Source organism: Gorilla gorilla, chromosome 18 (assembly GCF_029281585.2).
Source record: "Gorilla gorilla gorilla isolate KB3781 chromosome 18, NHGRI_mGorGor1-v2.1_pri, whole genome shotgun sequence".
In the NCBI taxonomy this organism is placed as follows: Eukaryota; Metazoa; Chordata; class Mammalia; order Primates; family Hominidae; genus Gorilla; species Gorilla gorilla.
Window position 1 is genome coordinate 36,507,139 of NC_073242.2, and position 124,540 is coordinate 36,631,678.

General features: G+C 49.4%; 3 protein-coding genes, 1 long non-coding RNA gene and 2 pseudogenes across 11 annotated transcripts; 2 read left to right on the forward strand and 4 right to left on the reverse strand.

Annotated features, from left to right (window-relative positions):
* Positions 1–30,617: 30,617 nt before the first annotated feature.
* LOC101125669 (adipose-secreted signaling protein-like) lies at positions 30,618–31,586 on the reverse strand (annotated as a pseudogene).
* Positions 31,587–36,770: 5,184 nt separating this feature from the next.
* On the reverse strand, positions 36,771–103,997 carry LOC101146971 (BAF chromatin remodeling complex subunit BCL7C). 6 transcript variants are annotated; one of them, XM_055365943.2, is made up of 7 exons: positions 103,627–103,997; positions 102,986–103,064; positions 102,614–102,722; positions 102,360–102,521; positions 99,014–99,056; positions 98,643–98,728; positions 44,450–44,576 (listed from the first exon to the last, which is right to left on the reverse strand). In XM_055365943.2, the coding sequence occupies exons 1-6, from the start codon at positions 103,716–103,718 to the stop codon at positions 98,644–98,646; spliced, it is 570 nt and encodes a 189-aa protein (XP_055221918.1). In that variant the 5' UTR covers positions 103,719–103,997; the 3' UTR covers positions 44,450–44,576; position 98,643. The 6 variants fall into 6 exon arrangements, with proteins under 6 accessions (XP_055221913.1, XP_055221918.1, XP_055221917.1 ...); XM_055365942.2 differs by lacking the exon at positions 44,450–44,576 and adding an exon at positions 89,838–90,130; XM_055365939.2 differs by lacking the exons at positions 44,450–44,576; positions 99,014–99,056 and adding exons at positions 89,851–89,919; positions 90,038–90,130 and having other exon boundaries at positions 103,627–103,991.
* Positions 60,454–85,141, reverse strand: LOC129527656 (histone-lysine N-methyltransferase SETMAR-like; annotated as a pseudogene). The gene is made up of 2 exons (XR_008672665.2): positions 85,045–85,141; positions 60,454–61,746 (listed from the first exon to the last, which is right to left on the reverse strand). The product of XR_008672665.2 is annotated as a histone-lysine N-methyltransferase SETMAR-like (transcript).
* LOC109023708 (uncharacterized) lies at positions 85,206–104,997 on the forward strand. The gene is made up of 2 exons (XR_002003181.3): positions 85,206–85,893; positions 104,327–104,997. It is a non-coding gene; the product is annotated as an uncharacterized lncRNA (long non-coding RNA).
* A 1,401-nt stretch (positions 104,998–106,398) lies between these two features.
* On the forward strand, positions 106,399–113,505 carry CTF1 (cardiotrophin 1). Of its 2 annotated transcripts, none has more exons than XM_031002757.2 (3): positions 106,399–106,463; positions 109,361–109,476; positions 112,024–113,505. In XM_031002757.2, exons 1-3 carry the CDS (start codon positions 106,439–106,441, stop codon positions 112,483–112,485), a joined length of 603 nt encoding a protein of 200 aa, XP_030858617.1. In that variant the 5' UTR covers positions 106,399–106,438; the 3' UTR covers positions 112,486–113,505. The 2 variants fall into 2 exon arrangements, with proteins under 2 accessions (XP_030858617.1, XP_030858616.1); XM_031002756.2 differs by having other exon boundaries at positions 106,401–106,463; positions 109,358–109,476.
* Positions 113,506–114,292: 787 nt separating this feature from the next.
* LOC101126398 (cardiotrophin-2) lies at positions 114,293–120,561 on the reverse strand. The gene is made up of 3 exons (XM_019012522.1): positions 120,546–120,561; positions 117,836–117,972; positions 114,293–114,736 (listed from the first exon to the last, which is right to left on the reverse strand). Exons 1-3 carry the CDS (start codon positions 120,559–120,561, stop codon positions 114,293–114,295), a joined length of 597 nt encoding a protein of 198 aa, XP_018868067.1.
* Positions 120,562–124,540: the final 3,979 nt, after the last annotated feature.

Genomic DNA, 124,540 nt, shown 5'->3' on the forward strand with positions numbered 1-124,540 from the left:
GCAGGAGAATCACTTAAAACCCAGGAGGTGGAGGTTGCAGTGAGTCGAGATGGCGCCACTGCACTCCAGCCTGGGCAACAAGAGCAAGACTCAGTCTCAAAATAATAGTAATAATAATAATTTTAAAAAAAATTAGGCCGGGCGCAGTGACTCACGCCTGTAATCCCAGCACTTTGGGAGGCCGAGGCAGGCGGATCATGAGGTCAGGAGATCAAGACCATCCTGGCTAACATGGTGAAATCCAGTCTCTACTAAAAATACAAAAAATTAGCCGGGCATGGTGGCAGGCGCCTGTAGTCCCAGCTACTTGGGAGGCTGAGGCAGGAGAATGGCGTGAACCTGGGAGACGGAGCTTGCAGTGAGCCAAGATCGCGCCACTGCACTCCAGCCTGGGTGACACAGCAAGACTCCGTCTCAAAAAACAAACAAACAACAACAACAACAACAACAACAACAAAACACACATTAAAAATTGCCTGGCATGGTGGCTCATGCCTGTAATCTCAGCACTTTGGGAGGCTGAGGCGGGAGGATTACCTGAAGTCAGGAGTTCAAGACCAGCCTGGCCAACATAGTGAAACCCCGTCTCTACTAAAAATACAGAAATTAGCTGGGGCTGGCTGGGCGCAGTGGCTCACGCCTGTAATCCCAGCACTTTGGGTTGCTGAGGCAGGCGGATCACGAGGTCAGGAGTTCGAGACCAGTCTGACCAACATGGTGAAACCCCGTCTCTACTAAAAATACAAAAATTAGTTGGGCATAGTGGCGCACACCTGTAATCCCAGCTACTCAGGAGGCTGAGGCAGGAGAATTGCTTGAACCCGGGAGGTGGAGGTTGCAGTGAGCAGAGATTGCACTACTGCACTCCAGCCTGGGTGACAGAGTGAGACTGGACATAGTGGCATGCACCTGTAGTCCTAGCTACTCTGGAGGCTGAGGCATGAGAATTGCTTGAACCCAGTTGGTGGAGGTTGCAGTCAGCTGAGATCATGCCACTGCACTCCACCCTGGGTGACATAGTAAGACTCTATCTCAAAAAGAAAAAAAAAATTAAAAATTGAATTTCTTGCTTCTTTATTGATTGATTGATTGAGACAGAGTCTCGCACTGTCACCCAGGCTAGAGTGCAGTGGTGCAGTCTTGGCTCACTGCAAGCTCTGCCTCCCGGGTTCACACCATTCTCCTGCCTCAGTCTTCTGAGTACCTGGGACTGCAGGCGCCTACCACCACACCCGGCTAATTTTTTTGTATTTTTAGTAGAGACAGGGTTTCACTGTGTTAGCCAGGATGGTCTCAATCTCCTGACGCTGTGATCCGCCCACCTCAGCCTCCCGAAGTGCTGGGATTACAGGCCTGAGCCACCGCGCCTGGCCTGTATTTCCTGCTTCTTTGGAAAATCCAAAGATGTGGCAACGTGATCCACATTTTCACGTGTCAGTAACTGGCTGTTGCTGGGCAGCTTGCGTCTTTACAGGGCACTGACCTGCCAGCTGGTCACCATCCCTGTCACTCCTCTGTGTCCCCAACCCTGAGGCCAAGGTGGCTTCATTATATGAATGGTCCTTCACTGCTGATGTTCCAACCCCCGTTTAACTGTAGGTATAGATTCTGGACCCCTTAGTCTGTGTCTCCAAGGTTCAGAGTAATTTTTTATTTTTAGAGACAGTGTCTTGCTGTCACCCAGGCTGGAGTGCAGTGGCACGATCATAGCTCACAGCAGCCTTGAATTTCTACGCTCAAGCAATTCTCCCACCTTAGCCTCTCAAGTAGCTGAAGCTACAGGTGCGTGCCACCATGCCTGGCTAACTTAATTTAAAATTTTTTTGTTCCTCACAAAACTTCTTCCTGAATAATTTTTTAAATATTTTATAGAAATAGGATCTCACTATATTGCCCAGGCTGGTCTCAAACTCCTGGATTCAAGCAGTCCTCCCATCTTCACCCTGCAAAGTGCTGAGATTATGGGCATAAGCCACCACGCCCAGCTCCAGAGTAACACATGAGGATGGTGCCTGCTGACATAGTTACATTTATTGAGCACTTATGCACTAGGCACTGTGTTTGCATGTAATGACTCCTTAAACCTCCACAACTCATGGCACCATTATTATTATCATCCTGGGACAGAAAGGGTAAGTCACTTGCACACAGGTCACCAGTGGCAGGAGTGGATTTAAACCCACGCACGGTGACTTCAGAGCCACCGTGGATCCTAAACACGTCTCTCCTGCTCAGATGGGCCCAAGCGTGTCTGGGACCCAAGGGTGAGCCTCTCAGTCCCTCCGTCTTCTCCCTCAGAGTTGGAGAGAGGAGCTGGGAAGGGCAGGGCACCCCCATTTGGGCCAATACATCCTCCAGGAAGAGTCTGGGTGTCCTGCTCCTAGGGGTATAAAGGCTGCCATGTCCTCTTGCCCTCAATCAGCTGGCATCGCAGCCATGGCAGCAACCTGCCTGGCAGGGGAGCTCTTGCAGGGATGTAGAGGATCCCACCCCCACACCTGTCATGAACAACTCACCCAATGCTCTTCTCTTTGTTTGTTTGAGACGAGTGTTGCTGTGTTGCCCAGGCTGGAGTGTAGTGGCGCGGTCTCGGCTCACTGCAACCTCCACCTGCTGAGTTCAAGGGATTCTTCTGCCTCCCGAGTAGCTGGGACTACAGACACATACCACCACACCCAGCTAATTTTTGTATTTTTAGTAGAGACGGGGTTTCACCATATTGGCCAGGCTGGTCTCGAACTCCTGACCTCATGATCTGCCTGCCTCGGCCTCCCAAAGTGCTTGGATTACAGGCGTGAACCACCATGCCCGGCCCAATGCTCTTCTTAGTTATGGGCCTTATGCCCCGAGGGGCTGCAATAACAGTGAGTTCCTGGCCAGGTGCGGTGGCTCACACCTGTAACCCCATCTCTACTAAAAATACAAAAATTAGCTGGGCATGATGGTGGGCGCCTGTAATCCCAGCTACTTGGGAGGCTGAGGCAGGAGAATCACTTGAACCCAGGAGGCAGATGTTGCAGTGAGCCAAGATCGTGCCACTGCATTCCAGCCTGAGCGACAGAGCAAAACTGCATTTCAAAACAAAAAACAAACAAGTGAGGTCCTGGAGGTAGACCCGGGTCCAAACCTGCGGCAGCACTCCTTTTGAGGGGGCACCAGCTGCGGGGAGTCTGTCCCTTGCAGACCCCTGACCTGGCGATGGATGAATAAAGTATAATGGCACACAGATACTCTGCTCTGCCAGTCCAGCTGAGGGTCCAAGCCGCTTACAGGCTCTGTGCTGAGTCCTGTAAACAGTTGCGACTGCGACCCTGATCAGCTAGTCAGACTCATATTTATTCAGTAAGATTAATTATCAAAAGCTTGAGTCAACACCATTAGAAGGTAATTGACATTGCGGACTTCCCGAGTAAAAAGCACTTAAGCATCTGGTACATCAAAAGTTAGTTTTAAGATCGAATGAGTAAAGAAGCTAGCTAGGTAAACTACTCTGCCTTTATTACTACTTTAATTTGTTAAAAAGTAAAGATCAGGTTGCCTTCAACCATATCTACTACTGAAGCTAATGCAAACTTCTCGGCCTTCCAAGAAGATTTGTATCTATCTCTAAAACTATCTAATATTTTTCCTACCAGCCTGACTGAATCCCAATACAAACCCTGCACCATCCTCACTGGCTGGTGTGGTCTTGGGCAACTCTTGGAGATTCAGCTTCCTCTTCCTTGGGAAGAAGATGAGCCTTGGTACCCAAGGGACAGAGGGGTAAATGAGATAATGTGTGTCCAAGCACTTGGGAAGAATGTGTTCCCTCTCCCAAAGGAGGTGACCAGCGGAGCCGGGTTGGCCTCACTCTTCCTTGTCTGAGCTCACAGCCCTTGGCCTGGTAGACAGGAGATAGAGGATTCTCAAAGCCATGTCCTGAGATGACACCGGGAGTGTTTAACCTGTGAGGACTCACCATCATAAGCTCCAACCTCTGGTGTCTGGCCAGGGATACTCTAGAGGGCAGGATGGTGATGCTGGAGGGACCCATGCTGTTCCACGCCTGAGGCACCCTCTCACATGAAGAGGGTCTCACCTCAGGCAGGGGAGGCTGCAGAGGCCACCGTCAGGCCAGGTGGGCCTCCTTCCTGGAGACATGTGAGCCACAGGTGTGCTGGCAGCTGCTTTTCAGGACTGCAGTCCTTAAATGTGGGGCAAGAGCTGAGGCTGAGGAGCTAGCAGGCCCCTCCCACCTTGGGATTTCATGATCAGTCACTTACTGCCCAAAAACCTACCATGTCTCCCTAATGCTTCACACATCAGACCTCCTGTCCTACTGGTGCCTGCTAACAGCTGCATTTCCCAAGGCTCAGACCTGAGCCCTTCCCTTGTGTTCTCTTCCTGAAAAATCTCAGTGTGGCCAATTCCAAAATCCCTAGATGTCCACTGCTCAGCCCGTAGCCCTCTCCTGACTGCCATCCCCTTGTTTTTTTGTAGTTGTTTGTTTTTTGAGACAGAGTCTCACCCTGTCGCCAGGCTGGAGTGCAGTGGCACAATCTCGGCTTACTGCAACCTCCACCTCCCAGGTTGAGACGATTCTCCCGCCTCAGCCTCCTGAGTAGCTGGGACTACAGGCGTGCGCCATGTCACGCCCAGCTAATTTTTGTATTTTTAGTAGAGACAGGGTTTCACCATGTTCGCCAGGCTGGTCTTGAACTCCTGACCTCAAGTGATCCCCCCAACTCAGCCTCCCAAAGTGCTGGGATTACAGGCATGAGCCACTGTGCCCGGCCCCGCCCCCCTGTTTTTAAGACACAGGGTCTGGCTCTGTCACCCAGGCTGGAGGGCAGTGGCGTGATCACAGCTCACTTCAGCCTTGACCTCTTGGGCTCAAGTGGTCCTCCTGTCTCAGTTTCCTAACTAGTTGGGACTATAGGCATGGGCCACCGCACCCCCTTAATTTTTTTATTTTTTGTAGAGACAGGGTCTTGCTCTGTTGCTCAGGCTAATCTCAAACACCTAGTCGTGAACTCCTGGTCTATAACTCCTGACCTCAAGTGATCCTCCCACCTCAGCCTCCCAAAGTGCTAGGATTACAGGCATGAGCCACCGCCTCCTCACTTTGTTCTTTATCTCCATTTGCCTAACAGATCTTTCCACTAGGCCATCACCACAGATTCACCAGCTCCATTCCCCTACACCACACCTGATCATTCTGTTCCCCAAGGCCTGAGGGATCCACCCCCTTAATCAGTAGATCCTGATTCCTGTGGTGCTCCTGCTGCCCTCACCCCCCACCCCAGGCCACTGGAGCCCTCAGGTCCTCATTCCTGAATCACCACAGTGACTTTCAAATGGGTTGTCCCCACTCCAGCCCCCTTCACTTCTCCCTGCCCATCTGGTGCCCCATGGATCTTCCTAAAAGTACCAGTATGGGGCCGGGCACGGTGGCTTACGCCTGTAATCCCAGCACTTTGGGAGGCCGAGATGGGTGGATCACAAGGTCAGGAGATTGAGACCATCCTGGCTAACACGTGAAACCCCGTCTGTACTAAAAATACAAAAAAATTAGCCAGGCGCGGTGGCGGGTGCCTGTAGTCCCAGCTACTCAGGAGGCTGAGGCAGGAGAATGGTGTGAACCCGGGAGGCGGGGCTTGCAGTGAGCCGAGATCGCGCCACTGCACTCCAGCCTGGGCGATACAGCAAGACTCTGTCTCAAAAAAAAAAAAAAAGTACCAGTATGTTCCCCCTTCAGAACCCTCTGTGGTCCTTATTATCTTTTTTTCTTTTTTTTTTGAGACGGAATCTCACTCTGTCACCCAGGCTAGAGTGCAGTGGTGCAATCTTGGCTCACTTAAATTTCCACCTCCCAGGTTCCAGCAATTCTCCTGCCTCAGCCTCCCAAGTAGCTGGGACTACAGGTACACGCCACCAAGCCTGGCTAATTTTTGCATTTAGTAGAGACAGGGTTTGACCATATTGGCCAGGCTGGTCTCAAACTCCTGACCTCGTGATCCGCCCACCTTGACCTCCCAAAGTGCTGGGATTACAGGTGTGAGCCACCACACCCAGCCGGGTCCTTATCATCAGTAGAGGGCTTAAACACAGTTGTTGTTTTGTTTTTTAAATCATGGTATTTTTATATTTTTTAAAAAATCAGCATAACTTTAAGCTATAGAAAATCATATATAAATGGGTAAATAAAATAAATGTATAGGCTGGGCACAGTGGCTCATGCCTGTAATCCCAGCAGTTTGGGAGGCCGAGGCAGGCGGATCACTGGAGGTCAGGAGTTCGAGACCAGCCTAGCCAACATGGTGAAACCCGGTCTCTACTAAAATTCAAAAATTAGCCAGGTGTGGTAGCTCAGGCCTGTAATCCCAGCTACTCAGGAGGCTGAGGCTGGAGAATCTCTTGAACCTGGGAGACACAGGTTGCAGTGAGCCAAGATCGCACTCACTGCAGCACACTAGAGAGTCGCCCAAGCTGGATTGCAGTGGCGCGATCTCGGCTCACTGCAACCTCCACCTCCCGGGTTCAAGCAATTCTCCTGCCTCAGCCTCCCGAGTAGCTAGGATTATAGGCATGCGCCACCATGCTGGGCTAATTTTGGTATTTTTAGTAGAGACAGGGTTTCACCATGTTGGCCAGGCTGGTCTCAAACTCCCGACCTCAGGTGATCCTCCCACCTCAACCTTCCAGACTGCTGGGATTACAGGCATGAGCCACTGCACCTGGCCAGGGGTTGAGTTTTGTAAAGGTATTCTCACTAGACTAATGGCTTCTGACTGCGAATTGTTTGTTTGTTTGTTTGTTTGTTTTCTTTGTAGGTTTATTTATTTTATTATTATTATTATTATTATTTTTGAGACTGAGTTTCGCTCTTGTCCCCCAGGCTGGAGTGCAATGGCATCATCTTGGCTCACTGCAACCTCCGCCTCCCGGGTTCAAGTGATTCTCCTGCTTCAGCCTCCTGAGTAGCGGGGATTACAGGCGTGCGCCACCATGCCTGGCTAATTTTTGTATTTTTAGTAGGGATGGGGTTTCACCATGTTGGCCAGGCTGGTCTTGAACTCCTGACCTCAAGTGATTTGCCCGCCTTGGCCTCCCAAAGTGCTGGGATTACAGGCGTGAGCCACCGTGCCCGGCTGGTTTATTTTCAAACACATATTTATAAGGTGACCTATGAAGTTGAAGTTGTGCAGCCTTTCTCTAGTTATATAAGGCTTCAGATATTTAAAGAACACCTTTAAGTGGGTCCCATAAAGGAGAGGAGGGAATTTTCCAGTTGTGTTTGTTTGTTTCTTTGTTTATACTTGCTTGGTTTCAAAAAGGACATGAAGCATTTAGAGAGCCACATATTACACAACAGGTGCCTGGCATCTGATCCTTACTGACTCATAGTCCCTAAATCTTGGCCATTGTTACTGACAGTAGCAGTAGTAATGGAGTAAGTAGTATCATTAACAAGACAAAAAACTGAAATGCAAAGGGAAATTAAAGGGGGAATTATAACATGAAGCTAGTGTGGGTACACAAAACATATGGTATAAAGTTCCATACAATAGCTAAAAGTGGCTTGTAGACTGGCTGATCTTTCTAGAGACCTGTACAAATAAATACTGGGTCCAGGCCGGACACGGTGGCTCAAGCCTGTAATCCCAGCACTTTAGGAGGCCAAGGCGGGCAGATCACAAGGTCAGGAGTTCGAGACCAGCCTGGCCAATATGGTGAAACCCTGTCTCTACTAAAAATACAAAAAAATTAGCGGGGCGTGGTGGTGCATGCCTGTAGTCCCAGCTATTCAGGAGGCTGAGGCAGGAGAATCGCTTGAACCCGGGAGGCGGAGGTTGCAGTGAGCCGAGATCATGCCACTGACTCCAGCCTGGGTGACAGAGTGAGACTCTGTCTCAAAAAAAAAAAAAAAAAATACTGGGTCCACACTTCATGTGGCACATCCAGGAAAGTTCTCCTGTGGGTTTTCAGCAAACCGATATTTTGAGATGCACAGGGCCACGTCTTCAACCCCATCCCTTAGTTCTGGACCCAGTCTACCACAGACACGGATGGACAAACAAAGCCCCAATGATGTATGATACTGAGTATGGCTGCCATGAATTTGACAGTCATGCTTTTAAAGCTGCCATTACTGGCCAGGCAAGGTGGCTCACACCTGTAATGCCAGCACTTGTGGGGGCCAAGGCAAGAGGATTGCTTGAGGCCAGGAGTTCAAGACCAGCCTGGGCAACATAACGAGACCCTAGACTTCTGAGAAAAAAAGGAGGGGGTCTGACAGATGACTTGAAGCTAGACCAGCTTAATACCAGTGCAGCTTGACTGCCCCTATAGGCAGGCTTGCTCCAAACCTAGTGGATAGCACTAAGAGTACAAAAGCAGACTGGGTGCGGTGGCTCATGCCTATAATCCCAGCACCTGGGGAGGCTGAGGTGGGAGGATCGAGCCCAGGAATTGGAGGCTGCAGTGAGCTATGACTGCACCACTGCACTCCAGCCGGGGTGACACAGTGAGACCCCGTCTCTACAAAAGAGAAAAAAAGTAAAACAGCAAACAAACAACAAAACCTCCAAATACTACTCTCTTAGAGTATGAAACAGAAACCATCTTCTTACTGGTTGGATGTTTCTAGGGCCACTGTGTTTCATTCTCTCTGGCCCCTGGAGCTGAGCAGGGAGGAGATACTGTGTATCTATGGAGTAACCCCATAGGGTTAAAAGTTACATGTTGTCCTGGTTTTTCTTAGACTTCACCAGTGCTTAATTTTTTTTTTTTTTTTGAGAGAGTCTCGCTGTGTCGCCCAGGCTGGTGTGCAGTGGTGTGATCTCGGCTCGCTGCCACCTCTGCCTCCCGGGTTCAAGTGATTCTCCTGCCTCAGCCTCCCAAGTAGCTGGGAATACAGGTGCGTGCCACCATGCCCAGCTAATTTCTGCTTTTTTAGTAGAGATGGGGTTTCACCATGTTAGCCAGGCTGGTCTCGAACCTGACCTCGTGATCCGCCCACCTCAGCCTCTCAAAGTGCTGGAATTACAGGCATGAGCAACTGTCTCTGGCCTAATTTTTGTATTTTTAGTAGAGACAGGGTTTCACCATGTTGGCCAGGCTGGTCTCGAACTTCTCGACCTCTGGTGATCCACTTGCCTCGGCCTCCCAAAGTGCTGGCATTATAGGCATGAGTCACCGCACCCGGCCTAACCAGTGCTTAAAATTTGACATTCTCTAGATTAAGGCTGGGACATATGATTTGTAATAGTGGCTTTATTTATTTATTCATTTTTTGAGACAGGTCTTCACTCTGTTGCCCAGGATGGAGTGCAGTGGTGCAATCCTAGCTCACTGCAGCCTCGACCTCCTAAGGGTCAAGCAATCCTCCCACTTCATCCTCCCGAGTAGCTGGGACTACAGGCGCACACCACCACAACCGGCTAATTTTTGCACTCACAGACTCACTACTCACTTTTTTTTTTTTTTTTTTTGAGACAGAGTCTTGCTCTGTTGCCCAGGTTGGGATGTAGTGGCAGGATCTCGGCTCACTGCAACCTCCGCCTCCTGGGCTCAAGCGATCCTTCTGCCTCAGCCTCCTGAGTAGCTGGGACTACAGGCACATGCACCCGGCTAATTTTTGTATTTTTAGTAGAGACAGGGTTTCACCATGTTACTCAGGCTGGTCTCAAACTCCTGACCGCCGGTGATCCACTTGCCTTGGCCTCCCAAAGTGCTGGGATTACAGGTGTGAGCCACTGTGCCCGGCCTGAAATACTATTTTTAACCAAAGAGGTTATCAAATGTAAATAGTTTAATTATCTACTATGTGGAGAAAGAGGCACTCTCAAACATTACTAAGATGTGCACTTCCTCTTTGAAGAAAGATTTGGCTAGACTGATCAAAATTCAAAATGCCCATACCCTTTGATGCAGCAATTCCACTTCTAGATCCCACAGGCATGGTCACACATGCACATGAAGATGTATTTACATACTACAATTTCCACTGAAATGTTTTTATAGCAAAAGACTGAAAATAACCTATGTCCACCATAGGAGAGTTGATTAAATAAATCATAGCATATCCATATAATGGAATACTTGGCTTTGAAAATAAAAGCAGCTATGTAGAAACTGACATGAAACATTCTCCAAAATAGGTGCTGATGTGAAAAAATGCAAGGGGAAAGGCAAGCATTACTGTGTGCCATCCATTTTCTGCTTTCTAAAAGGAGATGCTTGCATATGCATGGACTAGCTCGGAAAGACACGACAAATTGGTAATAGCTCAGCTCAGGAGAGGGAACGGGAAGGGGCTGGGCAGAAGCAGGAGGGAATCTTGCTTTTTTTATACATCTACCTTTTTATGCAGTTTGAATTTCTTTTAACCATGTGAATTCTTTTTCTTTCTCTTTCTTTCTCTCTCTCTCTCTCTCTTTTTTTTTTTTTTTGATGGAATCTCGCTCTGCTGCCCAGGCTGGAGTGCAGTGGGGCAATCTTGGCTCACTGCAACCTCTGCCTCCCGGGTTCAAGCAATTCTCCTGCCTCAGCCTCCTGAGTAGCTAGGACTACAGGCACCCACCACCATGCTCAGCTAATTTTTGTATTTTTTTTAGTAGAGATGGGGTTTCACCACGTTGGCCAGGCTGGTCTCGATCTCCTGACCTCATGATGCACCCGCCTCAGCCTCCCAAAGTGCTGGGATTACAGGCATGAGCCACCACGCCCGGCCATGAATTCTTTTTCAAAATATAAAAGGTGAAAAAGAGCTGAGGTGGGAGGATCTCCTGAGGCCAGGAGTTCAAAACCAGCCTGGGCAACATAGTGAGACCCCCATCTCTACAAAAAAATTTAAAAAGTGAAAAAGAGTGGCCAGGCGCGGTGGCTCACGCCACCCAGCACTTTGGGAGACCAAGGCGGGCAGATCACCTGAGGCCAGGGGTTTGAGACCAGCCTAGCCATCATGGTGAGACCCCGTCTCTGCTAAGAAAATGCAAAAATTAGCCAGGCACGGTGGCATATGCCTGTAGTCCCAGCTGCTCGGGAGGCTGAGGCAGGAGAATTGCTGGAGCCAGGAGGCAAAGGTTGCAGTGAGCCGAGAACAAGCCACTGCACTGCAGCCTGGGTGACAGAGTGGGACTGTCTCAAAAAAAAAAAAAAAAGTTGGGGGGCTCCTTCACATTGCATCAAATTCTCTCAGGTGTAACATGGCCAGGGCAGCAAGTATCTCAGAAGGTACACGAGGGCACCAAGAGGAGTACGGCATGTCCTAGATTCAAAGACCATGCACACTTTTTTTTTTCTTTTCATTTCTTTTTTTTAGAGAGAGAAAGGGTATCCCTCTGTCACCCAGGCTGGAGTGCAGTGGCTTGCTCCCAGCTCACTGCAACCTCTGTATCCTGGTTTAAGCGATTCTCCTGCTTCAGCCTCCTGAGTAGTTGGGACTACAGGTGTGCGCCACCACACTCAGCTAGTTTTTTTGTATTTTTAGTAGACATGGGGTTTCATCATGTTGGTCAGGCTGGTCTCAAATTCCTGACCTCAAGTGATCTGCCCGCCTCAGCCTCCCAAAGTGCTGGGATTACAGGCATGAACCACCGTGCCCAGCCAGAAAAATATAAATCTTGTTAGAAAACATATCCCCTGTATTGTACAGGCATGATTTTCCTGGCTAGAGAAAAGTGTGCATGGTCAGCCGGGCACAGTAGCCCACACCTGTAATTCCAGCAGTTTGAGAGGCTGAGGTAGGAGGATTGCTTGGGCCCAGGTGTTCAAGACCAGCCTGGGCAACATAGTGAGACCCTGTCTCTATTAAAAAATACAAAAATTAGCCAGACATGGTGGCAGGTACCTGTGGTCCCAGTTACTTGGGAGGCTGAGGTTGGAGGATTGCTTCAGCCTGGAAAGTCAAGACTGCAGTGACCCACCACTGCACTCCAGCCTGGGGGACAGAGTAAGACCCTGTCTTTTTCTAAAAAAAGAAAAAAATGTGCATGGTCTTTGAATCCAGGGATGTGCCGTACTCCTCTTGGTACCCTTGTGTACCTTCTATGAGACATTTGCTGCCCTGGCCCATGTACATGAGATAATTTTTTTTTTTTTTTTTTGAGATGGAGTTTCACTCTTTTTGCCCAGGCTGGAGTGCAATGGTGTGTCCTCAGGTCACTGTAACCTCCGTCTCCCAGGTTCAAGTGATTCTCCCGCCTCAGCCTCTGGAGTATCTGGGATTACAGGCGCTCGCTACCACGCTCTGCTGATTTTGTATTTTTAGTAGAGACGGGGTTTCACCATGTTGGCCAGGCTGGTCATGAACTCCTGACCTCAGATGATCTGCCTACCTCAGCCTCCCAAAGTGCTGGGATTACAGGCGTGAACCACCACACCCGGCCACCAGAGAGAATCTGATGCAACGTGAAGACCTCAGCCAGCAGGTAAGGAATCTGGGTTCCAGTCCTGACTAAACTACAACCTGTAGAGTCCTCTTGAAAAAGCCCCACACTGTTCTCAGGGTTAGGATGCAGAGCTGATGAGATGGACAGTGCCCTGCCCCTCCAAGCTTACACCAGGCAGAGCCAGCAGCATGGCCAAGGGCATGGCCGTGAGAAAGTCCTCACCCCAGGCTCTCCCTACTTTCTGGCCTGCCCTCCTCCATGACTGTCTAGTTGCTAAGTCTCTAGGGTTCAAGCTCCAGAGGGAATGAAAGGAAGACAAGACAGGCTATTTCCTCCAGGCCTCCACAAACTCTATGAGCCTTTAGTACTAAACGCTGGAGCTGGTAGTACTAAATGCTGGAGACTTTAGTACTAAACACTGGAGTGGAATCTGCCCAGAGAGCCATTGAGCAGTGGAAGCAGGAAGAAAGGCTGTGCGGGAAGGTCTGTTCTTCCAAGTCTCTACGGGCTGTATGAAAGGGGAGGCCGGATGGTAATTGTTCTTGCATGTAAGAGCATGGTTTTATTTTATCCTGAAAACACACACTCAGTGCCTTTCGGCTTTCTGTCTTTGTCTAAAACTTGCTTCTTTTCAAGGTCACAGGATCCTCTTCTTCTTTTTTTTTTTTTTTTTTTTTTTTTTTTTTTTTTTTTTAGACAGGGTTTCACTCTGTCACCAAGGGTGGAGTGTGGTGGCATGACTATAGCTCACTGTAGCCTCGACCTCCTGGGCTCAGGTGATCCTCCCACCTCAGCTTCCTGAGTAGTTGGGACCACAGGTGCAGGCCAAAACAGCTGGCTTTTTTTTTCCCCCCCTCTTTGTAGTGACTGAGTCTCCTTATGTTGCCTAGGCTGGTCTGGAACTCCTGGGTTGAAGCAATCCTCCCTCCTTTGCCTCCCAAAGTGCTGGGATTACAGGCGTGAGCTCTTCTTTAAATGAAGTTGGTGTCTGTTCTGGGGCAGCACCGTTCATGATTGATTTTCATCCTGTTGTAGGAATTAGGTGATTTAGCACAGCTCTGAACTAACTAGATGTCCAAGTTTGATGCTTTAGTTTGGAATTCCCAGAAAAAGTTTCCCAAATGGAGATTCAGTGCAGAGGAGAGGGAAAATGGTGCATTGTGCACTCTGGAATCAGGCAATTTTGAGTTCAAATCAGACTCTGACATATACTCAGTTATTAACCTGTTTCTTTCTTTTTGTTTTTTGGAGATGGAGTCTCACTCTGTCACCCAGGCTGGAGTGCAGTGGCGTGACCTCGGCTCACTGCAGCCTCTGCCCACTGGGTTCAAGCAATTCTCCTGCCTCAGCCTCCCGAGTAGCTGGGATTACAAGTGTCTGCCACCATGCCCAGCTAATTTTTCTATTTTTTTTTTTTAGTAAATACGAGGTTTCACCATCTCGGCCAGGCTGGTCTTGAACTCGTGACCTTGTGATCCACCCACCTTGGCTTCTCAAAGTGCTGGGACTACAGGCATGAGCCACCACACCCGGCCCTTTTTTTTTTTTTTTTTTTTTTTTTTTTTTGAGACAGTTTCGCTCTTGTCACCCAGGCTGGAGTCCAGTGGCACAATGTCGGCTCACTGAAACCTCCGCCTTCTGGTTTCAAGTGATTCTCGTGCCTCAGCCTCCCGAGCAGCTGGGATTACAGGCGCCTGCCACCACGCCCCGCTAATTTTTTTATTTTTAGTAGAGACAGGGTTTCACCATGTTGGCCAGGCTGGTCTCAGACTCCTGAACTCAAGTGATCCACCTTCCTCGGCCTCCCAAAGTGCTAGGATTACAGGCATGAGCCACTGTGCCTGATTTTTTTTTTTTTTTTTTTTGATACGGAGTCTTGCTTTGTTGCCCAGGCTGGAATGCAGTGGCGAGATCTCGGCTCACCACAACCTCTGCCTCCCGGGTTCAAGCGATTCTACTGCCTCAGCCTCCCGAGTAGCTGGGACTACAGATGCGTGCCACCATGCCTGGCTAATTTTTGTAGTTTTAGTAGAGATGGGGTTTCACTATGTTAGCTAGGCTGGTCTCAAACTCCTGACCTCGTGATCCGCCCACCTCGGCTTCCCAAAGTGCTGGGACTATAGGCATGAGCCACCGCACCTGGCCATTAACCCGTTTATTGTTGTTGTTGTTGTTTTAAGACGGAGCCTCACTCTGTCGCCCAGGCTGGAGTGCAGTGGTGTGATCTCGGCTCACTGCAACCTCTGCCCCCTGGATTCAAGCGATTCTCCTGCCTCAGCCTCCCAAGTAGCTGGGATTACAGGCGCCCGCCACCACACCCGGCTAATTTTTATACTTTCAGTAGAGAGGGGGTTTCATCACGTTGGCCAGGCTGGTCTTGAACTCCCGACCTTGTAATCCACCTGCCTCGGCCTCCCAAAGTGCTGGGATTACAGGCGTGAGCCACCACGCCTGGCCTAACCCGTTTCTTAATCCATAAAATGGGAATAATATTAACATTCCCTTCACAGAATTGCCCTGAGGTTATAGAGATAAGGTGTGTAAGGAACCTAGCACACAGAAGGCTCTCAGTAAATAGCAGTTATTACTATCCTTTTTATCATGTTTCTTATTCTCATGTCTCAAACGTGACCCTCCACCAAAAGTTCTTTTATAGCAGAGTATAAATAATGGAAAAAAATGATATATAGCTTTTTTGTTTCCCCTCCAGACAGTGTCTCACTGTCACCCAGGCTGCAATGCAGTGGCGTGATCATAGCTCACTGCAGCCTCAAGCCTCTGGGCTCACGCTATCCTCCCGCCTTGGCCTCCCAGTGCTGGGATCACAGGCGCGCGCCACCACGCGGGGTCCAGCCTCTCTTCTGAGTGCTGCACATGCATTAATTCATGGAATCCTTACAGCAACCCCTTGCGAGGAAGAAAGCTGTGACTCAGAGAGGTTGAATAACTTGTCCGAGGAGCTCAGCCATGAGGCGGATCGGGGATGGAAACCCAGGCCGTGGGCCCTGCGCTGTTACAGGCATTCAATCCTCCAAATGTCCCCAGAGTGACTAGCGGCGATCATTCGGCCCTTCTCAGGAAGAAAGCGAGCGAACACCTCACGCGGCGACGGCCTCCCGGAGCTGAAGGGGTTATTCCCACTGAGATGCGGGCGCCTCCGCTCCTAGAGAGGCCCACGGAGGGCGCTGCACTTCCGGCCTGGGTCCAGCTTTGGCTCCGGCTCCCGCTGCTGACCTGCTGCTTCCCGGGCTGGCGTCCGGGCCCAGGCGACCGGGGCCTCCGCGCTCAGAGGCAGTGCCGAGGACCGAAGGAGGGGAAGGGATTCCCCAAAGGCATCCCTGACTCCCGAATTCCAGCAAGGGAGAACCAGGTGCTGGGGAGGCAAGGAGAGGGCCGCGGCTCTCCTCGGGGGCCGCGGGACGCGACTCTTCCAGGACCTCGTCTGCTTTTCCCAGTAAAGCCCAGGCGGCCCGAGGCTGGCCGAGGGAGCGACCCTCTCCTGCCTCTTCTGGAAGGGCCGCTTCCCCGCCCTGCTGTAGACCCCGAGCTCCCTGGGGGAAGGACCCGCTCCTTCCATCCTCCACCCTCCCGAGCACCAGCCTGGGAAGGAGGGGATCCCAGTTCCTCCTTAGAGGCGACTCCTTTATCAAGTCTGATTTAGACATGGGCTCGTCCAAGGTCGTTCAGCAGCGAGTAGCGGAGCTGGGGCTGCACCGAGGAGCTCAGGCCCCACTCCGTGTTGCGGTCAAGACCAGATTTTGGGGTCAGCTTCTCAAACTCAGCACTACCAACACCAAACTAAACTACCTGGCCCCTCCTCCCAAGAGAGGGTTCATTCTCAATCAAATCGGAACCTCAGTTTTTCTTTCCTGCTTTCCGTCCGCTTCCCTCGTCCTCCCTTGACCATACTTTTATGCTTCATCTTTTCCATCCAACCCGTCTTTCCAGCCCTCCCTCGGCCGTACTGCCGCAAACCTGTGTCGTTGCAACAACCTGCAACCTTGCCTGCTTCTCCCTTTTATTTCACGTGAAACTCCACTACAAGGAGTCCCCAAATCCTTGCCTCAGGCCACCCCTCGTTCCAAAAATACCTTTTAGTGATTTACTCACTGCCTGTGAGTTCAAGTCAAAACTCAGCTTGGCATTCAAGACGATTTGAAACCTGGCTCAAGCCCACCTCTCAAGACGATTTGAAACCTGGCTCAAGTCTACCTCTCTAACCTGATCTATCTTGGTTCCCTAAGTAGAGGTCACAGACTGGCAGATGCAACTGGGAAATGTGTTTCAACTGGCAAAGAGTGTTTCTTTTCTTTTTCTTTTTCTTTTTTTTTATTGGAGCCAATGGCCAGGCGCGATGGCTAAAGCCTGTTATCCCAGCACTTTGGGAGGCTGAGGCAGGCGGATCACTTGAGGTCAGGAGCTCGAGACCAGCCTGGCCAACATGACGAAACTTCATCTCTACTAAAAATACAAAAATTAGCTGGGCATGGTGGCTTATGCCTGTAATTCTAGCACTTTGGGAGGCCGAGGCGGGGGGATCACGAGGTCAGGAGATCGAGACTATCCTGGCTAACACGGTGAAAACCCGTCTCTACTAAAAATACAAAAAAATTAGTCGGGCATAGTGGCGGGCGCCTGTAGTCCCAGCTACTCCGGAGGCTGAGGCAGGAGAATGGCGTGAACCCGGGAGGCGGAGCTTGCAATGAGCCGAGATCGCTCCAGCCTCGGCGACAGAGCAAGACTCCGTCTCAATTAAAAAAAAAAAAACAAAAAACTCCAAACTCTTGAAGTTATATTGGGAGAAGTAGTTTCCCAAAGAAAGGACAGAGAGGGAAATTGATAGGCATCAAAGGCATCAAGCACCTAGTGTGTGCCAGGGAACGACAGATGCTTTCACATTTTTTTCTTTTTTTTTTTTTTTCAGAGATAGGGCCTCATTCTTTCCCCCAGGCTGGAATGCAGTGGTGTGATCATAGCTCACTGTAGCCTCAAACTCCTGGGCTCAAGCAATCTTCTGCTCCAGCCTCCCAAGTAGCTAGGACCATGGACACATGCCACCACATCTGGGTTTTTGTTTTGTTTTGTTTTGTTTTTGAGACAGAGTCTCGCTCTGTCACCCAGGCTGGAGTGCAGTGGCGCCATCTCCACTCACTGCACGCTCCGCCTCCCGGGTTCACACCATTCTCCTGCCTCAGCCTCCCGAGTAGCTGGGACTACAGGCGCCCGCCACCGCGCCCGGCTAATTTTTTTTGCATTTTTTTAGTAGAGACGGGGTTTCACCGTTTTAGCCAGGATGGTCTCTATCTCCTGAGCTCGTGATCCACCCACCTCGGCCTCCCAAAGTGCTGGGATTACAGGCATGAGCCCCACGCTCGGTCTGGTTTTTGTTTTTTTTGTTTGTTTGTTTTGTTTTTTTTTAATTAATTTTTTGGCTGGGCAGGGTCTCGCTCTGTTGCCCAGGCTGGTCTCAAACTCCTGACTTCAAGTGATCTTCCCACCTCAGCCTCCCAAAGTGCTGGGATTACAGGCATGAGCTGCAGTTCCCAGCCACTTTCACATTTTATCTTACTGAATCCTTACACATAGGAAAGTGTTGTCATCATATTTTACAGAAGAGGGAAGTGAAGCTTAAAATGCTATGTAATTTTGCACTTTTTTTTTTTTTTTTTTAGACAGAGTTTCTCTGTTGTTGCCCAGGCTGGAGTGCAGTGGCGCAATCTCTGCTCAATGCAACCTCTGCCTCCCGGGTTCAAGCAATTCTCCTGCCTCAGCCTCCTGAGTAGCTGGGATTACAGATGCCCACCACCTCGCCCGGCTAATTTTTTGTATTTTTAGTAGAGACGGGGTTTCGCCATGTTGGGCAGGCTGGTCTCGAACTCCTGACCTCAGGTGATCCGCCTGCCTCGGCCTCCCAAAGTGCTGGGATTACAGGTGTGAGCCACTGCGCCCAGCCAATTTTGCAAAATTTAAAATGACACTGAGCTTGGATCAGAAGGCAGTCCTGGTAGTCAGAGAGTTGTCTAGCATTCACCCTGTCTTCTGTGTCTCCATGAAATAAGCCAGTCAAAGAAACTGTTAATGTATGAGTTGTGGGTCCATGGCCCTAGTCTCTCGCTGTCCAAGCGTCATTCTAGATGTTCTCTCCTTGTACCCAGAGTTATTTTAGATGTGTCCACACAAGTGAAAAATTGGCCTCTTTATCTCCCTTGCCTCCCAGCCATAAATCTGTCAGGTTTACAAAATTATTTTAAGACTTTCCAGGCTGGGCGTGGTGGCTCATGCCCGTAATCCCAGCACTTTGGGAGGCCAAGGCAGGCAGATCACTTGAGCCCACGAGTTCAAGACCAGCCTAGGCAACATAGTGAGACCCTGTCTCTACAAAAAAAAAAAAAAATTAGCTGGGCATGGTGACACACGCCTGTAGTCCCAGCTACTCTGGAAGCTGAGGTGGGAGGATCACTTGAGCCCAAGAGTTCAAGGCTGCAGTGAGCTGTGATTGTACCACTGTACTCCAGCCTGGGAGAAAGAGCAAGAGCCTGTCTAAACAAAACAAGACTTTCCTTTATCACAAAATTGCCCATTATACAGTAGGTTCATTCATTCATTCATTCATTCAATAAGTAAATACTTACAGAGCATTTACTCTGGGCTCTCATGACCGCTGTAGTTGTGAACAAAACAGATAAAAATTAAAAAACAAAAATTGCTGCCCTTACTAGAGATTAAATTCTGTTAAGGAAGACAGATAACAAAGAAAATAATGAGAAAAATAAAGTGGGGTCAGGGAAGATGTTGAAATTTTGGATAGGTGGGCCAGCAGAGACTTCTCTGAGAAGGTGGACTTTTTAAAATTTTATTTTATTTTATTTTTTTGAGACAGAGTCTCGTTCTGTCACTCAGGCCGGAGTGTAGTGGCATGATCTCGGCTCACTGCAACCTCTGCCTCCTGGGTTCAAGCGATGCTCCTGCCTCTCAGCATCCTGACTAGCTGGGATTGAAGGTACACACCACCATGCCCAGCTAATTTTCGTGTTTTTAGTAGAGATGGGGTTTCACAATGTTGGCCAGGCTGGCCTTGCACTCCTGACCTCAGGTGATCCACCCACCTCTGCCTCCTAAAGTTCTGGGATTACAAGGGCCGGGTGCAGTGGCTCATGCTTGTAATTCCAGCACTTTGGGAGGCTGAGGAGGGTGGATCATGAGGTCAGGAGTTCGAGACCAGTCTAGCCAACATGGTGAAACCCTATCTCTACTGAAAATACAAAAATTAGCTGGGCGTGGAGGCATACACCTGTAATCCCAGCTACTCAGGAGGCTGAGGCAGGAGAATAGCTTGAACCCAGGAAGCAGAGGTTGCAGTGAGCCGAGATTGTGCCATTGCACTCCCGCCTGGGTGACAGGGCAAGACTCTGTCTCAAAAAAAAAAAAAAGTTCTGGGGATTACAGATGTGAGCCACCATGCCCAGACTTACTTTATTTTATTTTATTTTATTTATTTATTTATTTGAGACAGAGTCTCACTCTGTCGCCAGGCTGGAGTGCAGTGGCACGGTCTCGGCTCACTGCAACCTCCGCCTCCTGGGTTCAAGCAGTTCTCTGTCCCAGCCTCCCAAGTAGCTGGCATTACAAGCATCCGCCACCATGCCCAGCTAATTTTTTGTATTTTTAGTAGAGACGGGGTTTCACCGTGTTAGCCAGGATGGTCTCGATCTCCTGACCTCGTGATCTGCCCACCTCGGCCCCCCAAAGTGCTGGGATTACAGGCGTGAGCCACCGCGCCTGGCTATTTTATTTTTTTAAGGCAGAGTCTCGCTGTGTCGCCCAGTCTGGGATGCAGTGGCATGATCTCAGCTCACTGCAACCTCTGTGTCCCGGGTTCAAGTGATTCTCCTGCCTCAGCCTTCCAAGCAGCTAGGATTACAGGCATGTGCCATCACACCCGGCTAATTTTTCTATTTTTAGTAGAGATGGGGTTTCAACATGTTGGTCAGGCTGGTCTCGAACTTCTGACCTCAGGTGATCCACCTGCCTCAGCCTCCCAAAGTGCTGGGATTACAGGGGTGAGCCACTGAGCCCAGCCGAAGGTGGACTTTTAATAAAGTCATAAAGAAAGTAGATGTTTAGGCCAGGCGCGGTGGCTCATGCCTGTAATCCCAGCACTTTGGGAGGCCAAGACAGGTGGATTGCTTGAGCTCAGGAGTTTGAGATCAGCCCGGGCAACATAGTGAGACCCCCGTCTCTACTAAAAGTACAAAAAAAAAATAGCCAGGCATGATGATGTGCTCTTGTGGTCCCAGCTACTTGGGAGGCTAAGGTGCGAGGATTACTTATCCCCAGGAGGCAGAGGTTGCAGTGAGCTGCGATTGTGCCATTGCACTCCAGCCTGGGTGACATAGTGAGACCCTGTCTCAAAAACAAAGCAAAAAAAAAAAAAAAAAAAAAAAAGGAAGTAGATGTTTAATTCACAGCTGTGTAAATAAACTATTAAAATGATGCTCCCAGCCAGGTGAAGTGGCTCACACCTGTAATCCCAGCACTTTGGGAGGCCAAAGCGGGCGGATCATGAGTTCAGGAGATGGAGACCATCCTGGCTAACAGGGTGAAACCCTGTCTCTACTAAAAATACAAAAACTTAGCCGGGCGTGGTGGCATGCACCTGTAGTCCCAGCTACTTGGGAGGCCGAGGCAGGAGAATAGCTTGAACCCGGGAGGCAGAGGTTGCAGTGAGCCAAGATCATGCCACTGCACTCCAGCCTGAGCAACAGAGTGAGACTCCATCTCAAAAAAAATAAAATAAAATAAAATTATCCTCCCTCCAAAATCACTTCCAGAAGGAAGACAGCCATGAAAAAAGCTACTCAAACACTTGAAGTCCAGAAGGGAAAAATATAACAAAATATTAAGGAATCTTTTCCTTTTCAAAGTTGTCTTTTGTTCTTATCTAGTTTGCTCTAGGAAGTTTCTCCCTTTTCCAATCTCCAGCAAGACTCACCTGTCTTCTGCCTTTTTTGTTCTCCCCTTCTCTATCCCAACTCCATCCTGGGTAGCCAAGAAATTAGGTGGCAGCCAAGGCGGGCGTGCAGGAGATCAGGGGAGCTGGCATGCTTCCTTCCACCGAGTGGAGCTGGGTAGAGTGTAAAGTGGTGGCTGAGTGGGAGATGGGGACGCTGTGGGGGGACACACTTGGAGATTTGGGAGACATCTGCAGGAGCAGATGGCCGAGAACCGCACCCCAGATCTCCCCAGAGTGAAAGGATGTAGCCACACAGAACCTAGGGAAGAAACACAGGCACATGTTGGTTGGTTTTGTTTTACTTTTTGGTGTGCCTCTTTCGATGTAACAGCTTTATTGAGATGTAATTCACATATCATACACTTCATCTAGTTTTTTTGTTTTGTTTTGTTTTTGTTTAAGACAGAGGCTCGCTCTGTCACCCGGGCTTGAGTGCAATGGTGCAATCTCGGCTCACTGCAACCTCCACCTACTGGGTTCAAGTGATTCTCCTGCCTCAGCCTCCCAAGTAGCTGGAATTACAGGTGCATGCCACCACGCCTGGCTAATTTTTTTTTTTTTTTTGATTCAGAGTCTCAGTCTGTTGCCCAGGCTAGAGTGCAGTGGTGCAGTCTCGGCCCACTGCAACCTCCACCTCCTGGGTTCAAGCAGTTCTCCTGCCTCAGTCTTCCTAGTAGCTGGGATTACAGGCACCTGCCACCACACTCAGCTAATTTTTGTATTTTAGTACAAAACTCTTGACCTCAGGTGATCTGCCTGCCTCAGCCTCCCAAAGTGCTGGGATTATAGGCATGAGCCACTGCGCCTGACAAATTTTTTGTATTTTTAGTAAAGATGGGGTTTCACCATGTTGGCCAGGCTGGTCTCCAACTCCTGGCCTCAAGTGATCCACCTGCCTCGGCCTCCCAAAGTGCTGGATGGAGTTTTGCTGTGTTGCCCAAGCTGGTCTCAAACTCCTGGGCTCAAGCAATTTTCACCCCCTCAGCATCCTGAGTAGCTGGGACTGTCTCAAAAAAAAAAAAAAAAAAAGAAAGAAAAAAGATTACAAAGGTCTGTTTGGAACATTAGGGTAGGGGTTAGAAGCTCTTCTGGAGGGGACAATGGGGCAATGGTGATAGATGGAAAAGCAGAAGAGAGAGATAACTCACTTCTGTTTTATTTTTTATTGCTCTATTTTTGCTTTGTAAGTCACCACGAATGTAGGCAGGATAGAAATCCCAAGTACACCAAAGTGGGAAGTGCTACAAATTAAATTGTTTGCTTTTATTCCTGTGGATAATTTTCTTTCCCTGTTTTAACATATTTATGCCTTCTATTTCCTAACACTTTGTAAAGGAACTGATTATGAAATCAGAAAACCTGGGTTTTCCCTCCTAATGTGACTTAGCTGCTGTCAAAGTTTCCTCATCTGCAAAATGAGGGGGTTATAGTACAATGGACACTCCATTATCCTCTCCAGCATCATCCCCTGAGTGCAGGCAGGCACTCTTTCAGGGATCTGTTGACAGTCCCTATTTTATTTTTAGGTGCCAACCCAGCCTTTCCCCTCCTTTTCTAGAATTTTTGTGTACAGAAAGTGAAGGTGGGGCTGGGCACCATAGTGAGACCCCATCTCTCAAAAAAAAAAAAAAGCCGGGCATTGTGGTGTGTGCCTGTGGTTCCAGCTACTCGGGAGGCTGAGGCGGGAGGATTGCTTGAGCCCAGGAGTTGGAGGCTGCAGCCAACTAGGATTGTGCCACTGCACTCCAGCCTGGGCGACAGAGTGAGACCCTGTATTTAAAAAAAAAGAAAAGAGGGCCAGGCACAGTGGCTCATGCCTGTAATCCCAGCACTTTGGGAGGCCGAGGTGGGCGGATACCTGAAGTCAGGAGTTCAAGACCAGCCTGACCAACGCGGTGAAACACCGTCTCTACTAAAAATACAAAAATTAGCTGGATGTGGTGGTGCATGCCTATAATTCCAGCTACTCAGGAGGCTGAGGCAGGAGAATCGCTTGAACCCATGAGGTGGAGGTTGCAGTGAGCTGAGATCGCACCACTGCAATCCACCCTGGGCGACAGAGCGAGACTCAGTCTCAAAAAAAAAGAAAAGAAGGTGAAGGTGGCTAAATAGCATAACAGGTCAGAGATTTACGTGTCAGAGATTTAACATGTCAGAGATTTCCACATGTTATCAAGTCTGTTTCATGGCTAAGAACTGGAAGGGACCTTTGAGGACATCTAATCCTCATAGGACTTAACAATAGAATGAGGAAACAAGCTCAGAAATAGGCTATAACTTGCCCAAGGCCACTCAGAGAGGGAATGCCAGAGCCAGGGCCAGCTCTCAACTTCAGGCCAGAGAAGCCCAGGGTCTTCCATGAGAAATAGGGCCTGGCAGACTGGACAGGCTCCTTGGAGGTGGTCCAGTGAGTCCAATCCCTTTTTTTGCTGCGGCTTAGACGAGGGGCCGCTAAGGATTCTCCGAATTCGCTGGATCTGGACCCAGACTTCCGGGTCTGCAGTGCAGCCTGAATGATCAACAGGGGAACGTGCGTTCGCCAGGGTCCCCGGGGGCAGAGGCACCTCTCCCTGGGCAGGGCCGGGGAGATTACGCAACACGGGTCTTAGGTGTCTGGGCCGCTGGGGTCGCCTCCACGGGCAGGAGCCACGGCCAGGACGTGCAGGCCGCCCCCTGCTGGTCCGTTTCGGAACCGGGCGGGTGGCCGCGGCGCTGCCCGGGTTGGGGGCATGGCTTTACAACGGTGAGCCAATCCCAGGCCGCACCGTGGATGGGGCGGGCGTTCACTTCTCCTCCCAGTCCTTTGGTTCTCTCCGCGGCGGAAGCTGTGCGGCGACCTAGCAACCGTCCTTGCCGACCCTCCTGCCGGTGACGTGGCTGCGACCCACCCTTCTTGCCATAGCCCTTTGGAAAGCGAAGGTCCCTTCAGGGCCAAAAGGACAGGGAGGTTTTTTCCTTCCTTCCTTCCTTCCCTCCCTCCTTCCCTCCTTCCCTTTCTTTCTCTTTCTTTTCACAGAGTCTGACTTAATCACCCACGCTGCAGTGTAGTATGATCTGCTCACTGAAGCCTCTGCCTCCCGGGTTCAAGCGATTCTCCCAACTCAGCCTCCCAAGTAGCTGTACAGGTGTGCACCGCCACACCCAGCTAAAATTTGCATTTGTAGTAGATATGGGGTTTCATCATGCTGGCCAAGATGGTCTAAAGTGATCCGCCCACCTCGGCCTCCCAAAGTGCTGCGATTACCGGCGGGAGCCACCGCTCCCGTCCAGGACAGGGATTTTGGTTGGTTGGTTGGATGGAGCCTTACAGTTTGGATGCGGTGAGCATGAAACGCATACGTTCAAGAAGCTGAGCCGACAAAGGGCTTACTCTAGGTGGACTGAAAATTCGATGTTTCCAATTCAAAACATCTGCTCTCCGAGGTGTGGGTGAAGGTATGGGGGGTCCAAAAATGTCCGGGTCCCACCACCTGATGTTGTTAGTTACACTTCTTTTTTTGTTTTGAGATGGAATTTTGCTCTTGTTGCCCAGGCTGGAGTGCAGTGGCGCGATTTCGACTCACCACAACCTCCGCCTCCTGGGTTCAAGCGATTCTTCTGCCTCAGCCTCCCGAGTAGCTGGGATTACAGGCATGTGCCATCACACCAGCTAATTTTTGTATTTTTAGTAGAGACGGGGTTTCTCCATGTTGGTCAGGCTGGTCTCGAACTCTTGACCTCAGGTGATCCACCCGCCTTGGCCTCCCAAAGTGCTGGGATTACAGGTGTGAGCCACCACACCTGGCCTAATTTTTGTGTTTTTAGTAGAGATGGGTTTTCGCCATGTTGGCCAGGCTGGTCTCAAACTCACCTCAGGTGATCCGCCTGCCTCGGCCTCTCAAAGTGCTGGGATTACAAGCATGAGCCACCACGCCTGGCCCACGCTTGGCTAATTTTTGTTTGTTTGCTTGTGTTTTAGAGATGGGGTTTTGCCACATTGCCCAGGCTGGTTTCAAACTCCTGAGCTCAAGTGATCTGCCTGCTTCAGCCTCCCAAAGTGCTGGGATTACAGGCATGAGACATCATGCTTGACCGGTTTTATCACAGTTTTTAAAAAGTAATAATATAGTAGGCCAGGCATGGTGGCTCATGCCTGTAATCCCAGCACTTTGGGAGGCTGAGGCAGGCAGATCACCTGAGGTTGGGAGTTCAAGACGAGCCTGACCAACATGGAGAAAACCGGTCTTTACTAAAATAGAAAAATTAGCTGGGTGTGGTGGTGCACACCTGTAATCCCAGCTACTCGGGAAGCTGAGGCAGGAGAATGGCTTGAACCCAGGAGTCATTGGTTGTGGTGAGCTGAGATCGTGCCATTGCACTCCAGCCTGGGCAACAAGAGTGAAACTCCATTAAAAAAAAAAATTAGCCGGGCACGGTGGCTCACGCCTGTAATCCCAGCACTTTGGGAGGCCGAGGCGGGCGGATCACAAGGTCAGGAGATTGAGACCATCCTGGCTAACACGGTGAAACCCTGTCTCTACTAAAAATACAAAAAAATTAGCCGGCATGGTGGCGGACTCCTGTAGTCTCAGCTACTCGGGAGGCTGAGGCAGGAGAATGGCGTGAACCTGGGAGGTGGAGCTTGCAGTGAGCGGAGATTGTGCCACTGCACTCCAGCCTGGGCGACAGAGCAAGACTCCATCTAAAAAGAAAAAAAATTAATATAGTAAACAAAAACCCATTGAATTGTGCACTTTAGATGGGTGAATTGTATGGTATGTGAATTATATCTCAATAAAGCTGTTTCAGAAAGTTGTGGGGTTTTTTTTCTTTTGAGACAGGGTCTTGCTGTGTTGCCCAGGCTAGAGTGCAGTGGAGTGATCTTAGCTCACTGCAACCTCCACCTCCCGGGCTCAAGTGATTCTGGTGCCTCAGCCTATGTTTCAGAAAGTTTTAAATTTGGATTAAGTTCAATGTGTCACTTTTTCCTTTTATGAATTATGCTTTAGGTATCAAGAATTCTTTGTATAACATTAGAACCTTAAGATACTCTTCTGTTTTTTCTGAAAGTTTTATAGTTTTTACATTTTACATTTAAGTTTGTAACTCATTTGGAGTTAATTTTTGTGTACGGGTTTTTAGGGTTTTGTGTTTTTGTCTATGGATGTCTAATTACTCTAACACCACCTGTTGAAAAGCACCACTGAATTGCCTTTGGTTTTTTAATTTTGTTTTGTTGGTTTGTTTGTTTGTTTTTGAGATGGAGTCTCATCTGTCACCCTGGATGGAGTGCAGTGGTGAGATCTCGGCTCACTACAACCTCTGCCTCCCAGGTTCAAGCAATTCTCCTGTCTCAGCCTCCCAAGCAGCTGGGACCACAGACAGGCACCACCATGCCCGGCTAATTTTTTTTTTTTTTTTTTTTTTGAGACAGAGTTTCGCTCTTGTTGCCCAGGCTGGAGTGCAATGGTGCAATCTCGGCTCACTGCAGCCTGCGCCTCCTGGGTTCAAGTGATTCTCCTGCCTCAGCCTGCTAAGTAGCTGGGATTACAGGCATGTGCCACCATGCCCGGCTAATTTTGTATATTTAGTAGAGACAGGGTTTCTCCATGTTGGTCAGGCTGGTCTCCGACTCCTGACCTCACGTGATCTGCCTGCCTTGGCCTCCCAAAGTGCTGGGATTACAGGCGTGAGCCACTGCACCCGGCCATTTTTTTGTATTTTATTTTTATTTTTTGGAGACGGAGTCTCGCTCTGTCACCCAGGCTGGAGTGCAGTGGCACGATCTCGGCTCACTGCAACCTCCGCCTCCCAAGTTCAAGCGATTCTTCTGCCTCAGCCTCCCAAGTAGCTCCCAAGTAGGCACCCACCACTACACCTAGCTAATTTTTTGTATTTTTAGTAGAGACAGGGTTTCACTATGTTGGCCAGGCTGGTCTCGAACTCCTGACTTCAGGCGATCCACCCGGCTCAGCTTCCCAAAGTGCTGGGATTCCAGGCATGAGCCACTGCACCTGGCTGCTTTTGCAACTTTGTAAGAAATCAGTTGGAAATATATATATGGGTCTGCTTCTAGGCTCTCTATTCTGTTCCAGTGATTTATTCTTCTGCCAATAGAGTCTTGATTACTCTAGCTATATAATAAGTTTTTAATCTAGTGATGATTCTTTTTATTTTATTCTTCTTTTTCAAAATTGTTTTAGCTATTCTAGTTTCCTCTCCTTTTCATATAAATTTTAGAATAATCTTGTCTATATTTACAAAGAAATCTCGCTGGGGCTGGGTGCAGTGGTTCACGCCTGTAATCCCAGCGCTTGGAGAGGCTGAGGTGGGCTGATCCCTTGATGCCAGGAGTTTGATAGCAGCCTGGGCAACATGGCAAAATCCTGTCTCTACTAAAAATACAAAAATTAGCTGGGCGTGGTGGTATACGCCTGTAATCCCAGTTACTTGGAAGATTGAGGCAGGAGAATTGCTTGAACCCAGGAGGCGGAGGTTGCAGTGAGCCGACATCACACCACTGCACTCCAGCCTGGGCAACAGAGCAATACTCTGTCTAAAAAACAAAAACAAGGCTTGTCGGGATGGCTCATGCCTGTAATCCCAGCACTTTGGGAGGCTGAGGTAGGCGGATCACAAGGTCAGGAGTTCGAGACCAGCCTGACCAACATGGTGAAACCCCGTCTCTACTAAAAATACAAAAATTAGCCACATGTAGTGGCGGGTGCCTGTGATCCCAGCTACTCAGGAGGCTGAGGCAGGAGAACTGCCTGAACCCGGGAGGCGGAGGTTGTAGTGAGCTGAGATTGCACCACTGTACTCCAGCCTGGGTGACAGAGGGAGACTCCATCTAAAAATAAATAAATAAATACATAAATTTAAAAAATAAAAACAAACAAACAAACACAAAACCCACAAAGAAACCTTGCTGGGATTTTAATAGACATTTTATTAAACTTGTATAACAATTTGGGGGAGAATTAATATCTTTACTATAGTGAGTCTTCTATCCATGAACGTAGTATGTCTCTCCATTTTTACAGATCTTTGATTTCTTTTATTAGTGTTGTGTAGTTTTCAGCATAAAAGTCCTATACATATTTTGTTAGATTTACACTTACATATTTCCTTTTCCTTGTTTTGAGAGACTGTAAGTCATATTATATTTTTCTTTCTTTTCTTTTCTTTTCTTTTCTTTTCTTTTCTTTTCTTTTTTTTTGGAGACAGTTTAGCCAGGCTACAGTGCAGTGGGGCGATCTCAGCTCACTGCAACCTCCACCTCCTGGGTTCTAGAAATTCTTGTGCCTCCCAAGTTGCTGGGACTACAGGCATGTACCACCACACCTGGCTAATTTTTGCATTTTTAGTAGAGATGGAGTTTTGCCATGTTGGCCAGGCTAGTCTTGAACTCCTGACCTCAGGTGATCTGCCCACCTTGGCCTCCCAAAATGTTGGGATTACAGGAGTGAGCCACCACGCCCAGCCACCACACCCGGCCAATGTTTGTATTTTTAGTAGAGATGAGGTATCACTATATTGGTCAGGCTGGTCTCAAACTCCTGACCTCAAGCGATCTGCCCGCCTCGGCCTCCCAAAGTGCTGGGATTACATGTGTGCGACACCATGCCTGGCACATATTTTATTTTTCATTTCAGTGTCCACCTGTTCATTGTTAGTGTATAGAAATGTAATTGATATTTCCAATCTATGTCTTGTACACTGAGACCTTGCTGAACTCATTAGTTCCAGGATTTTTTTGGTAGATTCCTTCATATTTTCTCTGTAGACAATCATGTCATCTCCAAATAGTGAGTTTTATTTCTTCCTTTCCAATCTGCATGCCTTTTATTTTCTTCTCTTGCCCTCTTGCACTGGCTAGATCTTCCAGCACTTTGTTGAATAAGAATAATAAGAATGGAAATCCCTTACATTTTATTTTCCAGTTGTCACTAATGGTACACAAAATTTACAGCTGAAAAAATGCAACTGATTTTTGTATATTGAACTTGTATCCTAGACAGAGCTAAATTCATTTATTAGTTGTAGTAGTTAGTTTTTTGGGTTTTTATTATTTTTTTTGAGATGGAGTCTCACTCTATCACCCAGGCTGGAATGCAGTGGCATGATCTCAGCTCACTGCAACCTCCACCTCTGTGGTTCAAGCGATTGTCCTGCCTCAGCCTCCCGAGTAGCTGGGACTACAGGTGCGTGCCACCACCCCCAGCTAATTTTTGTATTTTTAGTAAAGACAGCATTTCACCATGTTCTCCAGGATGCTTTCAAGCTCTTCACCTCGTGATCTGCCTGCCTTGGCCTCCCAAAGTGCAGGGATTACAGGCGTGAGCCATTGTACCCGGCCTAGTTTTTTAAAAATATATATCCTTTCCATCAGATAAAGAAATTCTATTTTATTGTTTTTAATTTCAGTTAATATATTTTTAATTTCTTTTTATTTTTTATTTTTATTTTTGTAGATAGAGATGGGGTCTTATGGGGTCTTGCTCTGTTGACCAGGCTGGTCTTGATCTCCTGGTCTCAAGTGATCCTCCTGTCTTGGCCTTCCAAAGTGCTGGAATTACAGGCATGAGCCACCATGCCCATATATATACATATGGGCATATATATATATATATATATATATACACACACATATGGGCATATATATATATACACACATATGGGCATATATATATATATAATTTCGTATCCACTGGAAGTTTTATTTCTTTAGGGTTCTATCCCAATCAGTCACTTAAAAATCAAGTAACACAGACCTGAGGGGTGAGAGGTGGGGACTGCACCTCCCTCCTACTCATTGCGGACAGCAGAGGAGAAGAGAGAGGAGCAGGAGAGGTGGCTGACGCCAGGCAGCGGCAGCAGTGATGGGGCCACGACGTCACAGAGCAAGCTCCATCCTCCCCCAGACCCTAGCTGGAGCTCCTGTGGGTTGGGGTGGGCAGTGGGGAGAACCCACCCCAGGCCCTCCCCATCCCTTCCCCAGACAGTCTCCTTGTGGGCTCAACCAATGTCTTCTGGCAGGAGCCTGAGGCACACGGAGAGGAGGAAGTGGAAGAGGAGGACGGGAGAGGCACGGTGGTGGCAGGAATGAAGGCAGAGGTGGGAGGCTGGCCAGGGCCACTCCACCCCACGCCCACCCCAGAGAGGGCCGAGGAAGCCACCATCACGCAGCGTGTCACGGGGACCAGGCAGGGTTTAAGGCTGAGGGCTCGGGGCGGGCAGGGCCTCCGGCCTCAGTCAAAGCCGTGCCAGTGGCTGTGCTGCGAGTCGTATTCCAGCACGGCGCCCGAGCCCTTGACACCGTCCCGCAGGTGGGCACGCCGTGGTGTCGGACCCTGGCGCCAGCCTGCACTGCCACGCTCACACAGGCGCCGGCGCCACCTTCGCAGGCTGGCAGCATCGCGGCTTTGAGGACACCCTCTTTGTGCGCTGAGTACTCGCACTTGACACTGTAACCTTCAGGGACAGGAACAACGCTGAGGAGCTTGACATGCAGAGGCTGGGAACAGGTGCCTCACGGACGTGCTTGCTCACTGGGCGGGGGCAGAGTGAAGGTAATCTCATACCTGCGCAGGATCTTCAGGAAGCCAACCTTGACCAGAAAGCTGCTGTCGCTGTCCTGGGTGGCCATGACCACCAAGTCATGAAGCCTCTCATCAAAGCAGACGTGGCTCTGGGAGTATTACAGGTCGAGAAAATGTGGGTCGTGACCAACTCAGTATACCACTGGAGGCTATATGAGTAAACAGAAAACTGTTCTCATGAAAGCAGGATGTTGGAAAACTGACGGCTGCATCTGCCCACAGAGGGAGTGCTGAGAGCAGTCACGCCCCAAGCGCAGTGTTCCTTGTGATTACCTATAGGAACATCTGAAGCCTGTTGTACAAAGAAAGCAATTATGTGTACCTGTGATAAATCAAGCAACTGACCAACCGTTACCTCTCCCTCCCTGCTCTTTCTACCTAATAAATACGAAGGGCTGTGGAAGCTCAGGGCTGCCCTTGTTCACTAGAAGCAAGGAGCCCCCTGACCCCTTCTTTCGAAACAGATCTTTTTGTCTTGGTCTTCATTTCTGCATTCATCCCCCTTCATTCACACCTGTAGCAACCGACAGCGACATGGGAGCCCTCTGTATCGTGGCCTGCCGCAAAGCAGATACTCCTCCGGACTCTGGGCTTGTTGCCGTTGTTGGCTGCAGCCATGGATGCCCTCCCTGCCACACAGCTCCTGCTGGACACCGCCACTCACGCTCAGCAGTCTCCCGTGTTCCAGGGACACCAGCAGGAGCCTTGCAGTGTGCACCCGGGGCCAGGCAGGGCAGGCATGACGCAGGCTCGGCTGCGGGAGCTCAATGCCAAGCACGAGGAAGAATCGGCCTATATTTTTAATTTTTATTTTTTTTGAGATGGAGTCTTGCACTGTTGCCCAGGCTGGAGTGCAGTGGCACGAGCTTGGCTCACTACAAGCTCCGCCTCCCGGGTTCACACCATTCTCCTGCCTCAGCCTCCCTAGTAGCTGGGACTACAGGCACCCGCCACCAAGCCCGGCTAATTTTTTTGTATTTTTAGTAGAGATGGGTTTTCACTGTGTTAGCCAGGATGGTCTCGATCTCCTGACCTCGTGATCCGCCCACCTCAGCCTCCCAAAGTGCTGGGATTACAGGTGTGAGCCACCGTGCCCGGCCATTTTTTGTATTTTTAGTAGAGACAGGGTTTCACTGTGTTAGCCAGGATGGTCTAAATCTCCTGACCTCGTGATCTGCCCACCTCGGCCTCCTAAAGTGTTGGGATTATGGGGGTGAGCCACTGCGCCCAGCCCTAATTTTTTTTTTTTTTTTTTAGATGGAGTCTCACTCTTGTCGCTCAGGCTGGAGCGCTGTGGTGTGATCTCAGCTCACTGCAACCTCTCCCTCCCAGGCTCCAGTGATCCTCCCACTCAGCTTCCCAAGTAGCTGGGACTATAGGCACACGCCACCCTTTCCGGCTAATTTTGGTATTTTTTGTTAGAGAAGGGGTTTCGTCATGTTGCCCAGGCTGGTCTCAAACTTCTGAGCTCGAGAGATCTGCCCACTTCGGACTCCCAAGTGCTGGGATCACAGGTGTGAGCCACTGGGCCCAGCCTTGAATGGGTTTAATTTTTTTTTTTTTTGAGATGGAGTCTTGCTCTGTTGCCCAGGCAGGAGTGCAATGGCGAGATCTCAGCTCACTGCAACCTCTGCCTCCTGGGTTCAAGTGATTCTCCTGCCTCAGCCTCCTGAGTAGCTGGGATTACAGACATGCACCACCACACCCGGCTAATTTTTGTATTTTTAGTAGAGATGGGGTTTCACCATGTTGGCCAGGATAGTCTCGAGCTCTTGACCTTGTGATCCGCTCACCTCCGCCTCCCAAAGTGCTGGGATTACAGGCATGAGCCACCGCGCCCAGCCTTTTTTTTTTTCTTATGTTAAATAAACAACAAAGAACTGTGAAATAAAATATATAGCAATACAAGGAAAAACATGAGAAACAGTTTTAATGGAAATATTCTAACACATTTTCTGAACAAATAATCAAAAAATAAATAAGGACATAGAAAATATGAACATATAAATTTCTTACCCTGAAAACAAACAGTACACCTTCTTTTCAAGTTTCACGGACAGTGGACAAAATTAAATAATTATTAAGCTACAAAGAATATTTTGGTAAATTTTGAAAAGTAGAAATTCTAGAAACCATTCTCAGATCAAAATGCAATACAACTAACAATAATGTAAAACATACCACTTAGAAATTTTGAAACGTAAGTAGCATCTCAAATTATCCTTAGGAGAAGATGTAAATCAAGAATTAAAAAAATTAAAAGACGATTTAGAAAATAATTTAAAAAGTAGGATTAACAGCCAAAGCTATATGCAGAGGTAAAAACAGCATTAAATGCTTTTAGTGTCAAAAATAGAAAAAAAATGAAACGAATTAAGCATGCTTGCAAGTTGAGATTTTGGAAAGTAGTATAAAAACAGTTCCTCCAAAAATGGGAGAAAGGGAATATTTGAAATAGAAAACAGAAAAAAACAAACACTCAGAGGCCTGAGAGGTGGTGGGATGAGTTTTCTGCCTGTGGACAGAGACACGCTTGGGGGCATCCCCGCGGGCTTGGTCCCCTGGCATGTGTCATCAGGCCTGTCCCCTCTCACTCCTCGAGCTCCGCCTGGTGTCCTCTCCTGTTCCCAGGGCTGAAGCTCCTGTGTCTGTGTCATCGCCGCATCTTGAACATCCTGTGCCTTGATTGTGGCACTCTACAGGTTTCTCTACAACTAATTCTTTTCACTTATGACTCACTTACTAGTAGACTTGACAGGACAGGAACCATGTCCTGATACTTATTGGATCCGCAGGGCCTGGTAGGCATTGAGTTCTTAATAGACATTATGAGTGGAAGAAAATGAGCAGATGGGCTCAAGCACTGATTCCTGAGTTGCATCTGGCCCCATTGCCCAGCCACAGGCTGGAAGCCTGTGTCCTGAGGCCTGGAATGAATTAGTCCAACAATAAGAGGACTAACTATGCAGGATCCACCTAATGGATTGTTATGCAACCTGTAATGGCTGTGTTGACAATGTCAATAAAATATGAGGAAGTGGGGCTTTGATTGTTTTTCTTTTTCCTTTTTTTTTTTTTTTTTGAGATGAAGTCTCGCTCTGTCATCCAGGCTGGAGTGCACTGGCGCTACCTCAGCTCACTGCAAACTCCGCCTCCCGGGTTCAAGTGATTCTCCTGCCTCAGCCTCCGGAGTAGCTGGGATTACAGGCACCTGCCACCACACCTGGCTAATTTTTGTAGTTTTAGTAAAAACAGGGTTTCACCATATTGGCCAGGCTGGTCTCGAGTTTCTGACCTCATGATCCACCCACCTCGGCCTCCCAAAGTGCTGGGATTACAGGCATGAGCCACTGCACCCGGCCTTTTTTTCTTTTTTTTTTTTTTACTTTTTTTTGAGATGGAATCTTGCTCTGTCTGCCAGGCTGGAGTGCAGTGGCATGATCTCGGCTCACTGCAACCTCCGCCTCCCGAGTTTAAGCGATTCTCCTGCTTGGGCCTCCCAAGTAGCTGGGATTACAGGCGCCCGCCACCATGCCTGGCTAATTTTGTATTTTTAGACCACGTTGGCCAGACTAGTCTGATTTTTTGTCTTATATTTCCTCTTTTTACTGAATAATCAAAGATTTCTTGTGTGAAATGGAAAATAGTCTTCTCCTCAAGTCCCAGTTCAAACGCCATCTTCTCTGAGGACCGACCCTGATTTCTCCAACCAGAAACACTCTGGCCTTTCCTGGGCTCCCAGAGCACCTGCCCCTCCCTCTGGTCTCTTACAATTTCTGCCTTTGATTATCTGTGTCCTGCCAAGGGGCTGTCAGCACCCCATAGGCAGGACTGCATACTTCCTGGATGCCTGCACCCCAGGATGTTCATTCCGACTTGATCCCACCCTCTATGGGCTGTGCGGGGTGGGAGGGGACAATATACAGGTTTGAATGAGCACTGGCCTGAATGACAGAGACCACAGTGAACTCAAAGCATGCCAGGGCAGAGGATTATGGTCCCCAAACAGACTCCAGCAAGCCTTGGGGACCAGCCTGTGCATACTCACACCTGCTGTGTTATACCTGGCTGGGAAAAGGTCCCGGGAGCAGGTTGTATAGCTCTAGCTACAATGAGGCAGGGAGACATGGGTTTGCTGTCACATCACCAGGGGCTGGTAAAGGAGCAGGTTGTATAGCTCTAGCCACAATGAGGCAGGGAGACATGGGTTTGCTATCACATCACCGGGGGCTGGTGAGTGCAGTTGAGACAGGTGTTTTAATCATCGTTTTTGCACCCAGATGAACAAGGAGAGGGCATTCAGGCATGGCGACCCGCCTGAGCCACCTCCAGGGGCAAGAGATGAGCAGATTTACTTTAGAAAGGACGACAGCATCAGCCACTACCACAGCCCCCCAGATCATCTGTACTGGCTGTCAGAACAGTCCTGCTGAAACGCCAATCACACCTGCCATTCACTGCTCTGCCCAGGACTCTTCAGTGGGCTCCCCAGCGCTAAGCATTTGGCCTGACACTCCAGGCGCCATGTGCCCTGGTCCCCACCTACCTCTCCACTGCAAATTCTGGCCATACACCCCTGCACCCCCAAACAGTGCACTCCCATCTCAGTCCACATTCTCCCCTTACAACATTTCATCCAAGACCATGGATTCATGGCCTTAAGTTTACTTCTGGTCTGGACTTCTGTGTCAGCTCCAGAGTCTAGTTGTCTCACTGACCCCTTCACTTGGGTGCCAGAGAACACTGGATATTCCAGACCCCTCAAACTCAACGAATCTAACACCTCCCCCCCCCCCTCGCACCCAACCCCTTACTCTGCTTGTCTTCCCTGTATTAAGTCAACATCACCATTCCCCCGGCTGCTCCGGTGGCTCTCAACTCTGCCCTTTATGACTGTGCGTTCAATCCACCACTAAATCCTGCTGATTCTACCTCCAATGTTTTTATTTTATTTTAGAGACAGGGTCTCACTCTGTTACTGAGGCTGGAGTGCAGTGGGACAATCATGGCTCACTGGAGCCTCAAACTCCTGGGCTCAAGTGATCCTCCCACCTCAGCCTTCCGAATAGCTAGGACTATAGGTGCACAGCACCATGCCTGGCTAATTCTTACTTTTTTTTTTTTTTTTGAGACGGAGTCTCGCTCTGTCACCCAGGCTGGAGTGTAGTGGCTCGATCTCGGCTCACTGCAAGCTCCACCTCCCGGGTTCATGCCATTCTCCTGCCTCAGCCTCTCCGAGTAGCTGGGACTACAGGCGCCCGCCACCACGCCCGGCTAATTTTTTGTATTTTTAGTAGAGACGGGATTTCACCGTAGTCTCGAACTCCTGACCTCGTGATCCGCCCGCCTTGGCCTCCCAAAGTGCTGGGATTACAAGCGTGAGCTACCGCGCCCAGCCGATTCTTACTTTTTTTTTTTTTTTAAGAGACAGGGTGTTGCTATGTTGCCCAGGCAGGTCTCAAACTCCTGGCCTCAAGCGATCCTCCTGCCTTGGCCTCCCAAAGTGTTGGGATTACAGACGTGAGCCACAGCACCTGGCTTCCAATGTTTCTCTTACCTCCATCCATTCCCTCCCCATGTATGTCACAACCCTAATCTAAGCCACATCTCCCACCTGGACTACACGAGGGTCTCCCTGCTTCCTCAAGTGTGCCCCTATAAGTGCATTCTCATACAGTAGTCACGGTGATCTTATCCGTAAACTGAATCATGCCACTACACTGAAGCTGGGATGAAATCCAGGCTTGTAGTTTTAAGGAGCTTCCAGTGGCCAAATCTGGGACAATCTGAGCACCAAAATAATTAAGATTAATAACTAATTATAAAATTTATTGGAAAATAATAGAAATCCAAGAGTTCCTACGAATAGTGAATCTAAAATAAGAGGACAGAAGAATGCCAAGTGTTGACTAATAAATGTGGAGGGAGTCCTGGGGTTGAGTTACTATTCTGTAACCATCGTGATTCTTAGTCAGGCAAGAATCATCAATAGGTGTTAAATCTCATCTATTTAACTTTTGATGTGGAATAGGATATAGTCATGGTTATAAAATACCTCCTCATAGATTACTTGTTACAAGGGAAAAATAGTAACTCTAGATTGGAGAAATCAAATAACCTTGACTTGGTGATCAAAATTTAAATCACCAAGGAGGGGCTGGGTGTGGTGGCTCACGGCTGTAATCCCAGCACTTTGGGAGGCCGAGGCAGGCGGATCACCTGAGGGCAGGAGTTCAAGACTAGCCTGGCCAACATGGCGAAACCCAGTCTCTACTAAAAAATACAAAAATTAGCTGGGCGTGGTGGTGGGTACCTGTAATCCCAGCTACTAGGGAGGCTGAAGCAGGGAGAATTGCTTGAACCCAGGAGGCGGAGGTTGCAGTGAGCTGAGATCACACCACTGCACTCCAGCCTGGACAACAAAGCAAGACTCTGTTTTAAAAAAAAATCACCACGGAGGAACAGACAGACATGTGTGGCTTTAGCTGTTACACTGAGAAGGACACAGTATCACTTACACAGTCTTCCAGCCAGGAATGCATAATCCATATATTATAATGAAGAAACAAGTAGACAAACCCCAAATGAAGAATGTTCTATTAAGATAAAGGGGAAGATTGAATTCTTCAATAATATCAACACCATGCAGACAAAGAAAGGCTAACCATTCCCGATTAAGGGATACTAGAGAGAAACAACAACCGAATGCAATACATCATTCTTAGACTGGATCCCGTGCTAGAGGAGAAATGGCGTCTAAAGGGTGTTACTGAGACAAGTGACAAGATGGGAGGTAAATTAGATACCACATTGGATCAGTGTGAAATGCAATGCAGTGGATAACTGTACTGTGGGAGGAAACACACACTATTTAGGGGTAGAGGAACATGAGGTCTGCAACTTATTCTCAACTAGATTGGAATCAAAGTCATCTGTATATACCTTAAATAGAGAGATGGCCAGTGACAGAGAAATGGGGTAAAATGTGAACACCAGGTGAATCTGGGACAAAGGCTATGCAGATGTCCATTGTACTATTCTTGAGACTTTTCTGTAACTTTGAAATTATTTCCAAATAAAAAGTTAAACCAGGAAGGGCATGGTGGCTCATACCTGTAATCCCTTTGGGGATTTGTAAGCACTTTGGGAAGCAGAGGAGGGTGGATCACTTGAGGTCAAGAGTTCGAGACCAGTCTGGCCAATATGGTGACACTCTCTCTCCACTAAAAATACAAAAATTAGCCACGTGTAGTGGCGGGCACCTGTAATCCCAGCTACTTGAGAGCCTAAGGTGGGAGAATCGCTTGAACCTCGGAGGTAGAGGTTGCAATGAGCCAAGATCACGCCACTGCACTCCAGCCTGGGGACAGAGTGAGTCTGTGTCTCAAATTTAAGAAAAAAAAAAAAAAAAAGTTAACCTAAAGCCTCCAGGCTCCTTACTGTGGCCCACGAGGCTCTGCCATCACCCCCGCCCAGGCCACCTGGCTTTATCTCAGCCCAAGCCCCTGCATGCTCAGCTCCCACTATAAGGATTGCCTTTCAGTTTCCCCACCATACCAAGCTCTTTCCCACCCTTGGGTCTTTTGTGCCTACTCTTGCTTGTCTATGGAATTCTCCTCCCCAATTCAGATCTCAGGGAGACAGTAATTGTCACTTTCTCACAATGACCTTCTTTGACCATCTTAATCTAATTTAGATCTACAATATGCTTTCATGGCACTAAGAACTTTTCCTTCATGACACTTATCACAGTTTATAAGAGTGTATTTTGGGGGATTGCATGACGTCTGTCTTCTCCAACAGCCTGGATGCTCCCTGAAGCCAGGAATCCTGTTTGTTCTACTCATGAATGCATCTTTCCACCCCAGCGGCTGGACCTGGCATGCAGCTGGGCATTCCGTAGCCAGCTGACTGATTAAGTGGTGAATTCCACTCTCCAAATTCACCCCCAGACTGTTGGTAGCGCTCAGAGAACACTCTGTGGTCTATCTCTAGCCCTGAGAACTCATTCAAGAGGCTTCGTCTTTGAAGCCTTTCTAAATTCCCCACCACTACGCCACAATTTGGAACTAAGAGGCCATGGCAGGGAGGAGGTGGCACTTTGGAGGCAAGCCGTGTTAGGGGAGACATCACGAATGAGACCCAGAGAGGGGATGTCAAGGAGGCAGCTGGCTGCTCAGGCTGGCGCTCAGAGGGGCAGTCTGGGTTAGACTACTGAGAAAGGACCAACAGCTGGAGCTGCACACATAAAGGAGATCTTTCACAGACCCGTGCAGAAGAAAGAGTCTAAGGACAGGGCCCAAACGAGGCTGACTTAGGGCTAAGCAAGAAAAACAGCCCTGGAAGCAAAGAAGCAGTGTCCAGAGAAGTAGCAATGATATTCAGAGACAGAAAAAGTTGTTACCAAAGGCTAGAAAGGAGGACATTTAGGCACTGAAACCATTTGGATTTTCTTCTTCCTTGTTCAAGATCAGCAGTCTGGCCCCTGGTGGTTGAGGCAGGCTGGTGAGGTTAAGAGCTTGGACTGTAAACTAGCCAGGCGCGGTGGCACAAGTCCGTAGTCCCAGCTACTCGGGAGGCTGAAGCACGAGAATCACTTGAACCTGGGAGGAGGAGGTTGCAGTGAGCCAAGATTGTGCCACTGCACCCCAGCCTGGGTTGATAGAGTGAGACTCTGGCTCAAAAAAAAAAAAAAAAAAAAAAAAAAGAGCTTGGACTGTGTCTGAATCGTGACTTCATGATATATTAATATCAGTTGTGTGACCTTGGACAATGGACTTGACTTTCTGAGACTTCAAGCCCTCATCTGTACATTGTTGAGGGGCTGCTGTCAGAATGACATGCGATCCTCTCTGGAAGGCCCTTTGAGCCATGTTTGGTCTACGGTCTAGGCAATGAATGACATCGTGGTGCATGCGCAGTGTGAGAGGGTGCACTGGTTCCAGCTCACAGGAATGTGTCCTAAGTTCAGCCTTTCACCAATAGCAGTTTCAGACAAAAGTCAGAGCCCTCCAACCACCTTCTATTACATGTCCCCTTCCTCTGATGCAGCCCCTAATTAAAAACAAAAACAAAAACATACAGTGGGCAGGTTCCATTTAACATGATCCTTCCTCTAAAGCCTCTTTCTGAAAAATCAGTTTTCTCCCTGTCCCCAAGGGTGCCCCAAGTCATACCATGCCAGAGTTTGCCCTCATGACTACAATTAACCCTTAGCTGAGAGCATTTTGCACTGCTTTCCAGCTACCCATGGTGACACTCGCCTCAACACAGCTACCTTCTGTGGACATAGGTAAGTATTCTCAGGCCCCTTACTTGGGGATACCATTAACGTCTGCCCATAGCTTCCAACCATCCCATCTCTGAAGGCAAGAGAAGTATGTGGCTACCATTTCACAGCTTAGAAAGCACTTCCCCAACACAGCCTCCCTTTCATCCTCACGACTGCCCGGTGAGGTAGATACAGCAGGTAACAGCTACAGTGGTTTGCATTTATCAAGCACTTACAATGTACCATGTTCTGTGTTAAGCATTTTCATATGTGATCCCATTTAAACTCATGAAAACTCTATGAAGATGATGTCTGCCACAATCATCAATCAGTGCCACCACTTTACAGAAGAGAAAAATGGAGTGGTTCGTAACTTGCCTCAAATCAAAGAGGTGGTAAGTAATGGAGCCAGGATTCAAACCTCAGACTGACTCCAGAGCCACACTCTTAACCCTCCTACAATATTGCCTCAAAAAGCAAGCATTGACTCCCCACACATTATTCTATCCATTAAATTGAAGCTCAGAGAGGTAAAGTGACTTGCCCAAGACCTCGCCACCAGGAACTGGCAGAGCTAGGATCCATACTTGGATTCTCTGGCTCTGAGGCCCCTGAAACCAAAAAGGCAAGATTCAATGTTCTAGGTAAAATTCCAGCAGCAGACTTGACTTGCCGATGCTGCTCAGTCCAGAGTAGTGTTTCTTTTTCTTTCTTTTTCCTTTTCTTTTCAGACAAATCTCCCTCTGTCACACAGGCTGAAGTGCAGTGGTGGGATGTCAGTTTGCTGCAACCTCTGCCTCCTGGGTTCAAGCAATTCTCCTGCCTCAGCCTCCTGAGTAGGTAGGATTTCAGGCACGCACCACCATGCCTGGCTAATTCTTGTACTTTTAGGAAAGACGGGTTTCACCATGTTGTTCAGGCTGGTCTCGAACTCCTGACCTCGTGATCCGCCCACCTCGGCCTCCCAAAGTGCTGGGATTACAGGCATGAGCCACCGCGCCCGGCCTTTCTTTTTCTTTTTTGAGATAGAATCTCACTCTGTCACCCAGGCTGGAGTGCAGTGGCACAATCTCTGCTCACTGCAACTTCCACCTCCTGGGTTTAAGCGATTCTCCTGCCTCAGCCTCCCAAGTAGCTTGGACTACAGGTGAACAGCACCATGCCCGGCTAATTTTTTTTTTTTTTTTTTTTTGTATTTTTAGTAGAGATGAGGTTTCACCATGTTGGCAAGACTGGTCTTGAACTCCTGACCTCAAATGATCCAACGCCTTGGCCTCCCAAAGTGCTGGGATTATAGGCATGAGCCACTGTGCCCAGCCCCAAAGTAGTGTTTCTATGCAGGAAATCCCTCCTGGAATTTATCAGGAAATCTGTATGTTCTTCTGAATCCCAAAATCGATCAGTCAAGAAATTGGGAAAATGGGGAAAAGCATTATAATTCTCCTGTGAGAATTAATGCTTAACAATCAACATAGAGGCATTCCTGGCTTAAAGAAATCCACTGATGCCAAATTGAAAGCAAGAGAAGGCAACGTTGACACACAGAGTCTAAAGTTAAGGTACTGTAATCCCGGTGCTCTGGGAGGCTGAGGTGGTTGGATCATTTGAGGTCAGGAGTTCGAGACCAGCCTGGCCAACATGGCAAAACCGTGTCTCTACAAAAAATACAAAACTTAGCCGGGCATGGTGGCACATGCCTCTAATCCCAGCTACTCGGGCGGCTGAGGCACAAGAATTGCTTGAACCCGGGAGGTGGAGTCAAGATCGCACCACTGCACTTGAGCCTGGGAGCTGCAGCAAGACTGTCTCAAAAAATAAATAAATAAAGTTAAGGTAGACATTTCCAGAATATGGGATAAGAGTACCTAGGAGATAAATAGTCAAAATACTTTTTGTAGCTGTTGACACACTAAAAGTATATTTGTGGCTGTACCTGTTGTTAAGAGCGAGTCATTCCCACAAATATTAATGTTGACATGCACTGTGTTTTATACAAATCCTACAAATGATGTTCTAATAAATAACAAGTTTTGGAAACACATAAGTCCTTAAATTGGCAATTCTCTCCCTCTCTCTTTTTTTAAGAGACAGGGTCTTGCTCTCTTGTCCAGGCTGGAGTGCAGTGGTGCAATCATAGCTCACTATAGCCTCAAACTCTGGGCTCAAGTGATCCTCCTGCCTTGGCCTCCGAAAGTGCTGGAATTACAGGCATGTGCCACCACACTCAGCCTAAACTGGCAATTTCAACTCGTGATTCTGTGTAGTGTTGTTAATCTTGTCAAATATTTGAACATTTTGTTATTTAAATACTACCCAACAATGTTCGTTGGCATCTTCCAGTTACTGAATATTTGCTACGGCCTACAGTTCTTTGTAACTACTACTAAATGTGTATTTCTTATTTATTAAAAAATACAGAAAGTGGCCGGGCATGGTGGCTCACGCCTGTAATCCCAGCTGCTAGGGAGGCTGAGGCAGGAGAATCACTTGGACCCGGAAGGCAGAGGTTGCAGTGAGCCGAGATCACACCACTGCACTCCAGCCTGAGTGACAAGAGCAAATCTCCGTCTCAAAAAAAAAAAAAAAAAAAAAAACCACAGAAAGTTATGAAAAATACAGAATAACATGCTTTCAGGAATTCCCCCAAATCCCATTTTTTCATTCCCAACTCTTGAAGATTAGTTTCCCTTTTGGGAACTTGGAAATCTTAGCCCAGAGGAACTGGATGAACTTCCCAGACAACCCAGTGGGATGGCAAATGGAGAGAGGTCATCTTTGTTGGCCTCCAGGAAGGCTCTACACAGGAGCTGGTCCTGGAATGGAGCTTCCTTCACCACCACCACCCTGGTGACGACTGAGAAAAGGTCATTCCAGAATTCCATGGGCTGAACCTAAAGCATTGGCTTGAAGCGTGAAATTTCTGTCATCTCAATCATTGGTACGAATGTTAACTTTCATCCCAGGGAGTATCTACTCACTTCAGTGTAGAAAGCGTTTTCTGTAATTCACCAGAGACAAATGAATGCTCTCCATAAATGGAGGCCCTGTTAACCCACGGCCTTAACCCCGCTGTGTCCCAGCACGAGAAGTGGTACTGCATCGCTGACTTTGGGCAGGTTCCTTAACCTCTCAGAGACTCAATTTCTCCATCTGCAAAATGCAGATAATGAGAATATCCATGCCACAGGGATGCAGTGAGAACTAAATTACATCAGTCACAATGCCTGGTACAGAGTAAACCCTTGATAAATGGGAGGCGTTATTATTTCCTAGTACAACAGACCCAACGGTGAAGTCAGGAAGTGAGAGCTTGGTGAAGGGCCTTGGAACCACCCAAAAGGCTCACTCGCGCTGCTTCTCGGGCTAGGATTTTCCAGGTAGGTTAGGCCACCAGCTCAGGGCTGCGCCAGAAGTCTCCACGCCTCCACACGAGGCGGGCGCCTGGGCCGAAAGGCCGCTTGTCCACATAGGTTCCCAGGTTGGCCTGCTAGGCTGACACCCTGGTGGAACCACTTGCCGTATGTCCTCGGGCGCTGGAGGTCTCCCAGCGCTGGCATACATAAGCCCTGGCGTGCGGGGCGGCTTCTGCGCTGGGGTCTCTGCGCGTGCACGGGCCTCAACACATGCGTGGACGTCCGGGTGCCACGTGGGCTTCTCGTGGTGCTGCAGAAGGCGGGAGGCCGGCGGGTCCCCTGCGCTTGTCCCCGCCACGGCCCTTGCCCGCTGTGGACCCGGAGGCTCAGTGCCGGCAGGACTCGGGACTCGGCGCCTCTCCTGGGGTGGCAGGCGCCTCGCATGGCACACTCAGACCGCTGGGAGGGTGGCCGCATGGGTGCGTGAGGAGGTGGGCGAGGCAGCCCAGTGCACCCCTCCCCTAGGCCTCTAGCAAGGCGGCCTCAGGCACCGGATGTGGTCCGAGTTCTGCCCTAAGCCCTTCCCATGCATTCGGGCGCCAGTGGCGAGCCAGATGGGTGCTGTGGCCTTAGGTTCGGGCAGGTGTAGGGCCGCTCGCCCTCCCGATGTTACCGCGGTGGGTGAGCTGGGAAGCTCTTTCCGCCCTCGGGGCACAGGTAGTGGCTGGATCTTGGGGCAGCCAAGGGAGGCTTTAGGGGCCTTGGCTTGCTTGGGGAGCCCACTCACCTCCCCTTACCCTGGGGGATTGTTCTGGGTGCCCTCGGGGCCTTGCTGCCTCCCCCGGGAGCTCTGGTGTCCGGCACCGCCATGGAACTGGGCCGGACATTTGTCCGGAGGCCCCTCCTGGGCAGGAGCCTCCTGAGGGGCTCTGTCTTCAGCCCCTTCTCGTGGAGGGCTCTCCTCGTCATTCTCACTCCCGAATCCTGTACGGAGAAAAGAAGAATCTGGGTAGTGTTTCCTCTTCTCCCCACCTCACTGACTTTCCACCAACTTGTCCCATTTATGACTTCCAAATGGCGCAAGTTGGTGGAAAGTCTTTTGCAAGCGATTAAGTTGGGTATTTTTGAGAGCAGGCAGAGGGTGAGGCAGGGCCTTGTAGGAAACCTGTAGGACCTCAGTTTCTGAAATTAGACAGTGCTGGGTTTGAATCCCAATTCCAGCCATTACTTGTAGTGTAATCTTGGGCAAGCTACATAACTTCCTGTTAAGCTCTAAGACGGAGATAACGTAAAGGCAGCCTCAAATGATTCTGTCAGTGTGGTTGGTGCATCCACAGGCCATCAGGGATATGTTCAATTGGAAAGATCAATATAAACCTTTACCTTTAAGAAAATTTTTGGCCGGGCTCGGTGGCTCACGCCTGTAATCCCAGCACTTTGGGAGGCCGAGGTGGGTTGATCACCTGAGGTCAGGAGTTGGAGACCAGCCTGACCAATATGGTGAAACCCCGTCTCTACTAAAAATATAAAAATTAGCTGGGCGCGGTGGCGGGCGCCTGTAATCCCAGCTACTCGGGAGGCTGATACAGGAGAATCTCTTGAACCCGGTAGACAGAGGTTGCAGTGAGCCGAGATCGCACCACTGCACTCCAGCCTGGGCGACAGAGTGAGACTCCGTCTGAAGAAAAAAAAGAAAAAAATTTTTTAGCAGAGCACGATGGTTTAGCCTGTTATCCCAGCACTTTGGGAGGGAGGCCAAACAAAGCAGGATGATCTCTTGAAGCCAGGGGTTCAAGACCAGCCTGGGGCCAGGCGTGGTGGCTCATGCCTGTAATCCCAGCACTTTGGGAGGCTGAGGTGGGCGGATCACTTGAGGTCAGGGGTTCGAGACCAGCCTGGCAAACATGGTGAAACCCCGTCTCTACTAAAAATACAAAAATTAGCTGGGCATGGTGGTGTGGCACCTGTAATCCCAGCTACTTGGGATGCTGAGGCACGAGAATCGCTTGAGCCTGGGAGGCAGAAGTTTTAGTGAACCAAGATCGCATCACTGCACTCCAGCTTTGGTGACAGAGCAAGAGTCCGTCTCAAAAACAAAACAAAACAAAAAAACAAAACCAAAAAGCCCATCCATAGCGAGATTCCATCTTTACAAAATATTAAAAAATTAGCCCAGCATGATGGCATGTGCCTGTAGTCCCAGCTACTGGGGTGGGGTGGCAAGGTGAGAGGATCACTTTAGCCTGAGAGGTCTGAGCTGCCGAGAACTTATGATCACGCTGCTGCACTCCAGCCTGGGGAACAGAGTTGAGACCCTGTCTTTTTTTTTTTTTTTTTTTTTTTTGAGACAGGGTCTCCCTTTGTTGCTCAGGCTGGAGTGCAGTAGTACAATCATGGCTCACTGAAGCCTCAAACTCCACATCTCAAGCGATCCTCCCACCTCAGCCTCCCAAGTAGCTGGGACTTACAGGTACATATCACCATGCCTGGCTAATTTTTGTATTTTTTGTAGATATGGGGTTTTGCCATGTTGCTCAGGCTGGTCTTGAATTTCTGGGCTCAAGTAATTCACCCACTTCAGCCTCCTAAAGTGCTGGGATTACAGGTGTGAGCCACTCGCCTGGCCAAGACTCCATCTCTTTGTAATTTTTTGTTGTTGTTGTTTTTTGAGACAGAGTCTTGCTCTGTCACCCAGGCTGGAGTGCAATGGTGCTGTCTTGACTCACTGCATCTCCTGCCTACCAGGTTCAAGCGATTCTCCTGCCTCAGCTTCCTGGGTAGCTGGGACTACAGGTGCGTGCCACCACACCTGGCTAATTTTTGTATTTTTTTGGTAGAGACAGGGTTTCACTATGTTGGCCAGGCTGGTCTTGAACTCCTGACCTCGTGATCCACCTGCCTCAGCCTCCCAAAGTGCTGGGATTACAGGCATGAGCCACCGTGCCTAGCCGACTCCATCTCTTTAAAAAATTTTTTTTCAACTCTCGTCACTGAGTGAAACTTTGCCACCCTACTGACACTTATGTATATCCTTAATGCCCAGTTGTTGGTGCCTAATAGTGTTTACCATTAAAATAACCAGGAGTTCTTGGAGGGTAGCTGATTACATTTCTTGAGACAAGAAAAATCAGGATGGGTCTATAGCATCCTGTTCATTCCAGAAAGTAAGGATATTTTCAAGGATATCGGGGTAGTGGTACAAAGACAAAGGTGATAATAATTTTTTTTTGAGGCGGAGTTTTGCTCTTGTTGCCCAGGCTGTAGTGCAATAGAGCCTCTTGCCTCACTGCAATCTCTAGGTTCAAGTGATTCTCCTGCCTCAGCCTCCCGAGTAGCTGGGATTACAGGCGCCCACCACCACGCCCAGCTAATTTTTGTATCTTTAGTAGAGATGGGGTTTCACCATGTTGGCCAGGCTGGTCTCAAACTCCTGACCTCAGGTGATCCACTCACCTCAGCCTCCCCGGGTGCTGGGATTACAGGCGTGAGCCACTGAGCCCGGCCGTGAGGACTTTAAATAAGAAGATGCAGATAAAGCACTTGGCACTGGGCCTGCAGCATAGGACATGATTTAAATGAGTTAGTTTATTGAAGAGGGCAGGGGGTGGTAGCAGGAACAGACATCAGAGAGGCAGAGTGCAGAGAGGAGCTTTCCCAGGCATGCTGTCTGGCTGATCAGGTGGCCAGTCAGTTGACTGGCACATGCTAACTGAGTCCCAACAAGGTGCCAGCCACTGGAGACATGATGGTGAACAATGCAGGGCCCTACAATTTTTCCTCCTCTATGGACTTATCTCCAAGTCCCACTGGCTATCTTAGCTACAAACAATTCCCTACCACACTTTTCCCTTCAGGCTATTTTCATGAATAGAACCAGGACATTCCAGGCTTGGCTTCTTTCCTGTCCCAGGTTGGGCCACTGGCTTCACCACTGAACAGCCCAAGGTCTCAATTCAGGGCACAGGCACTCAGCTAATCTCCACCAAAGTGGTTAGGAGCATGGGCTTTGAAATGGATGACAGAGGTTTGAATCCTGACTCAGCTTCTTCTTATCTGTGACCTTGGGTAAATAATATAACATTACAAAGCCTCAGTTTTCTTATTTGTAAGTAGGCATAATAATCCCTACCCAAAAGGAATGTGATGATTAAATGAGATTACGTGAGTGTATGTGTATATAGTATACACATATAGATCAGAGATAGATGGTAGGTAGCTAGGTAGGTAGGTAGATAGATAGATAGAGGCACTGAGTAACGTTAGTGGCTGCCATTATTGCCTTAATATTCCAGTTCAGGGTTTGCTCCTTGGAGGATTTTGGATGTTTGCTTATGAGTATAAACAAACAGATTAGGCCAGGCGCAGTGGCCCATGCCTGTAATCCCAGCACTTTGGGAGGCCAAGGTGGGTGGGTCACTTGAGGTCAGGAGTTTGAGACCACCCTGGCCAACATGGCGATACCCTGTCTCTACTAAAAAAAATACAAAAAATTAGCAGGGATTGGTGGCAGTCACCTGTAGTCCTAGCTACTCAGGAGGCTGAGGCAAGAATTGCTTGAACCCAGGAGGCGGAGGTTGCAGTGAGCCAAGATCACGCCACTGCACTCCAGCCTGGGTGACAGAGCGAGACTCCGTCTCAAACAAACAAACAAACAAAAAACCCCAAATAGATTATATCAGACCAGTGGCAAAATTTTTTTTCTGGGTATTAATAATGCATTATAGCATTTTCAGGAAGTTATAGCCATTTTATTTCAAATTTTCCCCAAATCGTTAACAGATAAATCAATGAAGAATGTCAGAAAGATTCTGGGAAAAAAATGTCTCTATGACAATAGCCAGGGTGGGCAAGTGGTTGCAAAGCACAGGGTGTATTTGAGCCCACAGGATCTACTGAGATCAAGGCCACTCACAACTCCTGGAGGTGGGTGCCATTCGCTATCAGGTAAACAAGAGGTTTGTATAGTTAGTGCAACAGATTTCCAACAGATAACAGTACATTGTTTTAAGGAAAGGGCACCTCTTTCCTAGTTCATACAAAGTTGCTAAGAATTTATGAATGAGCCAAAGAGCTCACTGTGGCCTCTCTAGAGGACAGAATGTGTACCACACTTGTCTATTGGGCTAGATTAGGACCTAACAAACCTGTGGCAGAGAGGAACTGTCTTCTCTCAGGGTCTGGGGCAAAGAGTGGGATTCCCTGCTGTGACAGACAGGATTCTAATAGTTGCTCCCCTCAAGATTCCTGTCCCCTGGTTATTCAGTCAAGCACTAATTTAGGTGCTGCTGTGAAAGGATTTGGCAGATGTAATTAAAATTCCAAGTCAGTTGATATTAGGATACCGAGATTATCACCCAGTCAGGTAGCCATTTAAAAGCAAGCTTTTCTCTAGCTGGTAGCAGAACAGGAAGTTATGAGGGGCATTTGAGCCATTGCTGACTTGAAGAAGGAGGCAGCCATGTGCTGAGGAATGCGGAGGCCTCCAGAGAGCTGCCACTACCCGACATCCAGCAAGGAGCTGACTTTGGCTAACAACCTAAATGAGCTCGAAAGTGGATTCTTCTTCAAAGCATCTGGATAAGAGCCCAGCTCAGCCAACACCTAGACTTTGCCCTTGCAAGACTGAGCTAAAAACCCAGTCACGCCCATACAGTGGGACTTAGGGAACTGTGAGATAATAATTGGTTGTGGCTTTAAGCTGCTAAATGCGTAGTAATTTGTTATGCAGCAATAGGAAACAAATATTATTTGTTTCATGAAAGAGCTCAGCTGGAGATAACTTGGGAATCCCTCCAGGAGAGGATTCTGTCAGCTGTCTTGCATTATGCTGGTGGAGAGAACACATTTTCCCCACTCCTGATGTTTACTTTTATGCAGGTAGAGATCTACCGGTGTAACATTACTGACCTTCCCCCACCTCCTGACTTACTTAGGAAGGAATGGAGTTATTAGGAAGGAGAAATGGTATGTCTATATATCTGTTCCTTCCTCTGTTTTTCCGCTTGAGAGTGAACCTGTTGCCTAAGAACTTAGGTTCTGTTCTACACCGTCAAATTCCAAGTTGTTTTGTTTTTTGTTTTTTTTTTTTTTTTGAGACAGAGTCTTGCTCTGTCGCACAGGCTGGAGTGCAGTGGCATCATCTCCACTCATTGCAACCTCTGCCTCCCAGGTTTAAGCAATTCTCCTGCCTCAGCCTCTCGAGTAGCTGGGATTACAGGCACATGCCACCATGCATAGCTAATTTTTAAATTTTTAGTAGAGACAGGATTTCACCATGTTGGCCCGACTGGTCTCAAACTCCTGACCTCAAGTGATCCACCTGCCACAGCCTCCCAAAGTGCTGGGATTACAGGCGTGAGCCACTGCACCCAGCCATCAAATTCCAAGTTTTACAAGGGGAGGCCTGTCAAGGTCTAGTACTACCTGTGACTATGGATGGGTAAACACGGTCCAAAACTGAGGAAGAAGAAAGATGTATTGGTCTGTTCTCATGTTGCTAAAGACATACCCGAGACTGGATAATTTAGAAAGGAAAGAGGTTTAATTGACTCACAGTTCAGCATGGCTGGAGAGGTCCCAGGAAACTTACAGTCATGGCGGAAGGGGAAGCAAACATATCCTTCTTCACATGGCGGGAATAATAAGAAGTGCTGAGCAAAGTTGGAAAAGTCCCTTATAAAACTACCAGATCTCATGAGAACTCACTCACTGTCACAAGAACAGCATGGAGGTAACTGCCCCCTATGATTCAATTACCTCTCACTGGGTTCCTCCCATGACACGTGGAGATTACAATGGGGACTATAATTCAAGATGGGATTTGGGTAGGGGGACACAGCCAAACCATATCAAAGACCTTAGTTAATGGTCTCCCTCATTTCTCCCACCCCTGCCAGAAACCACATATAAACATGCAGCCCTGGAAGAACTGACCTAATCTGCTCACCTTTGAGCACTTAGAAGGGAGCTGCACAAGTAGACTGACTTGAGGAAAGATGCCTGCCTGCACTTGAAAAGCCCTGTAGGTAAGGCTCCCTATTCATGCCTTAATAGTCAGATAGTGGTCTGCAAATTTGTTCAATACTGGGTGTTGTGGACTGAATGTAAATACTGCCCCCTCACCCCAATTCATATGAAGAGGTCCTGATAACTCAGAATGTGACTGTATTTGGAGAGGGTTTTAAAGAGGTAATTTGTTGGGAGCCTTTTCGGCTCCCAACAGGGATCGTGACCAACTCAGCATTCCACTGGAGGCTACATGATCAAACAGCAAACTGTTTATTATGAATGCAGGATGTAAGCAAACTCACACTGCGCCTGCTGCCCAAAGGTTTGCTGAGGGCCATCACTCCCTGGCTCCCGGCTCCTTGAAGTTATCTACTGGGAAATCTAGTGCCTATTGTTCGAAGGATACAGTCTTGCAAGCCTGCTGTGAACCAAACAGCTGACTGACAATTACCCGACAACCAGTCCCCCTTTCTCATTATCTCTTTTACCAATAAATACGGAGGGCTGTGTAAAGCTCAGGGCCCTTGGCCGGGCGTGGTGGCTCACACCTGTAATCCCAGCACTTTGGGAGGCTGAGGCGGGCAGATCACGAGGTCAGGAGATCAAGACCATCCTGGCTAACATGGTGAAACCCCATCTCTACTAAAAATACAAAAAATAGCCAGGTGTGGTGGTGGGCACTTGTAGTCCCAGCTACTCAGGAGGCTGAGGCAGGAGAATGGCATGAACCTGGGAGGCGGAGCTTGCAGTGAGCCGAGATCACGCCACTGCACTCCAGCCTGGGCCAAATGTGAGACTCCATCTCAAAAAAAAAAAAAAAAAAAAGCTCAGGGCCCTTGTCCACCAGAGACAAGGTGCCCCCTGACCCCTTCTTCCAAATATACTCTTCTGTCTTTGTCTTTTATTCCCGTGTTCACCCCCCTTTGTTCAGTCTCCCAAGGTCCGTGCAGGTTACAGTAATTGAGTTACAGTGAAGTTGTTAGGGTGGGCTCTAATTCAATACGACTGGTGCACTTAAGAGGAAATTTAGACACAGACATATACAAAATGAAGACCATGTAGAGACACAAGGAGAACAAGGCCATCTACAAGACAATGAGAGAGGCCTCAGAAGAAACCAACTCTGCGGACACCTTGGTCTTGGACTTCCAGTCTCCAGAACTATGAGAAAATAAATTTCTGTTGTTGAAGCCACCCAATCTGTGGTACCTTGTTATGGTATACCTAGCTAAAGAGCACACTGGCCACTCAAGAGGAAACTTGCCTTACTCCACTTGCCTCTGTTTGATAGAACCTAATATACTATTCTGATTGCTAATTGTAAATAAAATAAGGAATAATTAAAGAAAAGTTACAGCCCATCTAAGGGACTCAGAAACCAGAGGAGAGAAGATCAAGCCAGTCCCTGGATGAAATGTTATTTATTTATTTTTTAAAACAGAGTCTCGCTCTGTCACCCAGGCTGGAGTGCAGTGGTGTGATCTCAGCTCACTGCAACCTCCACCTCCCGGGTTCATGCCATTCTCCTGCCTCAGCCTCCCGAGTAGCTGGGACCACCGGCGCCCGCCACCGCTCCCAGCTAATTTTCTGTATTTTTAGTACAGACAGGGTTTCACCGTGTCAGCCAGGATGGTCTCGATCTCCTGACCTCGTGATCCGCTCGCCTCGGCCTCCCAAAGTGCTGGGATTACAGGCATGAGCCACCGCGCCCAGCCATTCTCCTGACCTTGTGATCCACCCGCCTCGGCTTCCCAAAGTGCTGGGATTACAGGCGTGAGCCACTGCACCTGGCCAAAATGGTTTTAACTGAAGTAAAATTGATTGAAGTCTGTTTTTTAGAAAAAGTTACAAGAGCTCAAACTTCCTTGTTACCAATCCTGTTCCTTCCAAATCCTTGGCCATCCAGCCAAATCATGAGCAACTGCCCATGCGTTAGTATAGGTCTGTATTTCTGGCTATTTCTCATTCCAGACATAGCAAACAATCAAACATACTAGTCAAAATTCCGGCCACTGTGAGGCCATGACAGCAGATTTTGCAGACTCTTCTGTAAAATGAGAGATACTCCAGGAGGTCATAGACACTAATGGAGGGAGAGGAAGACAAGGTAGCAAGAGTTGGTGTTGGGCTGGGTGCCGTGACTCATGCCAGTAATCCCAGCACTTTGGGAGGCTGAGGCAGAAGGATCACTTGAGACCAGGAGTTTGAGACCAGCCTGGGCAACATAGTGAGACCTTGTCTCTACTAAAAATGAAAAAGTTAGCTAGGCGTAGTGGCACATGCCTGTAGTCCCAGCTACTTGGGAGGCTGAGGTAGGAGGGTCACTTGGGCCTGGGAGGTTGAGGCTGCAGTGAGCTGTGATCATGCCACTGCACTCCAGTCTCGGTGACAGAGTGAGACCCTGACTCAAAAAACAACAACAACAAGAAAGCTGGTGTGAAGGAGTGGATTCTTCTATTGGTGTTTGCCATGTTTGCCATGGACACTGAGCGTTACCGGATCTGCTGGATCTCAAGCACCACACAGTAGACCAGCATGTGATGTAATGCAGCCTGGACTTGCTGCAGAGCCTTCTCTCGCTCCAGTCCCTGCTCAAAACTAGCAGCATAGACCGGGCACTGTGGGTGATGCCTGTAATCCCAGGATTTTGGGAGGCTGAGGTGGGCGGATCACTTGAGGTCAGGAGTTGGAGACCAGCCTGGCCAATATGGTGAAACCCCATCTCTACTAAAAATACAAAGAATAGCCAGGCATTGTGGCACATGCCTGTAATCCCAGCTACTTGGGATGCTACTTGGCAGGAGAATCTCTTAAACCCGGGAGGCAGAGATTGCAGTGAGCTGAGATCGTGCCATTGCACTCCAGCTTTGGCGACAAAGCGAGACTCTGCCTCAAAAAAAAAAAAAAAAAAAAGGCCGGGCGTGGTGGCTCATGCCTATAATCCCAACACTTTGGGAGGCCGAGGCAGGCGGATCACAAGGTCAAGAGATCAAGACTATCCTGGCCAACATGGTGAAACTCCGTCTCTACTAAAAATACCAAAATTAGCTGGGTGTGGTGGTGCGCACCTGTAGTCCCAGCTACTCGGGAGGCTGACGCAGGAGAATTGCTTGAACCCAGGGGGCAGGGGTTGCACTGAGCCCAGATGGCACCAATGCACTCCAGCCTGGTGACAGAGTGAGACTCCGTCTCAAAAAAAAAAAAAAAAAAAGGAAAGAAACAAACAAACTAACAGCCTTACAAATACTAATTTGCTCCAAGAAAGATACTGTATCTGGGAACAGCAGCTACAGTTGGAGTCACCATCTGATAAAGTTTATGCTAGTCCACAGTCATTCTCCGAGATCCATCCGACTTCTGCACAGGCCGCACTGGTGGGTTAAATGAGTATGTGATAGGTGTCATCACCCTTGCTTCTTTTAATTTTTTGATGGTGGCATTAATCTCTGTGCTTCCCTCAGGAATGTGGTATTTCTACTGGCTTCTTTTCTCTGTAGGGAGGGGAAGTTCCAGGGGCTTTCACTCAGGCCTTCCTGTCATATTGACCTTCAGTCTATGAGTCAGAGAGCCTATGTGGGGATTCTGGCACTATGTCAGTTTTCAATCAGTTGTCTCAGCTCTAAATGTCACCCTCCAGTACCTGCTCTAAGATAACGGGCTGGACTTCTAATACATTTCTCCTTGCAAAGAACATGATGTTATGCTTTGTCAGTAGAGGGCGCTGGTGGGACATTGCAAGAAGAAGGGGAAGCTCTTCCTGGTTCTGGTCCTGTTGTTCATTTTTCTTGCTCTTGCTGCAGTTTTTCAGGGGCAGATCCCAGTGGTTCTCTGCCCTAGATGCATGTCCAGAGTGAAAAGTCCTTGGGAGGCTCAAAGACCCCAGTTTGCAACACTTTACCACGTTCCTTCCCCCAATATGGACACCACAGATCCCATACCCCATGCTGCCTTTGCTGTGAGTGGCTCCTGGCACTTGGACAGTTTTTGCACACCCACCACTGGTCCTGACCTTCATTGGCTTTCTCTAGCACTGAACTCTGGCAGAGCACGCTTCTCCAGTACTTGGCTTCTGTAGCAGTCTAGCTTTCTCCAGCACTGTGCTCTCACCAAGCACACTTTATCTAACAGGTAGAAAGCATGGCTTTCTCTGCCACTTGGTTCCTGTATGGGTAGAGCTTCCTCAGGCACTGGGCTCTCGCTGAGTCTGCATGCTCTCGTGCTTGACTCCTCTAACAGCCTGACTCTCTACAGTGCTTGATCCTTGCACTGGCAAAGCTCTTTGCAGCAATGGGCTCCTGCAGAGTGAGTTTCCTACAGTTCTTGGTTCCAACAGTGCTTGGTGGAATAGCAGCTTCACCTGATACCCCAGAGGGCAGATTTCTAGGAGGTCTCATTTGGTGAGGCATGTCAGTGGGTTCTCTGCCCTGCCTTTCAAATGACATCTGGATCTCAGCCCTGGTGGGAGAAGATTCTTCGTTGGATACTGTATCTCAGCCCCGGGGATAGTAGCTGATCTTTATATCTGCCACCTCTGTATTTCTGCATTCTTTTTTTTTTTTTTATTGAGACAGCACTCTGTTGCCCAGGCTGGAGTACAGTGGTGCAATCACAGCTCACTGCAGCCTCAAACTCCTGGGCTCAAGAGATCCTTCAGCCGGGCGCAGTGGCTCATGCCTGTAATCCCAGCACTTTGGGAGGCCGAGACAGGCGGATCACAAGATCAGGAGATCGAGACCAGCCTGGCCAACGTGGTGAAACCCCATCTCTACTAACAATACAAAAATTAGCTGTGCATGGTGGCAGGTGCCTGTAGTCCCAGCTACTCCAGAGGCTGAGGCAGGAGAATTGCTTGAACCCGGGAGGCAGAGGTTGTAGTGAGCTGAGCTGAGATCACACCACTGCACTCCAGCCTGGGCAACAGAGCGAGACTCCATCTCAAAAAAAAAAAAAAGATCCTTCAGCCTCAGCCTCTTCAGTAGCTGGGACCACAGGTTTGCACCACCATGCCTAATTTTAAAATTTATTTATTTATTTATTTATTTATTTATTTATTTTTTGGAGATGGAGTCTCACTCTGTGGCCCAGGCTGGAGTGCAGTGGTGCGATCTCAGCTCACTGCAAGCTCCGCCTTCTGGGTTTAAGAGATTCTCCTGCTTCAGCCTCCCGAGTAGCTGGGACTACAGGCACCCACCAACACACCCGGCTAATTTTTTTTGTATTTTTAGTAGAGACGGGGTTTCACTGTGTTAGCCAGGATGTCTCGATCTCCTGACCTCGTGGTCCGCCCGCCTCGGCCTCCCAAAGTTCTGGGATTACAGGCGTGAGCCACCGCGCCCGGCTTAAAATTTATCTTTATTTTTTGTAGAGATGAGGTCTTACTATATTGCCCAGGCTCTCTGTATTCTTTAGAATTGTCTTTAGCTCTCATTAACCAATTCCCTATCATTCCAATCCCCTATCAATAATTCCTTATGTTAAACTCCCATTGTGGCTTCTGCCTTTTGATTGAACCTTAACTGATATAATAAGTGGCACTGGGAGTGATCCCAGGAGACAGACCTGCGGAGATGGATTTGGGGATTTATTTAATCACATCCTGGGCTTGAGCTCCCTGCTGAGCTCCTTGCCTTGGGAAGTGGGATGCCAGCAACCCATGGCCTGCAGTAGCATTCCAGCTAGTGACGCTGTCACATGATGGTGGTGAAGTGCCTACTGAAGCACATGCCTTGGGAACCCAAATGGCTGCTATTCTTGACTACAGTGACAGCAGTAATGACCAAGGAGCAAGGACTGTGGCGTGCGATGGATTCTTTTCAGTACGGTTGAGTTATTACCAAGAGAAAATGGCAAGCTCAGGTCTATTCACTCTCAGCTCAAGTCACAGTCTGAGAATCAGAATGCTTCCATGACAAGCCTAAAACAATCTCTGACTTGTGTAGACCCAGGGCTGATATTGCTGAAAGTCAAACACATAATTTAATTGTGTGGTTTGCTGAAAAGTAATGAGTTGAATTTGCAGTCTCATCAAATTTGTCATGCAAAAACTAGGGCACTAATTGGGAAATAATAGGATCCAGAAATTTGGAATGGTGAATCTGGTTGGACCCAGATGAAGCCAACAATATCGAACTCCTATGTCATTCAGAGTCTCCCTTGTGAGTGGAAGTAGCCTGATGTCCACAGTCTGAAGAGACTCACTTTCCTCTGTCTGAAAAGCCTGTGATAACCTCACCTGGGCAAATGCCTTGGAAGTGGATGCTCATACCCTCAAAATCCACCACAACCAATCTGTTGCCAGTAGGTCTTTAATAGGGTCAAATCTCATCATGGGCCAGGCACAGTGGCTCACACCTGTAATCTCAGCACTGTGGGAGACCAAAGCGGGTGGATCACGTGAGGTCAGGAGTTCAAGACCAGCCTGTCCAACATGGTGAAACCCTGTTGCTACTAAAAACACAAAAATTAGCCGGGCACGATGGTGCACACCTGTAATCCCAGCTACTCAGGAGGCTGAGGCAGGAAAGTTGCTTGAACCCGGGAGGCGGAGGTTGCCAAGAGCCGAGATTTGCCAAGAGCCGAGATTGTGCCATTGCACTCCAGCCTGGGCAACAGAATGAGACTCTATCTCGAAAAAAAAAAAAACCATGTTTCAGGGGGACAGATACACACTGAGATCCAGGAGGAAATGACCCAGCTTACACACTAAAATAATTGCAGGACATTGTTGATACCTTAGCAGAAAACTAGGGTGTATGGGAAGATGGGTGCTAAGGATGTTAGACCAGTGAGGGGAGAATGTGATACTAGATAAGGCCAAATTCATTGATGTGGGTGCATGTGCTAGAGACTCCAGATGTAATGTGTTAGCTTGTGTACCTGAATTTGGCTGTAAGAGACTACTTGGCTGGTTGACCGGAATTTGGACTTCATGGTGGCCTACCACTATTAAGTGGTTAGTGAAATGAGATGCCAGATCTTTCCTGGCAATCACAAGGAAGAGAGAATCCAAAGGCTTAGTGTGATAGACTGCATTTATCATGTGCACTCTATCAACTCTATTTTATGAGAGGACCCAGAAGGCACTCCTTTTGCTAGGGCATTGAAGGGAGCAGGTGTATCTTTGAGAAGTTCTCTGGTTGCTGTCCTTTGTAGGCCAAGTAAGGCTGCAGGAAATGCACCATTGAGGTGGGCCCTCTGATCTCGGGATATGAAGGGACCCTGACAAGTTAGATACATCAACTGTAAAGGGCAGCAGAGACCACCAGGCAATCTAATTTCTTGGCTTGCAGAGGTCTTGGCAGTAGCTAATGGATTATAGTGTCCCTAGGAACAAAGTTAGATGGGCAGTGTACTCCAATATTGCTTGGTCTGTTTCCTTGTTGATCATCTGTTCTATCCATTATTGAAAGTAGGGTATTGAGGCCACGTGCGGTGACTCACACCTGTAATCCCAGCACTTTGGGAGGCCAAGACCAGCAGATCGCCTGAGGTCAGGAGTTCAAGACCAGCCTGGCCAACATGGTGAAACTCCATCTCTACTAAAAATACAAAAAAATTCTAGCTGAGTGTGGTGGCACATGCCTGCAATCCCAGCTACTCAGGAGGCTGAGGCAGGAGAATCACTTGAACCCAAGGCAGAGGTTGCAGTGAGCCAAGATTGTGCCATTGCATTCCAGCCTGGGCGACAAAGTGAGACTCCGTCACACACACACACACACACACACACAAAAAGGCTGGGCGCGGTGGCTCATGCCTGTAATCCCAGCACTTTGGGAGGCCGAGGCGGGTGGATCACGAGGTCAGGAGATCGAGACCATCCTGGCTAACACGGTGAAACCCTGTCTCTACTAAACACACAAAAAATTAACGAGGCGTGGTGGTGGGTGCCTGTAGTCCCAGCTACTCGGGAGGCTGAGACAGAAGAATGGTGTGAACTTGGGAGGCGGAGTTTTCAGTGAGCCGAGATTGAGACACTGCACTCCAGCCTGGGGGACAGAGCGAGACTCCGTCTCAAAAAAAAAAAGAAAAAGAAAAAAAGTAGAGTATTGAAATCTCTGCCTAATATTGTTGAATTGCTTATTTCTCCCTTCAGTTCTATCAGTTTTTGCTTCATGTATTTTGGGGCTCTGTTGTTAGATGCATGTATGTTTTCAATTATTATGGCTTCCTGATGGATTGACCCCTTTATCGTTATAAAATGTCTTTTGTATCTAGTAACAATTTTTGTCTTAAATTCTGGTTTGTCTGATATATATATTAGCATAGCCACTCCACATCCCCGTTTTTTGTTTTTTTGAGACTGAGTTTAGCTCTATTGCCCAGGCTGGAGTGCAGTAGCACGATCTCAGCTCACTGCAACCCCCGCATCCTGGGTTCAAGCAATTCTTGTGCCTCAGCCTCTCAAGTAGCTGGGATTACAGGCTCCTGCCACCCGCCTGGCTAATTTTTATATTTTCAGTAGAGACGAGGTTTCACCATGTTGGCCAGGCTGGTCTCGAACTCCTGACCTTGGGCGATCTGCCTGCCTCGGCCTCCCAAAGTGTTGGGATTATAGGCATGAGCCCCTGTGCCTGGCCTCCTTTTTTCTCCCTTTTTTTTTTGGAGACAGGGTCTTTCTGTCAGTCAGGCTGGAATGAATGGTACGATCGCAGCTCACTGCAGCCTCGACCATGCCTAGCTAACTTTTGTATTTTTTATTGTAGAGATGGGTTTTGCCATGTTGCCCAGGCTGGTCTCAAACTTCTGGGCTGAAGAAATATGCCTTCCAGGCTGGGCGTGGTGGCTCACACCTTTGGGAGGCCGAGGTGGGCGGATCATAAGGTCAGGAGATCAAGACCATCCTGGCTAACACGGTGAAACCCCATCTCTACTAAAAATACAAAAAAATCAGCCGGGCATGGTGGCAGGCGCCTGTAGTCCCAGCTACTCAGGAGGCTGAGGCAGGAGAATGGCGTGAACCCAGGAGGCAGAGCTTGCAGTGAGCCAAGATCGCGTCACTGCACTCCAGCCTGGGTGACTGAGCGAGACTCCATCTCAAAAAAAAAAAAAAAGAAAAAAGAATAAAAGTAATATGCCTTCCAAATTGCTGGGATTACAGGCATGAGCCACCACACCCAGCAAACACATCTCTTATAGTTACTTTTGCATGGCATATCTTGTTACATCCTTTTACTTACAAACTATTTATCTTTGAGTATAAAGGCACTATATACAGTCATGTGTTGCTTAACAATGGGGATACATTCTGAGAAATGTGTCATGGGCGATTTTGTCATTGTGCAGACATCATGGAATGTAGTTACACAAACCTAGATGGTATAACCTGCTACTACAAATCTAGACTATATCATATAGACTATTGCTCTTAGCCTACAGATCTGTACAGCATGTTACTGTCCTGAATACTGTAGGTGATATATATATAATACTGTAACACAATGGTAAGTATTTGTGTATTTAAACACACAGAAAAGGTACAGTAAAAATACAGCATAAAAGATAAAATGATATGCCACACTGGTATACCATGGTATGCCATGGTAAGTACCAGGGCACTTACCAGAATGGAGCCTACAGGACTGGAAGTTGCCCTAGATGAGTTAGTAAGTCAGTAGTGAGTGAATGTGAAGGCCTAGGACATTATGGTACACCACTGTAGGCTTTATGAACACTGTATATATAGGCTACACTAAACTTACAAAAAAGATTTTTTCTGCAGTAATAAATTAATTTTAGCTAAGTGCAACTTTTGGTGCAAATGTAATTGCGGTTTCGCACCATGAATTTTAAATCATTATAACCAGGCTCAAACACATATTAATTAATCAAAATAGGAACCAGTACAATCAACACATTTTTTCCAATAAGAAATAAGTTTGTTTATTCCTGTAGCGTAAAAATCTGTGCTTTGGGATTCAGCGAACTCTTGGAAAGCATTTTCTGCATCCTGCTGGTTCTTCTTCCCTGCAAAACTGCTGGGATGCTTGAAGAAGTGGTAGTCTGTTGGCAAGAGGTCAGGTGAATATGGTGGATGAGGCAAAATTTCATAGCCCAATTCGTTCAACTTTTTTTTTTTTTTTTTTGAAATGAAGTCTCACTCTGTCGCCAAGGCTGGAGTGCAGTGGCACAATCTTGGCTCACCGCAACCTCCACCTTCCGGGTTCAAGCAGTTCTCTTGCCTCAGCCTCTCGAGTAGCTGGGATTACAGGCGCCAGCTACCATACCCAGCTAATTTTTGTATTTTTAGTAGAGACAGGTTTCACCATGTTGGCCAGGCTGTTCTCGAACTCCTGACCTCAAGTGATCCGTCCACCTTGGCCTCCCAAAATGTTGGGATTACAGGCGTGAGCCACCGCACCCGGCCTCAACATTTGAAGTGCTGGTTATGCGATGTGTGGTTGTTGTCATGGAGAATAACTGGGCCCTTTCTGTTGAGCAATGCCACAGCAGGCCTTGCAGTTTTCGGTGCATCTCATCGATTTGCTGGGCATACTTCTCAGATGTAATGGTTTCACTGGGATTCAGAAAGTTCCAGTGGATCAGACCAGCAGCAGACCACCAAACAGTGACCGTGACCTTTTTTTGGTGCAAGGTTGGCTTTGGGAAGTGCTTTAGAGCTGCTTCTCAGTACAGCCATAGAGCTGGTTGTTGCCGGTTGTCATATAAAATCGACTTTTTGTCACACATCACAATCTGATCAAGAAATGGTTCGTTGTTGTTGCACAGAATAAGAGAAGATGACACTTCAAAATGACGATTTTTTTAATTTTTGGTAAGGTCATGAGGCACCCACTTATTGAGCTTTTTCACCTTTCCAATTTGCTTCAAATGCTAGATGGCCATAGAACGGTCAATGGTTGAGTTCTTGGGCAACTTCTCGTGTAGTTTTAAGAGGATCAACTTCAATGAGAGCTTTCAGTTGGTCATTGTCAACTTCCGATGGCCAGACACTATGCTTCTCATCTTCAAGGCTCTCGTCTTCTTTGCAAAACTTCTTGAACCACCACTGTACTATATGTTCATTAGCAGTTCCTGGGCCAAGTGTGTTGTTGATGTTGCGAAGTGTCTCCACTGCTTTATGACCCATTTTTAACTCGAATAAGAAAATCGCTTGAATTTGCTTTTTGTCTAACATCATTTCCATAGTCTAAAATAAACGTAAAATAAACAGCAGTAATGAGTCATTAAAAAAATAAAGTGAGAAATGACCATTAAAATGATGTATAACATAACCACATTTATTTAAGAATGTATTCCAAAATCAAATGGCAAATTTCAACAATTACTTTTGCACTCACTTAGTAACCTTATAATTTTTTTTTTTTTTTTTGAGATGGAGTCCTGCTTTGGCACCCAGGTTGGAGTGCAGTATTGTGATCTCAGCTCACGGCAACCTCCGCCTCCCAGGTTCAAGTGATTCTTCTGCCTCAGCCTCCTGAGTAGCTGGGATTACAGGCGCACACCGCCACACCTGGCTAATTTTTGTATTTTTAGTAGAGACGGGGTTTCACCATATTGGTCAGGCTGGTCTCAAACTCCTGACCTCAGGTGATCCACCCGCCTTGGCCTCCCAAAGTGCTGAAATTACACACGTGAGCCACCTCACCCAGCCAAACTTTTAAATTTTTTAAACTTACTCTTTTGTCAATAAGCTCATTAATAAATGTTATTACACTTAGCTTAAAGTACACATTGTACAGCTGTACAAAAATATTTCCTTTCTTTATATCCTTATTCCAGAAGCTTTTTCTATTTTATTTTATTTATTTTTTGAGACGGAGTTTTGCTCTTGTTGCCCAGGCTGGAGTGCAAATGGCGTGATCTTGGCTCACCGCAACCTCCGCCTCCCGTGTTCAAGCGATTCTCCTGTCTCTGCCTCCCGAGTAGCTGGGATTACAGACATGCGCCACCACGCCCAGCTAATTTTGTATTTTTTTCAGTAGAGACGGGGTTTCTCCATGTTGGTCAGGCTGGTCTCGAACTCCTGACCTCAAGTGTTCCGCCCATCTCGGCCTCCCAAAGTGCTGGGATTACAGGCATGAGCCACCGCACCCGGGCAACTTCTTCTATTTTAAAAAGTATATTTTTCAATATTTTAAACTTTTTTGTTAAAAACTAAGACACACATACACACACACACATCAGCCTAGGCCTACACTAGTCAAGATCATCGAGATCACTGTCTTCCACTTCCACATCGTGCCCCACTGGAAGGTCTTCTGAGGCAATAACACGCATGGAGCAGTCATCTCCTATGATAACACATTCTTCTGGAATCCCTCCTGTAGGACCTGCCTGAGGCTCTTCTTGAGGGACTATCACTCTTTCAAAAAATGTCCATGGAGGTTTGCTTGGCTTCTTTCTTTCTTTTATTTTAATCATACATTTGCTTGTAAACAGATAATGCACCATGAACATATCTCACTATTAATGAAAACCGTTCAGTATGGGGGTCCGTGTTTTCAACGTTTTAAGGAGTTTGTTGAGGTCTGCAGCAGCTTCTGCTAAACCTTCACTGTGAATTTTCTTCTGGGTTTTTCTTCTCCTGCAGTTTCTTTTTTCTCTTGCCTCTTCTTCAGCTATCTATTCCTGTTCCAGTTCCAACAGCTCCTTATTAGTCAATTCCTCAAGAATTACCTCTAGGCGCTCTAACGTGTCATCCTCATCCACACCCAGGTTAAAATTATTTGCCACCTCAACCGCAGCTTTATTGATTTTTGAAACCTCCTCATCCTTGACAAATACTTGTAAGTCATGGACCAACCTTTTGGGTGTCTTCCTCCAGATGGCATTCATACCACATGGTGACATCACCCCAAGTCTAAGCAGGGTTCTTGATGAAGTCACAGATGTGTTGCAATCCTTCCAGAATTGTCTCAGTGTCTTCACAGTGTCTTCCTCAGCTGCAGCAATCACCTGGGCAAAGGTCTCCTCAGGTAATAGGCCTTAAAAGCTGCTATACCTCCATGATCCATTGGTTGAAACAAAGAGGTGGTGTTTGGAGGGGAAAACACCACTTAGATATTGGAATGAATATCACCAGTAAAAGGATGATGTATGGGAGCCTTATCAACAATAAGCAAAATCTTGAAAAATATATTATTCTCCAAACAGTATTTCTGCATTTCTCTGGCAAAACAATTCAGGATTGCATCTTGGAAGAGGGGCTAGGTCATCCATGACTTCTTATTGCTCCTGTAGTACACTGGCCATGTGTGCTTACTGATGTGCTTCAAGGCCCTGTGGTTCTCACTGTGCCAGATCACAGAGGTTTCGATTTGTAGCCTACAACATTGTCCCCCAAGGAAGACTGTTATCCTGTTCTTCAAAGTGTTGAAACCTGGCATTGACTTGGCCTCCTTATGGATGAAAGTTCTCTTAGGCATCCATTTTCAGAATAGGAAAGTTTCATCCATATTGAAGATTTTCTCTGGCAAGTCATTTTCCTGCACAATCAGCTTATCTACAGTTTCCAAAAATTCTTCAGCTGCCTTCACATCAGCACTCACAGACTCACCACTCACTTTCTTTTCTTTTTTTTTTTTTTTTCTGAGACACAGTCTCGCTCTGTCACCCAGGCTGGAGTGCAGTGGCATGATCTCAGCTTACTGCAACCTCCGTCTCCCAGAGCGATTCTCCTGCCTCAACCTCCTGAGTGCCTGGGATTACAGGGACGTGCCAACATGCCTGGCTAATATATTTTTAGTAGAGACAGGGTTTCGCCATGTTGGTTAGGCTGGTCACGAACTCCTGACCTCAAGTGATCCGCCCGCCTTGGCCTTCCAAAGTGCTGGGATTACAGGCATGAGCCACCATGCCCAACCTCACCACTCACTTTTACGTTATGTAATTAATAACATAATTAATCCTTTAAACCACTCAGAGCTAGCAATAATTCAGCATAATAGTTGGGTCCAGCCGTTTCTTTCAATGTCGCACACAGACTTTTTGTTTTGGCTGAGATCATCATGGTGCTGAGAGAGCTATGCTTCTGTGTCTAGTCTTCAATCCAGGTCATCAGAAGTTTCTCCACAACTGATATAGGCCACCCTTCTCAAATTTATTTATTTATTTATTTATTTAGAGATGGAGTCTCCCTCTGTTGCTCAAGCTGGAGTGCAGTGACACGATCTCGGCTCACTGCAAGCTCTACCTCCTGGGTTCAAGCGATTTGTCTGCCTTAGCCTCCTGAGTAGCTGGGATTACAGGCGTGTGCCCACCACCACACCCGGCTAATTTTTGTATTCTTCATAGAGATGGGGTTTCACCACATTGGCCAGGCTGGTCTTGAACTCCTGACCTCCAGTGATCCATCCACCTCAGCCTCCCAAAGTGCTGGGATTATAGGCATGAGCCACTGCACCTGGCCCTGCCCTTCTCAAATTTTTATGAGTCTCATTGCCTTCAATGAAGCAGATCCTTTAATAGCTTCTGTCACTTTGTTCTTGTTCTTTAAGATCATTGCTATGGATGGGGCATGGTGGCTCATGCCTGTAATCCCAACAGTTTAGGAGGCTGAGGCAAGAGGATCGCTTGAGCCCAGAAGTTTGAGACCAGCCTGGGCAACATAGCGAGCCCCTGTCTCTATTTAAAAGGAAAAGAAAGGGCTGGGCATGGTGGCTCATGCCTGTAATCCCAGCACTTTGGGAGGCTGAGGCAGGTGGATCACCTGAGGTCGGGAGTTCAAGACTAGCCTGACCAACATGGAAAAACCCCGGCTCTACTAAAAATACAAAATTAGCCAGGCGTGGTGGTGCAGGTGCCTGTAATCCCAGCTACTCAGGAGTCTGACGCAGGAAAATCGCTTGAACCCAGGAGGTGGAGGTTGCACTGAGCCAAGATTACCCCATTGCACTACAGCCTGGGCAACAAAGCAAGACTCCATCTAAAAAAAAAAAAAAAGAAGAAGAAAGTTATAAATAAAACTTTCTATTTTTTTGCATGTCTCATCATTTTTGGTTGAAAGTGACATTTTAAAAACCAAAGTTGGGTGCAGTGGCTCACGCCTGTAATCCCAGCACTTTGGGAGGCTGAGGTGGGCGGATCACGAGGTCAGGAGATTGAGACCATCCTGGCTAACACAGTGAAACCCCGTCTCTACTAAAAATACAAAAAATGAGCTGAGCATGGTGGCGGGTGCCTGTAGTCCCAGCTACTCAGGAGGCTGAGGCAGGAGAATCACTTGAACCCGGCAGGTGGAAGTTGCAGTGAGTCAAGATCACACCACTCTACTCCAGTCTGGGCGACACAGTGAGACTCCGTCTAAAAAAAAAAAAAAAAAAGTGTGGCAGCTCTGAAAATTAGATTCCGCCCCTCCCCAGGCTTTGTTATTGTCACTGTACGTTGTTGCTGCTATTTGTTATGTGAATCCCTAGACTAATTCAGTCGCATCTGTATTCTATGTTGTGCAGCCACTGAAGTCTGCTCTGTTAGCAGTTAGCCCAGTTAGCTTAGTTGTCAGCTAATGATTGGACAGAGATTTTCTTAAATGCCTTTCACAAATGACTCTCCCAGCTTTTCCGAGGGGCTCTATGTGTGTGTCTCAGTGTTCCAAAGACAGTTTACAGCACTGCTCTAACCTTCCCTTGCTGCCGGCACAGAGCCACAAGGTCAGCTAGAGGTGAGAGCATAGGATCTTCTCAGGTCTTTTCTCTGTATGTTCACAGCCCTAGACATGCTGGTGACCTAGGAATTCCTAAGAATATGTCAGAGCTTTGCTCTCTATTGGATATGGCATGGTTTTCTTTCAAGTTTTTTTGTCAGCCTCTTATATCTCCAACTGGTATTACCACCCCAGGCACTTGTGATGTTAAACAGTTGTCACTGCCTGTTTTTGTTTGTTTTCAACAAATGCCCTAGGGACATGGCTGTTAGTATAGGAAAAGTCCTGAGTCAGGTCAAATAAAGATAAACCCTGACGGCTGGGCACAAGGGCTTATGCCTGTAATCCCAGCACTTTGGGAGGCCGAGGCGGGCGGATCACATGAGGTCAGGAGTTCGAGACCAGCCTGGCCAACATGGGGAAACCCCATCTGTATTAAAAATACAAAATTAGCTAGGCACGGTGGTGCATGCCTGTAGTCCCAGCTACCCGGGAGGCTGAGGCAGGAGAATCACTAGAACCCAGGAGGCAGAGGCTGCAGTGAGCCGAGATTGTGCCACTGTACTCCAGCCTGGGTGACAGAGCGAGACTCCATCTCAAAAAAAAAGAAAGATAAACCCTGAGAATAGAGCTTTTCAAGGAGTCAGCGGATAGGTCAAATAATGACACTTCTCTGGAAATGGAGCTTTTGTTGAGGTTCAAACCTGTTCTGCCCCTCCAATGGCTGCTAGGCTATTGGTTCTCACAGGTCTCTTAGTTGTGAAGCTCTTAGTTATCAAGATTGCTGTGGACCAAGGGAGAGAAGAATGGGAGCAGAGCAAGTTAAAACACCACAAAGCTCACTCTCCTTACTAGGATTCAGCTGTTTTTTCTTGAAAAACCATGCCTTGGAGGCCGGGCGTGGTGGTTCATGCCTGTAATCTCAGCACTTTGGGAGGCCAAGGCGGGTGGATCACCTGAGGCCAGGAGTTAGAGACCAGCCTGGCCGACATGATGAAACCCTGTCTCTACTAATAATACAAAAATTAGCTGGGCGTGGTTGTGCACGCCTGTAATCCCAGCTACTCGGGAGGCTGAGGCAGGAGAATCACTTGGACCTAAGAGGTGGAGGTTGCAGTGAGCCGAGATTGTGCCATTGCATTCCAGCCTGGGTGACAAGAGCGAAACTCCATCTCCAAAAAAAGAAAGAAAGAAAGAAAGAAAGAAAGAAAGAAAGAAAGAAAGAAAGAAAGAAAGAAAGAAAAACCATGCCTTGGATTGTAATAGCTAGCCTCTGGTTAATTTATAGAGTTCTGAAAAAGCTGATTTGGGCAATTTTTGCCAGTGTTCTCATTGCTTTTATGGGGGAATGGATTTTTGGAAGTCTTTAGTCTCCCATTGCAGAGTATTTCTCTCCTGCTTCCTTTATACACTAGGAGAAACCCTAGGTCTGGTAGCCAAGATCCTGACTCCACTGCCACAGTGAAGAGTCCCAGCCTCTCATTCCTTTCCAGACCTAAGTCATTAGCGGACCCAGAGCTCCTTGATTGAAGGAGATAACCAGTCCCCTGGAGGAAGGTCCTTGCAGCATAAATCTTCCTTCGAGCCTTTCCAAAGTGACCTATGGCCACTCACCAGGGTGTCTGTGCCCTGGGGAGAGGGAATATCCAGGCTCCTTAGGGATTACTAGACATAGGCTCTAAGTTTATGCTTATTCCTAGGGACCCAAAACGCCAGTCTGCTCCACCAGTCAAAATAAGGGCTTAAGGGGGTCAGGGGACAGATGGAATCTTAATTCCAGGCCTTCTCAGTGGGCCCCAGTGGTTCACAGACCCATCCTGTGGTTACTTCCTCAATGCCAGGAAAAACCTAGAATAGACATATTTGGTAGTTGGCATAGTCATTAATGAGACACTCGGAGATACTGGAAGAAATCCTATCACGTGTCAGAAATTCAAGAGAAGGAGCCCTGCAATTACATGTGAAACTGAAGGGCTGATCCAGAAGACCAACACCCAAACAACAGGAGTCCCAAAAGAATAGAACGGGAACAGTGGAGTGGGAAATTTGAGTCTGAAGAGTAAAATGACTCGCATGAATAAAGATAAGCATCTAGACATAGCCTGATAAAATCCCTGAGTCCCAGAAATAGAAAAAACACCCTATAAGCTTCCAGACAAAAAGATTAGGTTACTTATAAGGGAACGAGAATCCTCTAAGGGTGCCCATCTACAATACTACAAGTCAGGAGATAGTAGAATACAGATTGCTAAGAGAAAAGGAATGTGACCAAAGAATCAAAACCAACCAGTGTAATTGCCTAACCAAGGCGAAAGAAAGACATTTTCTGGCTTACAAGATTCAGTGCATATATCACCTACATGCCCTCTGAGGGATTTCCTTAAGAAAATTCTCTCAGTAGTGGTTACAAATTCACGATAATGACAGATGAAGAGGTAAGGTAGCAGAGTTAGCAATGAATTACGCAATACAGAGAGAGAGTTCAGCTTAGACGGCGGAGGATAGACTGGGAATTTGTGCATCAAGTGTTTAGAGACTGTTTGGCAGAAGTGATTAATGAAAATCCTAATAACAGTCCCACCAGGGTGGTTTACACCTGAAATCCCAGCACTTTGGGATGCTGAGCAAGGAGGATCATTTGACGCCACAGGTTCAAGACCAGCCTGGGCAACATAGCAAGACCCTGTCTCTGTCAGGCCTCTGAGCCCAAGCTAAGCCATCACATCCCCTGTGACCTGCACGTATACATCCAGATGGCCTGAAGCAACTGAAGATCCACAAAAGAAGTGAAAATAGCCTTAACTGATGACGTTCCACCATTGTGATTTGTTCCTGCCCCACTCTAACTGATACGATATATTCTCCCCCCTCCCCACCTTTAAGAAGGTACTTTGTAATATTCTCCCCTGCCCTTAAGAAGGTACTTTGTAATATTCTCCCTGCCCTTGAGAATGTACTTTGTACACCTATCCCAAACCCATAAGAACTAATGATAATCCCACCACCCTTTGCTGATTCTGTTTTCGGACTCTGCCCACCCGCACCCAGGTGAAATAAACAGCCTTGTTGCTCACACAAAGCCTGTTTGGTGGTCTCTTCACACAAATGCGCGTGACATTTGGTGCCGAAACCTGGGACAGGAGGACTCCTTTGGGAGACCAGTCCCCTGTCCTTGCCCTCACTCCGTGAGGAGATCCACCTATGACCTTGGGTCCTCAGACCAACCAGCCCAAGGAACATCTCACCAATTTTAAATTGGGTAAGCGGTCTTTTCACTCTCTTCTCCAGCCTCTCTTGCCACCCTTCAATCTCCCTCTCTCGCTACCCTTCAATCTCCCTGTCCTTCCAATTCCAGGTCTTTTTCCTCTCTAGTAGAGACAAAAGAGACATATTTTGTCCGTGGACCCAAAACTCCGGTGCCAGTCACGGACTCGGGAAGACAGTCTTCCCTTGGTGTTTAATCATTGCGGGGACACCTGCCTGATTATTCACCCCACATTTCATTGGTGTCTGATCACCACGGGGATGCCTGCCTTGGTCATTCACCCACATTCCCTTGGTGGCAAGTCAACTGTGGGGACGCCTGCTTTGGCTGCTCACCCACATTGCAGCCCAGGGCTGCTCACCACTCCATGTCTCTTCCTTTCTCTTTAAACTTACCTCCTTTGCTATGGGCAAGCTTCCGCCCTCCATTCCCCTTTCTTCTCCTTTAGCCTGTGTTCTCAAAAACTTAAAACCTCTTCAACTCACACCTGACCTAAAACCTAAACACCTTATTTTCTTCTGCAATACAGCTTGACCCCAATACAAACTCGACAATGGTTCCAAATAGCCAGAAAATGTCACTTTCAACTTCTCCATCCTACAAGATCTAGATAATGCTTGTTGTAAAATGGGCAAATGGTCTGAGGTGGCTGACATCTAGGCATTCTTTTACACATCAGTCCCTCCCTAGTCTCTGCTCCCAATGTGACTCATCCCAAATCTTTCTTCTTTCTCTCCTGTCTGTTCCTTCAGTCTCCACCCCAAGCTCTGAGTCCTCTGAATCCTCCTTTTCTATGAACCTATCTGACCTCTCCCCTCCTTCCCAGGCTGCTCCTTGTCAGGCCAAGCCAAGTCCCAATTCTCCCTCAGCCTCCGCTCCCTGACCCTATAATCCTTCTATCACCTCCCCTCCTCACACCCGGTCCAGCTTACAGTTTTTTTTCCACGACTAGCCCTCCCCCATCTGCCCAACAATTTCCTCTTAGAGAGGTGGCTGGAGCTGAAGGTATAGTCAAGGTTAATGCTCCTTCTTCTTTTTCTGACCTCTCCCAAATCAGTTAGCGTTTAGGCTCTTTTTCATTAAATATAAAAACCCAGCCCAGTCCATGGCCCGTTTGGCAATAACCCTTAGACGCTTTACCGCCCTTTACTCGACATTAGAAAAAGCTCCAAAAATTAGATTCTGGCCCTCAAACCCTACAACAGGACTTAATTAACCTTGCCTTCAAGGTGTACAATAATAGAGTAGAGGCAGCCAAGTAGCAACATATTTCTGAGTTGCAACTCCTTGCCTCCACTGTGAGAGAAACCCCAGCCAAATCTCCAGCACACAAGAACTTCCAAACGCCTGAACCGCTGCAGCCAGGTGTTCCTCCAGGACCTCCTCCCCCAGGATCTTGCTTCAAGTGCCAGAAATCTGGCCAATGGGCCAAGGAATGCCCACAGCCCAGGATTCCTCCTAAGCCGTGTCCCATCTGTGTGGGATCCCACTGGAAATTGTACTGTCCAACTCGCCCAGCAGCCACTGCCAGAGACCCTGCAACTCTGGCCCAAGGTTCTCTGACTGACTCCTTCCCAGATCTTCTTGGCTTAGTGGCTGAAGACTGATGCTGCCTGATTGCCTCGGAAGCCTCCTGGACCATCACAGATGCTTTGGGTAACTCTTACAGTGGAGGGTAACTCCATCCCCTTCTTAATCAATATGGAGGCTACCCACTCCACATTACCTTCTTTTCAAGGGCCTGTTTCCGTAACTGTTGTGGGTATTCACGGCCAGGCTTCTAAACCTCTTAAAACTCCCCAATTCTGGTGCCAACTTGGACAACATTCTTTTTTTTTTTTTTTTGAGACGGAGTTTCGCTCTGTCACCCAGGCTGGAGTGCAGTGGCATGATCTCAGCTCAATGCAAGCTCCACCTCCTGGGTTCACGCCATTCTCCTGCCTCAGCCTCCCAAGTAGCTGGGACTACAGGCACCGGCTAATTTTTTGTATTTTTAGTAGCGACGGGGTTTAACCATGGTCTCAATCTCCTAACCTCGTGATCCGCCGCCTTGGCCTCCCAAAGTGCTGGGATTACAGGTGTGAGCCACCGCGCCCGGCCTGGACAACATTCTTTTATGCACTCCTTTTTAGTTATCCCCACCTGCCCAGCTCCCTTGTTAGGTCGAGACATTTTAACCAAATTATTTGCTTCCCTGACTATTTCTGGGCTACAGCCACACCTCAATACCTCCCTCCACAACCCATTATTCTGTTATGGATCTCAAACATGCTTCCTTTACTATTCCTTTGCACCCTTCATCCCAGCCTCTCTTTGCTTTCACTTGGATTGACCCTGACACTCATCAGTCTCAGCAACTTACCTGGGCTGTATTGCCGCAAAGCTGCAGGGACAGCCGTCATTACTTCAGTCAAGCCCTTTCTCATTATTTACTTTCTTTCTGTACATCTGCTTCTCACCTTATTCAATATTGTAACGACCTTCTACTTTGTAGTCCCCCCTACAAATCCTCCCAACAGGACACCCTCCTGCTCCTCCAACATCTATTCTCAAAAGGATATCTCGTATCCCCCTCCAAAGCCCAAATTTCTTCCTCATTCATTACCTATCTCGGCATAATTCTTCATAAAAACACAAGTGCTCTCCCAGTTGATCGTGTCCGGATAATCTCCCAAACCCCAACCCCTTCTACAAAGCAACAACTCCTTTCCTTCCTAGGCATGGTTAGGTACTTTCACCTTTGGATACCTGGTTTTGCCATTCTAACTAAATCATTATATAAACTCACAAAAGGAAACCTAGCTGACCCCATAAATCCTAAATCCTTTCCCCACTCCTCTTTCCATTCCTTAAAAACAGCCCTAAAAGCTGCTCCCACACTAGCTCTCCCTAATTCATCCCAACCCTTTTTGATTACACACAGCTGAAGTGCAGGGCTATGCAGCTGGAATTTTTATACAAGAGCTGGGACCATGCCCTGTAGCCTTTCTGTCCAAACAACTTGACCTTACTGTTTTAGGCTGGCCCCCCACATTATTCCTGATAACACACCTGACCCCCATGACTGTATCTCTCTGATCCACCTGGCATTCACTCCATTTCCCCATATTTCCTTCTTTCCTGTTTCTCACCCTGATCACACTTGGTTTATTGATGGCAGTTCCACCAGGCCTAATCGCCACTCACCAGCAAAGGCAGGCTATGCTACAGTATCTTCCACACCTATCATTGAGGCCACTGCTCTGCCCCTCTTCACTACTTCTCAGCAAGCCGAACTCATTGCCTTAACTCAGGCCCTCACTCTTGCAAGGGGACTATGCATCAAAATTTATACTGACTCTAAATATGCCTTCCATATCCTGCACCACCATGCTATTATATGGGCTGAAAGAGGTTTCCTCACTACGCAAGGGTCCTCCATCATTAATGCGTCTTTAATAAAAACTCTCTCAAGGCTCTTTTACTTCCAAAGGAAGCTGGAGTCAATCACTGTAAGGGCCATCAAAAGGTGTCAGATCCCATTGCTCAGGGCAACGCTTACGCTGATAAGGTAGCTAAAGAAGCAGCTAGCGTTCCAACTTCTGTCCCTCACGGCTAGTTTTTCTCCTTCTCATCGGTCACGCCCACCTACTCTCCCACTGAAACTTTCACCTATCAATCTCTTCCCACACAAGGCAAACGGTTCTTGGACCAAGTAAAATATCTCCTTCCAGCCTCACAGGCCTATTCTATTCTGTCATCATTTCATAACCTCTTCCATGTAGGTTACAAGCCACTAGCCCGCCTCTTAAAACCTCTCATTTCCTTTCCATCGTGAAAATCTATCCCCAATCTGCCACTCTTGACTCCCTCTTGGAGTGGATAGATGATCTTTGCTGACAGGGCACACTCCAATTCTTTCACCCTTATGAAGTCCTATTCCTTACTTTTATACTCACTCATATTCTCATTCCCATTCTTACGCCACCCTCTACCTCTCCCCCGCTATCTCCATCACACTGTCAATCTCACTGACTCTCTCCTAGCCGTTTCTAATCCTTCTTTAACAAATAATTGCTGGTTTTGCATTTCTCTTTCCTCCAAAATCGCCGAGGCCCTGATTTACTCACTGCTGAAAAAGGAGGACTCTGTATATTTTAAAATGAAGAGTGTTGTTTCTTCCTAAATCAATCTGGCCTGGTATATGACAACATAAAAAAATTCAAGGATAGAGCCCAAAAACTCGCCAACCAAGCAAATAATTACACTGAACCCCCTTGGACACTCTCTAATTGGATGTCCTGAGTACTCCCAATTCTTAGTCCTTTTTTTTTTTTTTTTCGAGACAGAGTCTTGCTCTGTCACCCAGGCTGGAGTGCAATGGCATGATCTCAGCTCACCGCAACCTCCACCTCCCGGGTTCAAGCGATTCTCCTGCCTCAGCCTCCAGAGTAGCTGGGACTACAGGCACACGCCACCATGCCCGGCTAATTTTTGTAGTTTTAGTAGAGATGGGGTTTCACCATGTTGGCCAGGATGGTCTTGATCTCTTGACCTTGTGATCCGCCCACCTCGGCCTCCTAAAGTGCTGGGATTACAGGTGTGAGCCACCGCACCCGGCCTTCTTAGTCCTTTAATACCTATTTTTCTCCTTCTTTTATTCAGATCTTGTGTCTTCTGTTTAGTTTCTCAATTAATACAAAACTGCATCCAGGCCATCACCAATAATTCTATATGACAAATGCTCCTTCTAACAACCCCACAATATCACCCCTTACCCCAAAATCTTTCTTCAGTTTAATCTCTCCCACTGTAGGTTCCCACGCTGTCCCTAATCCTGCTCGAAGCAGCCCTGAGAAACATCACCCACTATCTCTCCATACCACCCCCAAAAATTTTTGCCACCCCAACACTTCACCACTATTTTGTTTTGTTTTTCTTATTAATATAAGACAGGAATGTCAGACCTCTGAGCCCAAGCTAAGCCATCATATCCCCTGTGACCTGCACGTATACATCCAGATGGCCTGAAGCAACTGAAGATCCACAAAAAGAAGTGAAAATAGCCTTAACTGATGACATTTCACCATTGTGATTTGTTCCTGCCCCACCCTAACTGATGCGATATATTCTCCCCCACCCCCCCACCCCCCCCACCCTTAAGAAGGTACTTTGTAATATTCTCCCCCGCCCTTAAGAAGGTACTTTGTAATCCCAGCACTTTGGGAGGCCGAGGTTGACGGATCACAAGGTCAGGAGATCGAGATCATCCTAGCTAACATGGTGAAACCCCATCTCTACTAAAAATACAAAAAATTAGCCAGGCGTGGTGGCGGGCAACTATAGTCCCAGCTACTTGGGAGGCTGAGGCAGGAGAATCACTTGAACCTGGGAGGCGGAGCTTGCAGTGAGCCGAGATCACGCCACTGCACTCTATCCAGCCTGGGCAACGGAGCAAGACTCCCATCTCAAAAAAAAAAAAAAAAGTACTTTGTAATACTCTCCCCACCCTTGAGAATGTACTTTGTATGCCTATTCCAAACCAATAAGAACTAATGATAATCCTACCACCCTTTGCTGACTCCTCTTTCGGACTCAGCCCACCTGCACCCAGGTGAAATAAACAGCCTTGTTGCTCACACAAAGCCTGTTTGCTGTTTGGTGGTATCTTCACCCGGACGCGTGTGACAGTCTCTACCAAAAAAAAAAAAAAAAAAAAAAAAAAAAAAATTTGAAAATTAGCCTGGCCTAGTGATGTGCCTTTGTATTTCCAGCTACTTGGGTGGCTGAGGCAGAAGGATCCCTTGAGCTCCGGAGTTTGAGGTTGCAGTGAACTATGATTATGCCACTGCAGTCCAGCCCAGGTGACAGAATGAGATCTTGTATCTTTAAAAAATAAATGAATAAAAATAAAATAAAACACCAATTCAAGGTACTGGCAGTAGGACTCTAGGTGGCAGGAATAGTGTTACTCTCATTTTTCCTCATCTGTATTTCCTGACATTTTACCGTGCACATACATATGGCTTTTTTTTCTTTTTTTTTTTTTTTTTGAGATGGAGTCTTGTTCTGTCACCCAGGCTGGAGTGCAGTGGCGTGATCTTGGCTCACTGCAACCTCCACCTCCCAGGTTCAAGCGATTCTCCTGCCTCAGCCTCCCTAGTAGCTGGGATTACAGGTGCCCGCCACAGTGCCCTAATTTTTTTTTTTTTTGTATTTTTAGTAGACACAGCATTTCACTATGTTGGCTAAGCTTGTCTCGAACTCCTGACGTCAGGAGATCCATCCACCTCAGCCTCCCAAAGTGGTGGTATTACAGGCGTGAGCCACCGCGCCCGGCCATATGGGTTTTATAACAACAACAAATCCTCATAATAGACAAGAACAAAAAATTGTAAACTATCTCAGTAATAAAACTCAAGGACTGGGGAGAGTGGGAGAGTTAGAAGCATGCTAAAGGCAGCGTCTTTCAGGGAGTGATGGAGGAGTTGGCAAGCATAATATTTTGATGGAGGAGGATTATTTACCATGTATCCATAGAGCAATTTAAGGATATGATTGTTAGGAAAGAAGATAAAACACTAGCAGGTTAGCAAAGGGAAGGCTGGGTGCGGTGGTTCACGCCTGTAATTGCAGCACTTTGGTAGACTGAGGTGGGTGGATCACTTGAGGTCAGGAGTTTGAGACCAGCCTGGCGAACATGGTGAAACGCTGTCTCTACTAAAAATACAAAAATTAGCCAGGCGTGGTGGCACGCACCTGTAGTCCCAGCTACTCAGGGGGCTGAGGCATGAGAATCGCCTGAATCTGGGTGGCAGAGGTTGCAGTGAGCCAAGATTGTGCCACTGCACTCCAGCCTCGCCAAAATAGCGAGACTCTGTCTGGAAACAAAAAAAATGGTGGGGGGGTGGGAATCAACAGGAACTTGATGAAACCTACCAAAGTTAAAGAAAAAAAAAAGGCACAGAGGAAAACATTAATGAAATGTAAATAGTAAATGTAAAATAAGGCGGAAAGAAAGTATATTGCTTATTGAAATAAATATGAACAGGCTGAATTAACCTATTATAAGTCAGAGGTTGGCTGGGCGTGCCGTCTCATGCCTGTAATGCCAGCACTTTGGGAAGCTGAGGTGGGAGGATTATATAAGGCCAAGAGTTCATGACCAGTCTGGGCAACATAGTGAGATATCTTCTCTACAAAATGTTTAAAAATCAGCTGAGCATGGTGGTGCACACCTGTAGTCCCAACTATCCAGAAGGCTGAGGCTGGAGGATCACTTGAGCCCAGGAGTTTGAGGCTACAGTGAGCTACAATTGTGCTACTGCACTCCATCCTGGATGACAGGGAGATACCCTGTCTCAAAAACAAACAAAAGTCAGAGCTTGTCAAACCAAATGACTTTTAAAATCTAGCCATATGCAATGTATAGGAAATGCACATAAAACAAAGTGACAAAAATGTTGAAAATTAATAGATGGACAAAAAATTCCAGGCCAAAAAAAACATGATTGGGGGAGGGTGGGTATCATTGAGATTCTGACCATGTTTATTTCTTGGTTTGGGTGGTGGTTATAAGGATATTTTGTTTTGTAATACTATCTTAAACTATTTTTCTATGAATATTTATGTATATGGATGTTTCATAAGTGGTAGGCAGAATAATGGCCATTATTCTGATGTCCTAAAATTCCCACACCCTAACCCCTGGAACACGTGAATGTCTTACTTTACATGGTGAAGGGATTTTGCAGGTGTGATTAAGGACCTTGAGATGGGGGTTGTCTTGGATTATCCAGGGGGGCACAATGTAATCATGTTGGTCTTTAAAATCAGAGACTCGGCCATCCCAGCACTTTGGAAGGCCGAGGCAGGCGGATCACCTGAGGTCAGGAGTTCGAGACCAGCCTGGCCAACATGGTGAAACCCCATCTCTATTAAATATACACAAATTAGCCAGGCGTGGTGGCGCATGCCTGTAATCCCAGCTACTCAGGAGGCTGAGACAGGAGAATCGCTTGAACCCGGGAGGCAGAGGTTACAGTGAGCCAAGATCGCGCCACTGCACTCCGGCCTGGGCAACAGAGCAAGACTCCATCTCAAAAAGAAAAAAATAAAATAAAATCAGAGACTTATTTCTGATTTTGATCAGAGGGAGATGTGATTGTGGAAGAATGGTCAGAAATGCAGTGTGACTGACTCTGAAGATGGAGGGAGGGGCCTCTGGAAGCTGGAAGAGAGAGTGAAACAGACTGTCCCCTAGAGCCTCCAGGAGGGAACACAGCCCTGAAGACACCCTGATTTGATTTCATTTATTTATTATTTTTTGTTGTTGTTTTACAAGAATCTCTTGTCCAACAGAAACACCTTGATTTGAGCCCAATGAGACTCATGTCAGACTTCAGACCTATGGAATTGTAATATGATAAATCTGTGGGTTTTTTTTTTTTTTTTGAGACAGAGTCTTGCTCTGTCACCCAGGCTGGAATGCAGTGGTGCGATCTCAGCTCACTGCAACCTCCGCCTTCTGGGTTCAAGCGATTCTCCTGCCTCAGCCTCCCGAGTAGCTGGGACTACAGGCGTGTACCACCCGACCCGACTAATTTTTTTTTTTTTTGTATTTTCAGTAGAGACAGGGTTTCACCATGTTAGCCAGGATGGTCTCCATCTCCTGACCTCCTGATCCGCCCACCTCGGCCTCCCAAAGTGCTGGGATTACAGGCGTGAGTCACCGCACCCAGCCAAATCTGTGTTGTTTTAAGCTACTAAATTTGCTGTAATTTGTTACAGCTATAGAAAACAATACAATAGGCCAGGCGCGGTGGCTCACGCCTGTAATCCCAGCACTTTGGGAGGCCGAGGCGGGCAGATCACCTGAGGTTGGGAGTTCGAGACCAGCCTGACCAACATGGAGAAACCTGGTCTCTACTAAAAATACAAAATTAGCCAGGTGTGGTGGCATGTGCCTGTAATCCCAGCTACTTGGGAGGCTGAGGCAGGAGAATCTCTTGATCCTGGGAGGTGGAGGTTGTGGTGAGCGGAGATTGCGCCATTGCACTCCAGCCTGGGCAACAAGAGCGAAACTCCATCTGAAAACAAAACAAAAAACAACAACAACAAAAAAGATAAAGAACAGAACGGAAAAGAAAAATAATACAACAGCAAAAAAAAAGATTTAAAAAAAATTGGCCTTACTGTTATGCCTCTGCTTTACCTCCCTTCTCAGCTTCCACATTACACTTTTAAAATGAATCTGTAATTTTTTCTTTTTTTTTTTGAACTCCTAACCTCAAATGATCCACCTGCCTCAGCCTCCCAAAATGTTGGGATTACAGGTGTGAGCCACCGCACCCAGCCATGAATCTAATTTTTTCATGGCCATGGCTTTGTGAGTCGACAGTTATGGGAAAGACAAAGTAGAAAGAGTGCTGAGCTTGAAGACTGGGGCCAGAGTCGTAGTTCCAGCTTTGCTGTGTCACTCGGGGCCTATCGCTTTCCCTCTCCGAGCCTATAGCCTTCATTATTTTATTTTGTTTTTTGCGACAGGGTCTCACTCTGTCACCCAGGCTGGAGTTCAGTGGCATGATCATGGCTCACTGCAGCCTCGACCTCCCAGGTTCCAGCAATCCTCCCACCTCAGCCTCCTGAGTAGCTGGGACTACAGGCGCCTGCCACTGTGCCCAGCTCATTTTTTTTTACTTTTTGTAGAGATGAGTTCTCACTATGTTGCTGGCCTCGAACTCCTAAGCTCTAGTGGATCTCCTGCCTCTGCCTCCCAAAGTGCTGGGATTACAGGTGTGAGCCACCACGCCTGGCTCTTTTTTTTTTTTTTTAAAGAGACGGGGTCTTGCTCTGTTGCCCAGGCTGGAGTGCAGTGTCATGATCAAAGCTACTGTAGCCTTGAAACTCCTGGGCTCAAGGCATCCTCCTGCCTTCGCCTGCCGTGTAGCTGGGACTACAAGTGAGGACAATCATGCCCGACTAATTTTTTTTATTTTTTGTAGAGATGGGGTCTCGCTATGGTGCCCAACCTGGTCTCCAACTCTTAGCCTCAAGCAATCCTCTCACACTGGCCTCCCAAAGTGCTGGGGTTACAGGCATGAGCCATGGTGCCTGGCCTTTTTCTGTCTTTTCTGAGTTCAGCATGGACCTAGCATAGAATGGCACCTCCATGATTGTTGAATGAGTAAACAAATTATTCCTTGCCCTTAAATTAGAAGATAGAATGAGGTGATATCTAAGAAAACTCTTCTCTAAAATTCTAGAAAAATAGAGTAGGGCAGTGGCTAAAAGCCTAGAATCCATGTGTATGAATACATGCATCTATCCATCTATCTCATATATCTGTATATCTCACCTGTATCTCAATCTCTTAGCCCAGGGCCTGCCACCTTAGGAAGATGCAGTAAATGGGAGCCATTGTTACCATCACATTCCTGTTCCCCAGGGAGGCTCAAGGATTCTCATCTCCTTTTCCCCAAACTCCAAGCCCCTCAGCCCAGCTGCTGCTCTAGAAGCCTAGGCAGAAAATGGTTCCTTAGACCAGGCCTTACGACTCCTGGCCTGCCAAAGGAGTGAGACTTCTTTTTTATAAGAACACCCTTTTCATAGTGGTCTTTTAAGTTTCATTCTGAAGTTCCTAAAAAAAAAGGAAGCTTGCTTTCATTAGAAAAATTGGGAAAAGAGGCCAGGTGCAGAGGGTCACACCTGTAATCCCAGCACACCTGTCTTCTCGGCCAAGGTGGGAGGATCACTTGAGCCCAGGAGTTTGAGACCAGTGTGGCCAACATAGTGAGACCCCGTCTTTACAAAAAAAATAAAAAATTAGCCGGGTGGGCTGGGTGCGGTGGCTCACGCCTGTAATCCCAGCTACTCAGGAAGATCAAGCAGGAGGATCGCTTGAGCCCAGGAGTTGGAGGCTGCAGTGAGCTGTACTCCAGCCTGAGTGACAGAGCAAGATCTTGTCCCCCCACCAAAAAATAAAATAAAATTAAATAAATAAATAAATAAACTGGGGAAAGAGATTTTATAGATAAGGAAGTAGAGCCAGAGAGGGTAAGAGACTTGCTGGGGTACCACAGCCAAGCATCACCTCCCTCCCTTACATGACTCTCAACTCCAGAATTTCCCTAAGGAGTGGCCAGAGCAGTAGACTCAGGGATGGGCACCTGGGTTCCAATCCTTGTTGCTCCATTCACTAGCTGTGTGCCCCTGGGCAAGTCACTTCACTGTCCTAGAACTCAGTTGACTTATCTGTAATATTGGAAGAATAGCGCCTGGGAAGTAGCGAGGACCAGATAAATTGTAAATGTACCCAGCCCAGTGCTGACACAGTAACTCAGTGGCAGTTGCAGGCCAGGGGAACGGTCGTTAACTCATCACCAGAGGGGCCAGAACTGGGCAGGGGGAAAGGTGTCCTGAGTGGGAGATCCAGGTCTTGGGGTGCTCCGACTCTGGATCTCTGGGAAGAGGAATCCCCAACTCTGCTTCCCAAGTAGCTAGAAACTGACTTAGGAGGGGGACAGCGTATAGGGAACACTGAAATGCTGCTGTAAACGATGGCTGGAGTTAGCCTCATCTGAACTCTGTGTTTGAGGGTACACACTCTGAAGTCAGATGATACAGATTCAAATCTGCCTCTATTATATACTATGGGACAAGTGACTTCACTTCTCTGTGCCTTGCTTTTCTCATCTGTCAAGTGGAAATAATAAGAGTACTTACCTCACTAAGTTATTGAAATGATTTTGTAAGATTATGCATGTAGTGCTCTGAGAATATTCACCTAGCTCAATGTTAGCTTTTTTTTTTGAGACCGAGTCTCACTCTGTCGCCCAGGCTGGAGTGCAGTGGTACGATCTTGGCTCACTGCAACCTTCACCTCCCGGGTTCAAGTGATTCTCCTGCCTCAGCCTCCTGAGTAGCTGGGACTACAGGCAGGCACCACCACGCCTGGCTTATTTTTGCATTTTTAGTAGAGACAGGGTTTCACCATGTTGGCCAGGCTGGTCTTGAACTCCTGACCTCAGGTGATCTGCCTACTTTGGCCTCCCAAAGTGCTGGGATTACAGGTGTGAGCCATCGCACCCGGCCACTATTTGGTTTTATAGGGTCCAGAATTACTCAGATAATTGCTTGGATTTAGGGTTGAGATTCTCACCTAAGTTGAGTGAGACCACATGGACCCTAATCATCCTGTCTGGAGGTGCTTAGCCTCAAGTTTGGGTCAAGTTGAATTGCACAGCTGTGAGAGAGGTGGACTGAGTTAAATCGGTGTTGAACAAGAGCATGGCAGGACCTGGTTGTTTTGCTTATCTTCTATATGCTATAATTTCAAAAATTAAGGTATAAAATTAAGCTGTCTCTGGAAAAGGATATTCGTGTTATTGGAATGGGTTCTGAATTTAATGGTCTGTTAAAGCCCACAGGGAAAGAATAAGATGAGGAATAGGGTCTGAGGGAGGAGGCAGAGTTCTCATGAAGATGATGGCAAGAGGTGGGAAAGTCCTTGGCCAGGAAGGGGAGAGAAGGAGTCATGGTGAATGCCCTGTGGCTGTGCTCCAGGAAAGTGGTCAGTCCTGAGAGCAGGTGGTGGCCTGACATTCCAGAAACCCTATATGCACCCTATATGCAGGTAATCCCAGCCAGCCTAGAGACTCTGGTGCCCACAGGTGGAATAGGGCAGAAGTCATGGAGTGTAAGGGACCCCTGTGGGCTTGGAAAGTGATGCCAGTAGCAACCAAGATGAACTAGAGATCAGACTCTCCTCACCACCAGCACGCACGTTCACACACACCCTTATTCTCCAGGCAGGCAGCACTTCCTGAACTGCGGTGTGCCGTTGAGAGAGGGTGAAAGCCCCAGTGGCAAATGAGATGGGATTTCTGTTTAGAGTCATAAATTGTTTCATAGAAATATTTGAATATTTGTTAGAAGAGGTACCCAAAACAACTCAACCAGCCTGGTGCCCGCATGTTTTGGGTAGTGGCCAGAGTCCCCTCTCAAGCCTGCTAATCCATTCCCCACCCCCTATCCTACTTCCAGACTTGGTAAGTAGGTAGTTTTGGCAATCAGACAGACTTGGTTAAGCCTAGCTTCTGTCACTAGCTGTGTGACACTGGACAAGTAATTGTACCTGACTTCTCTGAACCTGTTTCTTCATCGGTAAAATCATGCACTTCTTTACAGGAGTTGTCAGGAAAATGCAATGAAAGAATAAGGTGAGGGTGGTTTTCAAATGATGACCTGGAGAACCGTAAATCAGACAATCCAGTGTTTGCCAAACTTCATTCACATCCCATCTTCCCAACCTCTGACAAATTTGTGGACCACCTCTACTTCCGTTTACTTAATCTTGTTCTTTAAAAATTATCAACTCACGTTTTGATGGAAATAGGTGTATTCAAAAAGGAAACTTTAACCACTGCCATAAATGAGAAATTATCATGTACCCAAGAGTGGTAAAAATAGATACAATAAAACCAAAACAATGCTGTTCAGTTCTAGCTGGCTATGATTACAGGCCAGGGCTCTGAGCTCAAGGAGTTGATTTTGTTAAAAACAACAACAAAAAGGTTATCTCAATCAAAAAAGGCCACATAAAGCCCTAATATGAAATGTCCAAAATAAGCAACTCTATAGAGACAGAAAGTAGATTTGCAGTAGTCTAGAGCTGTAGTGGGAGGAAGGCTTGGGAGTTACTGTTAATGGTATGGTTTCTTTTAGGGGTAATGAAAATGTTCTAAAATTGACTGTGGTGATATTTGCAAAACTGTGAAGATACTAAGAATCATTGAACTGTACACTTTAAATGGGTGAGTTGTGTGGTGTGTGAGTCATCTCTCTCAGTAAAGGTGTTATTTTAAAATACGTATATATGGGCCGGGTGTGATGGCTCAGACCTGTAATCCCAGCATTTGGGGAGGCTGGGGCGGGCAGATCACTTTTGAGCTCAGGAGTTCCAGACCAGCCTGGGCAACATAGCAAAACCCTGTCTCTACTAAAAATACAAAAATTACCCAGGCATGGTAGCAGGAGCCTGTAATCCCAGCTACTCAGGAGGCTGAGGCAGGAGAATCGCTTGAACCTGGGAGGCGGAGGTTGCAGTGAGCCGAGATCGAGTCCCTGCACTCCATCCTGGGCCACAGAGCGAGACTGTCTCAAAAAAAAAAATTGTACATATATATATATACACACACACACACATATAGAAAAATTATATAATATTTCCTCCTCTCTCTCTATACATATATATATATAGATATATGTATACACACACACACACACACACACACACACACACAGAGGAAGGTACAGGTGTCAAACCTTTTTTTTTTTTTTTTTTGAGACAGATTCTCGCTCTGTGGCCCAGGCTAGAGTGCAGTGGTGCGATCTTGGCTCACTGCAACCTCTGCCTCCCGGGTTCAAGGGATTCTCCTGCCTCAGCCTCCCGAGTAGCTGGGATTACAGGTGTGTGGCACCACATCCGTCTAATTTTTGTATTTTTAGTAGAGACAGGGTTTCACCATGTTGGCCAGACTGGTCTTGAACTCCTGACCTCAAGTGATCTGCCCGACGCGGCCTCTTAAAGTGCTAGGATTACAGGCGTGAGCCACTGAGCCCAGCCTAAATTCAATTATTAAACTCCTTGAGTTAATTAAAGGGTAGCCGGGCGCGGTGGCTCATGCCTGTAATCCCAGCACTTTCAGAGGCCAAGGCAGGAGGATCGCTTGAGCCCAGGAGTTCCAGACCAGCCTGGACAACATAGCGAGATCCTGACTCTACAAAAAACAGAAAAATTAGCCGGGCTTGGTGGCGCGTGTCTGTAGTCCCAGACACTCCTGAGGTTGAGGTGGGAGGATCACCTGAGCCCTCGGGAGGTCGAAGCTGCAGTGAGCGGAGATCGCACCGCAGCACTCCAGCCTGGGGGACAGTGAGGCGGTCTCAAAACAAAACAAAAACAAAAGGGGAGGGCGGGGGGAAGACTTAAAGACCCCTGAGCCAGGGCCATTATTATTTAACTTGGTCGGGTCTCTGAACCATTCGGAGGAAGCTTGGGTTTCTATCCTTCCCGACTGAGCCACAGACCTGAGTCTTGACTCCGGATAAATCACCCCAGACTGTTTTTCTGTCTGTGACACGGGAACGGCAGCTTCTGCCTCGCGAGGTGCAGAGAGAATGAGAAGCGCCGTGTGTGGCGCGCCTGACACGGTCAGCTAGCGGGTGGAGGCCCGGAGCAGAACGCCCTCGGGCGCCCGCCCTTGCAGCCGCACTGGAGACCGGGAATGGCTCCGGCCACGCCTCTGCCGACTGCGGCAACGCGAGGGACAGCTGGTCTCCGGGGTTGCAGCGTAACGCCCTCCTTCCCGGCCTCAGCTTTCCTGACTGCATAACGGGCATACAGTGGGTTCCATGGCGCAAGGGAGCTGAAGAAGCCGCCCGCCCCCAGCTCGCCCGGGATCCTCACGCCCCTATAAGGCCCCGAGGGGCCACGATGCTGCCCACAGCCCAGATCGCGAGTGCGGACCCTGCGGGAGGGTCTGGCCTAGATGCGAGTTTCCCGCCGCGGACCAGGCGAGGCCGCGCGACATATCCCCTACCCGCTTACTGCAGGCCGCAGACGGAGACAGTGCAGCCAGGCGCACTGCTGAGGTTGCCCGAGGTCTCGGCCTCGGCGGGTCGGGAACACGCGGCGCGCGCCCGCGCCCCAACCGGAAGTCCGCCACCGGCCGCTCTAGCACGCGCAGGGCTGCGTCGGTGGCCTTAACCCTTCCCAAGGCTGCGCCGCCCGCCTTTGTCTCCGCGGAGCGTCACAAAGGTTGGAAGGGTCGCGGAGCCTCTGGGTGCCGAGCTGCAGATGCCTCCACTGCGAGCACAGCCCTGAGACAGGGCCCAGGCGCCCAGCGGGGCTGGTTTCACTCGGTCCAGCCGCACCTACCCGTGCCCTCACCAGATCTTAAGATACAGACATTAAAACCTCCACCGGGCCGCGGCACAGGACAGCAGTTTTACTTTCTGTTTTTGGCATTGCATTGCCTCCATTTCCTAGAGTGCACGTAATAAATACCGCTGGTGATTCCAAAATATAAAGGTTGAAAATATTTACTTTACAAAAATTTGGTTCCCATACTGCTTTTAAGGCCATCGTCTGCACTTGGTTCCCGCTGCTCCTGATGTGGTTGAAAGATGGATAACCCCAAAGACGAGGAAAAGATTATTGGCTCCATTTTTTAGATGCGGCAGCCAGCTAAGGTCTAGACAGGGGAAGGGACTTGCCCCACATCACAGTTAGAGCAAATCAGTCTGAATCAGGAATAACTCCATTCCTATCCCGCATCCTGCCCTTTCACTACGCCACAGCTGCCTGGCTGCCTGGAGGAACAAAGGAGGGCCGGGCAAGAACGCCATTACCAACTGCAAATCCACAGGCAAATGCAAGAGGACGGAAAGTAAGTTCTTGGGCTCTGCCCTTGTGCTGTGCCCGGAGGGGTTCTGGGGTCACCAGCCAGGTGCATCCCTGCCTTCACAGCCATGCACAGCGACACCCAGTTAACTAATGGGGGGGATTCTGCCACTTGCTGGGTATGCCTGTGCCACCAGTGCACTCACTCTGTGCCTGGGGAAATAACCACAGGATGAATCTGGGGATCCACTGGGCCCACTGTGAAATGGACCTGAGCTAAAACTCCATTGATCACAGGACCTCAGGGATCTTTTGGGTCTCGAGAACAGAATTGGATGCTACAGGAGAAATGTAACCAGAAAAGGATTAGGATTTTGCCAGTAGAGAAAGGGAGATGTGCTTGCTTTCATTCATTTATCATTAATGAGCACCTACTGTATGCCAGGCACCACACTAGGCCCTAGGAAGACAGAGATTATGAGACAGATGTGGCCTTATTCTAGCAGGGGAAGTGAGATGAAGGAGGTGAGAAAGAGGAAGTATAGTGACTAACCAGGGACCTGACCTAGTTTGAAGGTCAGGGAACCTTGGAGGAGGTGAAATCAAACCCAAAGCCTGAGATAAGAGAGAGAAGGGGAGGGTGGAGGGAAGGAAAGGGCTTCACAGACAGAGGGAACGGGAGTGCTAACAGCCTGGCCAGCTTCCTTGTGGTAGAAGTTCTATGCATGAGTTGGAAGAAGGCTTGGGGAAAGGGGCAGGAGAGGTGGGCAGGGGCGAAATCCAGCAGGGGCTTTTCTACCATAAGGAACTTGGTGGGAGAACTCCATGGGCAAAAACAGGTGTGGAAGGGACCAAGAAGCCCATGTGGCTGGAGGGCAGGACATGAGATGAAGATGACTAGAGCAGGGAGTGAGGAGGTGGAGAAGGTGAGCAGAGGCCAAGGCTGGGAGGCCTGAAATGCCTGGCCACAAAACTCAGCCATTAGCCTGGAGGCCATGCAAGTGAACAGCAAGGAGGAGAGTGGAACACCAGGGAGCGGTAGGGATTGCGGGGACTGAAGGGCAGAGACTCCGCCCCCAGGGCAGTCAGTGTTCTGCACCCCCTACCCCCCTACCCCACCAACCTCTGCCCCATGACCACTCCAGGAGGCAAACTCAGTATCTCAGAATATCTGCTTTCAAGGGTAGCTGGAGTCCAGATTTCTTTTTTTATTTTTGGTAGAGACAGGATCTTGCTCTGTCGCGCAGGTTGAAGGGTAGCAACACATAGCTCACTGTAGCCTCAACTCCTAGGCTCAAGCAGTCCTCCTGCCTCAGCCTCCCAAAGTGCTGGGGTTACAGTGTGAGGCACGTCACCCGGCCTGAGTCCAGATTTTTTTTTTTTTTTTTTTTTTTGAGACGGAGTCTCGCTCTTTCACCAGGCCGGAGTGCAGTGGCACTATCCCGGCTCACTGCAAGCTCTGCCTCCTGGGTTCAGGCCATTCTCCTGCCTCAGCCTCCCGAGTAGCTGGGACTACAGGCACCAGCCACCGCGCCCAGCTAATTTGTTGTATTTTTAGTAGAGATGGGGTTTCACCGTGTTAGCCAGGATGGTCTCGATCTCCTGACCTCGTGATCCACCCGCCTCGGCCTCCCAGTGCTGGGATTACAGGCGTGAGCCACCGCGCCCAGCCTAGTCCAGATTTTTATATGAAATCACTTGATTTTAATGTTGTCAACATGTTCAACACCATGTAAGCCAAACAAATCACATTCACAGGCTCGCAGCTCCAAGCTTTGCAGCATGTTAGCATCACCTGAGGAGCTTGTAAAAATCCCAGGGCCCTTGGCCGGGCACAGTGGCTGATGCCTGTAATCTCAGCACTTTGGGAGGCCAAGGCGGGTGGATCACCTGAGGTCAGGAGTTCGAGACCAGCCTGGACAACATGGTGAAACCCCATCTCTACTAAAAATACAAAAATTAGCCGGGTGTGGTGGCAGGCACCTGTAATCCCAGCTACTTGGGAGGCTGAGGCACAAGAATGGCTTGAACCTAGGAGGCCGAGGTTGCAGTGACCCAAGATCATGCCACTGCACTCCAGCCTGGGCGACAGAGCTAAACTCAAGACTCAAAAAAACAAAACAAAACAAAAAATCCCAGGGCCCAGGTTGCACATGATACCAATGTAAAATGTCTGGGGTGGGGCCGGGTGTGGTGGCTCATGCCTGTAATCCCAGCACTTTGGGAGGCCGAGGGAGACGGATCACAAGGTCAGGAGATTGAGACCATCCTGGCTAACACGGTGAAACCCCGTCTCTACTAAAAATAAAAAAATTTAAAAAAATTAGCTGGGTGTGGTGGCACGCGCCTGTAGTCCCAGCTACTCGGTAGGCTGAGGCAGGAGAATCACTTGAACCCGGGAGGCAGAGGTTGCAATGAGCCGAGATCATGCCACTGCACTCCAGCCTGGGCGACAGAGCGAGACTCCATTTCAAAAAAAACAAAAATGTCTGGGGTGGCTGGGCATGGTGGCTCACGCCTGTAATCCTGGCACTCTGGGAGGCCGAGGTGGGTGGATCACGAGGTCAGGAGCTTGAGACCAGCCTGACTAACATGGTGAAACCCCGTCTCTACTAAAAATACAAAAATTAGCTGGGCGTGGTGGCACGCACCTGTAATCCCAGCTACTCAGGAGGCTGAGGCAGAAGAATCACTTGAACCCAGGAGGCAGAGGTTGCAATGAGCTGAGATCGTGCCACTGCACTCCAGCCTGGGTGACAAAGCGAGACTCCATCTCAAAAAAAAAAAAAAAAAAAAAATGTCAAGGGTAGAAGGCAGCCATCAGAATATTTAAATGATTCCCCAGGTGATTCCAGTATGCACACTACCAGAGACTACGTGCTTTCAGTTGCCAGGCACAGCCATGGGGAGCCATGGGAAGTTTTAGAACAGAAGAGGAGCCCAGTTTAGAGTTTAAGGAAAATCATTCTGTAGGAGGAACAGAATGTAATCTTGTGTGAAAAGGGTCCGGAAGCCCTAAGGGCAGTGGCAGGATCCTGCTAGGGTGATGGTGATCAGCCATCCCAGTTTGCTCAAGACTGGGGTGTCTCCTGGGACATGGAACCTGCAGTGCTAAAACCAAGAAAGTCCTGGGCAAACAGGGATGCTTGGTCATGCTAGATTCTCCTGATGTAGTTCTGTTTTCCCAGATTTTTGGGGAGACTGATGCCACAGACTTCGCATTCTAGAAATTCCTAAGAAAAGGCTGTCCATCTCCCTGTGGTGCATTCACCTGAGTCTCTGAGCCCTGGCAGGGCCCATCTCTTCTCCACCCAACAGAGTGATCCTGGCCTATGGAATATAATTTAGCAGTAAAAAGGAACAAACTACTGATTCACACAATAATCCGGATGACCCTCAAGAATATTAGCCTGAGTAAAAGAAAACAGATGCAAAAGAGTTACATACTGCTTAATTCTATTTACATGAAGTTCCAGAACAGGTTCACCCAATCCGTTACTTTAAAACAATCAGGCCAGGTGTGGTGGCTCACGCCTGTAATCCCAGCACTTTGTGAGGCCAGGAGGATCCCTTGAGGCCAGGAGTTCCAGACCAGCCTAGGCAACACAGAGAGACTCCCCTTCTCTACAAAAAAAAAAAAAAAAACAAAAAAAAACAAAAAAAAAACCTGGGCGCGGTGGCTCACATCTGTAATCCCAGCACTTTGGGAGGCTGAGACGGGCGGATCACGAGGTCAGGAGATCGAGACCATCCTGGCTAAAACGGTGAAACTCCATCTCTACTAAAAATACAAAAAAATTATCTGGGCATAGTGGCAGGCACCTGTAGTCTCAGCTACTTGGGAGGCTGAGGCAGGAGAATGGCGTGAACCCGGGAGGCAGAGCTTGCAGTGAGCCAGGATCACGCCACTGCACTCCAGCCTGGGTGACAGAGCGTGATTCCGTCTCAAAAAAAAAAAAAAAATGTTAAGTAGTTGGGCGCAGTAGCACATGCCTGTGGTCCCAGCTACTCGGGAAGCTTAGGTGGGAGGATCACTTGGGCCCAGGAGTTCAAGGCTGCAGTAAGCTATGATCTAAAACAAACAAACAAAAAAAAAACACTTTACCCAGTTACTTGGGGGAGGACAGACATTGTGGCATCATTAAAGTTGTTTGAACAACAACAAAAAGGCTGTGCGCAGTGGCTCACACCTGTAATCCCAGCACTTTGGGAGGCAGAGGTAGGTGGATCGCTTGAGCCCAGGAGTTCAAGACCAGCCTGGGCAATATGGTGAGACCCCGTCTCTGCAAAAAATACAAAAAAAATTAGTGAGCTGTGAACATGCCACTGCACTCCACACTGGACAGCAGATCAAGGCCCTGTCTTATTAAAAAAAGTCAGAACAGGCTGGGCGCGGTGGCTTATGCCTGTAATCCCAGCACTTTGGGAGGCTGAGGTGAGCGGATCACGAGGTCGGGAGATTGAGACCATCCTGGCTAACATGGTGAAACCCCGTCTCTACTAAAAATACAAAAAAAAAAAAAAAATCAGAACAGCGGTTGACTCTGGGGAGTTGGAGATGAGAAGGGGGCAACGGGAACTTTCTGGCAAGTGATAGTGATGTTTTGTATTTGAGAACAGTTTCCTTATGCAGATGTATGCATTTGTTTTGTTCTGGTTTTATTTTTATTTTTATTTTTTTTAGACAGGGTCTTGCTCTGTTGCCCAGGCTAGAGTGCAGTGATACAATCATAGCTCACTGCAATGTTGAACTTCTGGACTCAAGTGATCCTCTCACCTCAGCCTCCCAAGTAGCTGGAACTAAAGGTGTGCACCATCATGCCCGGCTAATTTTTTTTTTAAGTTTTTGTAGAGATGAGGTCTCACTATGTTGCCCAGGATAGTCTTAAACTTCTGGACTCAAATGACCTTCCTGCCTTGGCCTCCCAGTGAGCCACCGCACCTGGCACTATGCTTTTGTTAAAATTCACTGAATCGAGCAATTAACACCTATGCATTTTACTATATAGATATTTTACATCAAAGAGGGGGGGAAAAACCTGTGAATGAATACTGGGCTGTAGTTAACAATGTGCCTGCAGGCCGGGTGCCGTGGCTCATGCCTGTAATCCCAGCACTTTGCAAGGCCCAGGCGGGTGGATCACCTGAGGTCAGGAGTTCGAGACCAGCCTGACCAACATAGTGAAACACTGTCTCTACTAAAAATACAAAATTAGCTGTGTGTGGTGGCGAGTGCCTGTAATCCCAGCTATTTGGGAGGTTGAGGCAGGAAAATCGCTTGAACCCAGGGGGCAGTGGTTGCAGTGAGCCGAGATTGCACCTCTGCATTCCAGCCTGGGTGACAGAGTGAGACTCCGTCTCACACACACACACACACACGCACACACACACACAAAACAAAAAATTAGGAACAAAACCTAAGTCTGATTATGCTTTTTTGCTCGGAACACTCCACGATACCCAGAGGAAAAGCCAAGTCTTGACACTGGCCTCTGAGCAGGGCGACCATAAGTTCTGCTGGCCCAGCTTCTGCCTGCCTTCCCAGCGTGATTAGTACTGCCCTTGTTTTCATTCTCCCAGTGTGAAGGATAATTTAAGTGCTTGCCCTGCCTGCGAGGCCCAGCTGACCTAAACTCACTCACCTGCCCCTCCCTCCCTCCGCTCCAGTCACACTGGCTCTCCTTTGCCCTGGCCATTCCCTCTGCCTGGAATGCTCTTCCCCAGAAACTTGCAAGGCTCTCTCCCTCACCTCCTTCCAGCTTTTCTTCAGCCTTTGCCTCAATGAGGCCCCTGCCTCGCCCCCGCTTAAAATCACACCCTGCTCTCTCCCCATCTCCCGTTCTGTGCTTGCTTTTTCCAGAGCATTCTAACTTCCTGCTTAGGATATAACTGCCTGAAGGCAGGTGCCATGAGGGCAGGGATTTTTTTTTTTTTTTCCTGTGTTCTTTTTTTTTTTTGAGACAGAATCTCACTCACCCAGGCTGGAGTGCAGTGGTGTGATCTCGGCTCACTGCAACCTCCGCCTCCAGGGTTCAAGTGAATCTCCCATCTCAGCCTCCCGAGTAGCTGGGATTATAGGCACCCACTACCAGGCCTGGCTAATTTTATTGTATTTTTAGCAGACATGGGGTTTCACCATGTTGGCCAGGCCAGTTTTGAACTCCTGACCTCAGGTGATTTGCCTGCCTCGGCCTCCCAAAGTGCTAGCCACCACGCCCGGCCATTTATTCTGTGTTCTTTAAGCTGCATCCTCAGGTCCTAGAACAGTGCCCAGCAAACAGTAAGCACACAATAAGTACCTATTGCTATGAATAAAGGGAATCCTCCGCCCTCCTGGGGCTTCCAGGCTGGTGATGAAGAACCAAGCAGACACGGACCACTACAAAGCAACAGCCACCACTCCACGACATAGCAGAGGAGGGGTAAGGGGCTGAGGGAAGGCAGAAGAGACACCCCAGAAGCTGAGACTTGAAAACTGCTTTGGCATCTGCCAGGCGAAGAGGGGAAGGGAGGGGCTTTCCTGGTGGAGCAGCCAGTGTGAGCAAAACCCAAGGGGTGACAGATGGCAGCAGGCATCTGGGGGCTGTGAGCAGTTCAGAGAGTGGCTGCAGGTGTGGGTATGCAGCAGGCTGTGGGCTCCATCCTGCAGGTAGTAAGGACAGGAAGGTTCTAACTGGGGGCAGTGGCATGGACAGATTTGGGTTTCTGAAAGATTGCCCAGCTACTGGGTGGAGCATGGATTGGAGGTGGGCACCAGGAGGCTGTTAGTTTTGCTGGCACCTAGTAAAGCAGTGTTGCCCTGAAGAAAGGGGCTAACTGGAAAATTACTTAAGACAGAGACCTAACAGGACGTGGTGGTTCCTGGAAGGTGACTCTGACTCCTGGTGTCACCATCTTGGCTGGCTCCTGGGATGGTAGGAATAGGTTGTGGGGAGGATGAGGCTGGGGTCTCTGGGATATCCCAATGGAGATGTGATGCAGCCATTTGGCTCTTGGAGTCTGGAGGTGGGGGTGGAACTTAGAGTCAGAGAATGAGGAACTGTTGATTCAAAGGGCAGGTGGGACCCAGCAGGGAGAGTGTGCACAAAGAGAAGCAAGTCCAGGGCAAGAGACAGTTCCCAGACCAGGAAGAGGGGAGTGCCCAAGGACGGATGAGGGCTCAGAGGGGAGGAGTCAGTGAGCCCCAGAGGTGGGGCCCGAGAGCCAGGGGTAAAAGGATTTCCACAAATAGAGTGTGGAATTTGGGGAGGAGGTGGAAAGGGGAGACAGCAAGGTGGTAAATAAGGGCTGTGGCTCTGGAAGAGATAGCTTTTTAAATTTACCACGTTCACTGTTTTTTTTAAGATACAGGGTCTCGTTCTGTCATGCAAGCTGGAGTGCAGTGGCACAGTCATATCTTACTGCCGCCTCAACCTCCTGGGCTCAAGCGAGCCTCCCGCCTCAGCCTCCCAAAGTGCTGGGATTCCAGGTGTGAGACACCATATCCAGTCAAACTGGCTTTTTTTTTTTTTTTTTTTTTGAGATGGAATCTCACTCTGTTGCCCAGGCAACCTCCGCCTCCCACGTTCAAGTGATTCTCCTGCCTCAACCTCCTGAGTAGCTGGGACTACAGGCATGCACCACCATGGCTGGCTAATTTTTGTATTTTTAGTAGAGACAGGGTTTCACCATGTTAGCCAGGCTGGTCTCGAACTCCTGACCTCAAGTGATCCACCTGCCTTGGCCTCCCAAAGTGCTGGGATTACAGGCGTGAGCCACCATGCCAGGCCCAAACTGGCTTTTAAACCAGGTCAAAGTGCCAGGCGCAGTGGCTCAGGCCTGTAATCCCAGCACTTTGGGAGGCCAAGGCGGGCGGATCACGAGGTCAGGAGATCGAGACCATCCTGGTTAACACGGTGAAACCCTGTCTCTACTAAAAATACAAAAAATTAGCCGGGCGAGGTGGTGGGCATCTGTAGTCCCAGCTACTTGGGAGACTGAGGCAGGAGAATGGCGTGAACCTGGGAGGCGGAGCTTGCAGTGAGCCAAGATCGCGTCACGGCAGTCCAGCCTGGGCGACAGAGCAAAACTCCGTCTCAAAAAAAAAAAAAAACCAGGTCAAAGAATGGGGCATGAGAGGGTGGGGGCATGCCTGGGGGGAATCAGGACAGTTTCCTAGGCCCCGTGACCAGGAGAGGGTCAAGAATGGGGGAGACTCAAACTTTAGCTTCTCAAGGCTGCTCAGAAATGGACACCCTGTCTGGGGCCAGGCTTCTGTCCCCAGCCTCAGGGACAGGAGAGTCTCTGGTAACCTCATTTGTAACATGGGGCAATAGGACAAAACCTGCCATTTATTGAGCACTTATTACGTCCCAGGCCAAAGGCTGTCTCTCCATGTGTGGCCTAATTTAACTCTCAGAATACTCTCATCAGGCTGATGTCACTATTATCTCCTATCTCCATTTGTTTTTTGTTTTTTTTTTTTTGAGACGGAGTCTCCCTCTTTTGCCCAGGCTGGAGTGCAATGGCATGATCTTAGCTCACTGCAACCTCCTCCTCCCGGGTTCAAGAGATTCTCCTGCCTCAGTCTCCTGAGTAGCTGAGATTACAGATGCCCCGCAACCACGCCCAAGTAATTTTTCTATTTTTAGTAGAGACAGGGTTTCACCATGTTGGTTAGGCCAGTTTTGAACTCCTGACCTCAGTAATCGAACCACCTCAGCCTCCCAAAGTGCTGGGATTACAGGTGTGAGCCACCATGGCCAGCCTATTATCTCCATTTTATAGATGAGAAAACAGATGCACAGAAAGGTTCAGTCACTTGCTCAAGGTCATACAACAAATGAATGCAGATGCTGAGATTCAAACCCGGAACCTGAATTCTGAGCTTCAACACTGCACCACTAACCCACACAAGGGACTTTCCCATTTACAGAACACTCTCCTCCCTCGGGAGTGGTTGAGGGGAGTCATGAGGTGGCCACACACCCAGCAAACAGCCGACATTACCATGAAGATGGCCCTCCAAAGAAGTCCACATCTGAATCCCCAGAATCTGTGCATGTGTTGCTTTATATGGCACATAGGCTTTTGCAGGTGTGATGAAACTAAGGATTGTGAGATAGGAAGAGTGTCCTAGATTATTCAAATGGGCCCAGTGTCATCACAGGGTCCTTGGAGGAAGGAGGCAGGAGAGTTAGAGAAGATGTGACGATGGAGAGAGATTGGAAGATGCTACACTGATTTGAGATGAGAGAAGGGCCACAAGCCAAGGAATGCAGGTGGCCTCTAGAAGCCGGAAAAGGCAAAGAAAGAGATCCTCCTCTGGAGGGAACTACTGCTGAGACCTTGACTTTAACCCAGTGAGACTAACTTTGGACTTCTCCAGAACTGTAAGAGAATCAATGTCTGTGGCTGGAGTATAGTGGTGCGATCTCGGCTTACTGCAACCTCCCGGATTCAAGCAGTTCTCCTGTCTCAGCTTCCCGAGTAGCAGGGATTACAGGCGCCCGCCACCATGCCCAGCCAACTTTTGTATTTTTAGTAGAGACGGAGTTTCACCTTGTTGGTCAGGCTGGTCTCGAACTCCTGACCTCAGGTGATCCACCCACCTCGGCCTCCCAAGGTGCTGGGATTATAGGCATAAGCCACTATGCCTGGCTAATGTCTGTGGCTTTGAGCCCCTATATGTGTGGCAATTTGTTACAGCAGTGATAAGAAACAGTTACACTACATTGCAGCAAGCCTGGCTTCCCTGGACAGCACTGGCTCCACCAACACCACTGCAGCTGCTGTGGGAAGCATCCTTACATTTCCTTTGTTTGTTTAGACACAGGGTCCTGCTTTGTTGCCCAGATTTGAGCACAGTGGTGCAATCATCACTCACTGCAGCCTCAACTTCCCGGGCTCAAGCAATCTTTCCACCTCAGCCTCCCAAGAAGCTTGGACTACAGGCGCACACCAGTATGCCTGGCTAATTTTTTCGTTTTTGTCTTGCTTTGTTGCTCAAGCTGGTCTCAAACTCCTGGCCTCAAGCAGTCCTCTCACCTGTGCCTCCCAAAGGCCTGGGATTACAGGTGTGAGCCACCACACCTAGCCTACAGTTTTTAATGCTTCTTTAAAGTTCCAATTTGGTCCTCTCTGAACCTCAGTATCTTTCTTTATTAAAAATAAAAATAGGGCCAATATACATGACCCTATAGGCACAGAGTGAGAGGGCCTTATATTACTCGAAGCTTCCCACAAACCCCTGGGGCAGATGAGGCCTAGTTATTGTTCCCATTGCTCAGATGAACAAACTAAGGCTGAGAGTAGAAACAGCCTGCCTAGAGCCACTCAGGGAGTAACAGAGCCAGGACTTGAACCAGGGCTTCTGACTTGAGTTCTAGCACAGAGGTTCATGTCTCAGAGCCCAGCTCACATGCCACCTCCTCAGAGAAGCCTGCCTGGAAAACCCCAGCCCATTCATGTATTCACTTATTCATGAAGCAGCTGCTGGGACTGCCCTGTTCCCAGTGTTGTGTGGAGACCCCTCAGGAGCCCACAGCCTTGTAGACAAGACAGACACACAAACCACGGATCCCAGAACAGCGTGATAAATGATGAAACAAGGAGAATGAAGCCCAAGGGGTTGCTGGAGCTCAAAAAAGGGGAAACTCAGTGAGCCTGGAGTCAGGGAAGGCTTCTCGGAGGAGATGGTGATTGAGATGGGGATAAGTTAGACCCAACCAGAAGTGTGGCCAGGCATCCCAGGTGGAGGAGTGGCTTCTTCAGGGCAGGGAATGGGTTGGTCATCCCAGGCCCCCAAGTCCCTCTGGGCCTCTGTGTTATTATGTATGAAACGTGAATAGGCTGGGCGCGGTGGCTCATGCCTGTAATCCCAACACTTTAGGAGGCCAAGGCAGGAGGAACACTTGAGCCCAGGAGTTCAAGACCAGCCTGGGCAATGTAGCGAGACCCCATGTCTACAAAAAATAAAATTAGCAGGCTGGGCACGGTGGCTCATGCCTGTATTCCCAGCACTTTGGGAGGCCGAGGCGGGCAAATCACTTGTGGTCAGGAGTTTGAGACCAGCCTGGCCAACATGGCAAAACCCAGTCTCTACTAAAAATACAAAAATTAGCTGGGCGTGGTGGCAGGCACCTCTAATCCCAGCTACTCAGGAGGCTGAGGCAGGAGACTTGCTTGAACCCAGGAGGCAGAGTTTGCAGTGAGCCGAGATTGCACCATTGCACTCCAGCCTGGGCAACAAGAGCAAAACTCTCTAAAAAAAAATAGTGATAAATAAATAAATAAAATTAGCTGAGTATGGTGGCACACACCTGTGGTCCCGGCTACTTGGGAGGCTGAGGTGGGATGTCAAGGCTGCAGTGAGCCATGATCGCACCACTGCACTCCTGCCTGGGCAACAGAACAAGTCTGTGTCTCAAAAAAAAAAAAAAAAAAAAAAAAAGAATCATGGCCTAGCTACCCAGAGTTTTGATAATTGTTAGGCCCAGGCGAGGGCTGAGCAGGAAGAGGGGTCCTGGGCCTCCCAGAGGAGGAGGTGAAGGTCGGGAGATAGGACAGACCTGGGAAGTACTGAGAGGCAGGGTCCTGGCTCAAGCCCCCACCCCACTCTGCCTTGTGGTGTCACTACAGGAAGGTCCTCTCAGAGCCTCAGTGACCACATCTGAGCAATGGAGCATGAGACAAAACTGTCTCCAAAGACCCTCCCCAGCCCTGACGGGGAAATGACATGACACAAAATTACAAAAGGGTCTTTATTTGTAAAAAGCCAAAGGGGCCCCTGGGGCAACAGGACAGGCAGGCCGGCTTCTCAGGGGTCAGGGGCATTTGGGCAGATGCGCTTGAGTGGGGGGGCGCCCTCCGAGTCCTCTGTGTCACCCTGGGCTGCCTCAGGGACAGGTGGCACTGGCTCAAAGACAGGGTAAGCTTCGGGGGCCTGGAGAGGAAGGGTGGACAGGCGTGAGCTCCACAGAACCCAGGCGTCCAGCCTCCGAGCCTCTGCCCTCTCCAAAGCCTCCACTCCCCTCCCCTCCTGGGCCCGGGAGGCAAGCCCAGGGCCAGATGCCCAGGATGCAGAGGAAGCAGGCACCAAAAACAACAACAACGACAGTGACACTGTATGGAGGAACGAACCTGATATTTGATATTTCTGAAAATGCCTCGAGGTAGCCTCGTGAGAAATGTCAGAGGTTTATAAGGAATTTTCTTATGTTAATTATACAGTTAGATATTTTTTGATATTTTTTGAAAATGCGTGGAGGAGCGCCATGATTTTGTCAGGCTTTATTTATTTATTTATTTTTGAGAAGGAGTCTCGCTCTGTCACCCAGGCTGGAGTACAGTGGCGCGATCCTGGCTCACTGCAGCCTCCGCCTCCTGGGTTCAAGCAATTCTCCTGCCTTAGCCTCCCGAGTAGCTGGGACTACAGGCACGTGCCACCACGCCCGGCTAATTTTTGTATTTTTAGTAGAGACGGGGTTTCACCGTGTTAGCCAGGATGGTCTCGATCTCCTGACCTCATGATCCACCCGCCTCAGCCTCCCAAAGTGCTGGGATTACAGGCGTGAGCCACCACGCCCAGCTTTGTCAGGCTTTTAATGGTCTCAATCAGCCCTGATCCAGCCCTCAGCACTTTGTCTCTGAAACACCCTTTCTTTTTCAGTCCCAAGAACCCAGCCCCTAAGCCTTCAGCTCTGTCCCAGGTCTGCCTCTCCTCCAGGCCCTCAGGACGCAGGCTCTAAGCCTTCGGCTGCCCAGATCCCCCATTCCCTCCAAGACCCAGGAGTCCAGCCTTCTGGCCTCTCTCACCTCAGCTTCCAGCAGTTCTGGAACAGGCTCCTCCTTGGTCAGCATTGGGGGTTCGTCGGTGCTGCCAGCAGTTATGCCCCCGGGATCTGGAACGTCAAGGTAACAAACATCCCCTGAACAGCCACTCTGTGCCAGCAGCACAGTGGGGGAAACAGATGGTCACAGGCCCCAGTCACAGAGGGCAGAGGGCCATGGGAGCAGAGAGGAGAGAGCAGGAACCTGGCTGTGCCCCAGGAAGCAGAGGAGGGAACACTGATGTGGGAGCTCGAGGGTGATGCGGTGGACAGGAAAGTATGACACGTGAGACAGAGGGAATGCATGCTAAGTTGCCACAGATTCTGGGCTTGGACTGCCTGGGTTCAAATCCTGACCTTGGGCCAGCTACTTCATTTCCATGGGCCACAGTTTCCCCATCTGTAAAATGGGAATAATGATAATAATTACCTCATGTGGCTGTTGTGAGGGTCAGATGAGCGGATGCAGGTAAAGCACAGTGGCTGGCACACAGTAAGTGCTCAATAAATGCTTGCTACCATTTTTATATTAGCAAAGGTATACAACTGCTTGGCACTGTCTAGACCCAGACCCAGTCCACAGGCCCACATCAGGGTTTTCTTTTTGTGTGTTTGTTTGTTTTAGTTTTTGAGACAGAGTCTCGCTGTGTCGCCCAGGCTGGAGTGCAGTGGCGCGATCTCGGCTCACTGCAACCTCCGCCTCCCAGGTTCAAGTGATTCTCCTGCTTCAGCCTCCCTAATAGCTGGGATTACAGGCATGTGCCACCACGTCCCACTGATTTTTTGTATTTTTAGTAGAGACAGGGTTTCACATTCTGGGAGGCTGAGGCAGGAGGATCGCTTGAGCATAGGAGTTTGAAACCAGCCTGGGCAACATAGTAAGACCCTGTCTCTATAAAGAATAACAACACTAATTAGCTGAGCATGGTGATGCATGCCTATAGTCCCAGCTACTCAGGAGGCTGACTGAGCCCAGGAATCCAAGGCTGCAGTGAGCCGTGATCACGCCTCTGCATTCCAGCCTGGGCGACAGAGTGAGACCTTGTCTCAAAAAAAAAAAAAAAAGCAAAGCTTAAAAAATGAAGGAAAAAGTTGTTCTGGCAGCTGTGTGGAGGTGACTAGAAGAGACCAGCTGGAACCAAAAACGGGTGAGAAACAGGAAGGCCAGGGACAGGGGGCCTAGGAGGAAGAGGTGCCAATCAGACGGGTTTGACTGCATGGAAGAAAGCAGAGCTGGCTGGGCACGGTGGCTCAAGCCTGTAATCCCAGCACTTTGGGAGGCCGAGGCAGGTGGATCACGAGGTCAGGAGTTCAAGACCATCCTGACCAACATGGTGAAATCCCGTCTCTACTAAAAATACAAAAATTAGCCGGGCATGGTGTTGTGCAGCCTGTAATCCCAGCTACTCAGGAGGCTGAGGCAGGAGAATTGCTTGAACTTGGGAGGCGGAGGTTGCAGTGAGCAAGATCGTGCCACTGCACTCCAGCCTAGGTGACAGAGTGAGACTCCATCTCAAAGGAAAAAAAAAAAAGCAGAGCTGATGAGGACACAGGCCCAAGATGCTGGCTCACTGGCTGAGTTACTTCTCTGGGTCTCAGTTTCCTCATCTATAAATAGGGATCATAAGAAGATCATCACCCTTATAAGGTTGTAGTGAAAATTAAATGAGAAAAAAACACGTAAAGTGTTGGCTGGGCACGGTGGCTCACACCTGTAATCCTAGCACTTTGGGAGGCCGAGGCGGGCGGATCACCTGAGGTCAGGGGTACGAGACTAGCCAGGCCAACATGGTGAAACTCCATCTTTACTAAAAATACAAAAATTAGGCCAGGCACGGTGGCTCACGCCTGTAATCCCAGCACTTTGGGAGGCTGAGGCAGGCGGATCACCTGAAGTCGGGAGTTCGAGACCAGCCTGGCCAACATGGAGAAACCTCGTCTCTACTAAAAATACAAAATTAGCGGGGCATGGTGGTGCATGCCTATAATCCCAGCTACTCGAGAGGCTGAGGCGGGAGAATCGCTTGAACCCGGGAGGCAGAGGTTGCGGTGAGCTGAGATTGTGCCATTGCACTCTAGCCTGGGCAAAAAGAACGAAACTCCGTCTCAAAAACAAACAAACAAATAAACAAAAAAACAAAAATCAGCCAGGCGTGGTGGCATGCCTGTAATCCCAGCTACATGGGAGGCTGAGGCAGAAGAATCGCTTGAACCTGGGAGGCAGAGTTTGCAGTAAGCCAAGATCGCACCACTGCTCTCCAGCCTGGGCAACAGAGCAAGACTTCATCTCAAAAAAAAAAAAAAAAAAAAGGCTGGGCGTGGTGGCTCGTAATCCCAGCACTTTGGGAGGCCAAGGCGGGCAGATCACCTGGGGTCAGGCATTTGAGACCAGCCTGGCCAACATGGCGAAACCCCAACTCTACTAAAAATACAAAACTAGCCGAGCATGGTGGTTCATGCCTATATTCCCAGCTACCCAGGAGGCTGAGGCAGGAGAATTGCCTGAACCCAGGAGGTGAAGGTTGCAGTGAGCTAAGATTGTGCCGTTGCACTCCAGCCTTGGCAAGAGCGAAACTCTCTCAAAGAAAAAAAAAAAAAGAAAAGAAAAAAACCCAACCACGTAAAGTGTTTACCAGGGCACCTAGCACACAGTAAGAGCTCAATAAATACTAGCTGTTGTTATTCCTATTATTATTAATCACCCCTATGACTATCACTATTATTTATTCACTCAACAGATATTTACTGAGCACCTACTATGTGTCCCATATTATTCTGAGGATACAGTAGTGAACAAGATCACATAGGGCCAGGCGCAGTGACTCATGCCTATAATCCCAGCACCTTGGGAGGCTGAGACAGGAGGATCATTTCAGGCCATGAGTTCAAAACCAACTTTGGCAACATAGCGAGACCCTACCTCTACAAAAAATTTAAGAATTGGCTGGGCATGGTGGCACACACCTGAGTCCCAGCTATTTGGGAGGCTGGGGCCAGAGGATCCCTTGAGCCCAGGAGTTTGAGGCTGCAGTGAGCTATGATTGCACCAGAGTACTCCAGCTTGGGTGACAGAGACCTTGTCTCTAAAAAAAAAGGCGGGGGGGGCCGGGTGTGGGTGTGATGGCTCACACCCGTAATCCCAGCACTTTGGGAGGCTGAAGGTGGAGGACTGCTTGAGCAAGTGAGTTTGAGACCAGCCTGGGCAACATGGTGAAACCTTATCTCTACAAAAAATACAAAAATTAGCCAGGTGTGGTGGCATATGCCTGTGGTCCCAGCTACTTGGGAGGCTGAGGCGGGAGGATCACTTGAGCCCAGGAAGTTCAAGGCTGCAGTGAGCTATGATCACACCACTACACTACTCCAGCCTGGGTGACACAGCGAGACCCTTTCTCAAAAAAAAAAAAAAAAAAAAAAAGGATCAATATGGGCCCAACATTCAGGAAACTGACATGAGAGTGAGGAGAAAGATAAACTAGTAAAAAATTAATTTACATGAAAATCTCAGACAGTGATATGTCTGTATAGATTCTAAGAGACCAGAGGAATGAGACTGTAGCTACAGGGAGATTCTGCAGGAGTCGGAAGGCGCCTTGAGGAGGGTGCACAAGACGGGGAGCAGGTATAGGGATGAGCTGGTAGGTTAGACTCTGGAGAAGACAGGACTTAGAGGAGAGAGCTCCTGGGAGGTACCTGGTCCTACCTCTCTCTTGGCCCAGCCGTGGGGGCTGAGCCTCCTCAGGGACCCCTTCTGGGTGTCCGGCAGGTGACACGGGGCGGCTGGGCTGGGGGGTGCCCCCAGGACTGGGCTCTGTGCCCTTTTGCAGGGAACCTTCCGAATGGAAACTCTGGTTGCTGTTCTCATCTGCGGGAGCAAGAGCCGAGATGGTTGGCCTGAGATCCCTAGTACACTCCTTCAGTCCCCACAGCCCCCCGCGTTTCAGGATCCCTACCTACCATTAAGATCCAGCAGGATGAGAGGGCCACCCCCTCGGGGACTGGCGCCCCTGCCCCGACGTTCCCGGCCACGGGATCTCTCTGCCCCGCCACCTGCCCGCCTTCGCTCCTGGGGGTTAGAGGATTAGGGTCAGAGCTCTTGGAAAGCCCCACCATACACCTAAGGAAACTGAGGCACTGAGAAGCAAAAGGGCTCGAACTCAGGGGGTGTGGAGCAGAAAAGAGGGCAAAAGGGGAGGAGCTGCTAATGATGGTTCCCGTCTGTCCTGCTGCATCTGAGGTCTCAGGGAGCTGGAGGTAGAGGTCAGGGTGGGGAGGAACTTGCCTGAGGTTGCACAGATGCAGGGCCTTGTGGGAATGGGGGTTGCTCACCTCCTCCTGGGGGTCCACCACTGGCACCCACTTGAAGATACGAAGGGAAGTGTCGCCCACAGTCACCCATCGCTTCTCCCTGTGGGAGGGTGGGGGGCTGGGTCAGAGAGGCCTGAGGGGAGACCCACCCCCCTAGGAGCTGGACACATCTGGGGGTACCTGCAGAGGCTGAGGCGGCACAGGGGGATAGCAACAGTTTTGCTAATGGGGCATAGTTACATGGAGGAAGAGAGTCCTGCAAACCCCAGGGCATAGGCGGTGGGTGCCTCTAGAGAGAGGATATGATTTGGGGCCCTGGCTCTGCGGACCCCTGGGGCACACATGGGGGGCGTGGCTATGGGCCTGGCCCGGGATCAGAGCCCTGCAGATCCCGGGGCGCACTTGCAGGAGGGGTGTCAAAGCTTTAGGGGGCGGGGCACAAGAGGGGGCTCCCGCTCTGGGAGGACACGGCTGGGGATCACGCTTTGTAGACCCCCAGGAGTAGCCAGGCGAACGGGGACAGAGTCCTGTGGATCCAGGGCAAAGCTAGTGGGTGGAGATACACCGAACACCCGGGGCCCAGAGCTGGCGAGGGCAGCGTAGACGCCTTTGGTGGTGGTGGTCCCGCCGTGTCCAGTCCCTGGCCCCCGAGCAGCGCTCACCATCTCCGGACCTTCTCGATGGTCGCCATCACCTTCTTGATGTCATCCTTGGCCCGGCTCCGGGTCTCGGCCCGTACAGTCCGGCCGGCCATGCTGGCGGGGCTGGGGCCGGGGCCGAGCCCGCGGCGGGGCCGCCTCCCGTCCGGCGGGCTCAGGCTCGGCGCCAGGCCCGGGCGCCGCGCTCTCGGCCTGCCGTCCCCCCGGGAGTTGGCCGCGCCCTCTCTCGTCCCCAACGCCTCCGCGAGTCCCCGCCCCGTTTCCTGCCGCCGCGCCCCGCCCCGGCCTGTCCCCGAAGCGGCCCGGTGGCGCGGGCGGCCAGAGCCCAGGCCTGGAAGCCCGGCCGGCCCCGCCCCGACCCGACCCGGGCCCGCCCCCTTGGAGCGCCTGGACGCGCAGCGCCCCCTGCCCGCCGCCGAGAGCGGGAGTTGGGGACGGACGCGCGAGCTGGGGACGGAGAGCGGGAGTTGCGACCGGACGCGCGAGGCAGGGCGGAGGCCGTGTGTTCAGACCACGTGGGCGCGGGGTGCGCGACAGGGTCTGTGTCCTGCGCTGCGTGAGCCGCGGTGGGTGTCCGCGAAACGCTGTGTGTGGAGTGCGTGCGTGTGTCCGCCCTCGCCAGGCTCTTGGTCTACACCGCCCAACTTACTCAGTCATCCATTCATTCAACAGTCTTGTTAACTGAGTGCCAATTACGCTCCAGGCGCTGCGAATACGAGTGGGTCTCCACCACCAGAATGGCTAAAGTGAAAAAGACCGCACCGTGTGGAGGCGAGAAAGTAGAGCGACTGGACCTCTCTTGTATTTCTGGGGGAGTGTAAATTGGTAGAGACATTTTGGAAAACTGGCAGTTTTCTAATGAAGCCGAACATATGCCACCTCTGTGATCCAGCAGTTCCACTCCTAGGCTGTCAACACCCAGCAGAAATGTGTAGGTGTGAGCATCAAGAGGGTGCATGGGAATGTTCAGAGCCCTTTCATAACAGCCCCAAACTGGAAATAACCCATCAACAGAATGGAAAATGAATGATGCCCTACTCACTACCATGCGCATAGACACAGCAACGGGATTGACATGCCCGGCTACACAGCAACATAGACAAGTCGCATGATGAAATCTTGAGTGACAGAAGCCAAATACAACAGTACATACTAGATGGTTCCAGGTGTATTACGTTCAGAACCAGACAAAACTAATTTATAGTGCACCAAAGTCAAGATAGTGGTCGCCCTTAGGGTTGGGAGGGGACAAGGGGAGAGCTTCTGGGAGCTGATCCAGTTCTGTTGTGTAATCTGGTGCTGGTTCCCTGGGCATATGTATTCTGTGAAAATCCATCACATGACTTAAATAAAATGTACATTACTTAAATAAAATGAGTGTGTCTTGGTTGACTTTATTTGAGGCTGGCTTGTCAGCAGATAAGACCATGTCAAAATTTGTGCTGCTGTTGTGTGTGTGTGTGTGTTTCAAGGTGTGGCTGTTGTGAATGTGAATTTGGGCGTGACCATGTCCAGAGGTTAAGGGTATAAGGGGTTAGGAGCATGGTTAAGACAGCATTTTTTTGAGCCAAGCTGCTTAGGTAAAATCCCAGCTGTGCCACACCTAACTGTGTTACCCTGGACAAGTCACTTCTCTCTATTCCGCATCTATAACACAGGAGTTAGTTAATGTGCATATGGCTCTTAGAACAGTGCCCAGCACATGGTAAATGCCCAATAAATATTTACAGTTAATACACATGTGATTGTGGGCCCTACCAATTGTCTGGCTCAATTCTATCTGCTGTGCCCTCTCCAGTTAAACTCTTTCTTCCTTTATTCCAGCAACTGTCTGCTCACGGCAATACACACACCCACTCACACGAACACACGCACACACATGCACGCGCACATGCACACACGCGCACACCTGCACACTCACACGCACACAAATCCACTCGCACATACGCATGCTCAAACGCACACACGTCCGCATGCACGCACACACGCAGACACACGCAAGCGCACACACACACGGGCCTCCTCGTCTTCATTCACAAACCCCATTAGCTGCTGTTGTCTATGGGCTTCCTCGACAGACCGCGAGCCCCTCGCGGGGGCCAGAAACCAAGTATGGATCATCCCTATGCGCCTTCCTTTCAGTCTACACAAGGTTAATGGGGTTGACATATGGGTGTGACTTCCTGTCCAGGTCTCTGTAGCTTGTTCTCCTGGGGGTGGGGGGGGGGGGGTGTGTGTGTGTGTGTGATTGTTATTAGGCCTGCTAAGAAGAGGAGAGCAGTGTATCTGTCTCCCTCCTGGTGGGTGTGACAATGAGATTGGAAGCCATCTAAGATAGGCCAGGAGATGTATGTCTGGACAAACGTGCCCCAAGCCTGACGGCCCCCATTGTAGCCTCCCTCGCAAGCCGCGCCCCAGACTAGAGAGAGGGCCTGCGCATTCCTGTCCTGCCAGTCCGGCAGTTCCCTCTCCTGTCTCCTCAGCTTTACACCCAAAGCAACCCCTGCCTCAGGTCCAAGCCTGAGCCCGCGGCAGAACATTGGGCTGCCTCCCAGGCCCTGACACCCCCAGCCCCGAGGTCCTGTCCACCCGGCAGACAACTTGCCTTCCCCCTCGGGCCCCTTCCCCGACTAGGCCCCACGGACGAGGAGCTGAGCTCAGGGCCAAGGAATCCTGTCTCAAAAGGGGGGGTAGGATGAAATGTTTGGGGTCTGGGCTCTGATTGGCTGCGCCCGGGCCACGCCCCCAGCCCTTTCCCCTTTCTCCCCCCTCGAAAGGGGGGCGTGAAGGGAGCCGGGATCAGCCAGGGGCCAGCATGAGCCGGAGGGAGGGAAGTCTGGGTAAGGGGCTGAGGGACCGGACGCCGGGTCGCTGAGGGGCGCAGGAGTCAGAGGGATTGGGAGCTGGGGGTCTGGGTTTCCGCCACCCCCGGGTCCGGGAGGGGAGCGGCCTTGGCGGGGAAGGGCAGGGCTCCGGTGTCAGGTAACGAGTGAGCGGGTGAGTTGTGAGAAACAGCAGGCGCTAGGGTTTAGAGGAGGCCTGGGGCTGAGGTTTCAGGGACCTGGGCTCAGGGCTTAGATCACCGGTTCGAGTACACCCAGGGGGAGGACTGGGGTCGGGGCTGGGGCAGGACCCCTGCGTCCACTGAGTCTCGGGAAAGAATCAGAGCTGGGGGGCTGAAGGAAGGGGTAGAGTAAGGGAAGGCAGTCTTGGAGTCACAGGAAGTAGTGAGTGACAACAGGAGACGAAAGTCTGGGCTGCTGAGGATCGCGACTGGTGCTGGGAAACTTCGGGGTTGGGGCGGGGGCGGGGCACCGGGTCAGGACTACATTCCTCAGCATGCATCGGGCGCGCGCTGTGCGTTTCGGGAAATGGAGTCCCTCCCGGGGCGCCAGACACTGGCTCTTGCGGACCTTGATTCGCTGACTAGCCAGGCCAGCGCCTTGCATGGATGGGGCATCAGGGAGAGAAATGGAAATGGAAGTCAGTCTCCCTATCTGTAAAATGGGCCTTCAAGGCACATTTTGATATGAAGTTCTGTACTTCGATGATGTTGAAGTCCACTAGCAGTCACTGAGGTAGAAATATGTAAGCCCTGTCCTCAAAGGGCTCTCAGGCTAAGGCAGATACACACAGAAAAGCCATTAAAAGAGCTACCCTGGAACTCATGCAAATGGCCTTAAGTCAAAGGAAGGAGTTCGTTTATAAAGGAGAAGTGATTCTAGAGGCTTCACTGAGGAGGCAGTACAGTCATGCACTGCATAACAACATTTGGTCAACAGGTGGACCGCACAGACAATGGAGGTCCCATAAGATTCTATCCATTTTTAGCCTGGGCAACATGGCGAAACCCTGTCTCTACAAAAAAATACAAAAATTAACCGGGCGTGGTGGCGCATGCCTGGAGTCCCAGCTACACAGGAGACCCAGGCGGGAGGATCGCTTGAGCCCAGGAGGTCGAGGCTGCAGTGAGCCAAGATTGCACCACTGCACCCCATCCTGGGTGAAAGAGCGAGACTCCATCTCTCTCTCTCTCTCTCTCTCTCTTTCTCTTTTGGGATGGAGTCTTTCTCTGTTGCCAGGCTGGAGTGCAGTGGCCTCGGCTCACTGCCACCTCTGCCTCCTGGGTTCAAGCAATTCTCCTGCCTCAGCCTCCCAAGTAGCTGGGACTACAAGCGTGTGCCACCAAGTCCAGCTAATTTTTTTTTTTTTTTGTATTTTTAGTAGAGACGGGGTTTCATCATGTTGGCTAGGATGGTATTGATCTCTTGACCTCGTGATCCACCTGCCTCAGCCTTCCAAAGTGCTAGGATTACAGGTGTGAGCCACTGCGCCCGGACAATTTTTTTTTTTTTTTGAGACGAAGTCTCGGTCTGTCACCCAGGCTGGAGTGCAGTGACCTGATCTCAGCTCAATGCAACCTCCTCCTCCCAGGTTCAAGCGATTCTCATGCCTCAGGCCCCCTGGTAGCTGGGGTTACAGGCACCCACCATCATGCCTGACTAATTTTTGTATTTTTAGTAGAGACAGGGTTTCACCAGATGGTCCCGAACTCCTGACTTCAAGTGATCCGCCCGCCTCATCCTCCCAAAGTGTGGGATTAAAGGCGTGAACCACTGAGCCCAATGCCTGGCTAATTTTTGTATTTTTAGTAGAAACGGGGTTTCACCATGTTGGCCAGGCTGGCCTCAAACTCCTGACCTCAAGTGATCCGCCCACCTCATCCTCCCAAAGGGCTGGGATTACAGGCGTAAGCCACTGAGCCCAATGCCTGGCTAATTTTTGTATTTTTAGTAGAAATGGGGTTTCACCATGTTGGCCAGGCTGGTCTCAAACTCCTGACCTCAAGTGATCTGCCCATCTCGGGCTCCCAAAGTGCTGGGATTACAGGCGTGAGCCACCACACCTAACCGATATATATTATATAATAAAATACATACATATATATGTATTTTAACTGTAGCTTTTCTATATTTTTATTTATTCATTTATTTAGAGATAGGGTCTTACTCTGTTGCCCAGGCTGGAGTGCAGTGGCACACTCACAGCTCACTGCAGCCTCGACCTCCCGGGGTTCAAGTGATCCTCTCATCTCAGCCTCTCAAGTAGCTGGAACTACCGGCATGTGCCACCATGCCTGGCTTATATTTGTATTTTTTGTAAAGATGGGGTTTCACCATATCGCCCAGGCTGGTCCCAAACTCCTGGGCTCAAACAATCCACCTGCCTTGGCCTCCCGAAATGCTAAGATTACAGACATCAGCAATCTCACCCGGCCCTTTTCTATGTTTAGATACACAAATACCACTGTGTTCCAGTTGCCTGCTGTACTGTAACATGCTGTCCAGGTCTGCAGCCTAGGAACAATTGACTAACACCACATAGCCTGGGCGTGTAGCAGGCTGTACCACCTAGGTTTGTGTAAATACACTCTACGATGTATTTACGTACTCTACGATGAAATCGCCTAAGGATGCATTTCTCAGAATGTATCCATGTTGTTAAGCAAGGCATGACTGTCTTTGAATTTGACTTTAATAGGATTTCAACAGTGAATCGGGGACAGGCAATACATTTCAGGTAGACCACCTGCTTGACAAAGTTCTGGTGCCTCATTTTCCTTCAGTTGGAATGGGACAGACCCTGATGGGGTCAGGAACAAAGAGCCAGCGTGGGAGAGGTGATCAATGAGCAGGAGGTTGGCCATCCTCATTCCTCCCCCCTTTCCCACCAGAAGACCCCCAGACTGATTCCTCAGTCTCACTTCTTCCCCACTTGGAGGCCAAGATCCGTCAGACACACAGCCTTGCGCACCTCCTCACCAAATACGCTGAGCAGCTGCTCCAGGAATATGTGAGTGGGAATGGGGGTGGGGGTGCCGGGGGCCTGGGGAGTGGGAGCAGACATCACAGAGGTCCTCGATCACCCATTCTCTCAACCTCATTTTCCAACTGTGGAAATCAGGGCTCCTGAGAGGGACAGCAACTTGCCCCTGGCCACACAGCAAATTGGAAGAGGACCCTGTCTGTGACCCAGATGCCACTCTGTCCTCTCCAGCTTAGAGGCACCCTCCTCAGTGCTTTGTTTTTGAGAGGAGGCCTCGCTCTGTCGCCCAGGCTGGAGTGCAGTGGTGCCATTATGGCTCATTGCAGCCTCAACCTCCTGGGCTTAAGCAATCCTCCTGCCTTAGCCTCTCAAGTAGGTGGGGCCACAGGCACGCACCATCATGCCTGGGTAATTTTTTCATTATTTTGTAGAGGCAGGGTCTTGCTGTATTGCCCAGGCTGGTCTTGAACTCCTGGGATCAAGTGACCTTGGTGCTTTAAGTCAGAGGTAGCCAGGTAGCCTGGGGCAGTGAAGAGAACTCTGATCTGTATCTCAGGAAACCGAGGTTCTAGGCTCTGCGTGACCTTGACACCTCCCCTCCATGGGCCTTGGTCTCTCCCCAACAGTAAAAGGAGGCAGCTAAATATGATTAACTCTGAACTCTCCCACCTGGGATATTCAGGGAAGCCAAGAAGAGGTTCCAATCTGGAGCAACAGTTATCCCAAGAGGGCACTTTTACAGAAGACAGGGATCTGCTGACATCTTTAGTTGGGCAGAGGACCCTGCCCAAGGAAAGAAAATATTTCCCCAAATTACCCTTGTGTAGTGAAGGGAGGGTATAGCTTTGAATCAGACTGCAGGCCTGCCAACTTGTTAACTGTGAGCTTGGGCAGTAACAATAACATTAAAAATAATAATATAACAATTATGGCAGCGGATAGTGGGAGAATAGTGGCATAATAGAACTAGCTTTGGGCTGGGTGCGTTGGCTCATGCCTGTAATCCCATTGCTTTCGGAGGCTGAGGCAGGAGGATTGCTTGAGCTCGGGAGTTCGAGACCAGCCTGGGTAACACAGTGAGCCCTCATCTCTTAAAAAAGAAAAGAATAAAAGAAAAGAAAAGAAAAAGGAAAAGAAAAAAATAGCCAGGCGTGGTGGTGTATGCCTGTGGTTCCATCTACTCAGGAGGCTGAGTGTGGAGGATTGCTTGAGCCCTAGAGGCTCTGTGATCAAACCATTGCTCTCCACCCTTGGCGACAGTGTGAGACCCCATCTATTTAAAACAAACAAACAAAACTAGCTTTGTACTGCTATGAACTTTCGTTCAAATTCCAGCTCTGCCACTTCCTAGGGTAAGTCACTGTAGTCACTGTATCTCCAGCCCAACATTTTTTTTTTTTTTTTTTTTGAAATGGAGTTTCGCTCTTGTGGCCCAGGTTGGAGTGCAATGGTGTGATCTCAGTTCACTGCAACCTCCGCCTCCCAGGTTCAAGGGATTCTTCTGCCTCAGTCTCCTGAGTAGCTGGGATTACAGTCACCACCACCACATCTGGCTAATTTTTGTATTTTTAGTAGAGATAGGGCTTCACCATGTTGGCCAGGTGGGTCTTGAACTCCTGACTTCAGCTGATCTGCCTGCCTTGGCCTCCCAGAGTGCCTGGATTACAGGCGTGAGTCACCGTGCCCAGCCCCACATTTATCTTTCATTTGTTCATTCATATGATGTTGATTCATTGAGCCCCTGCTCAATGCAGGTACAGAGGTTGGGGAGGATAGGGAAGGGAATGAAGCCCCCTTGGCCCCTGGACTATCTTATATGATTTCCATGAAGACAGGACAGGAAGCTTCCCCATTCATTGTACAGATGAGGAGGCTGAGGCTCAGAGAAGGGAAGTGGTTTTGCCCCAAACTGCACAGCTAGTAAGTGGTGAAGATAGGATTTGAACTCCGGTCTGTAAGGTAACTTTAATAAAAGAGCTGACATTTTTACTGAACTCTTCCTGGGACCAGGCCCTGTCTTGAACACTTGACATGGTCATAACTGCTTTATGAAGTTGCTGCTGTTATTAGGTCCTATTTATTTATTTATTGAGACAGGGTCTGACTCTCACCCAGGCTGGAGGGCAGTGGTGCCATCATAGCTCATTGAAGCCTTGACCTCCTGGGCTCAAGCAATCCTCCCACCTCAGCCTCAGCCTCCGGAATAGCTGGAACTACAGACATGCGCCACCACACTCGCTATTTTTTTTTTTTTTTTTTTTTTAGAGCTGTGGTCTTGCTGTGTTGCCTAGGCTAGTCTCGAACCTCTGGGCTCAAGTGATTATCTCACCTTGGCCTCCCAAAGTGCTGACCTAAACTGGCCCAGTCTGGGTCCAGTTTAGGGAGGAAGAAACAGGCATTGGTGTCAAGCGCATGCCACTTTGTTTTGCCTTAAACAGAGCAGCTCTGTCAGGAGGGATTATCATCTGCAAGATGAGGAAACTGACGCCCCCAGAGAGCGGGTTGGAGAGCCCAGTTAACAGCCCCCTGCCCGTGCTCCGGGGCCCCGCTGACCCGCCGGCCGTGTCTCCGCAGGTGCAGCTCCAGGGAGACCCCTTCGGGCTGCCCAGCTTCTCGCCGCCGCGGCTGCCGGTGGCCGGCCTGAGCGCCCCAGCTCCGAGCCACGCGGGGCTGCCAGTGCACGAGCGGCTGCGGCTGGACGCGGCGGCGCTGGCCGCGCTGCCCCCGCTGCTGGACGCAGTGTGTCGCCGCCAGGCCGAGCTGAACCCGCGCGCGCCGCGCCTGCTGCGCCGCCTGGAGGACGCGGCGCGCCAGGCCCGGGCCCTGGGCGCCGCCGTGGAAGCGTTGCTGGCGGCGCTGGGCGCCGCCAACCGCGGGCCCCGGGCCGAGCCCCCCGCCCCCACCGCCTCTGCCGCCTCCGCAACCGGGGTCTTCCCCGCCAAGGTGCTGGGGCTCCGCGTTTGCGGCCTCTACCGCGAGTGGCTGAGCCGCACCGAGGGCGACCTGGGCCAGCTACTGCCCGGGGGCTCGGCCTGAGCGCCGCGGGGCAGCTCGCCCCGCCTCCTCCCGCTGGGTTCCGTCTCTCCTTCCGCTTCTTTGTCTTTCTCTGCCGCTGTCGGTGTCTGTCTGTCTGCTCTTAGCTGTCTCCATTGCCTCGGCCTTCTTTGCTTTTTGTGGGGGAGAGGGGAGGGGACGGGCAGGGTCTCTGTCGCCCAGGCTGGGGTGCAGTGGCGCGATCCCAGCACTGCAGCCTCAACCTCCTGGGCTCAAGCCATCCTTCTGCCTCAGCTTCCCCAGCGGCTGGGACTACAGGCACGCGCCACCACAGCCGGCTAATTTTTTATTTAATTTTTTGTAGAGACGAGGTTTCGCCATGTTGCCCAGGCTGGTCTTGAACTCCTGGGCTCAAGCGATCCTCCCGCTTCAGCCTCCCTAAGTGCTGGGATTGCAGGCGTGAGCCACTTTCCCAGCCTCTCTTGCTTTGCCTGCCCCGTTCTCTTAACTCTTGGACCCTCCTCGTCTGCATGGTAACTCCGTCTGAGTCTACCATTTTCTTGCTCTCCCTCCTTCCTTGGGCCTGCCTCAGTTCCCTTTGGCCTCCCCCTTTACCCAGCTTTTGGGGTGTCTCTGTTTTTTCCATCCCCACTTCCTGCCTTCTCGTGGCCCTGTGTGAGCGCATGTGTACATCTCAGCCGTATCTCCAGGAGGTGACACCTTCTCTCCTTGTCCCCATCTAGCCGTCTCTCTGTGCTTCCCTGGCCAGGGGCGTGCCTGCTGGTCCTATGTGGGGAAGGCTACTCCGCATCTCAGCCACCTTCCTCAGGCTCACTCCACCTACATCCCCAGTCTGCCACACCCCATCCCTTTGGGCCTCAGCCCTGTCCCTTTGATGTCTTCCTTTCCTTCAGCCCCTCTGCCCTGTCCCTGCACACCTCCACTGCCTCCCAGCAGATCTGTGGAGACAAAACAAGCAACACCTTAAAAGAGTTTTATTTCTGAAAATAAATTAATTTTTTGTAAATAAAATGTTTAAAAATAAAAAAGAAACTAAAGTTACCTGTATATATAGTTGTTGAAAATGGGGAGACAGCTTTAGGGAGAAAAGGACCCTTGGGATGCAGCCAAGTCCCCCAGACATGCCCAAGAAGCCCAGCAGTATAAATAGGAGGCTGACAGCCCCTGGCCAGTGGTGCCCTCTGCCAGCCCAGAACAGGAAGTGAATGTGTCCTAACAGGAAACAGATGTGATGCAGTCCTTAGTTCTTCAAGAATTGGGCTTCCATGGATCAGGAAGTGGAGCCCCTGAGGACAGGAAGTGGAACAGTAGCCCCAGAGAGACAGGCCAAGGAGGGGAGCCAATGAACTTTAGCAGGAAGAAGGAAGCCTATCCGCTTAGAAAGGCGGGCTCTTCATACAGGGAATGAGGTAGACAGAGACAGGTAGGCAGCCCCAACCGTCCCAAAATTACAAAAAGGGGAAGGTCTCAGGGAGAGCCTAGGAAGGGGACCAACTGTCCTCTCCCTGTAGAGTGACAGGTGAAGCCTCTTTGGAGAGGTGCATCTTTCCAACCAGGAAGTGGACACCCAGTACCACTGGATGGGTAACCCATGGAATGGCATCCATGGAGGTTGACCCAGACCTAGAAGGCAGGCCAGAGGACCTGGGCCGGAAGGCCCTGAAATAAGGAAATTGAGGCCTGGCTCCCAGGAAATATTCCCAGACATGGCACCCAAGCCCCGTCTGCTAGACAAGGTTTATCTCCTTTTCTAGCCCACAAGCAAGGCAGAAAAGAGGCCATTGTGAAAGAGGAAGTGCTGCAGCCTCTGACAGGAAGTCCTACCCCTCTATGCTGAGTACTTAGCCTTGAGCAGAGCCAAGTCTCTCACAGCTCGGTCTGTCCAGTGGCCATATTCCTGGGTCACCACGTAGCCTCGACATTTCCTCTCAAAGGCCGAGGCCCCAAAGGCAGCAAGCCCTAGAGTATCCTCTTCTGGGGGGATTGGCAGCCCCAGGGCCGTCATGATGGCGGCCATATTGCCCAGCAGGCCTTGGGCCCTGAGTCTCGCAGCCCCAAGCTGAGCCAGCAGGATGGGACTGCCAGGGTTCAGGTCGCTCTGGTCGTCCTCCACGAGCTGGAGGTGCTGGGTCAATGCCAGGAAGGCCCTCTGGGGAAGGCTCAGCCGTTCCCCGTCATCCAGGGCGTGCCAGGTCTTAAAGAAGGCGGTGGCAGGAGGCAGGCTGCTGAGCTGGAGCTCAGGGTCACTAAAGGGGCTGCCCTGGTACTGGAGCTGCAGGAGGGACAGAGACAGACAGGAGTGAGGGGACCAGAGCGGTGCCTGGGACTCTGACTTCACGCCTGCCCACTGAGACTGGCTTCTTTCCAGGAGTCGTCACTTGCTGCGTCTCAGGGAGCTGCTGGGATGTCCTGACACAGGGCAAGGGCCCTAGGAGGCTCAGGTGTGTCATCCTCTGCACGCTAGCTGTGCAACGTGGAGTCACAAGCTTCAGAAATTCCCACCTGGCAGTGTTATGAAGATTATAGGAAATAATATATATAAAGCCCTTAGCAGGCCGGGCACGGTGGCTCACAGCTGTAATCCTGGCACTTTGGGAAGCCGAGATGGGTAGATCACTTGAGGTCAGGAGTTTGAGACCAGCCTGGTTAACATGCCAAAACCCTGTCTCTACTAAAAATACAAAACTTAGCCAGCGGTGGCAGTGCACGCCTGCTATGCCAGCTACTCAGGAGGCTGAGGCACGAGAATCACTTGAACCCAGGAGGCAGAGGTTGCAGTGAGCCGAGATCATACCACTGCACTCTAGCCTGGGCGACAGAGTGAAACTGTAAAAAAAAAAAAAAAAGAGCACTTAGCACAGAGTCTAATATACAACACAGCATCTGATATACAATAAGGGTGTGATAAGCCATCATTAATTAATAATATATTTATGTTAATATCAATCAATGAACACTATGATTACATTATTTACTATAATGTTTTCTTTTCTTTTATTATTTATTTATTTATTTTGATACAGAGTTTTGCTCTTGTTGCCCAGGCTGGAATGCAATGGTGCGATCTTGACTTACTACAACCTCTGCCTCCCAGGTTCAAGCGATTCTCCCACCTCACCCCCCAAGTATCTGGAAACCCAGATTACAGGCACACGCCACAACACTTGGCTAATTTTGTATTTTCACTATGTTGGTCAGGCTGGTTTCGAACTCCTGACCTCAGGTGATCTACCTGTCTCAGCCTCCTAAAATGCTGGGATTACAGGCACGAGCCACCACACCCAGCCAACTGTAATATTTTAAACCAAGTATATTATTGACAATGTAGTTACAGCCTGGTATCTTTTTTATTTATGGCATTTAGTTATGTTTGTTTATTTTATTTTATTTTATTTTATTTCATTTATTTCCCGAGATGGAGTCTTGCTCTGTCGCCCAGGCTGGAGTGCCTTGGCATGATCTCTGCTCACTGCAACCTCCGCCTCCCGGGTTCAAGCAATTCTCCTGCCTCAGCCTCCCGAGTAGCTGGGATTACAGATATGTGCCACCATTCCCGGCTAATTTTTGTATTTTTAGTAGAGATGGAGTTTCACCATGTTGGCCAGGCTGGTCTCGAACTCCTTACCTCAAGTGATCCACCCCACCTCAGCCTCCCAAAGTGCTGGGATTACAGGCATAAGCCACCATGCCTGGCCTGTTAATTTTATTACAATCATTAATAAATACTTGTTAATATTATTACATTTAATTGAGAACCTTCCCCATCAAAGTTCTTACTTCCACAAAGTAAGATCGCCAGCATCTTTTTTTTTTTTCCTCTAGGACAGGGACTCACTCTGTCACCCTGGCTGGAATGCAGTGGTGCAATCTGGCCTCACTGCAACCTCCACCTCCCGGGTTCAAGAGATTCTTTTGCCTCAGCCTCTTGAGTAGCTGGGACTAAAGGTGTGCGCCATCACACCTGGCTAATTTTTGTATTTTTAGTAGAGACGGGGTTTTGCCATGTTGGCCAGGCTGGTCTCGAACTACTGACCTCAGGTGATCTTCCCACCTCAGCCTTCCAAAGTGCTGGGATTATAGGTGTAAGCCACAGCCCCCAGCCCTGGGACCTTAGTGCACACTGATAGATGTCCTAACTGGCAGATTGCCTGGTCCCATTTTACAAGTGGAAAAACTGAGGCTAAGGGTGCCCAAGGCTATCCAGGGAATAGTGACAGCTGTGGGACTAGAAACTAGGTCGAAAGGTTCAGTCACTTCACAGGGGCCAGAAATCTGGCCCAGAGAAAGAGCTCCAGATGTCAGGGGCTCCAGGGCCAGGCAGATCGTGTCAGTTGTGAAGAAGGCAGGACTACGATGCCAGGTGGGAGTTTTGACCGACAGTATCCCTGTGCCTGCTATAGACAGGCATTCCATTCATATTCAAACTTTGAACAGGAGCTGTATGGGCCAAACAAAAAAACAGCTGTGGGTCAGACTCAGCCAGCAGGCTTCCAGCTTTAACTTTGAGATGGTGTAGGAGGCCATGGAAAGGGGAGGAAATTCCACAGACCTGGCTTCAGATCCTGGCACTGCCAGTTATTAGCTCTGTGACCTCAGGCAAATTATTCACCCCCCTCTAAGACTCAGTTTCTTCATCTGTAAAATGGATTATAATTCCACCTGCTAGAACTGTTTGAAGAGTCAGTAAGATAATGGGGGTAAAGGACAGGCACAGTGGCTCACGTCTGTAATCCCAGCACATTGGGAGGCTAAGGCAGGTGGATCAGTTGAGGCCAGGAGTTCAAGACCAGCCTGGCCAATATGGTGAAACCCTGTCTCTACTAAAAATACAAACATTAGCCAGGCGTGGTGACATGCACCTGTAATCCCAGCTACTCGGGAGGCTGAGGGACAAGAATCACTTGAACCCGGGAGGTGGACGTTGCAGTGGCCGAGATCACACCACTGCACTCCAGCCTGGGTGACAGACATTGGGGGTAGAGTGCCAAGCAGGCATGGGCCCAGGTAATCACACAGCATGAATGGTGGGGAATTAAATGTGGCTGTGTAAAGCCCTTCTCTCTCGGTGTGTCCTTTGAACACTGTCACAGTCCTAGGAGGTCAGCAAAGGCACGCTCAGCATCCCATTTTGCAGATAAGAAAGCTGAGACCAAGAGAGGAAGAATGACTTGCCTAAGGTCACCCAGCCACCAGTGACATGAGTGGCACAAGTGAGTGTGGCTCTAGTGAACACTAGAGTGTTACAGGCATCCCTGTCCCCTCGGGCCATGGAGGAGTCTTCTGGACTTGCTCTGCTCACCCTACCCATGGCAGGGCCTGGGAGGCAGCATCCCTCTCCCCTCATCCCCTGCTCATGCCCCTTGTCACTCATGTAAGTCCGCAGCAGCGCTGAGGTGTTCTTCTGCATGTAGAGGGCCAGGCTATAGGCTTGACTGATGGGCTCAGCCGGGGAGATGGAGGCTGCTGAGCTGAGGGGTGGCGACAGCAGGGTTAGCAGGCAGAGGTGGGCTGGCAGAGGAAGCCGGAGGTCAGCACCAAGGCCTCGACCCTGCCTCCGATTCATTCATTCATCTCCACAACTCCGGAAAAGGTCCCATCCCTTGTGGGCTACAGCGATCTTGCATGTCCAAGTCAGTGACAAACCCTCCTGCAGGTAGATTATCCTGGCCCAGAACCCTCTGAACTCCAGGCTCATTGATTCAGCTACTTGACATTTTCACTTGAATATTAGTAAGCATCTCAAACCCAAAATATCCAGGGTTTAATTCTGGAATATTCCCCCCAAGCCCCTCCTCTCCTAGGCTCCCCTGTCTCAGGTAAAGGCATTACAATTCTTCCAATTGTTCAGGCCAAAGTCATGGTGTGCTCTTTGATGCTTCATTTTTTTTCTTACTCTGCATACCCAATCCCACAGGAAATCCTGCTAGCTCTATGCTTTAAAGGCAGCCAGCACAAGTGTGAATTTTTTCCTTCTTTTAGAGATGGCGTCTTGCTCTGTCACCCAGGCTGGAATACAGGGGTGTGATCATAACTCACTGCAGCCTCGAATTCCTGGGAGCAGGCGATCCTCCCACCTCAGCCTCCCAAGTAGCTGGGACTACAGATCCACACCACCACACTCAGTTAATTTTTTAAATTTTATGTGGAGACAGGGTCTCGCTATGTTGCCCAGACTGGTCTCCAACTCCCGGCCTCAAGCAATCGTCCTGCCTCGGCCTCCCAGAGTGCTGGGATTACAGGTGTGAGCCACTCCACCTGGCTGCATGCTTATTTTAAATGTAAATAGATGCTGTCAAATTGTCCTCTCAAAGATCTGGTCCAAGCTGGGCGCGGTGGCTCATGCCTATAATCCCAGCACTTTGGGAGGCCAAGGCGGGTGGACCACAAGGTCAGGAGTTCGAGACCAGCCTGGCCAATATGGTGAAACCCTGTCTCTACTAAAAATACAAAAAAATTAGCCAGGCGTGGTGGCAGGTGCCTGTAATCCCAGCTACTCAGAAGGCTGAGGCAGGAGAATTGCTTGAACCTGGGAGATGGAGGTTGCAGTGAGCCAAGATCAAGCCACTGAACTCCAGCCTGGGTGACACAGTGAGACTCTGTCTCAAAAAAAAAAAAAAAAAAAGGCCGGGCACGGTGGTTTATGCCTGTAATCCCAGCACTTTGGGAGGCCAAGGCTGGCAGATCACAAGGTCAGGAATTCAAGACTGGCCTTGCCCACATGGTGAAACCCCGTCTCTACTTAAAAATGCAAAATTAGCTGGGCATGGTAGTGTGTGCCTGTAATCCCAGCTACTCAGGAAGCTGAGGCAGGTGAATCGCTTGAACCCAGGAGGCGGAGGTTGCAGTGAGCTGAGCTCTCGCCATTGCACTCCAGCCTGGGTAATAGAGTGAGACTTTGTCTCGAAAAAAAAAAAAAAAAGAAGAAGATCTGGTCCAGTTTATGTTTCTACCAACAGTGTGAGGCTCGGAGAGGAGGAGAATGACCTAAGGTCACCACCCAGGAGAAACAGAGATGAGAGGCAAACCCACGGCGGCCTCCTTCATCCCCCTTGCCACATTCCTGAGTTCCCAGAGTTCAGTAGCAACTCAGAGAAGCCTGAGAGGGAAGACCATTTCATTCCTTCATTTGACAAACTTCGGGCTTGCAGTGGTTCACACCTGCAATCCCAATATTTTGGGAAGATCGCTTGAGCCCCAGAGTTCGAGACCAGCCTGAGCAACATAGGAGATCCCATCTCTACAAAAAGTTAAAAAAAAAAAAATTATGCCAGGTGCAGTGGTTCACGCCTGTAATCTCAGCACTTTGGGAGGCCGAGGCAGGTAGATCACTTGAGGTCAGGGGTTCGAGACCAGCCTGGCCAACATGGTGAAACCCTGTCTCTACTACCAATACAAAAATTAGCCAGCTGTGGTGGTGGGCACCTGTAATCCCAGCTACTCGGGAGTCTGAGGCAGGAGAATCACTTGAACCCAGGAGGCAGAGGTTGCAGTGAGCCGAGATCATGCCACTGCACACCAGCCTGGGCAACAGAGCAAAAACTCCGTCTCAAAAAAAAAAAAAAGAATTAGCGTAACCTGGTGTCGTGCACCTGTGGTCCCAGCTATTCAGGAGGCTGAGGCAGGAGGATCACCTGAGCCCTGGAGTTTAAGGCTGCAATGAGCAAAGATTCTGCCACTGCACTCCAGCCTGGGCCACAGAGCAAGACCCTGTCTCAAAAACCAAACAAACCAACAAAAAAAGCCACAGTTGGATCACTGCACCACTTTCTGTCACACTAGCTTTACAATTTTCTTGTTAGTACACATATTATGTGTCTGCAGAATGAAATTTCCATGAGGCCATGGATTTTTGTCTGTTTGTTCACTGCTGTCTCCCCAGATGCTTCCAACGGTACCTAGCACATGATAGGCATTCAATAAATATTTGTTGAATTAATGATGAAGGAAGCCTTGATGTAGGGGGATTTGGAGGTTTTCAGCAGGTGCAAAGAGAGCTGGACACCTGAGTCAGAGAGAGGAGGGGCTCTGCGGGTCCCCCTGTCCTGTGTCTCTGGGGCCTGGCGCTCCTGCCCCTCACTCACCCAGTGAACAGCTCATGCTCTCTCCTCGGTTTCTTCCTCTCCGCAGCCTCTGGGTCTTTCAGGACACCTGTCCTTCTGCCCCTCAGGTGTCTTTATACCTGGGGCTGAGCCCTGGGGTGGCCCAAGAGGGAGGGAGGGAGTCACATCCTGGGGAGAGGGGCAGGAGCAGGCAGGGCCCTGGCAAAGAATGAGAGACAGACCTGGCCACCAGACAGGACAGGGAGCGGGTGGGAGGACCCAGAAGGGGGACATATGTTCCGCACGGGGAGGCCTCGTGTGCAGAAGCCCCAGAGGAAGGAAATGGGTAGGGAAGGGGACACAGATGGGACCCCCAGGCCCCTCCAGCTCCCAAACTCGACCCTAAACCCTGGTGGCTGGGAGGCAGGGGGCGAGGGCATGATGGGGATTATCCAGGGACAAAGGGGCCGCCCCGCTCCCTGCTGTTCTGCACGTCCTGGGATCCAGTTTCCCAGAGGAGGCCGCCCCCTGCTCCGCCCCACAGGGACCCAGGCGCTGGGCCCAGGCTCCCAAGGAGTTTGGAAAAAGGACAGGAGGGATGGTGTGTGAGCAACATCATCGTCCACACCCAGGTTCACCCTTAGGCACAGGAACAGTCACACGTCTACACAGGCATTTGCACGTGGGCACACACAGGCATGAGAACACACTTTCATGCGCTCATTCATTCAGGACTTATGGGCCCTGACTGTGCACCAGTCCCTGTTTTAAGTGCTGGGGACAGAGTATAGAACAAGACAGACAAAAATCCCTGCCCTTGTGGAGCTGACACTTTAGTAGACATGGGTACATATATGTGGGATCATGCCAGGCCTACACACATCACACACAGAGTCCCAGACACATGCGTGCACACAGGGGAACCCATAGTGCATCCCTGGGGGCCAGCCAGAGGCACCTACACAGAGCAGACGTGGGACACACACCTCATGCCCATACATGCACGCAGAGATGGGGACCAGGGGTCATGGGATCTGGCCACGTCTTAGCCTCTGATACACTAGGAGATCTCACCCCTCTGCCCAGGCACAACACACTTGGACTTACACACACACACCTAAGACACTGTCCCTCAGGGAAGCCTTGCAGCAGAGGGGCAGGGTCGGAGAGGCAGACGCTGGGTTCTGGTCTTTCTCCAGTACTTCCCCAATCTCTCCATCATGGAACCAATGTTAATTCTCATCCCTGCCACCCCCTGAGTCAGGCAGTGATCGGTCAGACTCCCACCCTAGCGGGCAGGAATACTGCTCCACCCTAGCTTCCCTGGTCAGGTGGTGACCTGGAGGCAGAGGGGCCCACACAGTCACTCAAGAGGTGTTTTATTTTTATTTTTATTTTTTATTTTTGCGACGGAGTCTCACTCCGTCGCCCAGGCTGGAGTGCAGTGGCACGATCTCGGCTCACTGCAACCTCTGCCTCGCCTCCCAGGTTCAAGTGATTCTTCTGCCTCAGCCTCCTGAGTAGCTGGGATTACAGGCAAGTGCCACAACGCCCAGCTAACTTTTATATTTTTAGTACAGACGGGGTTTCGCCATGTTGGTCAGGCTGGTCTCGAACTCCTGACCTTGTGATCCGCCCGCCTCAGCCTCCCAAAGTGCTGGGATTACAGACGTGAGCCACTGTGCCCGGCCAACAGGTGTTTTTTTTTTAAGAGACAGGGTCGGCCCAGCCGGACACAGTGGCTCACGCCTGTAATCCCAGCACTTTGGGAGGCCGAGGCAGGCGGATCACCTGAGGTCGGGAGTTTGAGACCAGCCCAACCCACATGGAGAAACCCCGTCTCTACTAAAAATACAAAATTAGCCGGGCATGATGGTGCATGCCTGTAATCCCAGCTACTTGGGAGGCTGAGGCAGGAGAATTGCTTGAACCTGGGAGGCGGAGGTTGCAGTGAGCCGAGATCGCACCATTGCACTCGAGCCTGGGCAACAACAGCGAAACTCCGTCTCAAAAAAAAAGAAAAAAAAAAAGGCTGGGCGCAGTGTCTCATGCCTGTAATCCCAGCACTTTGGGAGGCTGAGGCGGGCGGATCACGAGGTCAGGAGATCGAGACCATCCTGACTAAAAAACAGTGAAACCCCGTCTCTACTAAAAATACAAAAAATTAGCTGGGTGTGGTGGCGGGCGCCTGTAGTCCCAGCTACTCAGGAGGCTGAGGCAGGAGAATGGTGTGAACCCGGGAGGTGGAGCTTGCAGTGAGCTGAGATCACGCCACCGCACTCCAGCCTGGGTGACAGAGCAAGAATCCGTCTCAAAAAAAAAAAAAAAAAAGAGACAGGGTCGGCTGGGCGTGGTGGCTCACACCTGTAATCTCAGAAATTTGGGAGGCTGAAGTGGGTGGATCACTTGAGGTCAGGAGTTTGAGACCAGCTTGGCCAACATGGTGAAACCCTGTCTCTACTAAAGATATAAAAATATTAGACAGGTGTGGTGGCACAGGCCTGTAATCCCAGCTACTAGGGAGGCTGAGGCAGGAGAATCACTTGAACCTGGGAGGCGGAGGTTGGAGTGAGCTGAGATCGTGCCACTGCACTCCAGCCTGGATGACAAAGCAAGACTCCATCTCAAAAAAAAAAAAAAAAAGAGAGAGAGAGACAGGGTCTTGCTCTGTTCCCTAGGCCGGACTGCAATGGCACCATCATAGCTCACTGTAGCCTCCACCTCCCAGGCTCAAGTGATCCTCCCACCTTGGCCTTTCAAAATGTTGGGATTACAGGTGTGAGCCACTGCACCTGACCCCAGTAGATATTAACACAGCACCTACTGTGTGCCAGCACCAGGGTGAATAATAAGGCAGGTAAGGTCCCTGCCTCACGGGTACACAGTCTGGTCGGGGAGACCAGCACGAAACATGTGAATTAACACACAGCAAGGTTTCCTAAAGTGACATGGTGCTGAGAAGAAGCCCAGACAGGTTGGTGTGATGAGCTGGGTGTTCGGAAGACTTAGATAAGGAGCCTGAGGCCCAGAAAGGGGCGGCTACTTACCTGGAGTCACACAGCAGAGTCAGGGCAGATGCTGGACTCCTGTCCCCAGCTTGGGGCTGGCTGTGGGGTTCCAGATCTGAACTGTGAGCTGAAGGAAGGAGGAGGTTGAAGGAAAAGATGGACTCTGAGGTGAGGGGTCCTAAACAGGCTCTCCAAGGCTGGGGGCTGCCAGGGCTGGCCGGCAGGGCCTGTTCCAGGCAGGTGGTGATATCAGGGGATTATAGGAGGCCCATTAAGTGGGTGCACCAAGGCATGGGCCGTGCCATGGTAGTAGAGCTGGGGGAAGAGGAGGTACAGGAGGGGGAGAGTGAGGCAGATACTCGATCTGGTACTATTCACAGGTGGACGGCCTACATGGGGCAGGCCTCACCTGGGAGGGCAGGCTAACCCCACCAGAGCCCACCACCACCGCCTCTCTCTGGGGCTTCCCTTTCTCTCTCTCTGACCCCCACCCCAGGTGTTTTTTGTTTTTGTTTTTTGAGATGGAGTCTCGCTCTGTTGCCCAGGCTGGAGTGCAGTGGCATGGTCTAGGCTCACTGCAACCTCCACCTCCTGGGTTCACACCATTCTCCTGCCTCAGCCTCCTAAGTAGCTGGTACTACAGGTGCCTGCCACCACGCCTGGCTAATTTTTTGTATTTTTAGTAGAGACGGGGTTTCATTGTGTTAGCCAGGATGGTCTCGATCTCCTGACCTCGTGATCCACCCGCCTCGTCCTCCCAAATTGCTGGGATTACAGGCGTGAGCCATGGGCCTGTCTTTTTTTTTTTTTTTTTTTTTTTTTTTGAGATGGAATCTTGCTCTGTCACCTAGGCTAGAGTGCAGTGGTGTGATCTCGGCTCACTGCAACCTCCACCTCCTGGGTTCAAGTGATTCTCCTGCCTCAGCCTCACAAGTAGCTGGGATTACAGGCACATGCCACCACACCTGGCTAATTCTTATATTTTTAGTAGAGACGGGGTTTCACCATGTTGGCCAGGCTGGTCACAAA

Excerpts from the sequence above, each read along its gene's own strand:
- LOC101126398 (XM_019012522.1), bottom strand. Across the intron at positions 114,737-117,835 it reads CAGCGCTGCTGCGGACTTAC|CTCCAGTACCAGGGCAGCCC; the intron begins ATGAGTGACAAG and ends TCCCTCCTGCAG.
- LOC101146971 (XM_055365938.2), bottom strand. The coding sequence starts at position 103,718 with ATGGCCGGCCGGACTGTACGGGCCGAGACCCGGAGCCGGGCCAAGGAT. Across the intron at positions 98,729-102,359 it reads ACGGCTGGGCCAAGAGAGAG|ATCCCGGGGGCATAACTGCT; the intron begins GTAGGACCAGGT and ends TTGACGTTCCAG. Across the intron at positions 44,577-98,642 it reads CAGAACTGCTGGAAGCTGAG|GATTCGGGAGTGAGAATGAC; the intron begins GTGAGAGAGGCC and ends TTCTCCGTACAG.
- CTF1 (XM_031002756.2), top strand. The coding sequence starts at position 106,439 with ATGAGCCGGAGGGAGGGAAGTCTGG. Across the intron at positions 106,464-109,357 it reads CCGGAGGGAGGGAAGTCTGG|AAGACCCCCAGACTGATTCC; the intron begins GTAAGGGGCTGA and ends CTTTCCCACCAG. Across the intron at positions 109,477-112,023 it reads AGCAGCTGCTCCAGGAATAT|GTGCAGCTCCAGGGAGACCC; the intron begins GTGAGTGGGAAT and ends GTGTCTCCGCAG.